This window comes from Antennarius striatus, chromosome 12 (assembly GCF_040054535.1).
Source record: "Antennarius striatus isolate MH-2024 chromosome 12, ASM4005453v1, whole genome shotgun sequence".
Taxonomy (NCBI): Eukaryota; Metazoa; Chordata; class Actinopteri; order Lophiiformes; family Antennariidae; genus Antennarius; species Antennarius striatus.
In genome coordinates this window covers 729,580-873,758 of record NC_090787.1, presented here as the reverse complement: position 1 = coordinate 873,758, position 144,179 = coordinate 729,580, and the positions used below count along the sequence as shown (strand labels likewise).

At 41.1% G+C, this 144,179-nt stretch overlaps 5 protein-coding genes across 15 annotated transcripts in view; 1 reads left to right on the top strand and 4 right to left on the bottom strand.

The window, feature by feature from the left end:
- Positions 1 to 46,880, bottom strand: part of col18a1a (collagen type XVIII alpha 1 chain a) — a 61,687-nt gene extending 14,807 nt beyond the window's left edge. The window contains exons 1-6 of one of the 5 annotated variants that reach the window (XM_068329286.1): positions 46,710 to 46,880; positions 46,555 to 46,628; positions 6,082 to 6,620; positions 4,187 to 4,270; positions 2,846 to 2,917; position 1 (exon numbers count right to left, since the gene is read on the bottom strand). The exon at position 1 is cut by the window's left edge and continues 78 nt beyond it. In XM_068329286.1, the coding sequence (XP_068185387.1) occupies position 1; positions 2,846 to 2,917; positions 4,187 to 4,270; positions 6,082 to 6,620; positions 46,555 to 46,628; positions 46,710 to 46,720 (781 nt within the window). In that variant the 5' untranslated portion in view covers positions 46,721 to 46,880. Of the gene's footprint in view, positions 2 to 2,845; positions 2,918 to 4,186; positions 4,271 to 6,081; positions 6,624 to 12,675; positions 13,731 to 13,767; positions 14,217 to 46,554; positions 46,629 to 46,709 lie in introns of those variants that run through there. The other 4 variants (XM_068329284.1, XM_068329282.1, XM_068329283.1 and 1 more) reach the window with 4 other exon arrangements.
- A 5,028-nt stretch (positions 46,881 to 51,908) lies between these two features.
- Positions 51,909 to 79,274, top strand: obsl1b (obscurin like cytoskeletal adaptor 1b). 6 transcript variants are annotated; one of them, XM_068329280.1, is made up of 24 exons: positions 51,909 to 52,140; positions 53,439 to 54,552; positions 55,514 to 55,783; positions 56,895 to 57,155; positions 57,281 to 57,592; positions 57,713 to 57,979; positions 58,060 to 58,335; positions 69,776 to 70,051; positions 70,142 to 70,414; positions 70,495 to 70,770; positions 70,868 to 71,143; positions 71,324 to 71,599; positions 71,683 to 71,958; positions 72,056 to 72,325; positions 72,452 to 72,718; positions 72,845 to 73,114; positions 73,581 to 73,847; positions 74,816 to 75,082; positions 75,869 to 75,981; positions 76,149 to 76,302; positions 77,253 to 77,414; positions 77,622 to 77,726; positions 77,928 to 78,194; positions 78,997 to 79,274. In XM_068329280.1, exons 2-24 carry the CDS (start codon positions 53,538 to 53,540, stop codon positions 79,272 to 79,274), a joined length of 6,474 nt encoding a protein of 2,157 aa, XP_068185381.1. In that variant the 5' UTR covers positions 51,909 to 52,140; positions 53,439 to 53,537. The 6 variants fall into 6 exon arrangements, with proteins under 6 accessions (XP_068185381.1, XP_068185377.1, XP_068185378.1 ...); XM_068329276.1 differs by lacking the exons at positions 51,909 to 52,140; positions 53,439 to 54,552; positions 55,514 to 55,783; ... (2 more) ...; positions 57,713 to 57,979; positions 58,060 to 58,335 and adding exons at positions 62,144 to 64,141; positions 64,567 to 64,842; positions 66,173 to 66,454; ... (2 more) ...; positions 67,766 to 68,041; positions 69,104 to 69,355; XM_068329277.1 differs by lacking the exons at positions 51,909 to 52,140; positions 53,439 to 54,552; positions 55,514 to 55,783; ... (2 more) ...; positions 57,713 to 57,979; positions 58,060 to 58,335 and adding exons at positions 62,144 to 64,141; positions 64,567 to 64,842; positions 66,173 to 66,454; ... (2 more) ...; positions 67,766 to 68,041; positions 69,095 to 69,355 and having other exon boundaries at positions 71,683 to 71,808.
- A 4,680-nt stretch (positions 79,275 to 83,954) lies between these two features.
- Positions 83,955 to 103,350, bottom strand: LOC137604989 (carboxy-terminal domain RNA polymerase II polypeptide A small phosphatase 1-like). 2 transcript variants are annotated; one of them, XM_068329288.1, is made up of 7 exons: positions 102,765 to 103,350; positions 95,624 to 95,778; positions 90,406 to 90,507; positions 87,055 to 87,111; positions 85,653 to 85,745; positions 84,193 to 84,378; positions 83,955 to 84,095 (listed from the first exon to the last, which is right to left on the bottom strand). In XM_068329288.1, exons 1-7 carry the CDS (start codon positions 102,835 to 102,837, stop codon positions 83,967 to 83,969), a joined length of 795 nt encoding a protein of 264 aa, XP_068185389.1. In that variant the 5' UTR covers positions 102,838 to 103,350; the 3' UTR covers positions 83,955 to 83,966. The 2 variants fall into 2 exon arrangements, with proteins under 2 accessions (XP_068185389.1, XP_068185388.1); XM_068329287.1 differs by lacking the exons at positions 95,624 to 95,778; positions 102,765 to 103,350 and adding an exon at positions 91,841 to 94,536.
- Positions 103,351 to 104,821: 1,471 nt separating this feature from the next.
- LOC137605461 (SPEG neighbor protein-like) lies at positions 104,822 to 107,314 on the bottom strand. The gene is made up of 5 exons (XM_068330164.1): positions 107,246 to 107,314; positions 106,821 to 106,927; positions 106,053 to 106,360; positions 105,580 to 105,721; positions 104,822 to 105,040 (listed from the first exon to the last, which is right to left on the bottom strand). Exons 1-5 carry the CDS (start codon positions 107,312 to 107,314, stop codon positions 104,902 to 104,904), a joined length of 765 nt encoding a protein of 254 aa, XP_068186265.1. The 3' UTR covers positions 104,822 to 104,901.
- A 505-nt stretch (positions 107,315 to 107,819) lies between these two features.
- On the bottom strand, positions 107,820 to 142,577 carry spegb (striated muscle enriched protein kinase b). The gene is made up of 41 exons (XM_068330162.1): positions 141,955 to 142,577; positions 132,943 to 133,029; positions 132,368 to 132,434; positions 130,771 to 132,254; positions 130,533 to 130,676; positions 130,241 to 130,423; positions 129,450 to 129,613; positions 129,202 to 129,290; positions 128,095 to 128,270; positions 127,599 to 127,859; positions 127,349 to 127,507; positions 126,937 to 127,126; positions 126,589 to 126,818; positions 125,146 to 125,265; positions 124,843 to 124,947; positions 124,518 to 124,724; positions 124,312 to 124,435; positions 123,737 to 123,909; positions 123,538 to 123,650; positions 123,202 to 123,370; positions 123,004 to 123,100; positions 122,684 to 122,884; positions 122,451 to 122,508; positions 122,270 to 122,347; positions 121,991 to 122,163; positions 121,865 to 121,891; positions 121,599 to 121,751; positions 120,449 to 120,491; positions 120,238 to 120,306; positions 117,410 to 120,116; positions 117,158 to 117,307; positions 116,259 to 116,375; positions 115,036 to 115,203; positions 114,819 to 114,941; positions 113,581 to 113,745; positions 112,702 to 113,491; positions 112,295 to 112,534; positions 111,907 to 112,130; positions 111,522 to 111,597; positions 110,776 to 110,925; positions 107,820 to 110,659 (listed from the first exon to the last, which is right to left on the bottom strand). The coding sequence occupies exons 1-41, from the start codon at positions 142,370 to 142,372 to the stop codon at positions 110,404 to 110,406; spliced, it is 10,728 nt and encodes a 3,575-aa protein (XP_068186263.1). The 5' UTR covers positions 142,373 to 142,577; the 3' UTR covers positions 107,820 to 110,403.
- Between the last annotated feature and the right edge of the window lie 1,602 nt (positions 142,578 to 144,179).

Below are 144,179 nucleotides of genomic sequence, written 5' to 3'. Positions count from 1 at the left end.
TCTGAAGAGAAATAATCATGCAATGGAGAGATGAGTACAACATTTGAAAGGTGCAGTGGATGACATTTACATGAAGCCACAACCAGATTGCATGTTTATTTTTGTTGTGTCTGTTTTTGATGATTAAAAAGAATGCTACTTTTTAGTTATTTTGTTTTCTGTAGGTACTTGGAGGAGATCCCTGGCTCTTGGGCCATTTCATGAAGAGAGAACAGAGATCCAGGATGGAAGCCATGCCTCTGTAGCTTGGTTTTACAACTGATGTGTGATGATGTTTGATCACAGGAAAATTAAATGAACCTGGGAAATTTAAGGAGACCCATCCAGCATTACAGACTTGTAGACGCATCCTCGAGACTGTCCATCTCTCTCTTCTTAAATGTTATTTAGCTCTTTCAAGAGCCTACCTCTGCCTGAAATCATTTCAAACATCTTAAAGCTCATCCGTTGTAATTAAATGGAATACAATCCCCAGAAGCAAACACACGTGACAGAAAGATATTGATATTCACACGAGAGCGTGCACCGTTTGTTACCAAGTCATTTTTGTTTCATGGTGAGATTCATTGGAAACCATCAAGAACAAAACAAAAACTCTCAACTTCTGTAAATCCTCATGCTGCATCTGTCCTCAGGTTAAAGGGACAACCAGACTGACTTTGTCTAAAGCACTAAAGAACATCCACAAACCTGTTTGTTAGCTAGTGTGTGGTCACCTCTTTGCTGCCCCACAAAGCCCCACCGTTAACCTGCAGGAACACCAGTAAAAACCAAAGTGTTCATGGACAAAGAAAAGACGGGTCGGCCTCCGGTCTGCCAACAGCCGTCTGTCACCGAAAACACAGCAGGACTGACAGAAGCATGAGTGATTGAAGGCTGGGGGGGGCTCTTCAGTTTCCACATTGCCTTTGGGTAAGAAAGGGAGAGGGGGAGGAAACAATGCAAACACCCACCACCCTACCCCCCCTCTCCATCCCTGTCTGTAGCTCATTCCTCACCGACGACACACCTCTATTGTCACCTGTGGAATTCAAAAGAAAAGTAGGAAGAAGAATGTGGGAGAGGGGGGCAGCTGAAGGGGCAAATGAAGCTGGTGTTGATGATTCACCGGCGTCTCCCCCAGGAGACTACTCTCCCTGTTGCGTCGTGCAGCACCGGCTATGCTAAGAATCCAACCCTTCCCAGGAGTTGATGGGTATGAAAGTGATGCCAGCCCGTTCACTCCTTACTCTCTCCATCATAACAGGGGAGGATGGGTGGGCAGCTCCCATCGCTCCAACAGAGCGTTGACAGATTTGAACCTCACAACCTCGTGAATCTCAGAACAGGCACGCAGCCCCCCAGAGGGAACGTATCACAACTGGAACACATATGGCTTTTTTAATAAAACTACTGCGGTGCCAGTGTAGAACAGGAACACTGCTTGGCCTCGAGAATTGATGCTCATCCAAGGAATTTCATAATCTACATGAAGTAAAACTGGTTTATGGGTAGGTTTTGGTTGGGCATACTGGTTTGTATGGCTTGTGGGGACAACTTTATTAACACTGACTACCTTTTCCTGGGCTTCATGTTTAAGGAGACTCCAGGAATGACATTAGGATGGATGACCGATTGGCTCCGCCATTTATCACTTTGAATTCCAGGATGACAAAGTGGGAAGTTTCACTCTCTAACCAGTCTCTGCTCAGACTTGCCTTAATTGCACCGCCTGGACCATTGTGTGGAGTGTGGATCCTACTCAGTGTGAACAGACATCAGATGGAAAAAAAAACCACACCAACAGGAAGGAATCAGATGCCAGCTCCTGTTTTTTATATTACACTGCATATTACTTGATGCCAACAAACGTGTCTTGAGCGAATGGAAAAAGCCCCTCGTAAAAGCAGCGCTGATGAAGAGCCTTCCTGCCCCTGCCTTCCTGTCTCCTCCGACTTTCTTTCCACTTCTGTCAGTTCCTGTATGCAACTGATGGAGAAAGCAGTCAGAATAAAAAAAGCCTTGAGGCGGGGTGCAGTGGGGTGCCTCCGACTTGGATCACATCAGGTCCAGATTGACATCTGGTTTTCTTAACGCTCCACTATAATTGTAGGTGGGAACGCATGCACACAGACATTATGGTGCGAGACGGAGGCGGTGCTCCATATCTGCCCCGTGTGACTATCTCTGAGGGTGGAAAGATGTGAGGGGGCGTCTGATAATGAATGTGAGAGAGACAGAAAGCAGAAGAGGATGGAGGTGTGCCAATGGGGGAGATAGCGGGACAAAAAGGAGAGATGTGCATGTGCATTGATTAGATCGGTGACTGCTAATAGATTTCAGATGAGTGGACACACACCTCCCCTTCAGGACACACAGTTCCAAAGCTTTTAGGTTATTACCTCCTGGGAGTTAGAAGGAGGCAGTTCTTACTGCCCCAGGTCAAACCCTTTCTGTTTGGTAAATATTCTTTTTTCTCCGTATGCTCAATTTCCAGACATCAACTCAGCAGTTTTTAATCTCTCTTGAGGGATGAGTGTTCAGTCACTCGTACTGAGTAACGTGAGACATTGGGGGGCAGGTGGGGGTGTATGTAACACTAGGATGGTTCAGTCTGCAGAGGTACAGTCTGTTAACCTTCAGGTATACATGTCAGGCTTGATCAGCTGTTTGAACTTTCCTTAGGGGAACAAAGCCGACATCAGACCTCTTTGGTTCCGGAGCCACGGCCAGGGAGGAATCAAGGCTTGATGGGAACGTCACACAACAGAACACACAACAACACCCCGATGTCGACGGCAAGAACCTTAAAAATCAAGATGATGTGTAAAAAAGGAGAACATTAAAAAAAAGTTTTGTTCCATACCGTCCATGTATGTATCTCCACTTCCGGTTTTGGGGGTGCATTTCCTTCGTAGCCACTACCTTCACCTGAAGCCTGGGGAAAACAGTTATTTTTCACTTAATTTAATGTCATCAAGGTAGTCTTTGTTGTTTAATTTATATACAATATATAAGTGCTTTTTTGCACCGACTGTCAGTTCATAATCTCTCCGACTAAATTCAAGTCAATTCAGATTCAGACATGTAAGTTAATACCTTTAATTGAACATGATTGATTATAATTTTTAAATATAATTTCTGTTCCATGTGCTGTTTATTGTTTGTTCCCCTCCATTTCCATTTCTATTTCTCTAAGTGTGTTTTTAAATTTGATTCTTCCGGTGTGAACTACTCCTGCTATGTTTCTGTTTATGTCAGACAGACTGTGATAGAACTGTTAAACCACAGAGAGACACAGTACACCTGAACTTCAAAGCTCAGAGATAATCCGACATCTCAAATATGTCCTCCGTACAGGAAACCAGCTGTGTGTGTGTGTGTGTGTGTGTGTGTGTGTGTGTGTGTGTGTGCGCACGCATGTGTGTGTGTGAGGTGACGTCCTGAAATCAGAAACCTGTCATTTCCACCTGGCATGTGATTTTCCCCATGTAATCCAAAAGACATCTAAAGATTTGAAAGCACGGCGGTGAAACGCTGGTGTCTTCTGGAGGTAAGTACATGGATGCTGTGGTTTCAGGGACCAGAGCAGCTGTGAAGCAGTGCTGTAGTAAATGACGGTAAAGAGCTGCTGGTGGGCTGCAGCCAGGCACCTGTGTTTGTGTGTGGGTGGTCAGGGTCAGCGGCGAGGAGGCTGCAGGAGGCTGCAGGCAGTCTCATGTGTTCTAGCCTTTGGTAAAAAAAAGAGCTCCAACATGCCGGGATACGTGAAGTATAAGAAAATGTCATTACTTAATTATTCCAGTTAATAAATGTTTTTATGAACTATTTACCGATTCCAAATGTTTTTAAAGCTTTAACAAGCAGAAGCATCCAATGTCTACAGTATTCCAATGCCTATGTAACCAACCAGCTAAGAGTAGCTATCCAGTCAAGCTCTTGTTAACACCATGATGTCAATCAGATACATAAATGATTGCTGCAGTGCTTATGTTCCTGTGTCCTGTAGTGACAAGGAAAAAGTGCTGTTCTTGCACTGCATTAGATGGAGACAAAAATATTCAACCCCCTTTGCATATTAGATATATTGTAAAATGTATTAATTGTCTAAATCAAATAAGAACAATTTGAATATAAAAATGCAATCATTTATACCTGTTGTGTCACCTGCAGTCACATGACATTGGTTATTTTAGTCGTCACTTACCATGTCTGAGTCATCTCCATCCTCTTCACAGTGCCACTGGGCAGCACGGGGGTCCCCCACCACCCTCAACTCACTAATCACTCCCTGTGGTGAAACAAGGACAAGTGATTCTGATGTTATACACCACAATGTCACGTTTGTTCACAAGTTTACAGGCAGAATTACTTCAACAAATAGGGCTAGCTTAAAAGTTTCAAGGGATTCCTCCTTTCCATTAGTCAAAGAGACGATTGTCTCTGGTTTGTGCTTCTACATCTGACACAAGATCTAATACATGTTCCCAGATAGGATGCTAACACAGATAGCATGGATGCTATCTGACTTGCCATTGAAGCGACCATTATTTCTGAATGAAGAAGTTATTTGAAGTAGACTCAGACCAGATTTATGCCTTCAGAACAAAAGTCAAACGGGCTTTTTAAGAGAACTTTGGAGATAAATGGTGGAGACTGTCCAGCATTTAAAGTCAGATTCTACCCAGGCTTTTAACCGTTGGGCCTTTTTCTAATTTGTCCAATGTTTAGTTGAAGTTTTGTGGTCTTTTTTTCTGTCAAATTGCTTTAGATCTTCATGATAAATCTTAAATCGTTTGCACGAGAAAGACCAAACTGTCACTGCCTCATGTCACTGCATTGGCTAAACAAACTATTTAAGAAAATGAATGTCCGTTTTAGTAATACATATTGTAAATATTTAGATATCAAATGGTCTAACCAAATCTTAATTAAATCAAACAAATTAAATTCTCAAGACCTCTAAGTCTTCAGGCCATGGATGGGTTAAGACAATGGCACGTGGCCATTTGCACTGAAAGAAGGAACAGGGTTGGGTGTCTTGTTTCGAAATAAACACTTTATCAAACATTTCCATGTCCAAATGTCCAACCGCAAGGAAATAACCTCAACTGTGTAGGAGTTAGAAAAGACAATAAGCAGATGCTTTCAAATACAGCAGGCAAAAGGTTTTGCTATTACAGCTGAGAGGCGGAAGCAAAGGGTGATGTTTGAAATGTACTCTCAAAATCTATTTTCAAGGTCTGAAAAATCTATTTTGAATTAGAATTGATTTAGAAGTGTGAATACTTTTTTTTCTTTTCTGTTTACTACATGCCAATGTTATGGCTGTCATTAAAAGAGAGGATAATGTTAGGGAAGGAAACTCTGTCTTTATGGTGTCACGGCCTCAATTTCACATTCATAATTGCTGGGAAATGCGTCTGTCATCAGAAATGGCACACACTGAGTCCATTAATGCCACATCAGTGAGACGACCCACGACATTCCCAACAAAACAGACACACTAATGGTGAGACGTTTAGTTTTCAAACAGGCGTATCTTTAACGTCATATTTTCTGACAAGGAAGACATGAGCGTGAATTGATGACATCTTCAAACTCCAAAAGATTTGGAGAGCAGAAGTTATGCTTTTTAAAATTGATTCAGCATGAATAGCTCTAGCAGCACCCCTGCAGTTGAGTGTTTCCTCTGTCCCTGTAGCTACGGGTGAACAGCTATAACCTTTTAACAGCTAAGGTCAACAGTTGTTGCAGTCAACTGTTGAGATTTATAGCAGTCAATTGAGCAAAGTTAATTGCATTCCAACTGTGAGAGCTTCCAATTAACTACAGACTACCCTCAAGAGGATGGAGCGCTGATGAAGACTTCAGTTATGGTCTGAAGAAGGCCAATTTCAGCAATCAAATCATTCAGAAGTTAATCAGCCAAGGTGAATCACATGACTGACTGAAAAGTCAAAACACCATATGGAACTCTTTATGTGCCGGTTCTGGTCTGTTTGGTTCTAAAGAAAACTCATGATCAGCATGTGCAGACCCCTGGTTATCTTTTTGGATCATGTTTTATTTTCTGATTTCATGGGAGATTATTGAACACACCAGAAACTTGTCAGGATCGGCTCCTCCAGCTTGCCCGACAAAGACCCCCGCACCGGCCTCCAGCTCCATCTCATCCGGGGATCTCTCGATGGGCATCACCTGAGGGTCGATGTCACAGTTGAGGTAAAGCATCACCTTGTCGTCCCTCACAGAGATGGCAAAACGAGTCCAGGTATCCATCAGAGAGGGCACGAGGAAGCTAGCTGCCTCGTACGACTCCTCTGAGTCAGGCTCAGTGTAGACCAGGATGATATTCTGGTTGCCACCCGTCACGGCCGACAGTTTAACACCAACATACATGATCTGCTGCGTGGCGTCGGTGATGGAGAAGATGACACCACCCCTGGTAGAGGTGGGCTTCAGGTGAAAGATGAGGGAGAAGTCTCTGTAAAATGGGCTTGGAAGGTGGGCGCGGGCCAGCTGTCCAGTGTTGGCGTCCAGGCCGAAGACATATCCTGGGGTGTTGTCAGGCCCGAAGACCTGGGTGATCTCATTAGGAGGGGGATCCCCAATCAGCTGTAACAAGGAGACTCCACTGTCTTCTAGGGGGGGAGGAAAAAATGGAGGTTAGGCCAGAATACACACAACATACACTCAGGGTTAGAAAGGAGGGCTGCATGTCAGGGTTCATTCGAGCAGATTGTATCGGGGGGTTGATTTAAAGTGAATGTGTCTCATGACTGTTAGGTACCTCCACCAAGGAGGCTTTGCTGTTGCTTTTTTTGTTTTGTTTATTGTTGTTGTTGTTGTTGTTGTTGTTTTCATATTTCCACTAAATTATAGTGAAGGATGGACCAAAAAAGAAAAGTTTGGTGTGGAGCCACTTAAAGGCCCTATGTAGATTGTTTTCCCTCATGACATAGGGAAAAAAAAGAAGGGAAAAATAGGGAATTTTTATAAAACATTTTTCAAAATTCCACTACTATTTAACTTCCTCGAATTAATCGATTCTCAGAAGAACCGTCGAAACAATCCGACTGCCAGCCCCCAAAAAACAAATCATTTTCTTGATTTGAGAAAAGAAACATGAAACATAAGGATCCCTCTGACAAAGGAATATTAATGATGGTGATGATGATGTAGAAATGAAAGCAGAGTTGTAACCACTACACATTCTTTTTCTGCCAAACTCTGAGGCAGAAAATCAAATCAAGATCCAAACTGTTTATACGGAAAAACAATCTTGATCATTTATCAATCTATTATTGATGGAATCCTGTGGAAATGGATGCTTCACATTCCTGAGGAGCCAAAAACCCTTCTAACTTGTGTGACATCTGCCAAATGTCATTGCCCCCAGGAACACATGGGGAGCAACAGCTGGGCCTCTTGCATATCTTGACTCATTCTTCCATCACCCAGGGTGACTCTGGTAAGGTCACTGCTTAATAACTCAGCCTTTTCCAAAAGACAAGGAACGAACATTGTAGAGCATAATGGTAAAAAAACAAACAACAACTCTCACTGGCTTCAAAACTTTCTGCTTTGATCAAAAATGATATTTTCTCTTGTCTATAGACAAACTGAAAAAGAAGAAGAAAAGAAACAAAATCGCTGTTTAGAGCGGAACACTTGACACAGTTTCTGGTGCTCTGAACAAACGGTTTGGTTGACCACTTGGTGGGTAACGTGAAAGCTCTATTGCCTGGTTCAAAGCCTCCCTGCCGGTCCGGGTACTGGAGGTCAACAGGCTCTGCAGTCGGCTTTGTTGAGAGCCTAAACACTTGAGATGCGTTAGCAGAACCCGAAGGCCTGTGCTCTACTTTTTGAGAAAGATGCTTTCATTTGAGTCTGACCTAAGAGAGAACCTTATACTTAAACACTCTGTATTTAAGTATAAAGTTTATCCTTACAACAGACCGACTGCCATTTGCAAAATAAATACATTTGCGAAATGTATGTTGTTATTATGTATGCTTGTCCTTGATTATTAAATAAGAATGCAGACACACAGATTTCCCCACTCAGAACACTTTAGGGAGACCGAATCCTTAACTCCTTTGTGGATGGCAGTAAAATTTTTATAAGCTCTGGGCAAACTTGATGTTTACGCTGATAGTCTGAAGGAGAACCCCCAAGGGTGGGCTTGTCCTGACATGTTGCAACTGACTCACATTTATGAGCAAAAGGTTTGATGAAGGCCAAAGCGTTGTAATTCAACAGGGAAATCCATCACGAAGGGAAAAATTCTCCTGTTATGGGTGCTGAAGTTAGCATGTGAGCGAATTAAAGCTGACACAAAGTCATGTTGATTTGTTTGCAGATTGATCCTCAAGACCTTAAGTAAGCTGGAATGTAGGGAAATGGTATGACAGTTTCAGCGTTTATGACTCTCTCTGTCTATCTTCAAACTGTGATTTCTTTTTTTTTTTATACATGCACTCATGCTCCAAGCTTCCCAAACATCCAATTAGTGAAACCCCTTATCTATCAGTCATCACACACGGCCAGTCAGATGTTCCCTCTTCTAGATGATGTTAACATTTTATCAAAAAGAAGAAAAAGTCAATAACACTAATAACCAATATTTTAAAAAAGCATCCTGATGTAACACTGATGCAATGCTGAAGAATAAAAGAAGTGCTGGAAATCTGAATGAAATCAAATTCATTTTAGGATGAAAAAAAATCGACCCACTTCGGGTTGGCAGAAAAATGCTTTTGCTGAAATGTGCATTGTCACCAAAGGGCCGGCTGTTTGTTCCACCTCAGAGATCAATACTTCATGGGTATACAAAAGGCTCATTATCATTTTACTCATCTCAATTCAGGTTTTCCAAGTAGCTTTTGTTAATGAATGACAGCCTCGGCATCACTGAGGTATAGAAAGGGATCGTTGACAGATGGAGCGGTGCTGAGTTTATGGTGCTAGTTTATTGACTTCTGGGTAACAAACCCCACTCTTTTTTTATTTCTTAGCATTCTAGGACATCTTTCCAGAGTTTGTGCTGCCCTGTTGATAAAGCTGTATATACACTGTGAGACTGTATATACAGCTTTGGGAAGTCCAGGATGCTCTATAATCCCCGGAAAAACATTTGGACATCTGGATAGATCCAGGAAACGTGGTTTCACTGACTACATGCTCCATCACCATTTCAAACATGTCTGGAGGCCTGCTGACAACGGCAATAATCGTACATCTCACTCTGGTCAGAGGTCTGAGCTATGATTGAAGCACCAGGATTCCCCCTATGGAGACCAGACATACAAAAGTCAGTCCAATCCGGTTTTGATGCGTTTGAGTTCTGCTGATTTGATCCTTATCTGAGCTCATGGTCTCCAGCGTGTCTAGTTCAAGGCTTTTCAATTGATTCTTTGTGGTAAAATCAGTTTCTTATGGTAGAATATTATGTTGTATAAGATGCGGGTTAAAAAAATACACTGCACGTATTTGGTAATGTGTTTGGTAGTTGTCTCAGAGTCAAATCTCTAAAAAGAAAACTTTTGCAACCAAACAATATTTCTAGCATTTGAAGTATGGTCTGAGTTTGCTTTTTCTTTTCATTTCCCTCCTTATTAAGACTTAATTTAAACAAAAAATGTGTTTTAGTTGATTTAAGATGTTTCCTTATACTTGTTTCAGAAAGCCTACAGTAACTCAATGCTTGCAACAACCTACATCTCTCTCCCATGATTACTTTATAGAATGTTATAATCTGAATTTATAGGGATTTAGACGATTAGTCTTGTTCTTTTATAATCAAGCAATAAATTGAAAACTCAAAATGAATGATTTGAATACATTGACACTATTTTTTTACAACTACTGAGCATTATTTTACTTGTGCAATACAAACCCAAGAAGGCAACGAGTCTCTGGCAGCAATAAAGTCAGACTATATTGTGCCCATAATTGGAATCCCACAGCCCATCCACCCCAATGAGAGCCGACTCAAAAGGATTCCCTGGCAGGAACGACACTGATGAGCTGGAGCCAGCTTTGGCCCTTCATGTCATGAGATACAATATCAGTCTCAGCTCAATGGAACTGCAGCCAGCACAATGAGGTCCAACAACAGATTGGATGGACCAACTCTCACATACCAAATAAAGAAAAATGTTTATTAGCCGGATATCATAATTTCTGTTTTCACAGAGCCCCACAGATCAGGGCAGCTTTTGAATGGTCAAAAATGAAAGTCCTCATATAGCATAGTTCACCATTAGAACCTATCCAAAAATAATTTCAGTTGACCTCTCTCCCCCCTCCCAATACGAATGGCTGCTCTTCTTAAGCTAGAGAAGGGTAACTATGGAAAAACATTATTGAAAGGGCTATTGTGTCTGAGCAATCTTGATTTACCACAGGGTATCCTCCCGACCGCATATCTGACATTTTGTTTCTTGAGTTAACTTTAAGTAAGTCACATCTTCTCAAAGCGTTCCTTTCCCCACAGTGATGGCCCACTTCAACGAAATCCAAAATACCAAGTGATAAGAATATCATGAAATATTCTTGACAGTTCAGACCTAAATGATGGAGAGGAGGGATGCTATTAAGACCCGAATGAGTGTCCATCACCCACACATCACTGCAAAGCTTACCAGACGCTTAATAGGATGAATGGTTTTGATCAATTAATATGAGAGGTCAAAAGACCGCATGAGAAAACAGCCCAAGATAAAGTTATTACACTATGAAACTTGACAATAAAGCTTTGGAACACCATACTTTGATGTTATGTGTGACCTCAATCTTTTCAGATCCCAAATCCACATTTTTACCATTTTTAACTTAACTATCACGACTACCAGCTCCTGACAGAGACACATGCTGTCTGCTGATTACTGACATCATGTTGATTTAAGTGCTCAGTAGCAGCTTCCACTTTATTTACAGTAGTCATCTTCAACATATAGTGACAAACATGCCTTGGATAATAGACAAGATCCTTGTCAAAGATGACAAGGATAGTAGTAATTCATCACATTGTCTTTATTCAACCTTCCATTTCAGCCATCACTACAGCATACAGCAGTCTGTTTTACATTTTTACATCTGCAAATGAGTGGAAACAGGCGTTCTTGGCTACGTATCCCTATCAAAAAAGATGATTTAAAGCCCTTCAGTGATACCTGGAATCTAATCTTACATGCAAACACATGTGTTGGTGGTGGATCGCTGTACGCTCACCTCAGGGTATAAATTCAGCAGAAGATCATTTTTTATGTTTCTATTTGTAATGTCGGGACTATTTCTTTGCGCTCTCATACAAAACAATACAAAACCACTAAAAATGTCCTCACACTTGTTAAAGTAATTGATGTAGACATCGAAACAACCATCTTTGCACAGTGGCACAGACAAACAAGTCAAATACAAATCTGCTCGGGTCTGGACGCCCCTTCTCCTCTCATGGCTGTCAGTGAAGCAAGCTGTCAGACAGATAGTGAGGCTGTATAAAGACGCCAAAGCCCTGGTGATATGTGCTGAGTGTGAGGGCAGGACTACAGCCCAGTACCAGGGATGGAGCTTCAAAGCCGGTCATAATTCAAGGTGCAGCTCACTCACAGAAATAGATTTTCTCCTGTTAGACTGTTTGAAAAGGACCCAAGAAAACAGGATGTTCTCACTTAAATTACCGCTAAGGCAGTAAACTTCTGAGTCATCTTCTCTATCATTTCTACGATAACCTGCGTTACTTTTGGTATTTACAAGCCAGAACCAGGTGTACATTTTGCACAATGTTCCTTTTTATGTAAGATTATATCATCAAGATATTTATCAATATGCTACACTGTGAAAACACATAAACGCTTCCCATGCACCACAAATTAATTTACCCATTCAAAGGATGACATAAAACTGACCGCAAGCCGCTCGCTGTCAAAGGACACATGCAAATCTCTGCGCTAAATTATTTTCTGTGTTTCGTGTCCAATTTGTTTACACAAGACTGACCTCTGTTATATGAATATTCACATCAGCTATTTAGGTCAGGCAAAGCTAATAGAGAACATAAATCTCTGCTATAACTCCAAAGAATTAAGCAAACAGAAGACAAATTTTCCTCAGGCAGAAAAACAAATAAAACTTCTTGATTTTGTGTTATTATAGGAAACATTTTTAGATGAATAGTTTTCTCTTATTATTCCAGTTTGCATGTGGAACTGCAAAACTAACAACCTTTTAGTGAACATTTATCATTTGTACAGTTATTTTTTGTGCATCTGTTTCCACTATAGACTGCATGTCCACGAGCAGGATTGACATTATTTACGCACAAAGGATTGAGTCTATAAGAGACAATAAATTAATGGAACTCTGTGTGTGTGTGCGTCTGTGTGTGGTGTGTGTTTCATGAAGACATTTATGCATTATATCACATGCAAGTCAAAGGATAAAGGAGCTACATGCAACACTTGAAGGAGAGCAGGCACCATGCTTGTTAGGGGGTAGTCACAGTTACATTATTGTTTTGATGGGCATTATAACCAACACATTGTTAATATGTTCAACTGTAGTGGCAGGGACAACTGAAGTCTCTTTGGAGGGTAGTGGATGGTAAAACAGACAACGTGGGGATGAGGGTCACTGAAAACTGTTTCAAAATGAATTTCAATTCCAGAATTCATTTGAACCAGTGATTACCTTTCTGGTTACTAACTGACAAGCACTGATACCCATCATCCTCCTCATCTGGTAGAGTGTGGCACTCCACAGGGAGGCGTCCCTCATCCAGAAGAGACCAGCAACTGTCCCGCAGGACTTCGCAGAAACTCCGACAAGGCAACACCGACAGTGGGACCAGAGAACCACACTTTGGTACCAAGAGGAGGCAGAAAAACCATTCCACACTATGGTGACAATGTGACCTCAACAGCCACGCCCATTCATTAAGGAGTACCTGGACTTCCTCCACAGTGCTGTGGTTGAGGAAATTGGGCACAAGAAACAATTTCCCAACCATAGAGGTACAGAAAGGAAGAGGAGGATCTATGAACAAGCATTGTGAGGATTTAGGTTCTTCTGTGTGGCTTCCAGGTGTTGACTTACCTATGACTGTCTGGCTTATTGATGTGGATTGGCTGGTTTCTTTCTTTCTTATGGATTTTTGAGTAGTACTGAACACCTTCTCGCTAACTGCTGAAACTTGACTTGGCACTTGAGACTGAGCTATTACAGGAACTGATGCTGTGTCTGGTTTCTTACTAGCTGCTTCTACATGAGTAATTAACATATCCTGGTTACTGGTTGGTGTTTGAGCTGTAGAGGATTCCTGGCTGGAAGATAAAGCTTGTCTAGTTTCTAACACTTGGTTGAATAAAACGTCCATCTGAGCTGTTGATTCACCATCTGGCAACTGAGTAACTTCCACTAGTTGACTGGTGTTTGTTGGCTCACTACTGTCTACAGAGTGGTTACCTGTAACTGAGGTTAGTAAAATGTCTTGTGTGAAGTCAGAACTATAGTTAGTTTTGACTTTGCTGTCTCCTCTTGTGAGGTCTACTTGATGCTTTTTCTTATGAAACCTCTCTGTTTCATCACTGGGTCCCCGACCGCCATCGAGTCCTGTTCCAGAAACATCTTCAGACCTGTTTCCTGAGCCAGACCAAGGACCTGACCCAGCATCTGTTGTGATTTCAGACTCAAACAAAGATTTAGTTTCTGATAAACTTCCTGTGAACCTAAAATGATTAGCTCCTCCAGAACCCAAGCCCTTGTGTGAAGATATGTCATTACCAGGTTCAATGTCTGGTGGGATCCCTGTTGTTCCCTTTTCTGATGCACTTTCAATCCCCACTTGTGCTGCAGTGGTCAGCTGAGGAGCCTCAGTGGTCTCATCCCAAGTCTGTTTGAGTGTTTGGAGCTCATGTCTCTCATCAATTATCTCCACTCCAAGGATTGCAGTGTTCTCTGGTGGGGGTTCTCCACTACCTGCTGGACTACCAGATCCCTCAATGTCCACTGTTGGAGCCACAGTTGTAGTAGCAGTCCAGGTCCAGAACCAAGCATCACAGTTGACCACCCACAAGGCCGACAAAAATAAAACTCCAAACTGGGTCTGCATCTTAGACATCACATCAAGACTTCACCACGTCCACCCGCAAGATCCGGCTTCCACAGTGAACTATGACATGTCCAGACTACTACCACGCTTTCCACACACACTCTACAAGTTAAAGAGGAGAAGTGAGAGGAGTGTCTCATTCAAAAAAGTTAAGGGGGGAGAGCAGGAGGAGGTGCACTCTGCATTGGCTTCCCTGGCAATATTTCCTCTCCTAACTCCTCCTTACTCCTCCTTTTCCTTTTGTCACTGCATTGAAAAGCAGTCTCTCCTGCTGATGGATACCTCAGAATTACGGCAGGGTTGTCTTTCAAAGCACAATACAGATGCTTTCAACATTTTAAAGAGAAGGGCAATTTGTTTCCCCCGACTTGTCCTCTTTGTTAGAACACCATAACAAAAAGCAAACTGCAGCAGCAGAAATCGTGGTCGTGAGATGCTTGATTTTTCATTTGAAATGTGAGGAGCTATGCTGAATCCCCTCTCATCAATGGTGCTAAACTTCATCCAGTGCCATAATGCAACCAATTATTGGCAAAGTTCATGTGTGACGCTGACATGTTAAAACCTAAATGAATAATTGTAAGTCATTATATTCTCATAGGAAAGTTATTAAGTATAAAAAAGCATAATGTCAATCGACCAGAGCAAATTAAGGCTTTTCTCCTTTTAGTGTTCAGTTCAGTTACTACCCCCTACTTTCACTGCTCTGTGGTTACACAGTAAACCAGGGCCGTCTTTCTTGTCCAGACTGGTTTCTCATACTGCCCATGTGACCGGTTGACAGAGACCCTCGACACCTGCTAATGGTAGCTTAGCGATAAAAGGAACAAGAGATGTTTTCAAGTGTCTCGAATTGGAGCAGCGTTTAAAATAAAGGGAGGCTTTTTGCATATGTAACCCCAGTTGCTGATAGGAAGGAATGATTGCAAATGCTCAGCATACTGCCACTCCTCTACCAGCGTACGGTGATCCCTGAGATGTCCTGAAAGAGCTTGGACATTTTACCCTACAGTTTGATGTTATGGCCTGAGGTCGCTGAGGATTCCACAGGGTTTGCAAAATTATGGTGGTTTCATCTGACAAAAGTAGTGGCTGAGCACCAAAGAAATGATGTTTATATATTATATAATATTTTTTATTTTGTATACTTGTGTAATCCCCAAAGGGAAATTAAGAGGGACATTATTTTATTTATTCTCTTTTTTATCGGTAATTCCTTTGCTCTTCATTCTTAATTCTCAATTATTTATTCTTATTCTGACATTGTAGATACGTCCTGTAGCAGGGCATCCGGAACAGAAAGCAATTTCACCCTCAGGGATCAATAAAGTATTCTGATTCTGATTTTGTATTATAAAAAGTCTGGACAAGCTGCCGAACTAGTTGACTGCGGCCAACAAAAGAAAATAACACGATGAAGATCATTAGTCACAAGGAGAAGGTATTTTTACTTATTTTGCCCCAGCAAATATTTCAATGAAAGACACACACTGTGTCTTATAGTAAGCATCTTAGCGATAAAGGAGTGTAAATGTATTTATCAAGTCAGATGATTAGAACAAATTGTGATATTAAAAGAACAAAGAAAGAATTATTTAAGGTTCTCTACTTGCAGCTCAGTAACACAATCTTACTTAAGCAATTAATTCTAAAACTGTCACAGATAAAGACTTTAATTACACCAGGAAGACGACTGTGGGAAAGTAACTCATTATCAAGGTGACTTTGGGGCAATGCTATGCAAGACAAGTTATAATAGAGAATGTTTCAGGAAACATTAAAGTAGTCACAAGCCAACTTTTGTGTTTCAGACTCAGTGATCAAAGCTGTAAACCAAAATAAACGTAATGCTTGTGTGGGGCCTAGTTAATAAAACCCAGGTTTATTACCCATAGGTTCACTGTGGGGTAATGATTAGCTTTAAACGTTAGCTCTACCCTCTATGTCTCTCTGATTTATTAAAGTAGGATTACAGAACATAATATATTAGACACAATGAGAAATAACAAAGTTCATGAAAGCCAGAGATCAGTAACATAAAGACTGTATAGGTTATGAGGTTAGAGAAGTGTAGATACAGGTAGAGTCAGAAAGTCCTCTTTTGATCTATACGTTCCATCGCTGTGGGGAGTCCCAGCAGCACGATGTGATCTGTTCTTCTAATCACACACAACCCCCCAGACACCAGCCCAGACACTACAACAGGCGTTCACTTCAGGTTCTGTTGATTTCACCTTAGAGGCTCCTTATCTCTGCTCAACATCAATCAGAATGATGGACTGACGCAAGCTGGCTGTTGGTCGCTATGGCAACATCACTTGTGAATGAAATACCACAACATTTTGACAGACATTTGTCCATGATTTGAGTAATGCCCACGGCTCTTAGTATTATCATTAATGATTAATAATCATGTCTCTCAGGCTGACAGTGTTGATCCGCTCAAGGGTCCTGTCTGTTAAAATGAGCTTAAATTGCTGTTATTCCACTACAATGATAACTGGATAGCGATAACTGATTGTGTTTCTGTATGACAGCAATCAAATTTAAAGACGTTCATATGGACTAAATAAAAAAAGCCACCTGCCTAAATATGCGGGTGTCACGCCTCTCACAAAGCAGTTGTTAATTTAAGGAATATTCTGACTAGACAAACACAAAATTTCACTTAATAAAAGTCCTTCTTTTTTATTTTCAGTTAAAGTTTTTTTTAGCTTCAGTTATCTGCATTTCCTATCCTGTCAACATGCCTTGAACTTGTCACAAGCCTCTGGTTCTCTTCTCAACTATTGATCACCATGATGACATGGCCACCAAAATTATCCTTCATAAAAATGAAGCTTGATTGCATTGTGTGATTACACAAGTATTATATGGATAATTTATTCTAAAAATAAGCCATTGTGAAATGTTTGATAAATGTTAATCACAGCATGGACAACCCAAGGTGTTGCATTAAAACCCGTCAATTCATGAGAGAAGAAAAACAGATGTTGTTTAGTAGGGTTATCCAGGTTTTATCCAGACCCTTTGAAATAAAATGGACTTTTCACATTTAGAAGCCCAACCCTCCCACCCCCCCCAAAAAAAAAAATAATCCAGTGACAAAAAAGGTGCAGGTGCAAATATTAACTCTTGACAGAGGTTCAAAATATTGATTTCATGCCTAGAATGTTTGTGCAAATCCTCGAAGTCTGTCCTCACACTATATGGACAAAAAGCATGAAACCCAAACCCAGGAATGAGTCTGAGACCATCAGTGAGACCACGAATGACCGGCTAATTACACCACAAACTAAACCTGCTACACATAATCCTCGAGGGTCCGGAGGCGTCAGATTATCTGTGGCTGCACAGCGGTATCTTATGTCATGTTGACTGTCTGTCATATATTGAATTTCATGTGTAGCGTTCCAGTTTCAACAACGCTCAATATAGCTTTAGTGAATAATTTAGGATATAAAAAAAAACCAAAGGAATCAACAAAGCAATCATGAAACAGGCGGCACTGCAATGACTTTATAGCAGCCCTTCCTTAAAACTAGTTATACATGCACTTCGTCGTTGAAAGAGCTTTCAGTCAGTAAAGCCGACACCATGCAGCGGGTCATCTCCACCTCCAGTGTAACCGCTGTACAAACACAATCTTAAAACCAGACGCATGTTGGAGCACAGGTTGACTATACAAAAACATGAAGGTCGATCCTCTTCAGGCCTTTTGCCCCCCCCCCCCCCTGCACCTTCACTGGTGTTATTTCAGCAAGAGGAGGTCACTGACCTCTCACTGTGAGTCCCAGTCTACTCACAACCCCAGTGGTTCAGACCAGACTGGTTTCATGGCTGGGAACTTTAAAAGATGCAAACAAATTCAACCTCAGACACGGACGAGCCCACAGGAGGTCGGAACACATGTGCAGACACAAACGCATACAAGTGGCAGCAGTGGAAGAAAAAGCATGAAACCAACGTGTAATCCAGCAAACATACAGCTGGAACACGCCATGCAGTATGTCACAGCTGAGCGGCAATGTGCACGCATGTGACGATTTAAATAACTGCAAAAATAAAAGACAATCAGATTCCACAGAGATCATCATCTCAGTCTTCTGACTGCATCCCTGAGCAATAGGTTGCATTAATCAATAAAGGGCCCATTCAAGGCTTTAAGGCTCTATTTAAAGCTTATAGGCAGCTCAGACAACACGCGTGTGTTGACTAACTTCTGGTGCTTTGAGTGCTTCTAAGCTGCTTCACCACAGAGCACACATTTTATGCCTAACTTTAATGACATCCTCACTCACATGTCGAGGATCTCCTGCCAGTGAATGTGAGTCAGTGACAGTGTGGGACAGCCAGAGAATAGAAGATGGGGGGTGGGCCAGAAGAATGGAGGTCAGGAGGCCAGAGCTATCAGATTAGGGGAAAGGGGTCCCGTTTCCCACAAATAGACCTATCGCTGTCCTGGAGCTACCCGGCTGCCATGGAGGAACCTCAGACACCATGACTGTTCGTTTATTGCCTACTGAGGAGCTCTGGAGCAGCTGAGAACTTCAGATGAGCATTAAAGTAACGGCAAACACAAAGAGTCGCATAGCCGTGACACGGAGACGCGTGAAGGTGAAACAAAGATGACGGGTTTTTAAAATCCCTTAATTCAGGAAGATAAAAGGAAACAGAATTCTCTCTTCATCCCAGCACAATGTGGGGAGAAACCATGAGTGATGTTGGCTCATTTCTCAGACAAAGCAGCAGAATGAATGAATGAATGAATGAATGAATGAATGAATGAATGAATGAATGAATGAATGAATGAATGAATGAATGAATGAATGAATGAATGAATGAATGAATGAACCAGATCAGAGTCCAGGTCTGCACTACACCGTTATGAACATCATCATAACAGCAGTCAGCTCTTCGCTATGTGGCTCAGCGGAGCCCCGACTGGTGACACACCGCCGGTGTGTCTACACCGTAATCTGAGCTCCCCTGTTCTTTGTTTTGGCAGCCTCCCCAGCCTAAAGTGTGTGTTAGGCTGGGGGGGGGGGGCTAGTTAGGCTAGTGTCTGCTTTCAACATGGCAGCCTGGAAAGAAACCTCCTCGTGTTACAGTTCAGCAACAGGCCTCTGTAGGAACAGAATCTACTTCCATCACATCACAGTTGATCAGTGCTGCTTCAGCTTACGGTTGGATGAGCAGCGAGGTGGGGGTGGGGGTGGGGGTGGGGGGTTAAGATGCTACCCTCTCTGGGACCACACAGAACCCCTATGCTGGGAGGAAGGCGGTCTGGTGTGACATCTAGTGGTGGTGGAGCACGTTGTATAATTACATTTAAAGATACACAAAACTGGTGCAAAGCAACAGTAATGATTCTGGTCCCATCACACCCCAGGGTTCTGTCCTGGGTCCACCTTCATTTACTATTTATGTTAATACCTGGGTGATAACATTCCACATACACAGCTTCATTTTTATGCTGATGATACTGTCCTGTACTGCAGTGGTGCTAGCCTTGCTCAGTCTCTCGAGTCTTTGCAGGCTGCCTTTGATACCGTTCAACTACGCCTGCTTGGCTTAAAGCTCGTGTTGAATGGCTCAAAAACTAAAGTGATGCTGTTCTCTAACGCCAGGATGAGAGCAGATTATCTACCTACCATTAAAACCCTGCATGGCAGTCAGATTGACCTAGTGACACAATACAAGTACCTAGGGATTGTAATTGATGAACATTTAACTTTTAGACCACATGTAGAAACTCTACTAAAGAAGCTTAAGCTTAAACTCGGCTTCTATTTTAGAATAAAATCCTGTTTTTCCTGTGCTGCCAGGAACAAACTGGTTGAGGCCACGTTCCTCCCTTTGCTTGATTATGGTGATCAGCTGTATATGCATGCCCCAGCTCAATGCTCCCATCGCCTGGACACTGTGTACCATGGCTCCGTGAGGTTTGTCACAGGATGCACAGCTCTCACTCACCATTGCACCCTGTAAGCCAAAGTTCAATGACCCTCCCTGACCATGTGCAGACTTACACATTGGTACAATTTTATTTATAAGTCTATCCTTGGTCTGTGCCCCTCTTACCTCTGTGGGTATATTTTATTTAAAACCAGTAACTATTGTCTGCGCTCCATTGACATCCCTTTATTGACTGTCCCTAAGGTTCGCACTGAACTTGGCAAGCAGGCTTTTATGTTTTCTGCTCCTGCAGCCTGGAATCATTTGCAGTCAGAACTACAGCTTCAAGAGCTGATCCCGATCAGGGTATGGAGGCAGATTCCATTGGAGTCTGTACCTGCTTTCCTTCCTAGACTTTGATGATTTTTCCTGTTATTTTATGTTTTATAATGTGTCTGTTTAATTTAATTGCTGTATGTAACTGTCAGTGGTGCTGCTGCCGTCTTGGCTCCCTTGCAAAAGAGATTTGTAATCTCAGTGGGATTCACCTGGATAAATAAAGGTTAAATAAAAAATAAATAAAGTTACGGAACATTTTAAAGTCTGAGAACCCGCCGCTGGCTTCAAAGGCAGCATCACTCCGGTGTCTCATCTGAATGATCCAGCATCTCCTACACACAGACAGGGCCCTGAGGGGTTCCTCACAGTCCTGCTCAGGCAAGCAGAAACAGCTCGGCCGTCATCCTGAATGAGACACATTCCATAACAACAGGAGGATATGTGGCCTGTGCTGCCACGGCAACGCTTACAGTACAGAAAGGAGACAGACGGTGTAAATGTGTACAGGACAGAGGGGAGAGGCCCCCGTGTGGGAGAAAAGGCATTTTCTCAGTAAGTACATTTACTGTACACTTAGTTTGAAACACCATGAAATCCCCTTGGGACCATGAGTCACTGGTTCCTGTTTTGACTGAGATTTAATCCAATCCCAAGTGGTGTGTATGTTTTGGGAACTGTTGCCCATGCCCTAACAAAAAAGGCCACAAACTCGGATTTGTCATCACTCACAGGAAATACCTCACAGCTAATTATGTGCAAACCTTGAGGATGTCGCGGCCGTGTGACCACGGAAATGAAAACCGACTGCACTCATCTGCCAAACGGATTCCAAGCCTAAAGTCGGAGGCTTTTTTTGTACCTGTAATGACTCCACTAATCAGTGCCCCATCAGGCCGGACAAAATCGGAAGTGTCTGAAATGTAATTGGCCCACAATGCCTGGAGGCGTTGTCTCAGCTAACAACAGGCGCAATTGATTCATGTGTCAGAAACAAGAATGAACCGCTGACACAACCTGAGGAGATGAGCTGCTCAACATCACTGTCATAGATTTTTACTACATAAGGAAGTGCTGGCTCACTAATACAGTACTATAAAGGTGGGAAACGTGTCCCCCTGCTGTCCAGCGGGTGAATTGTAGCAAAATGTCTCCGTATGCAACAAGCCTGGCCTCAGTCATCTGTTGGAAACATTTAACATACATTTGAAACACAAGCACCATGTAGCAGCAGCAGCTCTCATCCAATGGACCGGCCCCACACAGAACACAGCTGCACTGGCTCGTGAAGAGAGAGATGCTACACAACCAGTCAGAATAACCATCACGCCACGCACTGATCCAGGCAGGCAGATCTCCAAAGAACAAAAAACACACCTGTGGAAAATCAAACAACATCCATGCGGCCCGTTGATAGTTACTAACACATTATGGGAGATAAGACACGTGGTAAAGGTGCTGAGGGGGAAATCATGACGTGTGTGTGTGTGTGTGTGTGTGTGTGTGTGTGTGTGTGTGTGTGTGTGTGTGTAAGCACGAAATACTCCGCAGATAGCAAACAGATATCTTGTTAGTGCAAATTTGTTATTCCATATTTGAGAAATGCTGAAATGTATCTTTAAATTCACGAAAATATCAAAAGGTACCCCTCCAGCGTTTAGTGAAACCCTTGTCAGAGACACACATGGGCGTAAACTGTAACCATGGCAGCAAAGAAAAACAAACAGTTAAAATATCTACATATCATTAAGCCCGACTTAAGAACTTCTTGATTTGTGTAAGAAAGTCTAAATAAATAGACGGAAGGATGGATGGAAGGATGGATGGATGGATGGATGGATGGATGGATGGATGGATGGATGGATGGATGGATGGAACCCATTCTTTTCCTGTGTTCCTGACAGATGATAATAAAGTCATTATCAGTTGTTCCTTTCATCAGTTGTTTCACAGGTGACCACGCCTCAGGTAAATCTCTCCGCACACCTGCGCTGTTGATGTCACAATGAAAGAACCGTCAAAAACGTGTAATCACAGTCACAGTGTTTCCTGAAGGACAGCCCACAACCATTACGTCCTTAAATAGGTTCTTCCTTTGGTATTTAATGGTGCGTGAAATGACTGGTATGGATTGTTTATGTAATTATCACCACTGCCAATGTAAACCGCTTTGTCACTCAAGCCTGTAAAGCAAAACACATTTTGATCTTTTGAGCCAAGACACACACACACACACACACACACACACACACACACACACACACACACACACACACACACACACACACACACAGAGAATATAAACAAGATCTCAAAGAGTGTATCAGGGCTGCGAGAAAAGCTTGAGACACACAGTCCTGTAGGGTCACACGAGCTGTTCCTGGTTTTCACCAGTAGAGGGGGACAAATCCCTGTGAGGGTTATGACGTTTTGATGGGACCCCACAGTAGTCCACTGAGGTCACAGGGCTGTCATCAGCCCACACACACACACACACACACACACACACACACACACACACACACACACACACACACACACACACACACACACACACACACACACACACACACACACACACACACACACACACACACACACACACACACACACACACACCTCCGTCATCACAGCTAAACAGTCTAAATATTTAGTTGAATTCACTGGAAAGTAAATGTCATGGTGTAAAGGTTTGAATGAGTAACACGACCAAAGGTTACTGCTGCTCTAAACCATGTATTTTTGAGTGATGCACATTTTAACTATTACTGACACACATTTTATGGACTTTAATGTAATAACATTGTCATAAAAAAGCATGTATTATCATTAAACCCTTAGTTATGCCTCTTGATAACTATAAATCCCATTAAAAGATTGTTTTTGTATTATCATGTACATTTATGTTGTGTATCATATATACACCATCCATGTATAAATTATGATACCAAGATAAATATAAACGGACATTTGGATTTTTATAAAGACATGCAGGTAAATGGGCGACAAAGACATTGCATAATGACAAGTCAATTACTGGACAGCGTGGATAGAAAAACACTTCTCAGGACTCAAACTTGAAATTGTTGTCTTTATCCGTTCAGGTAAGAGTTTGTTCTTCCCTCTGACAGCTTGGTGCAGCTGTGGGTGAACCTGAAGCTGAGGGTCATCCCTCTCTGACAAATCATTTACCTGCTTTTTAGACCTGAAAGAATGGAGAAGGGACTCTCCCACACCTGGAATCCAGACACTGCTTGTCTAATATAGGCTGGGTTAGAGGGTCACAGGGTTGAAAATGTCCTAATCAGGTTAGCTACATATTTACCACCACAAGATCTGGGTTCCACTTTATAAACCATGAAACAATGTCCAACTCTTATGGAGAAGGAGACTTTGGCTATGGTGTTATTAGTTATGTATTCTCAATAAATTCAACCAAGTTTCCTCCTGTCTGCGCTTGAGGACAGGGCTATTAAGAGGCACCAGGTGGCTAAAGGTCAGCGAATCGGGCCTTTTGGCTGGAGGGGCTGTAGGTTTGACTTCTGAGACCAGCTGGTAAGATCTAGATTGGGGGAATAAATCAGTGACAGCATTGTTTTCTTTTGATGAACTGGCATGACGGCATCCTAAAAGAAGGCACTTGACCTCCAATCAGAGCTGCTTACAGGGTAATGATAAACGACTGCAAGGGTGACTGCCAGGGTCAATAAGGGGCTCTTTTTTGTGGCTTAAATGTGTAAATGGTAATTGTATGTTAAACCACGGACTTGTAGAGGCCACACAAATGGAGCCATGTGACTTAAACATTCCCTTGGTTAGACTGTTAACTTTTTCCAAATGCCATCAAAAAAAAGGTAAAACAGTTCAAATCACATTTCTTTCGGTTGGTAAACACCGCCCCAGGTGAGCCCGGAGGTGGAGAGGTTAGTCGAGGAATTGCAAATACCATCTGTTTGACTGCGACTGCCTACCTGGACGGTGCACGGCAAGTCTCAACCCTTCCTCTCCTCAGACATCTGAGACAAATGAAAGACGCCAAAGGGTCCAATTTGGGGCCAAATGCTTGGAAATATTTTGACACCTCATAAAAAATTACAAATTCCAGCTAAAGTCCTGTCAAAGCTGCACAAACTGAGGACTAGAAAGGGAATAATAAGTTCTGTAGATCATCACTGATCACAGAGATTTCACTGCTCAACCCCACTGTTGTCTTTGACGAAGGGTTGTTGATGACAACACCGGTTGTCCTCCTTGCGTTCCACAAAGATGAAACAACGAAGAGATCGGAAGTCTAGCCTTGGCAGTGTTGATTTTGGGGATTAGGATCCATAACCGGATGTGCAGCGAGGAGAACAAATTACCCAGATACCTCTCCGAGAGGCATCTGAATATGACGGCAGAGAGAAAACAGCACTGACATCCTTTAAATAATCCTTTGACCTTTCTGTTTTCTCTCACAAAACCACAGTCTGTCACTCACCATCAGGTCTGCACAAATATGTACACCGGCTTTGTCCCTGGAGGATTTGTTCATGCTTATATTTAATTTTGCACTAGTGGATTTTTCCAGATGAGATCAGGCAGAAGGTTAAGAGAATTTCTGTATTTAGTGAAATCTCATTAATGTGTGGGAAGGCCCGATCCAGAAGAAAACACCATGACGAAACAAGCAAATAACTTGACACTGCGCAGACATAGTCCATGATGAAGGATCTCCTCATTGTTCGCCTTTCGGCTTTTCCCTTCGTGAGTCTCCACAGCCAATCAGTGTCCTCCATCTAACCCTGTCTTCTGCATCCTCTCCTCTCACACCAACTACCTTCATGTCCTCTTTCATTACATCCATAAACCTCCTCTTTGGCCTTTGCTACCTCTACCTTCACCTTACGCTGCATCTCCCTGTACTCCTGTCTACTCTCCTCAGTCCTCTCAGTGTCCCACTTCTTCTTAGCTAACCTCTTTCTCTGTATACACTCCTGTACCTCCTCATTCCACCACCAAGTCTCCTGATCTACTTTCCTTCCAGATGACACACCAAGTACTCTCCTACCTGTCTCCCTGATCACATTAGCTGTAGTTGTCCAGTCATCTGGAAGCACCTCCACAACTCGAACCCTGCCCCTAAACTTCTAGCCTTGACTGATGAAGGACAATGCTTCATATTTATAGCTGTTAGTCACTCTGATAAAAAAACAATCCACTGGACAGCTGAGGACATAAATTAATTTACTTTGTTCAGTACCAGAAGTACTCAAAGTACTTTTACCTAAAAAATAAACTTCTCGCATCATCAAATTAAAAAGAAATCTGCTGTTCTGCTGAACAGATGATCTCTGTCCTCTTCTGTGTTTTTTTTTACTGTAATCCGTTAGCGTTAGCCACTGCTAGCTGACAAAATGCCATCAAAGCTATGGACTGTTACAGTGTTGCTGCATTAATTCTGTTCATCTCTAACGGTGTCCAACAGTTGGTCAGATTTTCTGATATTCCAGTTTTCATGTGCCACAAAAAAATGACACAACCCTTGTTTGAATGAGACAGTAAGTCTTTGTTTAGCATTCTGTGCTTCAAATGCATGAGAGGCAACATTATTACAACAAACTAAATAAATTATCACCGTGGGTCTCTTCTCTTTCATGTCGGATTTGACTTCATGTGTAATTTAAAATGAGTAATCAGGCAGTCTACTCAATTATTTGAGACTTTCCTGTCGCACATGTTGAAAGTTGTTTCGGCTGGTCGTTAATGGTGATGTTTCTAAAGTTTCTCACCCATGTAATTTAAGGTACTGGCAGGCTGGCAAACTTGGCTCCAGTATAAACAAACTGTCATCTCTTTGCCAGGAATGGATCGAGAAACAATGATGTGCAGAGACATGAAATTACAGTGTTTCTTTTATTTCATTCCTGAAGGTCTTAGACATACTTTGTGGGTATTGATGCTCTTTTCGCTCTATGAAGACCTCACAAGAGTCCAGTCTGTTCTGTTTGATGCATAAAATGTGGTTTAAGTGTAGCATACGCATCCAGGTGCAAACAAAGTCTCACAACTATGGATCATTTTTGGATTCGGTACAGATCATATCTCCCTCTCTGTTTATTTCTACTCCCTGACTCACGGCAGAATGACTAAACCTTTGTGATGCTGTGAAACAGCATGAGTCAGGACAAGCAGGGGGAAATTAGAAAATTCCCTACTTACTAACAGAAGGAAGGGTAAATCCAGACGTCTCTATTACCAGACAGTCAATAACAGTCGGGACTGGCCTTCCGTGCGAGGTAGACTTCTAAACATTTACACACAGACAAACATTTACTCTAAATCCTTGAAGAAGCTTGACCTCACTCTGCCCAGTCTGTTTAAGGATAGACAAGATCTGGATCTTAACCCCTGCAACAGGCCCTGGATCTACCGACACATCATGCACAGACTGCTGCACAGTCGCTGCACTGTTGTCAGTGGGAACCACCCAGGTCGCTGACAAAGATTACCTGCATGGTTGCTGAGGTGTTCCTTCATCTGTGCAACTTCACCTGCACAAGCCAAAGAGTCTATTTGATGCCAGGAATCGAGTCTGGTATTTTACAGAAGTCATCGCGCTATTCCAACCTGGTCATTTTCTCAGCCTCTTAATCCCAAAACGAGTGAAGCGTGTGTTTGGACATCAAAAGGTCCTGAGGCTGAGGCCGTCACAGGAGCATTCTTCTGTGACCGTGCCGAAGAAAGGGAGTCATTTCCACAAGCTTTACGCGGCCAACCGAGCATCAAGTGCCCTCAACTGGCCGGTTACAAAAAAAGAATATTAAATAATGACAACAGTTCTGGTCGGTGGATGAGCCTAAACGCTATATTATGCTTATTGTGCTTATATAGTACTGACCTCATGTACCTGCTCATTTTACATACGTCCAAGAATCTGAGAAGTACCAGAGATAAAAAAAAAAAAAAGATGAAACCCAATCTAGACTCAAGTTGTGATTGTATTAAAATACGCAGTTTTGGGGTGATAGCCAATGGAACCACCAGCCCACTGCCCTGCCTCTTGGTAAAGAAGTAGAGCAGAAAAAAAGGAAAGAACTGGAGAAAAAAAATAGAAAATAAAGTTCAAAATAATTCAAAGTTGCATTTGAATGAGAATAAAAATGCAATTTGCTTCTATAGTCCCCTACTGGTCTCCATGATCACATTGAATTGTGTTACCAAACACAAAATCACCTCAAAAAAATTCAAATTTCTTGTGGTATCTCAGAAATGGGTCATAAGTCAGCAATCTTTGATGCTCTTTTTGTATTTCCATCACACTGGTGCCCATCTGTTCCCTCAATGATAAATATGAATTAAAAAATGTTCTAGCATGTTTCAGAAGCACCTGGATGAAAGTTCAGCCCTGAGCTGAACCCAGCATCCACCATCCATATGCATCACTGTTTTCCAATAAGTTCTATCAAAGGAAATGGTTTCCTTCGTTCAACAGGTGTGGGATATAAAAGCGGAAATTCTGTGGCATTACACGCTCAGCGGGACTTCATCTCAATAATCTAGTGGAAGCAAACAGACCATTTTCAGAAGAAAGGCTTCATGCAAGACATTACAAGCATGAAAAGGAAGTGGTAAGAAAAGCCCAGACTGCTGCTGAATCATTTTCAGAAGACAAAAGTTGAACCCAAACAATGGAAATCAGTGTAATGGATGAGGACGGAGGCTGGATATCTTCCCATCACCTCCATGACGGAGGGTTGAGAATTCTGCTGTTTCCATTAAACTTCAATGATGGGCAAGAAGCAACACGACACTGCTGAGGAAAGCACACTCTGTCATTTATGTATTCAGATCGTAATTGAATACTTTTTCCTTTGATAAAAGGAAAATGATGGCTGTGAGTACAGTATGATGAGAGACCTTATGAGTTTACACAGCTGGAAAAGAGATCAGTGCACATGTAATCCAGCAGTGAAAAGATTCAGTCACCTGTCATTTTATGTCATCTGTATGAAAATATGACTCCATGGTGTCACATTTCTAAATGAAATCGCAGCTTCATAACGGTTCAATCACAAAGACAAGGAACAGAAATGGGGTTTCCACCATCTGCTCTTCTGTTGTGGCTTTTCTGGTTTCCACTAATGAACTGGCTTAGATGGTCTTTACTCCTAGGACTCACCTTCTCTTAATCACACCCCAGCCAAGCCTGCAGACAAAACAAGGCCACCGCAGGACAGCAATGGAAGCTACAGCCTCCCCGTCACGCCATATATGTTGGCAATCATAGCTTAGCATGTAGCATTCGTATAATCCAAATATGACGGTTGGATTGGATTTGAAGCTGTTTTATTTTGCTTTGGAACAAAAAGAATGACTTTTGAAATTTGCTTAAAAAGGTCCCTCAGGTATTTGTTAATGATCTTCTGATGAAAATAATGACCCGAAGGAGACGGAATAAAAAGAATATGTTAAAAGTCTTTGTTGTAATGTCACATCATGGAGAAATTTATGCTCAACAATAAATTCATGTCAAACTAGAAGGATTGACTCAGTAAATGTGACACATGTGAGTATTAGATAAAATCTTGGGGGTCTTACATCAACTGGGTCCTGACTGACTCACAAAGCACACAGTGAGACACAACGTCTCTGACCAACAATTTCTGCATTGTCTATCTTTTCAATCTTCACCCACAGCTTCAAACCCCGAAGTGAAAGCATTCCAACTTAATTTATCCCATTAGAACAAAACACACTCTACAAAAGAAAAAAGGAGAGGGGGTAAAAGAGGGTGAAAGAAAAAAAGCATTCCGATCATGTTGGTTCAGGCTTAGCAATACCAAAATTCTGTGAAAGAGGAACAAAAAGGAAAAGCATCGCCCCCAGGCTGAGGTTCAGCATGGTCAGCAATGAAGGGTGGGGTTTTCCACCACCTACAGCCTGTCTCAATTCAGAGGTCTGTCAGGATATAAATCTGTTAGTCCACTTCATCATGACTGGGAAATACATGACGAATGAGTTACAGCCTCACACAAGACGGCGTCTCCACAACCGCTTGGTCTCCAAGCACAGAATTAAAGTAGTTTCCAAAAACTACTACCAAGAAAATCCTCACCCTCAAATAAAAACATGCTTTTACTAGGTTATGTTTCTGACGTGAATGATGGTTAAAGGACTCCACTGTTACGACGAATTAAACTTCATGTTGTCAATCCTGTGAAACAAATGTCGCTGTAACCTTTGTGCAGTAACTGAGTACATGCAAGATGTTCTGACTGCTATGAAAGTGGAGAGGAAATGAATGCTGAGTAAACAAGGACACTACTGACCAGAAACAACCCTTGAAAAGAATTACAAAATGAACATTAACACAATTTGGACTCTTCTCAAGAACTGACAAAGAGGTGTGCAAAGATGCACTCCTATTGGACTGAATGGACAGATTAACACAACAATGTACCAGAATAAAATAATTGACATTGATTTGTGACATGCAGTGTATGAATTGGTTGACAATGAGCTGTAATGACAGAGATGTTGATGATTTAGGGGACGGGAACCTCACAAGCCAATGGCCTCTACCGGTCAACCCTTTTTTTTCTTTTCAGATGTTGTTGCTGATGTCTCAGCATTGATGGAAGTGAAGTCTGTTGTACTAACATGTCTGGAAAGAAGGAAATAAACTGAATAAATAAATAGATAAATAAAATATCAGACACGTGTTTGTCATCGCTTCCTGTTTCCAATAAGAAGGAAAACGTGCAGCAAATAACCATTCTTTATTTCGCAGCGGGGGAGTCATGGAATCAAGTGTCGCTGATCGATAAAGCATGTCTGTGTGGGTTCAGGGGGGAATCAGGAGAGGCAAAAAGACAGAGGTTATTCCAAACTGCATGGGGTTTACTTCACATCTGTAACACGTTCATGAATCATAGGGGAAAATACGGCAAACAGTGTGGGAGGCAGCAGGGACAGTAAGAGAGAGTGTGGACTTCCAGATGGACAAAACAACCAGATTTGGGATCATTTAAACAGACACACATCGATTTCTTTATTCCACCCACAACGGGTAAAGACAGACGCAGGACTGGAGGATGGCTAATTTCTCCTGTCAAATCAGATACACTTTCAGTATGTTCTAATGATCTCTCTCTATATATATATATGTGTGTGTGTGTGTGTGTGTGTGTGTGTGTGTGTGTGTGTGTGTGTGTTTTGAAACTCTCTCTGGGTTGCAGGCGTATAGGGTTAAATGGTGCATGTTCCTCTAGATAGCTCAATTCACCAGGACAGAGGACACACACGTACATATAAGGACGTGTATTTAGTGATACAGCAGTGATGGATCAGCTCAGTGCAGCTGAGGAGGTTTTATTTACTAAACACCAGACAGAAAGCAAAAAAACAACAAAAATACGAGTGTAGGAATACTCATCATCCTGGAGAAGCTATCAAGCTTTAAACAGTTTCTTTCACACGGCCCCAGATCAGGAAATACTCCGTGAGCACATGTAAACAGCACTAATAACCCAGCACAACATCTGATGTCTGTCACATCTCATTCTGTAAAGTTCTTACATCTTAATATGAGACTTTTTAACCCAAAGATGGCAAACAGCAGTAAAACTAAAAATCAAACATCATGAGGCAGCAGAGTGAAAAACAGGAAGGGTTCCCTGACGGATTGTGTCATTCAGACACAAAGCGGTCTTTAAAAGAGTGGGCGAGGTCTGCGTCTGAATACCTGCTCTCTTTACTCGTCTTTTCTGTCCCTACAAAGTTAGCTTTTATGACCCGGGCCGAGGAGAGGGGCGATGGGTGTGGGGGACACTTAAATACACACAGGAAGACCGACACCCTGTCATCCTCTGACATCAAACGTGTGGACAGAACTGAGTGGACAGCGTTAGGTGCATGATGGCGTGTCGTCGAAGCCGTTGATGACATCATTCGTCGTAGCGGTCAATGTCGGTGACCCCATGATCCTAGTACATGTTTGTAGTTTCTACTTCCTGTAGTGTGGCAGCTGGTGTTAAAAGCGGACGAATTTGGTTGGCTTTTAATGGTCACATGACTTTTCTTTTAGAACAAGTGTTACTTCAAATATCATTTTCTAAAATGCAAGACAGCAAACTGATAAATAAAGGATAAAACTGATCGTTGTTACAAATATTTTGTGCTAGTCAGCAAATATAAGCATGCTAAGGTGATACACTGACGTTCTGAGGTTGCTAAATACAACCTGACAAACATGAAGCTGAGCAGTGCTAACACGACTGCTGCCTCGTTTCCTGACGCTAATAATAATGGTAATAATTGACATTAATTATATGATCAATGGCATTTGCTGACGTGAGAACATCATTTACATGATCTTATGGTTTTGTGTGTCTTTTTTCACACTTTTCAAGCCACATTTCGTCTCAGCCTTCTTTGATCTCCAGCCTCTCAAAGTGAAAACAGGTGAGTTCTGGTTACCATTACTACCACATGCCTGGCAATGATGTCTTCATTTTTTAAAAAGTTTTATGGTGCAAGACTTGACTGGAAAAATGTTGTATAAGCAACCTTTAGCTGGTGGCACCTGTGAGAACCGCTCTAAAACTCCTCAGTAAGTTACTAAGATGTGAAGAGGAGAGCAGTGAGGCTGAGGGAGGAGCAGACCAGACGTCCCAGTCCTGTCGCCTTCCAGTTTGATGGTGACCCAGTGAGAATACATGGCTATTGTGTGCTGAGAGGCATTCCCCACAAGCTGAGACTATTCACCGAGGTGACTTCACTCTGTGTGTGTGTGTGTGTGTGTGTGTGTGTGTGTGTGTGTGTGTGTGTGTGTGTGTGTGTGTGTGTGTGTGTGTGTGTGTGTGTGTGAGAGAGCCAGAGAATGAATGTTGACCCTTCACTTTAACTTTATCCGCTGAGCTCAGGGTCTTTTGTACTCACTGGTGTAAAGCAGAGAAGAAATGCAGACTTGAGTATAAATCCACCTTAATTGGTTTAAAATGAGATTATTTATATTTATTGGTATTTACCTCATGTCTTCATGAAAAATCCATAATGTGGAGACCCAGGGATCCCTCCTGATTGGATGTTACCAGGTACGACATGTCTACTCCTGCCTCATTATACAAAGTCTTGCTGGAGTCAACCAGTGAAGTTGGTCCTGGCTGTGATGGCAGCAGTTCTTTATATCATTATGCTAATGAGCTTCACATAGAGCTTACACTGTTTTCCAGTGCATTTGGGTGAAACAGAAATTCTTGTGTCCAACAGAGCAGATCAGTTCTTCATGAAGCCTTCATGAAGTTTCCCTTGAGGCAAGTGGGAAGAACCAGTGCCTCCTGGGTAAATTCCACCAGGAGTGAATCTTTTTTTTTTTTTTAAAGTTAAAATAAAACCTGTTGTAAAAGATAACATTAGCAAATGGATGAAAACTTAGGTGGTACAAACAGTTAAAATGCTTTGCTAGTGCCCTGCAACATAAGCCATAGGCCTAAAGCTTGAGTACAGCAGAGGTCAGCCGGCTACGCCGCACAGCGTTTCCAGGCTCAGCCATGCACCTTCTAATTTGTGGACAACCCATTCAACCTCCGTAGCAACAGCTGCCCCCGAGGTACAAAGCTAAATGCACATTATTAGCTTACATGAGGGAAGATGCTCGGAAAAACTACTTATAAATACTTGCAAGTAATATCTTATGCTTAGCATCCTGTTATCAGTTACTGGTTTGGCTTTCTTTAAGCCTTGCTCGCTAAGTTTGTCTTTATTTCCCATAGGGGGCAAAACTGAAAGCTTTATATTTCAACAGAACAAAATTAAGTCTGGAAACATGACTTGACTACCATTTGCCATGTTGAAAGGAAAAACAAAGTGTGTGTTAGTTTGGAATATTATTTCTGTTCAAAATATAACAAAGAAAGTAAATGTGAAAATATTTTAGTGTGGATGTCGCCTCAGAGATGGTGAGGAGCTACTTTGTTGTGTGTGTTGTGAGAAATCCTTGACCCACATAACATACCCTAGAGTTTGGAGCTACACACACACTAAGTTTAACGCCATGGCATTTCTGTATGTGTGTGTGTGTGTGTGTGTGTGTGTGTGTGTGTGTGTGTGTGTGTGTGTGTGTGTGTGTGTGTGTGTGTGTGTTTTCTTTCTGATAAACAATGCACCATTAAACTGGACAATAAATACCACATCAGTAAACAGATGCTCCGCTGCAGTAGCTACAGGAACATTCAGAGCAGGAATTTCATTATTACTTTGTTCCAAGTGCCAGATGGAAATTATTTGGCTTCAAATAACTGCTGCAGTAGCCCAAAGTGAATAGTATTTTCATAATAAATGTCTAGGAAGCAATAAATAATAGTTTGTTAGTATATAATGAAGCATTTAATGGCCCCCCTGGGATCGCTCTGGGTATCCGCTCAATGGACCTTCAGAGGTCAACTTCCTATTTGGAATTACATTTGGAAAGAAATCATAAATCTCTGACAAACAAATATGTACTTTAAATTTACAGGTACAGCAGGTGAAACATGTCTTCCTATTCTGCAATGCAGAAGCTGAGATGTCTTTGGACATCTGAGCTGGGGGGTGGGGGGCAATCTGACTGCTCTGCGTTAGAGCCCAGATCAGACCTATTGGGTAACGCTGCAGTAACCCTGTAGCGCTGCTGGGCTGCGGGGGCTATGTGGCGGTATGCATGGCTGGAATGCGTCCGAATACCTGAGCAATGGCAGAAAGAAAAACATGAATACGGACGGTAGGAAGCAGACGCAAATGCACGCCTCGCACCTCAGGTCCCAGTGGCGTTCCCTTGTGACGACACACTGAACCTGTTCTACATCCACAGCACCACCCCGCCCTCCATCCGCCCCCCACTGGCTCAGCTCTCTGCTGACTCTGCTGTGAAGTCATTTGTTTTCAGTGTACTTTTCACCCCATTGTGAGTTTCCAATGATGTATTAAGCACAGCCACTTAAAGCCCCTGAAGACTACAGCCCCCCACCCACTCATGTGGACACACCTCACCAAGTCTGAGACCCAGCCAGGAGTGTGAGGTTTTCAGAGGGTTGGTTTGACTCATCCTCAGGGCATAGAGCAGTTTCATGGGTAAAGCCCCAGCCATTCATTTTGCAGCTTTACATAACAATAAGAAAGCATCTTGCTGCTCCATTGATACCGCCTCCATCGTCTATAACATGATCTATCAACCTCATTGGCTCGTCCTCTGAACCGATTGAGAAACTACACTGGCTCCTCTTCAGTCAGACAGCAGTTATAAACTATAGCTGTTGTGCCTGAAGTAAAAGAAATATAAAGGACATCTATTCATCTTGTGGCTGTGGGGAGACCTTCACCTCACAGAGTGGATAACCACAGACAGGAAAGAAACTTATGGATGGGTCTTTTAATGGCTCTTTAAAAGCGGAGAACGAGTTGCAGCTTGTAAAATGACAGAGGTGGGGTGTGTGCAGCGACGCTGGTGCTGCATCAGTTCCTGTTCTTCCTTGTGCTTTTCCCAAAAAATAGGGACAACTATACAAGACATGTAAATGAGTTGTAAGAATGGGTATACTCTAAATCAAAGTGGATTCAAAAAATCAAAAAGTGATGGTACATTCCAATTTTCTGTAGGTAAAAACGACATGCTGTGCCCAAAAGATGGGAGTATTTAAGCATTTATTCCACTTCTGACTTCTGTGTGAACTCGAGAGAGACTGCCAGATCTCATCAACTGAAACAACAAAGAGCTCCACACAAGCTGCCTTAGTCGTAATAAATGATGGTGGCAGCGTTATATCATTTTTTTCTGCTCAATTGCAAAGGAAACACATTGAGGTCAGTCAACCTGGAATAGCATTTACAGATTTAAAAAACGCACCCAAAAAGCAGACACAAACGGGGACTAAACCAGACCACAGCGCTCACACTCTATGCTTGAGCTCGCTAATCTTCCCACTTGACCCATTTTGACTTCAGTTTCTTAAGCAAAGCACATGGAGAATATACCAACACGTCTGTGGTGGAGGACAGCATCCAGGTTCAGACAGACTAAAGTCCCCACGCAAGCACTTAAACATGACTGACAGAAAACATGTTAAAATCAGATGTATTGATAATTCATCGGCTGGTTTCATGTGTGTCTACATCTTAAACATTAAAGAGTAAAATCAGTTCTCTTTTCTTGCAGAGTCAGATTTAAAACTATAACATTAATTTCTACTATTATCTAAAATCAGGCTGATTCCAATTTCCACTGGTTTAGATTTGTTCAGTTAGGGCTGAGTAACAAATTAAATATTACTAAGTCAGGTTAAAAAGTATCTGGTTGTATTCACTTCCTGAGAGACGACAGTACTGGAAACTGACTGGGCTGGACCCGATCCAATCACCCCCTCCCTCATGCACTAAGCCCTAAATAACAGGCAACAAATTATTTACTAAATAGTCATCTGTAGGTTTGTCATAATGTTTATATTATCTGTAAAATACGGGGGTTTCTTAGCAGAAACCAGTTTTCTCCTAAATATGCTGTGATCTCTGATATGAGAAGTTTAAGCATGACTTGTTTCTGAGTTCAGTAGAAATGTTGAAGATAATGACCTAGTTCTCCAGAGATACAATTTATACAACATTGGCATCAAATTGTGAGATCAGTGCTGATTTCCATCATGACTGAGTGTTTATGGTGAAGCACCTGCTGACAGTGTTTTATCAGTGGATGCACGTGGTTTCTGGATACAGTTATCTTCTGTAGACGCTGTTGTTTCCTTCAAGGCTACGGGGGAAACGGAAACCCTTTGATGGGGTGGCAAAGCATGGCGGCGTGGACTTGTAGGTGAAGATTCTTATCTTCTCCCACATGGCATCCTTTGTAAGTCAGATATGGAGGTGAGAAGTGTTCAGTTTAAACATAATATGCACTCTGTGTAAAATATGATACAAGAAAAAAATAGGTCTTTTTGACAATGCCTGTCAAACATTAAGGACTCGAGGACTCGGGAACTCAAGGACCTGCTGTTGCTTGTTGGCTGTATGAGGTACATTATGGTCACATTCCAGGACATGCTCATATCTAATAAAATAGAGGCCCACCTCCTCGGCGTGCAGACTGTCCACTGACAAACTTCCCAGGCTATCAGCATTCTTAAGATTCTCCTGCCAGTCACACGAGACAATTTATTGACCGACCATCTAACAACCCTGATGAGATGTTTCAGCACAAACTATTCAGGGTTTAGATTTCCTTCCATCACACAATGACAGCCACCTACGTAACGTGAGCTCTGTAAACCCACACGGGTTTGTTTTCATCGATCTGACAGACAGAGAACCAAAGATCTTCTTAGAAAGACGTCTGCCTCATTTGCTGCACATATTTTGTCTGGACATGTCTGGGAAGTGCTTATATTCTGGATTTTTATCTTATGCAAATATTCTGATCAAAACCAAGACCAGTTATCCACAACAGTGATGTTTAAGTGAGTATCAGTAGCTGCATTTAACTTCAGCAAAGTGGCACAAACTCTAAAAAAAACCCAATCTTCTGGCAATACGTTGATCTTTTCATTTTCTCGTAGATGAGATGATCACAATCATCTCATCTACAGCCGCTTATCCAAACTGTGGGTCAGGGTTCTGCTGGAGCCTGTCCCAGCTGGCTATGGCTGAATAGAACCTGAGAAAAAAAGTTAAGGAACAAAGAAAAGATGCATGCTAACATTTTGCAATGCTTGACATAGCAGATGCTGAGATTTCTAATACTGTATGATGTCTGTGTTCAAATACAGCATCATTTGTGCTGCTGTGCCTAATTTGAAGGAGTATGTTCAGATTAGAGCCTTCCCTATGCTACAGACTCCTCTACTTAGAATGTTAAAACAGTTGCTAACATCCCAAATTATATTATACCACAAAAATAAAAATGAAAAAGCTGAAAAATCCTTTGAAACTCTGAATTATAAGGAACCTCAGCAGCTTCAGATTTGATCCTCTCCTCAAACGGGCGTCAAATGAGCACAACATTAAAAACGTGGAAGGCATTCATGTTTTCATACCTATCAGATCCTCACATTACCATGAATGCAAATATTCGACCTGCCTGCACAGGTCTAAGATGTTGGCAAATGCGCAAATATCTGTGCCCATCCTCTGTCACCACAGAACAGGAATGAATTTCCGTCCATTCACGTTGTTTCTGTTTAACGCATAAGCAAACATCACCCTCCACTGAAGACGTGGGCTTCATGTGGAAAGAATGTGCACACAGATCTCATTCCTGCATTGGAGCCCAATGTTAGATCTGTCGGTTAGCCGGTCCCATCTCTTTGTCCTTCAGCCGGTTCTTTGAACCCACTAGGCCTCACTCAAGTGTAGAGTTTCAGCTTTGCACAGCACTTCAAGAACATGTCAATGCAGATCAACACTTTGACAGTAAATCCGACCATGAAAGGGCAGTAAAACACTTCTTTGTTGGTCACAAAGCTTCCTCTTTGTGTGGGAGTGAACCATGAGCTCAAACTCTTGAATTTTGCAGGATATAGGAGGACAGTGCAGGAGACCTTGGCTTCCCAGCTTAACTGAGCAGTCGTGTACAGACTAACACGTAAATGTGTTCAACGTGTTCAAGTGATTGTATTCAAAGTTGTCACTATATTGTGAAGAAGCGACGGCTGAGAGACACTCATTCCTTGGGCCCTAATCCTTGTTCCTTAGTTACTGAATACCCATCAGAAATAATGAACGATGACTTTTACCTTTGGGTAAGATGATCTCTTCCCCAAGAGCCAAAGGATCATCCTCTGTGGTATGATGTAGTGTTGACAGAGGCCTAAACTCTTAGCTTGTGAGGCACAACACCTTCAATTACTCCTAAATGATGCCGGCTGGCTCATGCTTCACCTTCAGCTGACACTTTAATCCCCTTTAATGAACAGAGACAATGGCTGGAAGAGAATGACGTTATGCCTGTGGCTACATCAGAGGCCCAGGGATACAGTAGATGTAGAAATGTGAGCGGAACAAAGAGAGCTTTCATCCACTAGACAATATCAGCGCCCTCAATTAGTACAGGCCAGACGAAGGTCCAGGGTGCCAGCATTCATTGTCCCCACTCTGGGCACTTTAGCACAAAAAGCCTGCAGGTCATGCTCTTCCTCTGTCGCAGCTTAAGCAAAGGCATGTTATAATCCACGTGACGGAGCTTTAGTGAGCCGGTGCGCCAAACCTGCCCCAAAACGAGTGAAGTAAAAAAAAAACCCAATATCTTGAACCCACAAGTGAGATGCTTGACTTATTGAATTGAGCTAGGCATTTCAGAAATGACAGCAAACATAGAACCAAAGAACTAATATTCTTTATCGTACCTGCCGAGATCAGGTCCAAAGTAAACAATGCTCTGCCAACTTTCTGGAGAAGAAATGAGAAATATTTAGCCTCTGGGGAGAATGCAGGAAAGCAAAATGACATAAAAAGGACTAGAAAGGATCACATGTTTGTTCTCAGATGGCCTGTCCCTCCCCCTGAGAAGATGTGCGCCGAGACAGAAATCAAACAGTCGTTTCTCACCTGAAGGCATTCAGAGAGCGGTGACCTCATAGCGCTTTCAGAATACCGGACAGAGAAAGAGAAGAAGGGAGGAAACAAGAGCCTGAGTGAGAATAAGCACAACCCCAGTCCAAGGCTCAAGGTTAGCATGCTCCTGTTGATGGGTGCTGATACAGCAAGCCGCCAGCGGGCCGCCTGGTACGGCCGGGTCACGTACCGCTGACCCCACGCATTGTTTTCTCACTCAGGCATACTGTACACTTCAGCTTCCAGACGAAGATCTCAAAAAGTCTATAAAGGCTTTAATTCAAATTTAATTTCACATTTATTTATTTTTTAATTACACTCATATATTTTCAGATTAAATATACAAATCAATCAAAAATTGCAGAAAATTACTCAGTCATTCATTTTTTTAATATTTCCATTTAGAGTCTACAGATGTTTAATTTGTCATCATAAAATTAAAATTTGACAAAAGTTGGTAAAGAAGCAAATTAACTTTCAAAATGCTTGTTTTTCTGGGGTTTACAGGTTGGCGATAGTCGACTATTGCACACAACTACTAACTGTCACATTAAACAGGAAGTGCATTAACAATGTGTTCAGGTAGCGTACTGAAGCATGTGTATCCTATCAGACCCAGACATGTAAAGCATCACCATGTGCGACGCGTGGTTTGTTGTTACCCCTTCTTGTTTTCTATTCTGCTGAGGCATTTAGGGCAGGAAACTCACAGTTGCTAAAACGTAACACAGCCGTGTGTATTAAGGATCCCCAGTAATAAGGCTATAAACTGGGCTTGTGAAACCACTGTTCAGCATCCGTTTCACTGCGAAGGATTCGACCACAGACCTTTCAGAGCATCTCTCCGTCTGATCAGCGGATGAACGGCCCCACAAATCTTTCACTGGACCTCTAAATATTTAACGTCCCCCTGGTCAGCCCATGTCCCTCCTCTCTAAGCCTCTCAACGGGTGGCACTGTGCCACCTGGCCCGTAACAACCACTGCTTGAATAGAGGGCACCCTTCATGATTCACACAACACTTAGCAGCTTCCAGGTTACAAGCAGCCGAAGCATTCACTTCAAAATCCAGGCTGAGCACATGATCTCACAGGGGTGTTCAGAAGCAGTGGAATGTTACAAAGTACACGTCCCCGAATACTTTAATCACATACTTTTTCACTTAATTTTCCTTTATACTTCTACTTCATTACATTTCAAGAACTCTGCTAATTTGTTTTTTGGAGGTCTAAAGATCTCAACTGTCCATTTGATGCAACAACATGGTCCTTATAGATCACATGTTGAGAGGTGGGGGACACTTCTCCAAACATTTTGAGGACTTATGAAATCAGATCAAATAATTTTTCCTCTATAAGTGCCTCAGAGTGTAGCTACACCTCAAAGGTGTCAGTCCTCACCGTCCACAGACTGATGAGTTCTGATTTGAAAGTAAGACTCAAGTTAGTTAATGTAAAAAACAATGAAATAATATTTGCACGAGGCTCACACACAATCAATTATCTACTATTTATTGGTGAGAGAAAAGAACCACCTAAATACAGATTACTGTAATACTTCTTTGTCATTGTTTCCTCTCCAAAGATGTATTTTTTGACTACTTGGAGGGACTCAGTTTTTAGATGGAAGCCTACAGAGTACAAGTAGTAGTTCAAATCAGCCCCACCCTGACTTCTAAGTTATCCATCACAGGCATCTTTGACACTAATGCCCATATTAGCATAATATTTGTGATATTGTCATTTAAATAAACTAAGATCTAAGTATTTCTTACTACACTCTCAAGCAACAAATCAACATTTAAGCTCATTCCGTTTTATATGTCCACTGTCTCAGATTTGATCCCGAATGCATGGTTTCCAGCCCATGTCATTAAATCCACACCTCACTCCAAGTCCAATTTCCAGTGGGACCATACGAAATTGGAGGACATAGGTACTGAATTCAGCAAATCCCTCCTTTGTTACAGCAGCTCTATGCTTGATGATAATCTCACTGTCCCATGGGACTCTCCTTAGTTCACACCCCCATGGTGTGAGATTTGTGAAGGGGTAAGTGCCTCCAGACATGGAAACTCTTGAGGGACGGGTGAATGAGTGGAATTCGAGGATGCCTTAAAAAGAGGCTCGAACATCACGAGAGTCAATCAGGAGATAAGAAGAGTGCAAAAAGAGGGATATAATAACAAAGTGAGTGTGGAAAAGCACAATGGCATTCCCGAGTGGGGCCTCATGAAATGTTGAATGGTCTATTCATTCATTAAAAAATGCAGCGGTGGTCGGTGGTGCTTGCATTAACCCAGTTTGCAGACTGCATTTTAGTGCCGTTGGAATAATGCCACATCATAACCGCATGGAGTGTGGGTCTCTGTGGATCTACAGTTCATGAAGGGTGAAAGGATTATCATCCAAGTTTCTTATGGGCCTGAGAGTGTAAACAGTGATGGGGGGGTCTCTAGTTTCATGCCTTCCTGTGTTCGGCAGGCTGTCAGTGAGGACAAATGAACACTCCCTCAAGCTGGAGACGGGGATAAAGTGCCAGGTAGATAGATCTGGTTTCCTCTGTGACAACCAAACACAGCTTTGTGGTGGAAAAATCTGCACCTGGTGGCCATGGAAACCAGTGTTCACCTGGGCTGTAGCCTACGGCGCCGACTCACTGACCACAGAGAGGAAGAACAAGCCTGGATTTAGTGTAAATGCCTTTTCCAGATGACAAACTTATAACAGGATGAAGTTTTTTTACATGGCAGCATACAGCATGCTACTGTTGCTATGTTTACCTGAGACAACTTGAGCTTTTAGCTGCCTGTGTTTTGTAGCCTGTTCCAGCATGCTGACTGTTAGCGCTCCAAAACCCACATAAAGAAGCAGCGATATATGATGCAACCCCAATTAACTTTGTGCAAACACAGAGAAATCTTCAGATATGCATGATTATAGTTACAGGAAGGGCCCTGACTCAGTTTTACTTTTGTAGTCTTGGTAATACTTAAGGTTTTCAGTCGTGCTCTATGTTCAGACGTTTTGCACAAAACCTTCATATACTGTAGTCCTGTTATTTGTAGAGGCAGGCTTCACATCTTCCAATAACAGTTACTGCGATTATAGCTGGGAAAGATAAGTAAATAAGTAAGGGTTTCACTGCAAACAGGAAAGAGGCGCTGAGAGGTAAGAGGGCACTCAGCGTGCCATTAGTGCTGGAGATGGTTGGGTGTACGGAGCGAGTGGCCTTACAAATCCTCTCCTCTTGAAGCACAAGCAGTAATTATGTTGTCTCTCTGTATTTTGCCACTGTCAACCCAGCATTTTGACATCAGGGACAGCATGAGAGAACAGCCAGGCGCACCTGAAACACTGAGCGGTGGGAATACATAAAAATACAAATAACAGCTGTCAGCAACATTCAAGAGGATGCTCTGCCCTGGAAGGCAAGATGATAGGGGATGGCGAATACAGACAGATAGACTGTGAGGACGTTTCACACATGGAAATGCTCGTAAAACCTTTTTTTTTTACATAGTCAATGTCATATTTTTGTATGCAGTTTCTGTAATGTCTGACCTGATGTGATGGCTGCTAAGCCTGGTCTGTGATCGTCTACAGGTGTCTCCCAATTGAGACTGATGAAGAGGGTGGAGTCGCCTGGATCACGACCTATATCTGCCTCCCAATTCCTCCAACCAATAATTCTTTTTGACTCCCTATTGTGGCCTGCAACCTGTCCTGTTAAATTTAGTTTCTCTTTTGCTAAATTTACCTAATAAATTATTATTATTATTATTATTATTACTATTATTATTATCATCATTATTATTACCATAATTATTATTATTATTATTACTATTATTATTATCATCATCATTATTATTACTATTATTTTTACTACTATTATTAGTAATATTATTACTACTATTATTCTTATTATTATTCTTATTGCTATTATTATTTCTATTATTATTTCTATTATTATTCTTATTATTCTTCTTATTGCTATTATTTCTATTATTATTCTTATTATTCTTCTTATTGCTATTATTTCTATTATTATTCTTATTATTCTTCTTATTATTATTATTATTATTGAATCCGATTACGCCTTCATCATGCATCACAGTACCTAGGCTATCATACCTGACAATCAGAATTTCCTGCAAAGTCAGAATCTTGCTGGGTAGACGTGCGGTGGGGTTATACGGTAAACATGAAGGATAACTGAACAAATAATCATGGAAGGTTTGATTTGACACAAAGAACCATTCTTTTGAAGTATAATAATGCTAAGTCATTTGAAATGACTACAGCAAGCAGAGGCCTGTTTTACTGAGAGGAATCCATCATCATCGCTGAAGCACATCTCACGCCACAGGAGTGTTAAAATCCTAAATTGTCACCAAATCAGATAAAACAAGCGTTTTATCATCCATCCAATCTCAAACGTGGACACATCGCATGTTTTAGTCTCCCATCCTAAATCCAGCTATCTGGTCTTCAGTGAGGACCAGAGACAAGACTTCTGGATTAACGTTTGGAAACTTAAAATCAAGTCTGTAAAGCTTGACATTGACAGATAATCAGGGCTAGACATCAGGACCAATCAGAAATCCAGGCTGGATATCACATCACCCCGATCCACTCGTCGCTAATAAAGGTCATCCTGAGCCAAACGTACCCCCCCCCCCTTTGGCAGACAGGCGCAGGATCAAATGGCTGTAGCTCTTCTTTTGAGTGACGTTCAGACTCAGAGGCTTCAGGTAGCTGGTTTTGCCCTCAGGTGACGTTTTGCTCTTCCATGAGGCTCAAAAACAGGAAAGTAGCTTCATCTGCGTTACAGTGATGATGTTAATGAATTCATATCAATGAAGGATTTAAGATACTCAAACTCATCTTTATCCCATACAAGTTGTGGAAGTGATCACTTTACCAACACGTCAGAGATACAGTCACATTCAGTTAGGGTTTCTCTGACATTCTCACATGTCAGACAGAACGCTGCTGAGAGTCCCTGGAGGACCCAGATGGGCCAGCAGGACGTACCCCTCGTGGGTTCCTTGCAAAAACACATCCTTGTTAAAGTAAACTAAGCCATATCTACAGTTCCTCCTCAGCCTCTTGGTAAGTGTGTTTCTCATATACAGATGCTTTCTCGAGCTGCTGTCAGGCAGCTGCATCGTGTTAAGAGCGAGGGTCCGCCACGCCGTATGACTTTAAAAGAGACGGACAGAAACCACCTTAAAGCGTGGCCGTGATGGTCTGTATGACACAAAAACAACAGCTACATATGGAATCAATGGGAGTGTTTTCACTGCAGTGAATGAAATGGGCTTTTAAAAGATGCATCACTGAAGCATCAACGATGCAATCTGAGGCGGAAAGCGTCTCAGATTATTAGTAGAGAGTTTCTCTCTGACTCGCAGCCTGGTGAGTGAAAACAGTCGCCGTACTGGTGAGATTAGAGGCAGAGGAGCATAAAGGAGGTGTCAATCTCCTGGGTCCAACTGGGAGGTACACACATCCACTTGACATCTCGGATGACCCCCACCTGCAACCTCACGCACGCAAGCCAATTCCAAAAGTTTCAAACTACACACAGCAAATGTTTGACGACCTTTTGAACAGCGGTGGCTCAAACATTATGACAAAACAGAGCCAGATGGGATTGGTAAACCTCCATGTGAGGCACCTCCAGAGATGGCGATCAGGAGTAAGTAGGTTTACTGACTAGAAAATCCAGGGATTAGACATCACAAGGTTCACTGAATCAACAGTACAGTCGCTCCATTTATTTCATTTGGGCCTAACCATGATCCCAACAGAGCTGCAATCCAGCGACCACGCAGAAGCAAAACCTTACCCGCTCCCGGGTTCAACCGCGCCCGCTGGTGGAATCTGTGCCATGTTTCAAATAACACCTAATTCCACTCAGTACTTGAAGTTTAGTTGTGTGTAGCTCAGACAAACTAGCTGAAGTTAACTTTATGGTCATTACATAAAGGGTGGAAGGCTTCATTTAATGCTGCTGTTGTGTGGATAGGATACAGGTGGAGCATCCTGTTGGTACAATGGACCAAAGCAGAGAGCACTTCACCACAATGTTCAATCAGGTTTGACCTAAGACCTCCCCTTCCCGCTCTCCTTCTTCCCAAACGTCTCATCAGTGGGATGGAAGGAAAATGCACGATGATGTAGAGATTCCTTTTAGTAATTTTGAAAACCGGAATCGTGAGTTATGGTGAAAACAGTTACAAAACATGCCAAATGTGTTTAGAAAAATACGATTTGCAAATTTGAATTTCACAGGCTGTGAAAGTGCCGACCTCATTTTTGAAGCTGTGAAAGTGAATGAAATAGAAACGAGTGAGGGCGTTGCTCTGAGGTACAGGTGATTTAAGGAACGCAGAAGTTTTGGTGACGTGTCAGCAGCACCGACTACCCTGTAATATATCAGTGTAACCTGCCTCAACATGTGCATTTAATATTAACAATTTATCCCTCAAATTGCAGATTATTATGTCTGTTTTGTGCAAATTACAGTAAAATGAGGATTAAAAAATGTTTAGGTATGTTCCTGCACTGAAAAGGAGAAAACCCCAAGCCAGCTGTGTTTTTTAATGTGGCATCTAATTCAGCCATTAAAAGGCACGGTGGGGTGTCCCCCCAGCAGCCAATCCCCTCCCCCCGTTTCGTCCTGCACCCCTCTGGCAAAACCACGCTGGGTGCATGTCAAAGATCACATGACAATAGGGATTCCTGACCCAGGCAGGGATTGGGAACGAATCAGACCTAATTCAACCATGTCACAGGCAGCCAGAGGCACCGCCCCGAGGAGCGCCTTCCAACCTGGACACACAGGGCTGGATAATATTCCTGGGAAAAAGTCACATTGTTGGAGTGTGTTTTTATCTGTTTTTTTATATAAGCCTTGACACACTGCATGTTGTTGGTGGTAATTACAGTCAATCAAATACCAGGGAACATTGTCACACTGATAAAACATTGACACAACATTATTATGTCAGTCAGCTCTTTAACACCAGAACCCACAAAGAGAAAATCACACCTCGACTTCAGACCTGCTGGAAGGTAAGAATGTCCAGAGTATTCTAATGAGTCAGGACACATCTCCCAGTAATTAGATGCAGCCACTACAAGCAGGCGGTGAACATACATGAAGCAGCACACTGGACAAAGACAGAATTCAGCCCCCCCCCCCCCCCTGCAGACTTTGGACTTGAGGAAACCAGTAAACAGCCTCAAAGCCACTTTGACCTCCTCAGACTGGACACAGTTCCTGTGACCCTGCAGCCACCATGCCCCTCAGGGGGACAGAGGAGCAATGGGAACGTGTTGCAGAATCCATTGAAGGGACTTCTTCCCAAACACCATAAGCGAGGGCAGCTGCAACATTTAACTTGTGTTCGCAGATAAGTTGTGTAAAGCTTCTGACAGCTTACTGTATAAACTGACAATGCACACATTTTCATAAAGATTAGACTTCAAACTGCCAACAATTAATCTTCAGAAAGAAGTTAGGACACCTTCACGTCCAGCAGCTTTCCCCCAAAAATCAACTTTTTTTCCTTCCCTATTAAATGTATCGTCATGAATGCTGCACTATATTACATGTCACCAGACAGTCAAAGCACTCAGGTACAGGCTGTCTTTTCTCACCTGGCCACTGCGACGCAGCCGGGTTGACCAGAAGGAGGACGCAGCAGAGGAGGCGCACCGGCCATGAGGAGCACCTGCAGAGGCAGCAGGAACATTCACAACCTCAGCGTTTCGCCAACAGCGAGCAAAAAGTTTGAGACAAACAAAACAGGTACCTCATGTTCATGTCTTCTTTCTCTGACAGCGTGTGGAGACTTTACATGGAGGGAGAGAGTTCACAGTTCGGTCCGACGCCGCGGCCGCAAACAGCTGATGGAGAAGCAGCGCTCCGATGGGAGCAGAGGAGAAATGTGGACCGAGAGGAGGAGGAAGAAAAGACCTGCAGGAGGTCACATCGGGGGAGTCCGCCAGGTCCTAAAGAGGAACGCGTTCCACCGGTCAATGAAGGAAAGAGAGGGGGGGGGGATTTTTTAATTTTGATTTTTAACATCACGTTTATTCATAAAAGTCAAATTACAAAAAAATCACGTCGATACAAAATCCAACAGATTCACATAAAGATTTTCAACAGTACTGTGCGTTTTATGAGCAAAGAAACATTTTTACATTCATCACAATAAAAAAAGGGACAATTCAGAAAAAAACAATTATCCGTTCTCCACAATCTCTTCTACAATCATGTCTTTTATTTCTTTCCTTAGTTTTTTCAATCCTTAAAACTCTTGGTCTGTAAAACCTGGCTCACCACTTCTTGTCTTACTTTTCATATTAAAGCTGACGCCGTCCAGACACATGTTGAGGTCAGGAAATATTTTTTCGAGTTTTGCCCTCGAACCTTTTGTGTCTTGCAGGAATTTTTTTAGTCTTTTGCAAATTATATTTGAGATAGATAGATAGATAGATAGATAGATAGATAGATAGATAGATAGATAGATAGATAGATAGATAGATAGATAGATAGATAGATAGATAGATAGATAATTATTGCTTTCCATTAAACCTTTGAGGATCAGGTTACCCAGAGGACTGCGAGTCAGGCAAGCATAACTAAATGTGACAAACTGAAGTTTGCATCCTGACAGCAGCTCAAGAGGACGTGAACAGGTGAAAAACTGCAGCAAACTTGTGTAAACAAATGTTTTCCACCGGAAAGTCTTCTGTCATTCATGCAGAGTTTGTTCTGTCACTGCTTTCTGCAGCAGCGGACGCCTCACAAGAACAGACTTGATGGGGTAACGACCACATGAAGGAGCTCCGAGGGCCTGTTTGCTTTGGGTTGTCTTGGTTAGAGGTGGGAGAAAGGAAAGACCTCCAACAGGAAGACAGACGCCTTTGGGAAATGTAGAGGAAGTGTAACCAAAGCTAAAACATGTATTATTTAAAATGGAAAACAAACTGTAAAATATATTGAAACTCAAATGTCTCCTCATCTGTGTGTTTGCTTTGACAATGATGGATGTGTGTTATGACAGATCAGTCCCAGATGTTGCGTTTTTACAGGATGACCAGCAGAGGGCGGTATTGGGTTGGTTTTCAACAACTACAGAGGAACCTTCTGATCTGGTCCTTGACATATTATTTATCATGGCACAACTGTGTGGCTTGGCTTTGCATTTTTAGATGAAAATTATCGTGTCCACCTCTGTGTAGGCTTGAAGTATCAGACAGATGCTGTGAACAAAATAGACATTCTCCTAATTGCAAAATTTCTTTAAAATCCATGTTGCAACAAAATATAAAGATTACTAGCATGAAACTCTAATTATTGCCCCAAACAGGAAAGGATGACTAATCGATGTTTGATGCCTATCAATTCCAGACAGGAGGGATGCACTGATCCATCTCTTCTTTACAAGCATCAGGCACTTGAGTGACTTCTTGAAGCACATGAGGTGAGTTTGTTATCTGAGGAAAAAGGCACTGGGTTCATGCATTGGACTGTGTGCCATTAATCTGTCTGTAGGCGTTCAGGCCGCTGTCTCAACACGTCCACAGCCCCGCTCACATTCCAGCGTCAGGGAAAAAGAAAGGCAGAGTTGTCCGTCAAATGTAACCTTACAGAGAGCTGGGCAGGACTCTCCAGAAAGAGCATGGTGGGAAATAAAATTTACAGCAGTTCTGGAATGAAAGTCAAAAACCGATTACAATCATGTGACATGGGCGGTGTGCCACAGCTGTTGTCAGGGTAATTGTGTTGGGCATTTTCTTCCACCTTCTCCCAGGAGGTTATGTTCTTGTTGTGTTCATTGGTTGGTTGATCAGTACAACTGATTTCTCAAAAAGAAAGTTATTTTCATCTGTTCCTCGACTCCACGGCAACCTGAGGTGTCTTAATGTTAGCGACAACTGTTAAATAGAAACACACGGAAAAGTTGTAACCTTCTCCTTTAGGGTAAATACAGCAACAGGATATGTTGTTTGTCACATTATACCACACAGTGCACCTCTGACCTCACGAGCCATTTGTTTGGAAGCACAGAATGGCCATGATGTACAATTAGGATTATTTATGATGTTGTCTTGAGATCCAGATGGATTTTTTTTTGGGTTTTAATCTCAAGATAATGGATTCATCAAATTAATGTTTCCAATATTGATCAGAAATCAATTTGGCTCAGCCAAATTGATTTCTGATCATCAAAATAATACCTTTATAATTGAGTTTGTTTTTCCACGACAACCACGTTGTGGAAAGTCTGATGTTGTGATAATCCTGTTTAACAGTCAAGTGAACTTCAGTGGTCCTGCTCGTCCCGGGGGTGGGGGGTGTCTGTACTGTTCAGTGATGCTGTCAGTCACGAAACTGATTCCAAAAGCTTGTCCTTAACTATCTTACGATCTCCAAAAAAGATACTATTCCCATGAGGAATCTGTCATTTCTTTTACCAAGGCAATGGGAAAATTGTGGAAAAAAAAAGTCAGGCTCTGTTATCTTCAGAATTTTGGACTTCAAGAAAACAGTGTTCCCTGTCTCCATGCATTTGATGAGGAAGGCAAAAACATTAGGATGTATTATTTATGGCATAAACTTATACAGAACATGATTATTAAGTAAAGAAATGTCCTGCAAAGTTCCTCCGTTCACTTCTGCTTACCAGCCTTCATTCAAAGAGTCACATACTTCACTATATATACCAACCCTCCTGACAGATGTGCTTGATACTCAGTAATCAATACGTACAACACCCTTGACTCAGTCCTGTCCCTTCCATATTAGGTCACTTGCTATATCTGACTGTGCTGATAAATGCTTTAGACTAACCCCTGGTCCAAACTCTGATGGCCAGGCGTCACTATATTGTCCTGTCTATATGGTCTCCATTGATAAACGCTATTGGTGGTTGATGTCATGGACCCAGTTGAAAACTGTACATTTCAAACGTCACACTCTTTTCTAATCCAATGTTTCTGCTCTGAATAGCTGGATTTCAATTGAGATTATCATAATAATATACAATGAGGCAGAAGTCGTTCTTAAAATCTCACAATACGTGGCAGGGATCAATGAAGTTTCAGTGTTAATCTGCATAGAAGTGCATCGATCAGTCAGGTTTGGGATATTGATCTGATTTAATAGCATGTTCATCTGGACGACAAAAGAATGGAAACATCCAGGTTAGAACCTGTTCTTCACAGTCTCTGATGGCGTCGACCTAAATCTATCATCAGAATTGTGTTAACTGTTCAGCATTTGTGAGTTCTGATAGCATAACAAGGTTTTAAGTTTGTATTCTGTCCACCAGATGAAAAGCGTTTTAGAACTGGCTACAGGGGCTCCGAGTTATATCGGATTGCTTCCAACAGCTGAAATCCAGGAGGAGGGAATGAGGGGCTGTGGAGCCACTAAACAGCTGAAGGGACACTGCAGCTCATGCTGAGACCAAGTCTCATAATCACACAACAGCCTCACACTCTGAAAAACCAGGGCCCACGTGCCGTCCAATCCCTTCGCTGCCACAAGCCCATTGGTGCCTTAGCCCACGGTGTATAGAATTATAAGCAGAGTAACCTCAGCATGTAAACTACACATGTAAACAAACTGTAATTCAGCTACTGGCTGAATCCAAACTAACTTGCTAAAATGTGCAAGGTTTCAACTCATAAAATGTTTTTCTCCACCAATCTGACATATGATGCGATGCAATGCGAATGCTCAATCAATTCAGAGGTGAATAGTATGTAAATCTAAATAAAAATCTCGGTTCACGATACCTGTTCACTGAGGGATCAAGGTGAACTAATGCAGTATACTGGTGTCAGCTTTGATCATCACATAATCCCTCTTCCTAAATCCTAAAGCTTGTAAGTGAAAAGGCTTTGACCACAAGACAGCTGCAAATATATCTGTCAAACATGAGCAACTCTATAGGTTGTTGCCCATAGCAACCACAGCAGCCACTAATCAAGGGGAGGAGTTATTGTTAATATCACATCTACTCATTAAATGCTAGTACCTATATTTGTCACAATGCAATGCAGCGATCATTAGAGGCTACAGAGTTACACAAGTAGAAGGTTATGTAACCTCCAGCCTCAAGGAGAAGTGAGCAGGAGGAGACATTGTTGAGGTGAAGCCCCTTCTGTATTTATTTATTTATTTTCTCATTTGTTCCACTTCATTGTTCCACTTGATTGTTAGCCCATCTTTTATTCTCTGTCAATTTAAATACTTCCCCCCAATCCACTTCCCTCTCACCAGTCTCAACAGATTCCCCAGCATCATTCCTCAGTCTTATCAGTTTCCGCAGAGTCATCAGCCACCACCACCACCACCAGGGTAAGGAGAACATAGGAGGATTTCTCTTGGTGCTTCTCAGTGCAGCTGCCTCTCGATGACGATCTCCCTGAAAACGAATTACCAAACATCATCTCCTGTAATAAACACTCATGTTGACTTTCTTCACTTGCGTCGCCTGACTGAAATATAATCAGTAAACTATCCTTGTTTTCAGAATTATACAGAGTGCTTAGAAATGAGAAATCAGCTCTTCATTATATTTTATTTGAGTTTTCTTGCCTTTTGTCCCACCTTTCATTTAACTTTTAAAAGTTCTGTGACAAAAGCTGTTACTTCTACTGTAAAGGATGGCAGAAGGTTTGAGTTTAATGTTGGTGATGAAATACAAGGTGGCCCTTTATAAATTCTTACACCAAATGTTTTAGCTCTTCCTTATATTTTTATTACAAAATGCAAAGCAGTACCCTGCTCATGGCCACCTGAACTATCTTTAGTCCCCACTGGCAAGTGAATGGAAGTGCCCGACTTATCTTTGCTGCTGTCATCGAGGCAGCCAGTATTTTTAGGGGACAGCAGCAGCTGCAAAAGCATTTAACGGTATTCCTCGAACAATGACACTTGGGGTGTCTAAGGCCTGAACGCCACAGAGTTAGGGGGAACAGTATCCACACCTCAGGACGCTGGCGTTGATGCTGAAGACATGTTTTCTTTCCTTCCTGTTGGAAAACCGTTTTTAAAAATGTACTGAAGAAGACGAAGGGATCTTTGAGGAGAGCATGTGTCTGGATCTAAAATCGTCCCCGGACATAACTCAGCCTTCAGGAGAGGAGTGGCACTGCTTCTTACCTCAAAGAGAGATTGCAAGTGCGGAATGTATGTCGACGGTCGTTCCCCACGACTGAAACGAGGTAAGTCATGTGAGGGGTACACAGCACAGCTTCACAAGGGTCAGAGGTCATTCCAATTAAATCAGACAAGTAAACACAGGGGTTAATCTCCTCCCCTTAAAACTCCAGAGGGAATACTGAAGAGACTTTCACTGCAACATCCAAACTGACATAAAATATCTCAAAATGTAAAAAAAAAAAAAAAAAAGCGTTTTATGAAATGAATATGAGCATAAAATGACATACAAAATAAACAAAATATTTTGGAGTTTACATTTAGTTTACATTTAATGTAAAAAAAAAAAAACTTCAGCAAAAACACCAGCATCACATTTATTTTTTGTTAGTTTTTAAGATTAGTTTGTGTCATTTTTAGCTACCTCACGAAGGAATTCACAATACGTTAAGGGGTTTGAAAGAAAACATGATCATATATTCATTCATCCTTTTAATCACCATGAATGGCTATACTTGTATTTGAAATACCTAAATAATTAAATAATAAACTCAGAATGTAGATAATAGACAACTCTGTTCAAACAGCAATTCTTTTATTCGCAAATAAAAGAATTGGTGTACCCAACTTACAATAATGTATTGGAGCTACTCAAGACTGCATTAACTGGTATGTTTACATATTGCTCAAGGGGTGAGATTACACAAAATATCCACAAAAACAAGCAGAGCGCAAATTACAAAGTTTAGTATAACAAAGAGGACTGTGTAATGTATATTTACTAGTGGATGGTTGAGTTTTTTAATTCAGCATTGACATATCAAAGAAGAAAAGTGCCAAACATATCTGTCAACAAAAGACATCATACAGTCTCAATGAATTTAGATTGGAAAGCCTCCTGGGCAAGGAGCTCCTGATTTTAGCAAGTGTTTGTGTGAGCACGCGGCTTCCAGAGCCCTCTTTGTAATACCTGGCACACACTCCCTCACAGGCCTTTATTTAGGGCATACTATATTAAGCAATTTCCCACTGAAATACAGCACCAGCTGTACTGGCTATGTGTTGTGGCTGCTGTTGGAACAGGACTGGACTATCCCCCCTCTCACTGCTAGCCTGTGTAATTCTCTCACGTCCAAAGACCTAATTGAATTAGTCCCATTGATCTTATCATTCAAATGTGCTGAAAGACAACTGACAGAAGTTGAAATTCCTTTCAAAACTAGTTTCCTCATGAAAGGAAGAGCAAAAGTATGTAACATTTTCTTGTGAGTTTGAAGAATTTCTATTTTATGTTAAGATATTGTTTCAAACACACCAGCTCTTAGATATTGAAGTAACCCATCTCTTTCTTGTTTTTTTTTAGAATTTTGCACTGCAAACGCCAGAGCCTCTTACCCCAGAGAAGAACTGCCACACTTCCTCCCCCTTGCCTGCTTTAGGTGAAGCTGACAAGGAACCAGAGATGGATGTGTTTGGTGGTGCCCCACGTTTCTTGGCCTATCCCAGACCCGTGGTTGTACAAAGCGGAACTGATGCAGTCCTAAAATGTCAGATTGGTGGAGATCCAAGACCTGCAGTTATCTGGGAGCGAAATAATGAAAAGATTGACCCAAAAGGACGATACAGGGTGTTTGAAGATGGAAATGTTTACAATCTCATCATATCCGTAGTAAATACAGAGGATAGCGGCCAGTACATATGTAAGGCAAAGAACAGCATTGGGGAAACATATGCAGCTGCTACCCTGAAGGTGGAAGGTGAGGCACAAGAGATGGAGTTACGAGAGGAAAATAAACCACGATTCCTAATCAAACCTTTGTCCACTCGTGCCGGTCGAGGAGAAGATGCCGTCTTCTCTTGTAAGCTCTGGGGAAACCCCCGACCGGAGGTTGTCTGGGAAAAGGATGGCAGGAAACTCAATGAGATATTCGAAAGCACACATTTCAGTGTGGGCTACCAAGATGGAGGATGGTTCCAACTCAAGATCTTTAAGACTCGTGCACCAGATGGTGGAGTATATACATGCAAAGCAAGGAATGAGTTTGGGGAAGCATTGGCAGGAGCTGTTTTGCTTGTCGATGCTGGCCCAGGACATGAGGAAGAGGGAAATCGTAACGGCTACACAAATGGCCAGTGGAAAGCCCACCAGGGTAAACAGAAGATTGGAAGGCAGGTGCCAAATCGGCTCAGAGATGACACCATGACCAAGTCCACTAAAGTGAAAATGTTTGCAGTGACAGAGGGCAAACATGCCAAATTCCGTTGCTTTGTGACTGGAAAACCCAAACCAGAAATTATATGGAGGAAAGATGGCAGGCTGATATTGTCTGGAAGGCGTTATTTGTTATATGAAGACAGAGAAGGATACTTCACACTTAAAGTTCTGTATTGTAAACAGAAAGATAATGGAATTTATGTTTGTGCTGCATCAAATACCGCAGGGCAAACCCTCAGTGCCGTACATCTCTCTGTAAAGGGTAAGTTCATTTACACCACCTGACTTTAAAGCAAATGAGGGCTTGAGGTTCATAAGGAATGTATCCTGTGATGCTTTCTGAAGTCAGTACTGAAGTGAGCGAGGATGCACTGTGTTCCCAGATCAGATATCCATCATCTGAAGCCATGATGATGTCAGAGAGATATCTTCAAGGCAACATTGGAATAAACATTTAGAACGTTTCATGAAACTACTAAGACACTAAAAACAGTTGACTCAATGTAATGAAATAGAAATGAAATAAATATAAAGTATAATGCTTTGTGAAATTCAAGTTGATGGATATCAGAGGGAAAATTCATCTGCTTGAGGTGGATTGCGACAGCAGTGTGATGTCTGCAAAGTCACTTAGCTTGTGAAAGACCTGGGGGGTGTGCATGTGGCCAAGTCTTTGGTAAAGGGATCATATTTCTCACGTGGCCCCAGAAAAATCCAAACTCGGCAAAGAAAATAACACAGAAGATCAGTGTGGAACGTGGTTAATGCATTCCTTAAGTTATTTGTGTTTTTAAAGAGACTTGTGAAAACATTAAGCATTAGCTTTCCATACAGTCTACTTATTACAGAGCACGTTCTCATGTTTACAACCGTCTGGTACTGTCTGATGGTGTCGGTTACAAACAGTTTATTTCCTATCTAACACCCCAATGTGTGAATGACCTTTCCATTCTTAAACTAAATAAGTCACTTGTCTCATGATTTTGCTTATCTTGTTTGCTTCACTGGAATTTACTGCTAAATACATTTAAATTTATAGTGTTAACTACAAACACATTGACGTTGTGTCGTGTAAGTTTCACATGGTTAGCTTGAATGAATTATTTTTGTGGATGAAGTTCATGGATCAAAATTAATATGAACACTTTCAAGTAGAGGTTTACCAATATTAGGAGACGTCAAATTGGTGTAATGAAAATAATGCACTTCCATCTTTGTTCCAGAGCCACTTGTACGTTTCAAGCAGCCTCTCATTGATCTAGAGGTATGGGAAAGAGATTTGGCGGTTCTCGAGTGTGAAGTTCCAGAGGACTCCGTTCCCATCACGTGGTATCTGGAGGATAGACGACTGCAGCCTGGGGCCAAATATGGAATGGAGGAGTGGGGAACAAAACGGCGATTAACTATCCGCGACATCGGAGTTGATGATGATGGGATTTACCTTTGTGAGATGCCCGATGGGGGAAGAAGCATTGCAGAGGTAGCAGTGAAAGGTAAAATGTGATAAAATGAAACAAAGCCTTGTTTTCAAAAGCATAATTGCTTGAGGGGGGCAAAAAGGGACAGTTGCTGGTATGAAACTGGTAAAAAAAAACAGCACTGCTTCTTGATTTATTTTGATAGCACTAGTGGTCTAAGGGGGAAGTTAGAAAATCCTGTATGACTAAGAGCCCAATGTTTGAAAGGCAACTTTTGCACACAGATGTCAAATAGCAATGTAAGTGTAACCTTATTATGGAGTCGGTGTCTATAAAGAGGGAGGTGGGAGTGGTTTGACAGGTCATCAATAGTTAGACTTTAATTTGAGCAGTTAGAGGAGCTGCTGTGTCTGTTTATCAGAAGGTCAGTGATCTGATCCTCAATCCCTGTAGTCCACATGACAAAGTGTACTTCTGCAAGATACTGAAACCCAAGTTGTTCCATTGCTTTCCGTGAATAGTTACTAAACCTGATGAGTAATTGCATGGTGGTATCAACCACCACTGCATCAATGTGTGAATCAGTGAATGCTGGCTCGTGTTATAAAGTGCTTTGAGTTGTCAATCCAATAGAGTGCTCTAAAAATACAGCAGCCCATGAGATCACAGTCCACATTCTTTTATTCCAGTGGTAATCTGTGTTCCTCTTCACGAACTAACACTGACCTAATCAAACTTATCCACCTAGCCTGTCAAAACTAAACATTTATTAAAGGAAATTCCCAGGGATTTTAGGGCTAATTTAATACAATTTCAGGACCCCTTATCTACATCTGGCTTTGGTGACACTATTTTTATTCCAATAACTCCTGCTCAAGGATGGAGTATTTTCTAAAGGTTCAGGAACTTAAGGGGTTGGATAAGCTGGATGTCTGATTTATTAACTAGTTTAATAATTAGTACACAGCATGCTCTTTGTGTGTTGATTGATCTAAGTGGGTGAGAGAAGAAATCATACAACTATATATGCAATCACTTGCATAAAAGCACCATCAATCTTTCATTGACACAGTAGTGCTTCAGTGTTAGGGTTCATTTGAGCTGAAATGTACCCTAACCAATTCTTTAGCACAGCAGTGCCATGTCAAATTATACATTTATTTATTTCTTTATTTGCTTCTTCAAGGGACAATTTTGCGGAAGCTACCAAGAAAAGTGGATGTATTGGAAGGTGAAAATGCTGCCTTTTGTGTTGAAGTGGATAAAGAAGAAATGGATATACATTGGTACAAAGATGGAATAGAGTTACGTGAGACACATCAGACCATCCTTAAGTCCTTTGGTCGCACTCACATCCTGGTTTTCGTCAATACAATGCCTCAAGACTCTGGCCTTGTGACTTTCCTTGTATGTAGATCCAAGACTTCCTCTCAGCTGAGAGTGAAAGGTAGGGTCACTCCTTTGAAATGATACAAGTCGAAAAGATATTTGCACCTTTATTTTACTGATGTCAAATATTGTTTTAACAAGATGTATGTTACTCCAATGCATGATGGGTTTCTCGTGTTTCAGCGGCCAGACATTGTCCTCCTAGTTGTCCAGTGGGTGTGCAGATCAACACAGAGCGAGCTAATGCTGCTCTTCTTTCATGGGTTCCTGCTCAGGACTCACGAAAGAATCCTCCGTCTGGCTACGTGCTTGAGCGACAGGAAGTGGGTACTGGCTCACAGGAGTGGCTACAGTGCCTGACCACGGACTCTGCGACCTCTGTGGAAATCCTTGGAGATAGCGTACCATGTGAAGCTGATTATCGATTTCGCATTTGCAGTGTCAACAAATATGGAAAGAGCAACAATGTTGAGTTCCCTAGGGCTGTTCACTTGGGTAGGTTCAATAATACTACAATAACCATGTAGGAATGATTACGCCTCTTGATTAAAGAAATCACAACATGGTTGAGGATGTCGTTTCCTACATCATGTGAAAACTCCTTGTCTCTTCCAGTTCCAGTTGCTAGAATACAGGCCCCCTTGCAGGACGCCTTGGTGCCAGAGGGGCAAGATGCCCTCTTCACCATCGAGCTCTCTGCTTCAGTTATTGGTACATGGTTCTTGAATGGCACTCAGCTTCAAGAGGATGAACGTTACTCCATGCGACGGTCACGAACACACCAATCTCTTCGCATACGAGGAGTTCGAGACACAGACAATGGAGCTGAGATTACATTTATTGCCTATGGCATCCGGGATTCTGCAGCATTGTACATTCAGGGTATGTATGGGTCACTTTTCTTTGTCTGTTTTTGTTTGTATTTACTAAAGGTTTTCACTGTTTCTTTCGATAATTTGCAGCTCCTCTTGTCAAGTTCTCACAAATGTCAGAAATGGACCGTAATAAATTTATAGAAATTGGGAACCCCATCGTGCTCTACTGTGAACTGTCAGATCCAGCAGCACCGGTACACTGGTACAAGAATGGAGTAGAATTACAAACAATGGATGGTCTTCATATCCAATCAGAAGGTACCATGAGAAGAATTGTCATCCAATCAGCAGAGTTCTCACATTCAGGCGTATACTGCTGTGATGCCATTGATGACGTCATCAGATTCAATGTGGAAGTAGAAGGTTAGTTTTTGCTGTTGTTGTTTCTACAATGTTGGTGTTTTATTTATTACTGCTTTTAGTTATCTCAAGTCTTTCTTATCAGAATATAACTTTCCACAATATTCATATAAATATCCATAGCGCCACCTGTAAGGTTTTCAGCAACTGCAGATGCTGAGAGGAACAAAACTGTCCAAGCAGGCTATCCCATTGTTCTACAATGTGAGCTCTCAGACCCCTCTGCCCAGGTGCACTGGTACAAAGATGGGTTAAAGCTCCTTCCTCAGACTGGAATAGACATTCTAACCAATGACATGTCACGGCAACTCATTGTACATTCAGCAGAATTTTTCCACTCTGGGTTTTATTGCTGCAAGACAAAGGGTGATACCATCACGTTCAGTGTGGACATCAAAGGTGATTTGTTTTACCTTAAGCAATGTGAATTATTAACACGCTCCTCATCAGCAAAGCAACTAACACTGATAAAAGAAATTCCTGCGTGGTCTGTTCTTAGCATTCACTGAAAGCACAGCTAAGCTGTCGTCTTTTTTCTTTTACTGCACATCAGCATGTTAGCAATCTAGCTGTCTTTAGAATAGGAGGAATGATTTATGGGCTGGAATGAGGTTGACTTAAGCTTGACATAAAATTTAAACATATTTATAGCTCCACCTGTGAAGTTCTCAGCAATTCCAGAAGTAATGAGGACCAAGTTGATTGAAGCAGGCTGCCCTATTGTACTCCAATGTGTGGTGTCTGATCCTGAGGCCCACGTTTGCTGGCACAAGGATGACATGGAGCTCATTTCAAACTCTGGATTAGAAATCCATTCAGAGGGCAACACAAGGACATTAGTTGTTCAGTCTGCTGAGCTGTCCCACTCGGGTGTGTACAGATGTACCACAGAGGACGATACCATGGAGTTTCAAGTGGAGATCAAAGGTGACTTTACACTTTTTATCTTGTGCGTTATTATAATCCCACCCCGTCTTTCTCGACGCCACTAATAATCTCTGCTTCTTTTTTATGTGGTTTGCAGAACTGTTGCATATGATTTTACAAAATGGTTAATGCACTAGATTGCTATAACTTCTAATCATTTGTTTCTGTTACTTAAACTAAAAGTCTCCAAAGCCCTTCTTATTTTTTTCTCAGCAATTATAGTTTTGCAAAGTATCCATTTCCGCAGATTTGATTTGATTTAGCTGTCCTGAATTCCCAATGCTAGCTGTACCAGTGACGTTCTCTACTATCTTTGACGTTGAGAGAACCAAGTCACTTGAAGCGGGTAAACTTTTGGAGCTGGAATGTGAAGTGCCAGACTCTACCATGCCTGTCTCCTGGTACAAAGATGGTGTAAAGCTCTTCCCAGAGAAACACTGGGATATACAGACTCATGGCACATTGAGGAAACTCATTATCCCATCTGCTGAGCTTTCACACTCAGGCCTATACAGCTGTGAGACCTCTGATGACACTATCTACATCAATGTGGATATAAAAGGTGATTTCAATTTGAATTTCAGGATTCATAGATCCAGTTATAGTGCTTCCCAGGGACTAAATATGTGTATGTCTGTTGGGTTTGTCTTTGGTTGTGGGATTCTAAACTTTTCATATAAATCGTGGTAAAATTAATCTACTAATGACATGAAATAATCTTTGAAAATGTGTCTTTCTCCTACAGTTTGGTCTTACTACAGATTATCTCCCTGTTTGGGAGAGTTGAAACTATAACCCATTTTTCAGAGTTTATGCATTGTTGAAGCTGCAATTATAATATGAATCATCATCTTTAGCTCCGACGCTGCCGACATCACCCTCGCCAGAGGTTGTGGAGACACAGTCACTTGAAGCAACGTGTTCAACTGCACCAGCAAGTGAAACCTTGGACCCTCCTGTCCAGGTGTCATGGCATGTGGATCAAGAACATGATTCCAACATAGAACCAGATTTTGAAAACAGAGGCATCAAGAAAACGCTTGTTATTCAACCAACTCATCCCTCAAACTCTGGGGCATACTATTGTGCAACAGCTGACGATGTTGTGCAATTAATAGTACAAAATCAAGGTGATTTATTTTGTACACATCTTCTATACTGTTGCTAACTAACTCTTTATGTAGCTTTTAGTATGTCTTCATATTTGTTGTTACAAGTCTGCTTGTTGCTACAAGCAGAGTTTTCTGTATAACATCTCTTTTAAGACTCTCTTTTCGTCTAAAAAGTAGGGAAGTAATCACTGAAATTATTTCTCTGATGCCTGTCTCCAGTGCCATCGTCAACATATCTGCTTGGTCCTGATGTTAGGAAGACAGAGTCTGCTGAAATGTATTACCCAATTGTTCAGCAATTTGAGATTTCAGATCCCATTGCTAAAGCCTGCTGGTACAAAGACGGGACTCAGATCTACCCAAAAACAGAAAGTGACTGTGAATCCCATGTCAGCAGCCAAGCCTTGTCATCCCAGTCACATGAATGGTCTGGGAAGGGGGGATTTGAGTGTGAAACATCCAGTGAAGAACAGTTACATGTGAAAACAGAAGGTGGTGCTCCACATTGTACCTGCACATTTAAAACTCAAGCATTTAGTTACAGGTTTGAAGATTTTACCTAGCTCATTGTTTTTTCTTTGGCTTTGTCCAAACAGCAGAGCAGTGTCACTATGGTGATGACATTGATGAAATAGCTGATGCATCTGCCCAATACACTATGGATGTTAAAGGTGATTTGATTATTTCAACGTCCGTCATCAATGTTAACCCAGCACATACATGCCTCTAACGATAGTGGTGCATTTAACTGTTAGCGCAATCATCCGAGGCATCTGCAAGTTCTTTTTGTCTTTTTTTTTAATGTTCTTTCAGAATCTGCTATTTGCCGTATTGAGTCCTGGCATCATGTCATTTCATGCAGTTTTTGCTCTTAAACTTTTGGATGTTTGGTAGCTGTCCAGCTCCTCTTCATACTAACATATATGTTTTGTCTGTCATTCCATTCTTCATTTAACTTCCATCTTTGCTTGCAGCAAGCAGCTTATAATCCTCAAAGTCCATTTTGAATCCTTTTCAGCACCAGTTCCTCTCATTCACATTGCTGCCTGAACCTATCACTGTTGCAATGACAACAAACTCTCGTCAAAGAGAAGAAAATCAATCTACTTTTTAGAATTTCATTTGGTTATTGTACAGACTGGTGGTATAGCAGTACGAGGAGTCAGTTGAAGGGGGGAAAGAGGATCTCAATCTCAGACCAAACCTGGTCGATCTTCTTGTTTGTCTTTGCAATGAATGATCCCATAACTCCATGCTAACAAACATATAAATTATGTTATAAGAAGAAGTATTGAGAGCATCAACCACTGAAAACCTTTCTCTGTGTACATCATAATGTATAGCTACATCACCAAGGCTATCCTCTGACCAAGAGAAGGAGAAGACCACTGAGGAGCCTCGTCCTGTTGAAGTTGATTGCATGACCTCAAAATGCAATTCTGGCAACTCCTGTGGCAAGAGAGGAGAAGTACAGATGTATGAAGATCCTTCCAGATGTGTTCTACATTCACCGTCAAGACTGGAATATAAGACTGATTATATTAGAGCTAAACTACCAAAGGAGCTCTATGATAAACAACAAGCAATATGTGCTCAATCTCCAGATTACTGTGACTCTATAAATCCAACAGTGTTACAATCTGACTCACAATATCACTGTAAGACATTGGCAGAAACACAAGGTGAGGAATTTGTTTACTACGCACAGCAAGAAGACGCCCCATCAGAAGAGTTTGATAGGTCCCTGCAGACTGCTTTCCAGACAGACAAGCTTTGCATTGGTCAAACTGCAGCTATTGATTCAGGAGAATCCACTGCCAAAATTATAAGTTTTCAATTGACAGAGCCAAGTAGCTTGATACAGGGACCACCTGTCCAGTCAGAGGTTGATAAACCTCAACAGAGTTCAACTTTCACATCGGATCACCATACAAAAAATATTTCAAGTGCCAAATCACATAAGTTCAGGAACCCCTTCAGCAACGCAACTCTGCAGGCTGAGGGTCCTTTGAAATCCTTTCATACTGCATCTGTCCCCTTACATGAGAGCATGTATTCCTTACAAACTGCAACTGTTGAAACAAATGAGCCCATTGCATCCATTCAGATAACAGCTGTCCAATCAAATGAGCCCATTTCATCCTTACAAATTGCAACTGTCCAATCACATGAGCCCACTGAAACCATACATTCTGCAGCGGTCCAATCAAATGAACCCATTTCAATCTTGGAAATTGGAACTGTCCAATCAAATGAGTTTGTTGCATGCACACCAACTGTAGTTGTTCAATCACATGAGCCAATTGAATCCTTAAAAATTGCAACTGTCCAATCACATGAGCCCATTGCATCCATACAATCTGCAGCTGTCCAATCAAATGAACCCATTTCAATCTTGGAAATTGGAACTGTCCAATCAAATGAGTTTGTTGCATGCACACAAACTGTAGTTGTTCAATCACATGAGCCGATTGAATCCTTAAAAATTGCAACTGTCCAATCACATGAGCCCATTGCATCCATACAAACTGCAGGTGTTCAATCAAATAAGCCCATTGAATCCTTACAAACTGCGACTGCCCAATCAATTGATCCCATTTCAATCTTACAGACTGCAATTGTCCAATCAAATGATGTCAGTACAGTTTTAAAAACTGCATCAGTCAAATCAATAGAGCCTTTTACATTCACACACAATGCAACAGTCCAATCAACAGAGCACGTTCCATCCTCTCAAAATGCAGCGTTCCAAACTGATGAACCCTTTATTTCCTCAAATACCTCTAATGTCCAATCAAAAGAGCCCTTTGTGTCATCACACACTGCAAATGTGCAGTCAATGAATTCAATTAGAACCTCAAGTACTGCAAACATCACCCCAAAAGACGTTTGTGCATCAAGTGCTGCAACTTTCCCATCAACAGACTCATTTACATCTTTATCTAATGCAGATGTCCAATCAATTGAACCTATAGGGTCCTCACATGCTACAATTGTCCAATCAAAGGAAATCTTTAAATCCTCACCTAATGCAGCTGTCCATTCAGTGGAACCCATGAGATCCCCATGCGGTGAAACGGTCCACTTAAAGGAGCCTGTTACATCCTCAAACACTACAAGTGTGCAAATAAAGGAACTTCTTCCATCCTTTTGTGCCACAAATGCAAAATCACAGGAGAGGATAAAATCTTTAAAGTCAACAATTGTCCCATCAGAGGAGCTTTGCTGCTCCAAAAACATTGCAGCTGTTGAGTCACAGAGGCCTCTGGATTGCTTACAAACTGAAAGTATCCAATCACAGGAGCCCTGCACCTCCTTATGGACTACAAATGACCAAACAAATGAGTTGAAGAGACATGTGCAGTCACCAACTGCTCAGTCTGAGGAGCCTGCTTACTTACCGTCAACTGAATCCATTCAGTCGGATTTTAAAGAAGCACAACGTGTCCAGCTCGGGGATTGTTACAAACTGCAGCAGTCTTCACTAGAGTCTTCACTCTACCATACAGGAAAAACAGCACTCATCCATTCAGAGGTCCTGCATCCGTCTGTGCTGGCCAGTACAGTACAAGTCCAATGCCCTTACACTGTGATGGCCACAGAAGACCAAGTAGAAGGCACAGTTTACTCTGGTCGAAGCTTATCCACACAGTTTGCAGAGCCTTATTACAAGAAGGTATCTACTGTCCAGTCAGAAGACATCTATCTGTCAACGACATGTGACAGCCACTGGAGTGACAGTTTCATTGCAAATAAGGTGGCTGTTGAAGGTGATTTAAATGGTTGGCATTATGGCAAAAAAATGCTCGGGCACAATGTTGACATTGTGCAAAATGTAGAGATTGCGTTTTGCAATCCTTCACATTTGGACAATTTCTACATTAACTCTTTAATTTTGTTACTAGTAACACTTACGTAGTCACTGTAAAAGCTTAGGTGGTCTGCAAGGTATGTTAAAGATACGGGAAAGAGTAAATACATATGCTGTGTATCCTAACTTGAATGCCTAGTTATTTAAGGTCTAACCAATATATCTCTAGTTAGATTGCTAACATATCCTTTATTTTTGAAGTAGCTACTGGCATGGCTAATCTTGATGTGTAATATTGCTTTTCTGTTATTTGAAAGCGTCATTTTTGTTGCACTCAGTGATAGTGATGCAATTTTGTCTTGATGTGACCTCAAACATCCCCAGCTCCACCTGTGAGAATCACAGCACTTTGTGAGGCTGAGAGGAACAAGTCTGTTGATGTTGGGGAACCCATAGTGCTTCGATGTGAGATATCAGATCCTAACGCACAAGTTACTTGGTACAAGGATGGAAAAAAACGACACGAAACAGCTGGGCAAGACATACTGGTTGAGGGTTCCATAAGAATACTGGCTTTCCAGACAGCGATGCTGTCTCATGCAGGGATTTACACCTGTGGGACAACAGATGATGCAGTGCAGTTTCATGTGGATGTCAAAGGTGAAGAAAGTTGTTTTCATGTTCTGTACGGATGAGAAAATGTATACACGGTAGAATTCATTGACATGCTTTTACTTCCTTATAAAAGGAATATTAAAAATATGATATTATTTATTTAATGAATTGAATGTACCTAAAGTTTTTTTACTTCAAATTTAATAAAATTAGACTCCATCTCCATCCACGTCGTTTGCTACGTAGGTGATTTGCAGTACTTTTCACTTGGTTTAGAGATGAGTTAACATGTCATTTTAGATTACACTTTTATATTCGATAATACAGATCTGTTTTTTAGACGGCATTTAAGTACCAAAAACTTGTTGAATACTTTAGCTTTTTTGGTTTTGTGTTGTCCTTATACCAAGCAATATTTAGGATAAAAGCTATGTCTCGCTTCAGGGGACGAATCCTTCAAACTCTGGAGTTAAACAACAATCTGTCACAGTTGCCCTTCAAGACTATTGCATTTTTTTGAAGCCCTTATTTTCTTTATATTTTCCTTTTTTTTTTGTATTAAGAGAGATACAAAGGGTTAGGTTTTTCCATATGTGTGGATGGTGTAGATCCCTTGTGGTCCGTAATTTTCCAAGATTCATTGCATGCCGGTAATGCAAAATATTTCACTGGCATAATTGAATAGATGTCTCTTAGCTGGGGAAGCTTTAACGTTTCTTGCAAGAATAGGTAGCACAAAATAAGAAAACAGAATTTAAAAATTCTGCTCTATTTCTATTACTATTAACTCTTCTACACCACAGTTATTACTCTTAACACTTCTACTACACAGCGTTTAATACAACAATTTTAACAAAGACTAGCGATCATCCTCGTGACAAAAGACTTAACAGCACCCAACATCAAGTCTATGGAAGGATATTGCCCTGAATTGAGACACAGCTGAAGAGTGATTTCTCTGAGCGTTTCTTTAAATGGTCATATAGTGTCACATGTGTCCTTTGAAGAAGATGGGTTTGATTATGGAATCACATTGATTTACCTCTAAATACATACTAAATGTAATTAGAACTCATTTTGAAAAAAAGACCAAATAATGACAAAATCACAATATATATTGACTCAGTATTGTCATCACTAGGTTGTTACCTCTTGTCACTGCATTGCTGAAAAGGGCTAAGCTACCACGGAATTCAGTATGATAGTGAAATTTATATATATATATATATATATATATATATATATATATATACAGAGAGAGAGAGAGAGAGAGAGAGAGAGAGAGAGAGAGGGAGGGAGGTGGAGGATTGTACTTTGTTGCATTTACTTACTACAAGTACTTGTTTTATTGACCAATTACATTTTACATTCAAAGCTGTAGCTCCACCACAGACGCTGTCAGCTTTGTCTGAGGCTGACCAGAAACAGACAGTAGTGGCAGGCTCTCCCATTTCACTACAATGTGAGCTGTCAGACTCCACTGGACAAGTCAGTTGGTACAAGGATGGAACAAAGCTCCTACCTCAAACTGGAATAGACCTCCAAACAGAAGGAACTCTGAGGAGTCTAGTTGTCCAATCAGCTGAGCAGGGTCACACTGGCATATACCGTTGTGAGTCAAAAGACGATGACATCCAGTTTGCTGTGGAAGTAAAAGGTGAATTAAGTGCAGTTGTATTTGTTATATTGATTTCTTATTGCATGCCCTGTAAGGCATATTTTTCCATACTACTTGCAGGTTCTCTATCTTCATGTCTTTTTCCTTTTCATCTTACACAGTAACTGCATATGACTTCATAACCATAAGCACAACTTTTCTTGTTTGTCTTACCTGTGCCTTTACCTGTGGTTTTAATGTCAGTGCACAATAACCAAGAATTACTTGTATTTCAAAACTTAATTCTTCTTCTCAAAATCATGTGAGTCAGTTTTTGTTTTCCATACTGTCAAGAGTGTTGGAGAAGCTGTTTGTTGTGTTCATGTTGTTTGTTGTAATGTCTTAAATCCCTTGCAATGGAATGTGCAGTAGGGAAACAGAAGATGTAACAATATATTGTGTTTATTAAGACGGTCTTTTTTCAATATCTGAAACCTGTAGCACTGCCAGTGAAGTTCTCAGACCTTCACGAAACTGACCGGATCAAGTCCGTCCAAGAAGGCTTTCCCATTGTCCTCAGTTGTGAACTCTCTCATGATCCCTCCACTAGTGTTGACTGGTACCAAGATGGGAGGAAACTCCTACCACAAAACAATCTGGATATACAGTCAGATGGTCTAACAAGGACTGTAGTCATCCACTCAGCTGAAATTACACATGGTGGCACCTATGAATGTTCAACATCAGATGACACCGTCACATTTAAAGTGGATGTGAAAGGTATCCCGCGTCCATCTTACTCTGTGGTGTGAGTGGTGAACACGTGTGCTGTAATTTGATTGTTCATGAATTCATGGGACAGCTGACTTTTGTCATTGTTAATGTTGAATTCTCTTCTTGCACAAAAGCATTGTCATTCCCTTCTTTTAGGCTTGTCACCAAAGATCATGGCAGTCTCAAATTCAGAAAAATACAAGATGATTGCAGTTGGTGGCCCAATCATCCTCCAGTGTGAGGTGTCAGACCCAGCTGCCCAGGTCTCCTGGTTTAAAGATGAGGTGGAGCTTTATTGCAAAACAGGACTTGACATGAGAAGAGATGGGAACCTGAGAAAATTAATGATCAATTCTGCTAAGGTGTCTGATTCTGGGCTCTACAGCTGTAGCCTCGCTGATGATGTTGTGACATTTCATGTGGACGTTGAAGGTGACCGCAAACGTCTTTACTTGGTTGCTAATATTGAGTAGCTGTCACGTAACTCTTATTACTATTTGTGTTAACATTATCACAGCAAAAAATTAATATACACAACTCTGCTGATGTTCCCACATCCTAACAAAAGTGTCCTACAATTCTTATGACATCCTACAGCTACTTCTGTCCGGTTTTCGGCACTCCCAGAAGTTGCAAGAAACAAATTTGTTGAAGCAGGCTGCCCTATTAAGTTGCAGTGTGAAGTCTCAGAGCCCACTGCCCAAGTCTATTGGCGCAAGGATGGAGAGCAGCTACGTCCAAACAGTGAATATGAGATCCAAACAAATGAGAAATTGAGAGCACTGCTTATTAAATCTGCTGAAGTCAAACACGCTGGAGTGTACAACTGTGAGGCTGCAGATGATCACATAGAATTCAAGGTGGATGTTGCAGGTGATCCAAGCATTTTGAGCTTCGTCAGAATCACTAACTCTTTTGAAGTAATGCCCAGCTCACTGACCAGCTTATGCTTCAACATTTTACTCAATAACATTCTGACTGTCTTTTTGGCACACGTATAGACCACATAGAGAATGTGGAGCAAGTGTCTTAATCCATCAAAGATCAGGTTAATTACTCTTGATATTTGCATTTGTAATTGTGTCCAGTTTAATGTCATTGCTGCCCCCTTAAGGAAATACAAGCCCTTTCTAAATGCAGGTGGCAAGTAGTTAAGTTTTTTCCTACAGCATAGGGGTGGCTTTAAGTGCTCGGAGGACTTAACACAGTGGCTCAAATCACGATGTGCAATATGAAACGGATTTCCTGCAGAAACAAACCAGAACTTTCTGGTCTCTGCAAGTTCCATTAGGGCAGTCATCAATGTGGCTGGAGCTGTCAGCAAAAGTCCTGTGATAGACAGACAGGACGCGGTGGACAGGAGTTAACCGTAGAAAGAGGGCGACAGGTACAAAAGGACAAACAACCACAGACACGACAAAATCATTCTAAATTTGCTTTGTCTGTTGGGTTTGTAAGTTTACAACAAGATTCAAGGTGACAGCACCCTATTTACAGCTTGTTCCAGTATTTAAAACAGTGGAATTCACATTGATTTAAGTGTCCATGCCAGTGGCAACACCAACAGGACAATTTTATGATTGTGGATACAGCCTGTTGTTTGTCATTGTGTGACTTATTAAAGACGACTTGAAGGTGATGTAGACATCTGTACGTGGTCTGTGTTGAACTCTACAAATAACACTGTAATAATTTAAACTGCTGTCAGTAACACTAAGCTGGACAAATTACATGGTAGGTATACTCCAATTTGCCTCACACTGTCAAACTCAATCTACTCTATCCCAGAGCAAAATAATCAGTTTTACAGCCTGCAGACAGTAAAAACAAATATATACAGTATATTGGCACCGAATGGAAGATCTGATCAATTTATGGTTACTGCTCAATGAATTAAAGTTCCAATAGCATTGGTTTGATTCTCAGCTGTTCCAGAAGCTGAACGGAGCACGTCTGTTGAAGCAGGCAGCCCGATCAAACTACAGTATGAGGTCTCAGACTCCAAAAACCAGACCTGTCAGTATGAGGATGGGATAAATCGCTTGCCAAAATCTGGAATGAACATCAGTTCAGAGGTCCATGAGAGGACTCTGTTTGTGAAGTCGGACACGTCTTCATGTTCTGGGCCAAACACTTGTAAAACTGATGATGGTTCAGATATCAGCGATTTCTGTGTGGAGGTGAAAGGTGATATGTTAAGCTTTTTCTTGGCAAGGTGTTGTCATTGTAGAGCCTTATGCACCTTCATGACCTCTAATATTAAAAAGGACGCAAAACCTTACCATCTCCCTGGTTTCCTAATAAATGTCCTAATTTCATCAGTTGCTTTCTATCCATGTATATGCTTCATAGTTTAGTCCATCGCCTCGCATGTATTTAGTTTTTTCTTCTGTTGTTTTGTGTTAGAATTCACTGCTTCACCCATGACCTTATTTCATTTCAGTCAAAATGCAGATTAACACCATCTGGTTTTTATAATATCACATTTCTTGACAGCAGTGCTTCACCTCAGCATGTCTAAACTGTGACTTTAGATCTACGGTGTGCATGAGCATGAACAATGAATGCAAAAGTCAAGCCACAACTTACTTGTTTTGTTTTCTGCAGCACCACCGGTAACATTTGGTCATATCCCGGAGGAGGACCTTTTCAAGAGCGTGGTAGAACACGAGCAGCTTGTCGTGTCCTGTGAAGTATCGAGGCCCGACGCTGTCGTCCAGTGGTACAAAGACGGAACTGAAACGCAACCAAGTAATAATATTACAGTGCAAGCTGAAGGCACCAAAAGGAATCTAACCATACATTCAGCCCTACTGTCTGACTCAGGCACATACACGTGTCGTGCAGGAGACAGTGTTCTAATGTTCAAGGTTAACATACGAGGTAATGACATAACCAGAAACCCATCTCCAAATATGTTACACGCAAAAAAACATTGACATGTTTTTAATGTTTTATATTCTTTCTTCAAAGAACCTCCGGTGATGATAGTCTACCCGAAGGAGGATGTTCATCTTGAGCGTCACGTCCCTGAGGAAATTATTCTCAGCTGTGAATTGTCTCGTCACAATGGTGTGGTCAGCTGGTACAAAGATGGCCAGAAGCTGCAAGAAAGCGAGAACTTTAAGCTCAAGGTTGAAGGACCTTATCGACGACTGAAGATTCTGTCGAGTGGAGTGGAAGATTCTGGGGAATACGTCTGTGATACAGCTGATGATTCCATATTCTTTCACCTTAGTATTACAGGTGAGGTCACTGGTACCACATATGAAATATGGTACATATTATAGATGATGGCTAAACTGGATGAAAACTCTCCCTTCCAGAGCCTCCAGTGAGAATTGTTTCCCCAAGTCAGTCCCAAATGGAACTGTGCCAGCAGACCTCTGAGAGGATGGTGCTGAGCTGTGAGATCTCACGGCCTAATGCAGCAGTGCGCTGGTATCGAGATGGCCTTGAAGTTGAAGAGAATGACAATCTTATTCTAGAAGTGGATGGTGTATACAGGAGACTTATTATACCTGAAACTACTGTCAAAGATTCCGCTGAATATGTCTGCGATACTGCAGATGATTCCATGACATTCTTTGTAAACATAGCAGGTAAAGAAATCTAAATCCTCTGTAATGTGTCATATTGTTGAGTTAATTTGCATTGATTTTCAACACAAACTTTTTTTTTTTTTTTCCGTATGCATAGAGCCACCTGTTCGCTTTATACGTCCAAGAAAGATGGCAAGTAGAGTAGAAAAAGTAGCTGGAGATACTCTGGTTCTAGATTGTGAAGTTTCAAGATCAAATGCTGACGTCACCTGGAAGAAGAACGGGGAAGAGGTAGAAGACTCCAGGAATATCACCATCCTAGAGGATGGTGTCACACGACAATTAACCATTCACTCACTCACAGCTGACGATGCTGGTCAATATGTCTGTGATGCAAAAGATGATGTGATGGATTTCCATGTAGAAGTACAAGGTAGGTGATACCAGAAAATCCTTATGCAGCCACAAAAGTCTATGTTCTGTTGTGTGTGTATTTACTCAAGACCATGATGTTATTTTCCATATTTTTTGCAAATTGTGTACAGAAGTATAGATAAAAACGTATACACATGAGCTCCAGTAGAAATATTCTTCTTTCCTTGTTCATTTCCAGACTTGCCCGTAAGAATTCTTGGAAAAACAGATGCCAAAACAGAAAAGCAGTTTTTGGTGTCAGATGATATTATTCTAGTGTGTGAGCTGTCAAGATCCAATGCCTCAGTCAGTTGGTACAAAGACGGTCGGCTAATTGATGACACTGAGCGGTACTGTAGCGAGGAGCAAGGTGTTTTCCGATCACTGGTCGTCCTAAATGCTGGGCTTGAAGATTCGGGAGAATACACCTGTGATGTGATGGATGACAAAATAGTCTTCTACATCTCTGTGAAAGGTAATCCTGTTGTTGAGCAGTGCCCATGTCGTCCGTCTTTTATTTACGTGGGAGAAAAATAATACATTATCTTCTCTGTCCAGAGCCCCCAGTACAGATTATTGGAAACTCTGGCATTCCTGAGCATCACATTCTGGTAGCAGGAGATGACCTTATTTTGGAGTGTGAAGTGTCACGACCAAACGCCACCGTTCAGTGGTTGTGCCATGGCAAGTTACTGAAACCGGACGCTCGTGTACAAATCTACAGCTATGATGTTGTGAGGAAACTTGTTCTCTCTGAACTTCAGCCCGGAGATTCTGGGATATACGTGTGCGATGCTATTGACGACAAATTGGTCACAATTGTTGAGATTCAAGGTTAGATTATTGTGTAGAACGTTGACTTGCCTTTAGTTTCTGTTTTATGAACATGAAATTTACCAACAATCCTTCTGTCAATCTGTTTTTTTCTCAGAAAAACCACTTAAGCTTTTGAATAAAGATGGAAACAATAAGATTTCAGCATATGAAAATGAGAGCGTTACACTGTGTGCCGTTGTGAGTCGAGAAAGAGCGAATGTTCGATGGCTGAAAGATGGCCAATTATTGAATGAGGACAACATTCACATCTCCAGTGAGGGTAACACCCACAAGCTCACCATTAATCCCCTGCAGCTGTCAGATTCTGGAGAATATGTGTGTGACGTAAACACAGATGAGATGTGCTTCAGTCTTTTGGTCAAAGGTAAGAACCTGGCCCGTCTAAACACAATGTGACCTCCGTCTCCAAGTCAACACTGAACTGTAGCTGCTGTGTTGCTATTACTGCTATGTTAACATTTTTGGGAATATATTTTGTCTTTCCACTTAGAAATGATGGTGAAATTTTTCAGACCACTGGAGAACACTGTGAGTCAAAAGGGAAGCAGCCTCATGTTACGATGTGAGATCAACAAGCCCAAAGGAGATGTCCAGTGGCTAAAAGATGGCCGAGAGATAACACCGAGCCGAAGGCACACAATACGGGCTCAAGGTCGAGACAGAAGCTTCACCATCCACCAGTTGGTGGAAGAAGATGCTGGAGAGTATATCTGTGAATCTACTAGTGACAGAACCTCAGCTACAGTCACTGTCCAAAGTGAGTAACTCAAAAATTTAAGGCACTAATGGCAATAAATAGAAAAAAGAATATGGAAACAGTCAATGTACTATTTCAACCTTCAGACCTCAGTGGATCTAATTCAACTGAATGCTTTGCCTTCAGTTCCTCGTGTTGTTGAGTTCATAGCGGAGCTTCGTAACGTCACTGTCTGTGAGGGAGAAGACGCAGTGTTTAAGTGTGTGGTTTCACCAGAGGACACTCAGTTGGCGTGGCGCTTGAATGGCAAGCAAGTAGCTCTGAACGAGCGCACTGTCATTTCAAGCAATGGACTATGCCACATGCTTTGCATCCACAACTGCATGGTTTCAGATAGCGGCAGAGTGACAGCTGATGCAGAGGGGTTAGTATCGATGGCAGAACTCCAGGTTCAAGGTAAGTTGTGGCCTCAACTGTTAAGACTATAAGCGTTTGTCCCAAAAAGTCACAACATTTAGCAACAGTAACCTCATACCTCGCTGCAGGAGACGGTCATGTTTTCAATAATCCAGAGTGAAGGCAAACATACAATACTTTAGCATTCACTTAGCATTCATGTTGTAAGCAGTGAAGTTTAAAATGTTGAGGAGAGGCCCTTTGACCACTGGTGCTCCGCAGCTTTTCCTGTCAGAATTCCTCCGTTAACTGACATGGACAAGTAGCTCAGTATTTTTGGGGTATGCAACACATCTATGGGGTACACACCTCTTTTTTGCCTGCTCTCTAAGCTGATAAATCTTTTTGTCATTGTGGTGTGGCTTCATCTTCACGTTGTGCCAAATAAACATAGATTCAGGGTAGTCACATCAAACTACCTTAAACCTTCATTGCATCTGAGTAACTGCTTAAAATTCATTTTTAGAGCAACAGCTGCTGTTTACCAAGAAAATGACACCAGTTGTAGCTGAAGAGTACAGTGAGGCAAGTCTAGAGGTTGAAGTGGGTCTGGATTCAGGAGAGGTGCAATGGATGAGGCAAGGGGTGCTGATCCACCCTGGGGCCAAGTATACCTTGAAACGCAAGGGCCGAAAGCACAGTCTCACCATCCACAGACTGGCCATGTCTGACCGGGGCACCTACAGCTGCGAAACCCTCCATGATCGCACACAAGCCCTGCTCACTGTGGAACGTGAGTGTTCACGTGTTCTCACTATGCCCTGTTGTTGTTTGTTTACCACCGTTGCCGATGGCTCCGCCTCTCTCACACCCTCTGCCGCTGCTTCCTCTCAAGTCAAAGCTCAATTCAGTTGAGTGACTGGGGTCCACGGCGGCTCTCGTACCGCCGTGTGACAGCAGCCGACAGCTGATGGACGTGCAGCCCACACTGACTTTCAGACCAAGGTTTCTGTTTTTCTACAAAGGATCAACGAAGCCCTGATCATGTGTCGAAAGCAAATCAGATTACATTTTCGGGGGCATGGCTTGATAATTTAAAAGATAAAACACTAGAATTATAAGTGCAAGCACTATATTAATGACTCAAAAACCCTAACACCAATCTTTTAAGACATATGCATGGCTGTTTTTTCTTTCTGCCTCTTATATTTGTTTGTCCTATGTGCCACAGGCCAGTGGGTGAATTAAAGGCTGTTCTTTCAACACTAAAGTGGGTGGGCAGGGAGAGGGAGTCAGAACTTCAGGCTGCTGTTGGCACCTCCTATGAATTTGGATCTTCTCTCATTGCATCTAAATTTACACCCTGGCCTTCAAAACGAAGGTTGTTGTCATCAGGTCTCCAAAATAAACACTCCTTTTTTTTCCACAGGGAATGCTTGTCTGTGTTAGAATAAGTGAAAAATGTTGGCGGTTTCAAAGCTGGCTTCTGCGTAAAGCCCCCTACTCAAATGACTAAAACATTGTCTTGTCAAAGTGTGCCAGCTTGTATTGTTTAACTGCAGACAGCAGCGAACAGAACAGACTCCAAGGCTATTCTGTTCCAGATAATGGACACCATGTCTGCCCTGTATACAGGAGTGATGAAAAAAAAGTTTGTTCATCTTTCAAAGAAGACCTTTGACAGATATGTAGAAAGGAAAAACTACCTGTTGAACCCTTTGAAGCTTCATTTTTTTCACAGATCTTCACTTTTTTTTTCAGCTCGAAAAATCACAATCAAGAGAGGACTGACTGACGTAAAAACCACAGAGAGGGAAACTGCATCCTTTGAGGTGGAGCTCTCCCATCCCCTCGTCACGGGCACCTGGATGAGAAACGGAATAAAGCTGAAGCCGACAAATCACTTCCGCATGAGCGCCAAAGGACAAGTCCACAGCCTGACTGTCTCTAACCTGTCTGTGGAGGACACCGGCACCTTTATGTTCAGTGTAGAGAATTTGAAGACATCTGCAAGGCTTGTAGTGAAGGGTAGGTCTCTCACAAAAACAGTTATTCTAAAATTTCAACGAGTAGAATATTTATATTTTAGTCATTGTAGTAAAACGTAACATCTTTGCTGTTTGACCTTCTTGGTCTCAAAACTGTGTGGAGGGTCAGGGCAGTCAGAGCAGTTCAGGAAATGTTCACAATTGAGATCCACAGCAAAATATAATAGGTCCTTCCCTCACCCATCACCTATTCTTTCAAAAACTTCATTTAGAAGTTTTTGTGTTTCCTAACACATTCGCAAACATAACCTCTTTGGAAAAAAGGTAATAAATATTTATAGCGATGTCTTAAGGTATCCTTAGTAACACCTCGGCATACAGACAATTGTAAGTACACTACAGGTCTACCAAAGCAAAATGTTGCCATACTAATTTTGTTGTGACCTCGCACCAGCAGCTAAAGCTGTTCACCAACCATCGTAATCGAATCAAGTGACGGCTCGGCTACCGTTGCCTTTATCCAGGCTCACATTACAAACACAATATAGCCTGGCATGACAGAAGCCGCTCTTCTGTTGGTTATTTTCTGTCAGGTGCTTGTTTAGCTCACGCTGTGGGGTAATCCACTCCATGCCCAGTCACTCAGTCTGCATCATCCCTTTGAGCTGGGGGTTGAAAAGCTGAGGATGACAATTGAATGAAAATGTCAACGTGGTAAATTAGTCCATGTAACTGTATACTTACAATATGAGCAGTGATACAGACACTTTGTATTTTTAAGAATTTTGTTTTCCCAACAAAAACAAATTTTTGTTGCCCTCACCAGAGCCCCCAGTGACTATTATTAGGAAACTGGAAGACAAGAAATTCCCTGATGGGACAGTCATTTCTCTTGAGTGTGAACTCTCAAGACATAATGTCGATGTGAAATGGACGAAGGCAAGTGTAAAATCTATGTCTTGATCATAATTTATATTTTTTAACAAACCACAAAGATCATCCATGTCTCTGCAAACAAGTGTCCCATCTGTAAAATGCATCACCGTTTTCTTTTGAGATGTTTAATCGTACGTGGAGTTAAATGGATTATTTTCTATCATTTCCAGAACGGGGCTGAAGTGATGCCAAGCAAAGACTTGCGTATTTATGCAATGGGAAGGAGACGGTTCCTTCAGATCATGAAGAGTCACGTCGGTGATACTGGGATTTACGTTTGTGATGCTGGAGACGCTGTCACATCCTGTTCCGTGGAAGTCTATGGTAAAGGCTAAACGCTAAAAATGTCACTGTTCATGGCAGCATATGGAAACAAGTGTATGTTTAAAACAGCCACCTTGTGGACATTTAAGGGACATCTTGTGCACCTAAGTGTGCTATTTGTGATTATTTTGAGCACCAATGGTGAAAATGTGTATTCACACTAAAAGGTACAGGAGGAAGAGGATGAAAATAGAAAAGAGCATCAGTCTAGCACTGATAGTGTTGCTGGTGTTAGATGGTTCATTCTTACAGCTACTTCTCTTTAATAACTATCCACTGGGAAAATGTCATCCACATATTTTATACACAGCATTGAAATGCTATTTCACATAACTGGTAAAGTTCAAACAAATGACATAATAGTTCTATCTTAAACTTGACGGCGAGCTTGATAGAAGCGTATTAAGTGTATCTAAGATGGACAATGGTGTCAGGCTTTAGTTTTCAGTAAGAAATTATTGTAAGATTCCATCTCAGTATTTACTCAATACATATATTTATTTCTATTGGTATTAAATGAAGTACCACTAATATGAAGACACAGCAGTATTTTAGTATACGACTGTCCCTGTCTAGACAGTACACAGTATTTACTCTGATATGCTTGTGACTGTGGTGACAGTTCTGTATAGTAAATAGTAGTGAATGTAGGTTGTATTTTTAGTTCATTTAGATCCCACAGGAGGGAATGCTGCCTGTTGAAGCAGGGCCTGGCTGTGGGTTAATGATAGTAGGCTACAACACCAGAGGCCTTTACACTTAAAGTTCCAACAACGACAGAAGCAGCAGCAGCTGCAAAACGTTCAATAATACACTTTTACATTCTTCTCAGAAAAGGAAAGACAATTGTACGATATGAGTCATGCATATTCTTATTTCCTCTTCTGCATTTCTCATTAAAGTGGCCAGCCCTGAATTTAACCGTCCCTTAATGCTGGTTTTCTTGGCAGAACGTGAGCTGCTGATCTTGCAGGGTCTGGAGGACCTGGACATCCAGGAAGATCAGAATGCCATCTTTGTTTGTGAGCTCTCAGTAGAAGATGTGCCAGGAGAATGGTACAAAAATGGGGACAGGATACAACCCACCAGCATCATCAAGATCCGACAGGAAGGTCAGCTTGGGAATTATAACGACGTGATCCATCATTAGTGTGCATGTTAGTGTAAACGGGCTTTTTCCTCAAACAACTAAAGACAATATTTTTTCAATTGCTATATGCCACAACTAAGGAAAAATAAGTTGTCTAGAAGGTTCAGATGCACAACTTGACAATCTCTATCTGTGTATCATCACACTGATAGTTTCACCTTCTTTTCAGGAACCAAACATTTCCTCCTGATGTGCAATGTGCGAGCAGAAGACTCTGGAGAGATCAGATTTGTTGGCAGACATGTGGAATCTGTGGCTTACCTGGAGGTGGAAGGTGTGCTAAAATATTTTTATCTGTCTCAAAATATGACAAATGTTTTAGTGGACGGCATGGCGGCACAGCGGGTAAGCCTGGAGTGTACCCCGCCTCATGGCATAGGCTCCAGCAACCCCGTGACCCCCGACAGAGGAAGAAGCGGGTATAGAAAATGAATGTTTGCATATATTCAAACCTGGATTTAAATGTTCGTTCCAGAGCTTCCGGTCAGCATCGTTAAACCTCTGCAGGACAAGACGGCCCTGGAAAGTAGCCGTGTGGTCCTCGACTGCACCGTGTCCAACCCCAGGTGCAGCATCCGCTGGTTCCGGGGCAACACCGTCATCCTGCCCTCCGAGCGCTTTGAGATCTGCAGCGAAGGCTGTTATCGCAAACTGATCATCCAGCAGGTGGCGCTAGACGATGAGGGCACGTACAGCGTGCAGGTCGGCGAGTACACGTGTTCTGCAAAACTGACCGTAGAGGGTAAGACAGTTCATTATTGGTTATAAGCGCCAGAGAGTTATAAACTGTGTTATTCATGAATGTCACACACAAAAGTCCCCGGAGGTAAACACTAAACTGTCCTGGTCTTGTTAACAAACAGCCACAGTGAACAGCTGATGAGTTTTACAGTAGAAATGATTTGATCATAACCTTCTAACAGCACCACAGCGCCTCCTGCTGACAGAAAGAAGATAATTCATTTAAAATGTACTGTCATTTGTTTTTCCACACGTCCCTATTCGTTTCTTGTACATTAGATTTAATTTACTGGTACGTTTTTAATGATCACTTTGGTTTATTTATTTCACTGTACATTTATTAAATTACTGACAGGTTTAACATAAATCAATCAATCTGAATTCAACTGAAAAACTGTCCCATGAAAGTTACAAATGATGCAGTATAACCTTGTATTAAATACCGGCATAGGATTTCAAACTAGTTTTATTAGCGTCACAAATTTACACGTATTACATTTATTTTGTGTATGAAGTTTGTGGACTGCACCAGTAAGTCAACAGATGTTTCAGCTTTTCATTGGAACCCTGAGCCAGAACCAGAATTTGGCCATAACAGTGAAGAATAGAAATACAGTACAGATTTAAAAAATGGTGGAATGTGTCTGCTAACAAAACCTTGGAAATTTAATTGCACATTTAATTGAGATCCCCCTAAACTTTATTTTAACTTGTCAACATCACTACAAATATTTGGGTTTAGGAGTTATTTTCTCACAAGAAAATTATGTTTACAGCTGTCCCTCTTTTGTCTACTGACTCAGCCTTGGCTCTGCAAATAGTCAGACAGCTGACAGATGTGGAAGTCACGGCCCCCGATGAAGCCTGCTTTGAATGCGAGGTCTCGGCGCCTGTCCTCAAATCCCCGGTGTGGAGTCTGAATGGAGAACCCTTACGCTCAAGCTCTCGGGTGCGGCTGGAGAAGATGGGCACGGTCCACAAGCTGACCCTCAGACAGACGTGCTCTGACATGAACGGAGTGGTGGAGTTCACCTCAGGGAAAGCAAAAACCAGTGCCCAGCTTTGGGTGCTGAGTACATGAATGACAGTGGAATCGTAGGACTTTTTTTTCTGTAATTTGTTCACCTGACATTATAATTCAAATGTATTTACAATTTAAATGCATTACACTATCAAAAATGTGGTAGGAATCTACAGTATCTCACTCTAAAGCCCATGACTGTAATTCAATAATGAACCACTAGATGGAGACATTAACAAAGTCTTAAAATCCATGCATTAGAAAAACAGAAGAAGTGCAACTGTGGAGGATGATGATGTTTTAAAACAGAGGTTAAAGGTCACAATACAGAGGTTTTTAAGAAGACACGTCCTCCTTTGAAGAATCATTGAACCAATCCTTCTGATTATGGATCATCAGATGCTGTGCTAAATCCATTTGTGTAACTTGGCACTGCACATTCAGCAGATCGCAAATACAGTAAATGTTTTGGCCCTTTGAGTGCTGCATTCTGTAAATGATGTGAGGTGTTTATGGTCCTCCTCTGTAGGAGGACATCACTCAGACAGTATAGAGAACCTACGGACTGAACTGGTCTGAGCTACTCCTGTGTGTGACAAACTATTTTGAACTTTATGATGTTGGCTTTGACCAGGGGAGTTTTATGTTCACCCATGTGGTGTCAGTAGTAAACCAGTCGTGAATTCATTGGTTCATTTTAAAGGGTACTGATCCCGAGTTAACAGGTAGAGCTATACTTGACTTTTCTTTTACTTTGTACTCCACTTTTAGTTAACTTTGTAGATTCAGTTTAAACAAATGTGATGTTTTGTTTGATTTATTTTTTTTACCCAACCAAGGTCTACTTTATCCTGGTCAAAAATCAAAAAATATTTTAAGTAGACATGGATTCGTTTCAAGACTCCCAGATACATTAGAAGTATTTCAGGGCTATTAGTGGCAGATGGATATGAGTGGTAAAAACTAAAAAGACTTTGGACATTTGACGGAGTCAGGTCAGACATGCTCGCTCACCTTTTCTGGTCATCAGCCTAATTCTTACTCTGCTTGAATTTCACAGGTGAGCCTGAGTGACGTCTCCTGTTATGCCGAAGCAACACAGATTGACGATGACACGATGATTCTTTAAGTTAACGTTGCTCATTTAGCTACAAACATCATGTCTATAAAAGCGGTCTAAACAGGGTTTTTTATGGAGTTTCAAGCAGTTCGGATTTTCTTTCAGTAATTTGTATTTTAATGAATGAAATTTCTATCCATAGAACATTTTCCACAGTTAGTGTGTGAACAGTTGGCTCCTTTATCATCATACAAACAGCAGATTGGATGTAAATAATGTCCTGTGTGTAATCATGTATGAAGGTTTAACCTAAATGTGTATTTGTGACAATAAATATTTGATTTCTGACTTTACTTTGCAGCAGTTTGAACTCAATGCAAGTAATGACATTTTCTGACCCAAATTTGGTATCAAAAAAAGTCAAAACCTGGTTGAAAATACCCTCAGATCTTGATCTAAATCCCTGACAGTAAGTGGTTGATGTTTCTGTCCATTATGGTTTGGTGTGGGAAAGAATGAAAGCAGATCACATGCTTCAATCCTTGCACTACATGTGTAATTATACCTTTCTATGAATATAATCCCATTTGCAAGTGTATAATTACACAACATCATGGGTTTTTTTGAGAGACTGAGCACACTCTGACACCGGCAGCCTTTATTACCTCATAAGGCAAGAACTCATTATGTTTAGGTGCAGATCTGGACAAAGGGCCAATAATTCAGGAATTACTCTTCACTTTAATGTTACTAAATAGGAATCCTGAATTTCACAAAACTATGGCACTGCTTTCTAAAACTTTTTGGGTTAGGCAGGCTAAAAGAGTTCTGCTTTGAGGCTTGAGACACAAATATTTAAGACAAAATTTAGAAACATAGGAGATAAATAAGGTCGTAACAACCAATAATCGGAGCACGCTGCTTTCCATTGAGTAGGTTTGTTGTGTTTATTAGCAGGATCACACAGAGCAAATACTGGACAAATTACTTTGCATACTCGACTGCTGCTGTAACAATTCAAAAGACTTAATTTTCTTAATAAAACCTGGTTGAAGGACGGGTCCCAAACACATTCATTTAAGTTAAGGTGCGGTTGCTTGATTACACTTTTACATTTTCTCATACGTATTTTGTAATTTGTCCTTTGACTTTTTTGCACCTGACATTCTGAGTGTCCTAAGGGGATAAAACATTTAGTGAGATTTGACCTGTTTCAATAAAACATGCTTTAGTGATGCAAGATAAAAATATCACTTTTTTTAGCTAATCTTTATGAGCAGCAATTTAAAATCTCTAAAACAAAACTGGATAAATTTTCTTTTACTTGACACAACATTAACACTCTTGTTGCATACAGTAGAAAAAAAAAGTTAAAACATATTTAAAGACAGGTTAGGATTTTTCACATATTGTCAAAGCATGTTTTTTTTTTTTTTTTAAATCTTGAACCCATGTATAAAGTTAAACAATCACACCAAAACCCACACATACAAACACACAAATGTGTGGCACAAGTTTCCCCCGGCACTGAATACACCGAGCGATCAGCAGTTCACTCAACTGCATTCACGACTCGCAGAGAGAAGCTCAAATTCAAGTTTACCGATCAGAGGCTTCGAAGTGTGCTTTCGAATCAGACATCAAACTCATTCCTGTCACCACAGCGGGACGCGGCCTCCTCCAGCATGCACACTATATTGTATCAGTAGCGTGTCGGACGCTATGGTGACCAACTCAAGATTCAAAAGAAATAAAATTAGGTAAATATTAAAATCAAAATTCTGATATACTTTATGTACAAAAAAAAGAAGAACAACCAGTGGTGTGAAAAAGTCGAAAGTGTGTGCAGTGGATCCAGAACTGACTAGAACATCCAGGACTAAATTTGATTTCATTATTTACACTGTGGTGTTTTTGACTGGTCTGAGCATAAAACATCCATAAATTAACTTATTAGTAGCTAAAGTCCAGTAATAGAATTTAATAATTGAACCATTCAGTCATCTGTTCCTGCAGCAATCAATGACAACTGATGATTGCTGTTCAGTCTCAGTCTGAAAGTGGAACGCAGTGTTAAAATATTTCGAATACATGATAAAAAGATTAAAGCGTTTTGTTTTGTTGTTGAATTAGTGATTGTCATTTGCTGCAAATACATTTGGCCTTTTTTTAGGAAACCATTTACAGTGGGGAGAAAAAGTATTTAATAGACTGACGATTTTGCAGGTTTTCCCACTTACCAAGAAGGTAGAAGTCTAACTTTCATCACATGTACTCTTCAACTGTGGGAGAGAACCTAAAAAAATAAATAAAAATAAAATTACATGATTTAAGTAAGTAATTTGCATTTTATTACCTGACATAAGTATTTCATACATCAGAAAAACAGAACTTTATATTTGGTGCAGAAACCTTCGTTTGTAGATACAGAGGTCAGACATGTCCTGTAGTTGTCGTACAGGTTTTCACACTGCAGCAGGGGTTTGGCCCTCTCCTCCACCCAGATCGTCCCCTGATCCTTCAGGTTTCAGGACAGTCGCTGGGTAACACAGACTTTCAGCTCCGTCCAAAGATTTTCTTGTAGGTTGAGGTCTGGAGGCTGGCTATGGAGCCTGTCCTTAGTTGTCCTGGCTATGTGTTTCAACCCCTCTTCAGTGTTCTTCCTGAAAGTTATTGGAGAAGGTCTTGAGATACATGGCTCCATCCATCCTTCCCTCAATGCAGTGCAGTTGTCCTGTCCCCTTTGCAGAAATGGATCTCCAAAGAATGTTGTCTCCATCTCCATGTTTCACATGATGCTCTTTGGGTTGTACTCATCCTTCGTCTTCCAAAATTGTGAGTAAAGTTTAGACCAAAATCTCCATTTAATTCTCATCAAACGGTTGGAGTCCGTTTGCGTGTGTGGACAGGTGTCTTTTACACAGGTAACAAGTTCAAACAGGTGCAGTTACTACAGGTAATGAGAGGGAGGGCTTCTTAAAGAGACAGGTCTTCCTGGTTGGGAGGTGATCAAATATTTATGCCCTGCAATAAAATGCAAATTAATTACTGAAAACTCATACAATGTGATTTCCTGGATTTTTGTTTTAGATTGGGTCTCTCACAGGACCTATGATGAAATCACAGACTTCCACCTGCTCTGTGAGTGGAAAAACCTGCAAAATTGGTCGTGCATCGAATACTTGTTTTCCCCACTGCAAGTAAATGATTTCGATTCAGAGGCCAGTTGTGGATAACCTAATGGTGTGTGTGAACCTTCAGATGCTACTACAAAAACGCTATACTGTTTGGACATGACAAAAGACAGGCGTGGTTCATTTGTCACAGAATGACGGTCACACTAGATACGTTTATATCACATTCACAAAGGTCACTGTTGTCACGTACTGACAACACACTAGCTGCACTGCACATGATTTCTACAGAAGTTCTTGAATCTCACATTCAGAGTTCATGTAGTGTTGTCCAACAATAACCTGCCAGTGGGGTTGGATACTGCGGTACCAAACCCCCCTGGAAGACTTCTTTTACCCTTCCCGGTCCATACTGTAAGAATACAAGATTAAACAAAAGCATTTTTCGCAGTGTGGTCCTTGTGGTTGGAAGCAGCGTGAAGCCTGTTGCCCACCAGCCTCCGTGGCCCCGCGATGACAGCTGCTGGTGATTATTTTCATCTTAGCGTCTGGTCTCTGTTAACTTGACGTCCTCTGCTGCGTGAGAAAGTCATAGACGTCATCCACCTCGCTTAGTCTCTCAAAGAAGGGGATGAGATCGAGGAGCTCGGTGTCCGACATGTCGTCAAACCAGGACGCTACGGGTACCTGGAGATCAGAAGTGAAAGCAGCGTGGCATTGGAGAAGCTATGCAATCTTGGGTCATTGTGTAAATATAGTTAATGAATGTCAGTGCATTTCATACTGCATTGTCGGGATGGAAGATGTAGGAGGCGGGGGAGTTGTCAATGATGATGACCTTGTTCAGGTCTCTTCCTAAGCGGCTCAGGTCTTTAACATAGTTCCCTTTGTGGAAGACGCATGACTCCCGGAAGAGACGGCTCCTGAAGGCCCCCCATTTGTCCAGTAGGTCCGACACAGGATCTGCATACTATGATGGTAAGAAAGAAAAAGACACACGATAAGAATGCTGAGCTAGAGTGAGTTATTCTGCAACTATGAAGCCATTACTTAAGGATAAAAACCAATTGTGAAATACAAAGACCATATGTCACATGTCAAATTAATTTCATTTTGTCAAACAGCAACTATTTTTAGTTTAGGAAGCAAAAATTGAAAGTTGACTTTTGTCTGCTAGGGGAAAATGTTTTAGCCACATTACCGACATGCTTCTCCTATCATTGAACTTTAACTAAAATTGAACTTATGATGAAATGAAGTCCTATTTTCCACAAGATAACAACAACCACTGTCTTCAGGTCATGTGTTCGTCCAACCGATGAATAAAAGACCATCATTTGTTCTTTTTAAACTCTGTTTTTGGCCTCCACCACAACTCTTTGTTGTTTTCTGCAGGACCACTAATATGCATGTTATTCACTGACTGGACCTGATAGAACTCGGCTGGCAAGAGACCAGAATCCTCTGCCAAGGCAGAACAATCCCACAACTCTGTTGTGGGATTGGCTGGCCCGTGTTCCTCCCGTTCCTCCTGAACGTCATGGAAATCGGCTCAGTTTTGGCTAAATTTGCACTGCAGAGCATCTGAAATGTTTCACCACATATTCATAAAGTAGCTTTCTTGCATAATCCTGCCAACCAAACATCCAGACGCAGATAGAACCATAATCCCTTTAGTTAACTGTGGATGAGACTTGTATTTTTAGTCACATGGCAGGATATCTGTGCTAGCAGACAGGCAACGCCTCCCTCCAAATGAAAAAGTTCTTGTGTGTTAATGTTATTCTGGACATTTGGATTGTGGTGCTTCTGAAAGAGTTTAATATTTTTAATGGCAGGTCTTTAAGACTTCACATTAAGGCCTAAAGAGCCTAAGGACAAATATACCAGCATGTCAGTCATGGACACTTGATAGCTGCCATATTGACACTTTGAAATTTCAAAGATCCAGTTTCAGACAAGGTATACAAAGTCTACCCATGCTGCAGTCAATCAGACACACCAAAGCGTAGTTTACCGAGTGTGTGACCGAATGCATGACTGACGTTAACACAGTGTGAAGTAAATGTGAGAGGTGAAATTGTCTGAGCCATCATCTGACAGGTTGTATGCATGAGGACAGTCACGCTAGGCTCCCAGTAAGCAGTAACGTTTGAAACAACAGGTGTCACTTTTAAAATCAAATGTCTACGTGTTGTAATGGAGCACATCCCAACCATCGGGAACCAGCAACATGATGCTCACCTTGGACAAGCTTGCTGTGAACAAAACACACTCAAACAATTCTCCCATTCTCTTGAGAAATTCATCGACGTGTGGCCGCTTTAAAACATACACCTGGATGGAGACAGACATTACACGAGAATGACACACAGAGATGCTTTAGGTTCTTGGAAAAACATATATAATATGTACGTATATATGACACACATACTGATCACATATCAATCAGCTGTAAATCACCACTGTGAGCGATGCTGATCATCTCCTTACAATGGCACCTCTGATTGTGAATGTGTTCAAAGCAGGAAAAATGTGCGAGCATAAGGAGTCCAGTGACTTGACAGGGGACTAAATATGGTGGTTAGATGACTGAGTCACAGCAACTCTAAATCTAAGGTGTTTTTGACACTCCAGTGTTCAGTCCCACAGAGGAGCGATGGAACCTTATGGTCTCAAAATTAATGTAATCAAGCATCTGTGGGATGGAGCTGCAACAACATGTCCACTTCTGATCTTATTCTTAACCACAGCACACCTTCAGAGGCCTGGTAGAATCCATGCCTGGAGGGGTCAGGGCTGTTTTGGCAGCAAAAAGGACACCTACACAGTTTTACGCAGGTGGTTATAAAGTTACGAATGATCAGGGACTACAGTCCATGTTCACAGAGAGGGAAAGCCTCATACATGCTGTACATAAAGCCCCTAAACTTTCTACAAAGTGAAAACACTGATTGGAAGGTAATAACATAAATTCAATCTGTCTACTGACATTACTTTTTTAAAGCGTTGATTACTATGTTGCTATAATAACAGCACGTAAAGCAACAGAGACACCCCTGTTACACTTAAGTGAACACCTCATGTAAACAGCCCAGCTGGATTTATCTACTCCTACCAAGATGCTGGCAGCCTTGTTTCTGAACCAAGTCATCCTGAATAGGCCTTCCCCTCTTTAAACAAGCCTATCCTGGATTACTTGAAACAGACCCAGGCCCTTTGGACAACAAAGCTCCTGTCTTCTGGGAGGTCCAGCACAACACACTGTGATTGCCATTTAACGCCTACAGGGAAATGTTGCAGCCGCTCCCAGCACTAATAAGCAGGCCATAATATACACCAGCATGAGATTGATGGCCTGAGGGTTCTGAGAAGCCTGCCAGGGTTTCCTCATTTCGTCAGGCCATCGAAATAGCCACCTGCTGCTTGGAGCCATCAACAGAGCGGGCCACTACTCTGTCAGGAGGCGAGCATGAACTGGAGCCGCCATGAAAGATATCTGAATATTAATCCTCACTTTTTCTTTCAATATTTAACAGATCAGATGAGTTCAGATGGTGCATAGAAAGGATGGTGGTTATTTTGGCATCACGGTGTTGAGACTGCAGAACATGACAAGACAGGAGATGATCCCATCAATGCCTACCTGGTGAACTGTTCCATCTATTTCCACTGGAATGATAAAATCAGCATTGTTGACTGGCTGTTGAGAACAAAAGACACACAAAATGAACATTTATGTAATGAATGTTCACATTCTTGTAGCAGTAGGGACAGTAACAAATCAACGGCGGACGTGCGCCCTGTAGACACAAAGGCGCAACTGAGGCATCTTTCGCATAATGTAATACTGTAAATAATATGACTCCTGAAACATCTAGTATTGAAATACAGACAGCACACCAGTGACAAGGCTCATAAAAATACCTGATTTATGTAGGCTGGTCTCTCATCTCAAATGCATTCTCAAATGTTAGTATCGCCCCATAGCATGTTCTATATAAGGTATGACACTGTGACCTAAATGGGTGTACTATGAGGTCATGGGAGTTAAAGTGGTTTATTCTGGTCAGTACACACAGGTAAAATGTTTTGAATTTAAAAGAAACATTTATTGTAAAGAAAATGTGTTACTGTTGTCAGACTCACAGCCATCAGCACAAATGTACATTCAATTCTAAACAGCGGCTGAGTGTGTGCAGTCAATGTCGACATGTGGGGTGAACTAACACTTCATTTACTTAAGAAATTCCAAATTACATTAACATTATTAACAACTGTCTGTTCTAACTGTAATGTCTCAGATACTACTTTCAATTCCACATCCAAAATCTCCACCTAAGTATTTAGAAGTTTAACAAATATACTTTACAAAACTCTGGGTAGGTATTTAATTATTTCACTTTTATTTTTTTTCCCACTAATTGCGCATAAGTGATTATAAAAATAGTTTTATATGATCTACAATATGTTTAAAATACTTTACAAAACTTTAATTTATAAATAATTTTGTCCAAGAGAAATAATTACTGTATACTTCTTTTAAATTACTTATGAAAAGTTTTGCAATACTTAATTTTCAGTTCAGAGTACTGCCATGAAAGAGTAAAACTACTGTAATTAAATAAATACATTGTTTGACTCTTCATGGACGTGGAAACGTCTGCAATTTAAACAATGCAAAGCCTTTTACCTTAAGTTTATTCCTGACTTAAAGGTTACAATACGCATTAGAAGCAGTGGAGTCAATGTGTAGATACATTTGAGACTGGATCACATATTTTATTTAATCTGTACATCAATTTTTCTAAAACTTGTATGAAAATATTCAGTTTGATGTTTGTAACCAGACACTGAATGTAATGACCTGATGGTATGTACCAGTAAGCCTTCTTGTATGTAGATTTGCTAGAATTTTCACTTTCAGATACAAAAACAAAAAAAATTAAATTAAAAAATCAGTATTTTACTTTTTAAAAATAGCTTAAAAACATTACACATTGCACTCATCCTTCGTCTGCCTTTGACATACAAGTAACCCTCAAACTGCTACCTGACACTATTTTTAGTATGTATGTCAAAGTAATAAGTTTTATGATCCACCTTGTGCTAAACTTGGAGGTCACAGAGTCTGGCCCTGTTTACACATAGCAAGGGGAAATATCCAGTGACATCCTTTCGGACAGTCTGTGACTTGAGAAGATCTAAACACCACATGGCATACATTACATAATTTGCCGTGACACTAGAGCCTTGACTTTGTTCCCTGAATGCTACCTTAAAAGGGATAACACTGATAAAAAGGAAGACAGTTATTTGTACAAACTATATCAAATGCAAAAAGTTATCCTAAAACTAGTTTGCTAATTATTTTCTTTTGAGATTTTTGATTCAAGTAAAATTATTTTAAAATTTATGACTCATTATTTTCACTGGTCATCTTAGTAAAAAGAAAAGAGCAACGTGTATATGTAATAATGTAGTTATTGAAAATAGATGATAATAAATGATAAACACCTGAGCATAGCCTTCTAATTTGCACTCAACTAAAAACGTTTTAATTAATTTTTTAGATCGATTGGACTTTCGATAGCAGTTGGTCACGCATCGTGAAACCAGAGCACCTATAAAATAAGCTAACACTTATGTGACATGAGAGTCCAGTCCTTTAAGTTAAAAATAAGTCATGTGCATCCTAAAAATATGCCAAGAGTGCAAATCCTACCGCTAATTAGTAACGTCTGCTTCGGCTTGGCAAGTAGATTGTTTGCTTTCACACTTTTATAATATTTGCCAAATAAATTAAAAGCAGCTCAAACTATAAAAGCTACAAAAAATAGTTCAAGTAAAGAAGTGGATGTAGGAACTGACAATAAATGTTAGAATTTTCACAATTATACTTAAATTGAAATTACATCATACCAAAAAGTAAAGGCTTGAATTTTTTGCCGCAAAATAGCAACACCAACCCAGCATTATTCTTTTAGGTTTTTAACATAATTAGCTTAATAAACCTGCAGTGGGAAACCAGTTATTGTAGCCTGGGACTAAAATCTGAAAACAGCGAGATAGACGGTAAAATTTTTCATAAGAATCCCCGGGAATTTAACAAAGTTTCTTGATGAGATAAGATAGAACTTTATTGATCCCGAATGACATTCTGTTTCCACGTTGGTCCAAAGAGTTACAGAAAAAGAAATAGGAACATTGAAAACTTTTAATACATGCACGGAACAGAATATAGATCACAATGACAACAACACAATGAAATGATAACAGAACACAAATAGGCAAATAGATAAACAGAATATAAATAAACGCAATCAGGTCCTTTCAAAACTTCCCAAAAGAACTTATCAGCAGAATTACTCGTGTGCACCGGCTCAGGGTAATGACCATCATTATCACACAAGGGCTCTGTGACATCTGTGAAATCTGCATTTCAACGACCCCCACTGACACTCCCTGGCCCTCCCAACAACCATTATGAGGAGCCAGACGATACTTGGCAATAGTCGTTGGAATATGAACAGCACTGACCACACCTCACAGAGTTAAACAGCTGAGGCAACACCAACCACCACCAGAACATCTGGGCTCACAGCTTGAAAGTGTGTCTTCAAAAGACGTGACTGTCTTGCAGTTAAAAAGTAGTTTGCTCTTTAGTGGTCATTATTATTGCACTTATCTAATTTAACAACTACTGTACTGTTTAATGGGAACATAAGCCAATGAAAAACTGGGAGCAGAGTCCCTGCTGGTTGCCTCGTAACATCCCATTTAACAAAACTCAAAGAAGTCATTGTTCCTGTCCAAGTGACTTCAAATATAAAATGCCTTTAAACTATCTAGGTATACAGCACTCATCGAGAGAGAAAGAACATTTTATTGATTCTATTTTGGATAAGCTGCCTCACATTGGTATTATATGCCTATGATCCCAGTAAAAAACACAGTATATGAATGACTGGAAAGGAGATCACAAAAGCCAACTTACCTTAAATGAACTATGCACTAGTGTTTCATCCAAATCGATCACAACACAGATCTTTCCTGTATCATTTGATTTCACCCGTGGCAGCAGCGGTTTGGCTGAAGTCTGAGGGCAGAAGGACAGTTAACAGGTGAGGCTGATTCATTGCAGAGGTTCTCTCTACTTGTAAAACACAAAACATACACAACAGCTACAAATATTAGTAAGTCTCTTCTTGACAAATGCTGAGAAAAGTGTTCCTTGTAATGAGTGAGAATGATCGCAGCAGATAATAATAGGCAATCATGGCAAATCCGTAAGGTTTACTTTTTTGAGCCCGCCAAAAGTTTATTTTCAAGTCAGAGGAACAAAAGGAAAACAACTTCAAGTCAAATCAAATCCCACTCCAGGAAAAGTCTCTTGTCTTCGCAAAAAGTTGCTTTAGCAAAACTGCAGAGGTGATGACGATGAGGTTTGTGAGGTGTCTTGTGTATTTGGAGGTGGGTCTCCTGGAAGTTGAAGATTTGACGAGGAGACAGAAAAAACAGGAAGCAACAAGCAGGAGAGATTGAAACCAGCTACTTCAAGAATACAAAACCTGGGAGGCCAGTCATGCTGCTGTAGACCTTATAAAAGTCCTTCCTACCCAGTAAGGGTGGATTTGATGTTTTCTGTGATGAAAACCTATACTACAGTCAATGCCGTACCACATCAGAGGGTTTCCTCTCTGATTAGGCCTGTGCTGAAGATACTGAGAACTTGATTGAGCAACATGGATATGAAAGACTGAAGTTTTATTTTTGTCTTCCCTATTAAACCAAGACCCTTAAAAATACAGTAAAATCAAGAACTCTTAGATGTACTTTCAAGAGTTTGCAGTTGGCCTGAAAACTATATTACAGCCCATTTTACCGGACTCTTGTTCAATATTGGACCAATTTCAAAAATTCATGTCCTTTCCTCACTCAAACACAAAAAACCTGAGACAGTTACTCTTCAGCATGTTGTGGTAGCAGCAAAGAGATTGTAAGGGATTGCTCAAAGCTTTAGGATGCTGCCATGTTGACAGAGCGTGTAAATATCACCACCCGCTTTCACGTCCATCAGCAAGTGGTCAAATATCTGTGTTCGCTAATCCAGCTCTGATGCTAAAAACAAATTGCATGACCAAACAGGATGCCTGTAACACTGATGCATGTGTGAGTGGATGACAATGACAGAGCTGGAGTTTGACTCAGATACCCCACAATCTGTTAACTTGAGATCCCCTGTATCTTATTCACTGTCACAGTTGGAAGGCTGGTCGGACTGATAAAAATAGATCAACAGATTCAACTTGATTCTGTATTAGCACATAATAATATAATGCACTGCTAAAAATAAACTTGTTCCAAACTTACAGAAACTCAACTTACTTTTCGACACTACTGCTCAACTAAGGTGCAACGGCACGTAATACCTGCTCCGTCGAGGGAATGCAGTACTCGCATTCACAGGACTCAGAGGATTCATCGTCACTCTGCTCCTCTTCTGAGTCCGTGCTTTGTTCTTCCTTGTTTTGTGCTTCACTTTCTTCATCATGTTCAAGTTCTGACACAACGCTGTGGATGATATCTGATGGGGGATTCAAGTCTTTTGAAGTGTCATTCAATCCACAGTCATCGTCTGATTCCAGAGTGTGCTCTTTGGCAAGTTTTTCTACTAGAGAGGATTTGGACACATTTTCACTCAGTTCATTAACTTCATAAATTCCTTTTGTAGCTGCTTTGCACTCCTCTGGACTCATCTGGACATCTTCTTGTAACTCAGTCTCTCTCAATGAGAAAAGAAGGTCTTCTCTTTCATTCCCATTGTCACTGAAAATGATCTGATCAGATGAACTCCCTTCCAACATAAATCCATTTGTGTCATGTTTAACAGATGACTGTATGCTTTTAATTTGATATACATAGTAATCCTCAACATCTTGTCCATACATCTCTTTATTGTCTATTGTCTCTACAATTGACCAATATGGCTCCATTTCTGAACATGTAATGAATTCTATGTCAGACGAGACTTTGATCGCCTCTTTACAATCAATAATAGATGTCTGAATATTATCATTAATAGAGCTGTTATCAACTTTTGAGTTATAATCCAAATCATCGTAGACTTCATCTTCATAAGCGTCACCTTCAACAGAAATGTCATCCGCACACGGTGCACACATATTCTCCCTATTTCCAGAGGAGAAGCAAACTGCAGAGTCTTCTTCACAGATTTCAGACACAGGGTAATCAATTGCAAAATATATTCTATCAAAAGCATCCTCATCTTCCTCTGCTTCATCATTGTTCTCTGTATATTGGTCGTAAGCTTTAAATTCACTTTCTTCAGCCTCATCCTCTGCTAGGCTTGATTCTGATCCTACGATCCAGTCATCAGATTGTTTCTCTGACTCACATGATCCAGATGAGGCATCATCTCTCATGCTTTCCTCTTCACTTGCTTCTTCAGGGGAATTTGAACATGTATCGCTTTCCTTCACATTCATTTTATCATTGATATCATTGTGTGTGTTTATATTTTTGGCAAGAACTTCTTCAAGATAGAGGCAGGCATCGATATCTCCCCCATCAAAGCAGGAAATATAGTGTTGCTTCTGAACAAATACATGTCCGTAGTTGTCAGCTCGGTCAAACAAATCAAAGTAATCCTCAATAACAATATCAAGAGCTGGTGTTTTCTTATTATCCTCATTAATTCCAGTAATATTTCTTTGTTCTGTTTCTTCACCATCTTCAAAAGATTCCCACTGGGTCTGCTCATCACTTGAATCTTCCTGAGCTTCTTTTTCTGATTCTTCAGATGAGTCAGAGTAGGGATCTGAAGGAATACTGCCTTCAGGACAAGTCTTAAAGGACTTGGTTTCAATGGAAGAACAGTCTGAGGAGCCATCTTCTTCAGAGAAAAGCTTACAATTCCTTACCGAGTTGTGCTCTGTGGTAGTGCACTGCTGAGTTGATTCATGGCTTATCTCTGGGTTATCAGTCTGACACATTTCACAGTGATCTGTCGCCCTATTAGACAGCTGATAGTTTTCTTCAACAAGCTGGTTTGTTTCACCGCTTTCCCTTGGAAATAAAACCGCTTTAACATCATCAAAATATACGTGAGCAAGTGTGTTGCATTGTGAGGGATTACTTTTCCCAAAGCTTTCATCAATCAGCTCCGCTTCAGGTCCAAAGTTCTCTTCGTCGACACTGTCTTCAGTCTGATTTACAATTCTGTCATACTCACAAAGGTCATCGTCACAGTCCAAAGAGTGTTGCAAATCAGAGATGTTAGGTGTGATACCAGTCACTTTGCATTGTTCAGAATCCTCTGTTGAAGTCTCTGGCTTTGTGTCAAAGCACTTTTCTTGGTAATCTGAGGGCTCATATTGCCGCAGTAACTTGATGGAGTCCGTGCATTCAGGTATGAAATCAGATAGCTCACACTGCTCAAAACTGTCACAGTTCATTGCCAATTTAAACTGCTGATGAGAAGGCTCGCATGACTGAAATGACTGGAGGTGTTCTGGACAATGTTCACAGCAAGGAGTACATTTGGAAGCTACGCTATGATTAGCACAGTGCTCAGAGGACTTGCAAGGATTAAAACACTCACTGTGTTGACCACATTCATGGCATGACTGAATTAACCCTGAAGTCTCACACCTATCAACAAAGCGGTCAGATTCACCAAGTCCATTGCTGGTTGAGTATCGCTCAAAAGGTACGTCAAGACCACTGCAATAAGTGCAGGATTCAGTCTCATCTCTGTTCATTTTGCAATGTTCCACACAATAGATAGAAGTCTCAGTTTCTCTGCTGACATCAGTCTGTTCAGTATATTCCACAAGGACCTCTATGCCAAGGTCAGCACTTCCCTTGGATTGACTGGTCAACTCCGCAGCTTCTGTTAATTTGGCAATCTGCAATTGTTCAGTACGCATGACTTCAGTACACGGTTCCTCTTCTCTGGCGACTTTACCTTCCTCAGAGTCGTCCAAATACATCACGATTTATTTCTCAGTCTTAAGTTTGATTGTTCAAAGTTCTGACTCCATGCATTGTGTCCAGATCCTGCAGAGTCCAAGGCAAAATGCAAGGTTCAGTTCAGAGTGAATATTCACACTGGTGGTGGGGAGGGTCATCCGGAACACACTCAGTCTATAAGAGCAACAGGAGCAGCACGCACTCAACATGACAGGTTGTCACAACCAAAACTGAGCCTAGCATTTGACTCAGCCCCCACTCCTTAGCCTGAGACGAAGCTATTTATTTTGGGGACTTGGAAAGATGTGACAAATAACTTCTAGAATATCAAATCTCTATAAAAGGCTGAACTAAGGCATTAATCTGAAACTGACACCTGAGAAAGTCTTCACCACTTGATCTTCAGACCATGGTTGCCAAACTTCAGTTTGTTTTCCAAGAATATAATTAAACATAGCGAGTAATGTAATTGTCCATAAATCAATAGGTGGACTATTGAACGCTGTTTTAGCATTTGAACATCCAAACCCATTCATCTATGAGTAAATGAAAGATCTATTAATAACAGATAAGATGATCAATTGCTATAATAAACCTAGAAAAAGCTTCATAGGCTGCAGGACCACATGTTCTCAACCATTCCTGATATGTTTTAAATGAGTTTTCTTTTTGAAGTCAAAGGACTTCTCACTAACAGCAACTTTGGTGATGTATATTACATTTACGGTCGCTGGTCTTAGATTTTAGCAGCGATCTTCGAGTCGGTCCTGGTCTGTAACGTTTACACCATGTCAGCACCTTCTTGTGATACTCCATTCATCTTGATTGATGTCTGAACATGAGGTACTTTTCAACACTGCTGTAGATTTGTTCCCAGTCCAGGATAGATGCGCTTGTAAGCATGAAAAGCTTCGAGCCAAGAAAACGTGCATTTTACTCAATTCATCATCCTGAACATGTGTTATTCATGTAATTATTTAATACAGATAAATAATACACAAAGAGCACACGTGTATTTATGTAACCTAAACCCACAAATAAAATCATCAAGAATATATCTGTAGAAAATTAATTAATCAGGTTGTTTCTATCTCTTTATTAAAATCATATGATTAAAAAAACCATGACACAAATATGCTCAAAAATGATTCCAAAAGATGGTTAAAGAAAGTTGACATTGTAAAATGTCATGAGAGAAAGGTGTAAAGAGATGAGCTCACCTTCAATAGAGTCCCATTTTCTTCTACTAAAAGAGGAGCATTACTTTTATCTGGAGGGGGCTCTAACTCTTTGTGGCATAGACAGCAGAAGAGACTGCGGAAAAGACCCCGACTGCGAGGTTTCTTCGTTTTTGGGGAGGGAACTTGAACGGCATCTGGAACAGAGACAAGATTAAGAAACAATGCATTAACTTCATGCCAACAACATTCTTTTGTATATACAGTAATATGTATATAGACACACACACCTCTTGTTCTTCAGTGTGTAACATTAACTATGAACGTATTTATGCTCTCTTAGCATATCGAAGATAATAACACATTATATTGATTATTATATAGTTGTTAATTTCCACCAGTGACAACAACAAAGTGATTTACTGTCCTGCAGTCCAGTCACATGTGGCCAGTCTATTCAATGACGTGAGTATTGGAGCTAATGCAGATCCATTGCATCTGATGTGTGCATCAATCCCATCTGTCAGCAGGACCCCTACTGTGATCTGTCACGGTAAATACTGCTTGCACATGGTTATTTTAGTTGCGCAGCCAAAGGTTAGTAGACATTGATTAACAGTATAGGTGTACATTTCATCCCTGAAAATAGTCACATGTAGACAACACAGATCAGTCTCAATTATTGTGTTGTTTAAAAAAAATTCATTAGAAGAATGTCTGAAGAGATAAAATAATAACTAATTTTTATTTAAAGGAGCATCATTATTCTAAAGAAGAGGTGGGTGCCAAAGCTGAACAATCCTACTCATGTTTCTGTACATTCATGTCATCTGCAACCCCACCACAAATCATGAAGTACGTTGTGCTCATCTGGATATATTTATAAAAAGGAGATGACTCAAAAGACCGTTATCTCAGCTGTCAAATGTATGACTCTAACCTGAGACACTTCCATCCAGAAGATGGATTAATATGTGAATCAGCCCCACAAAATATACATTTATTACACATAACTTTTCTTTTTATGTGTTTACTGATGGATATTGATTTCATTCTATTTATCTCCTGCACCTGCCTAAACCCTGGAATGCAACTTCAAGTAACCCTGTTGAGAAACCACTCACCCACCCACCCAAAGAGCCAACCAACAATCCAACCAACAACCCAACCAATAAACCAACCAATGGGAATGGCTTAAAAATTATCAGAATTGCAGGGTAGATGTTCTCACAGTCACATGTCTTTCTTCTATTTGTATTCATGATATCCAAGAATTTTAGACACGGCTCTGGTTTAAGCCTGACTTGTCTTCTTCTGGGTACTCGTATGTAAGCACGAGAACAGACAGGACTCCATCCTTATCTATATGTATGACAGTGTCTTGTGACTGCATTAAAAAAAACACAGCATCAACTGTCAGAGCGATGAGAGCCGGTGTTCGTAAAGAAAGAAAAAAAATCAGTGAAAAATGAGCCATTCCTGATGAGCAGTCAGAGCTGTCAGTACAGCATTAGCGTGCCACTCAGACCAAACTAAATCTGTTGCCTCAGTATGGTGTGCATCACGAACCTGTCAGCCTGCTTTAGGTGAAAATGTGTAACGATTCCACGAGTAGCACAGATGGGCAGTGGAAGACGACACATGGAGTCACGGCTAGTGAATGCAAGCCCACTTTAAAATACAAATGTGTGTGTGTGTGTGTGTGTGTGTGTGTGTGTGTGTGTGTGTGTGTGTGTGTTTGTTTTTTCCCACTAGATTTTCACTGCTTCTCTTTATCCTTTGTGGCAGTGAACTGAATATTTTTTGGTCCTGAGTAAAATGAGCTTGACATTTACTTTTTTTTATCTTATTTTATAGATTAATACAAATAAGGGTACAATAATCATCATAATAATTTAAATTGAAGATAATTGCTTCTAGCTTTACAATAATATATGGATGGATGGATGGATGGATAGATAACAAATAGACAGATACACACACAGGTGTAGTCCTCAACATACAAACCAGAAACAATTGCAGGACATAAAAAACAACACATAATAAAATAAAAAAACAGGTACAGATAGTTTTGAATTTTGTGCATATTGTTAATTAAGAAATAATCTAAAATACTACTTACTTTTTGTGCTTCAGTACGATTGTGTATGCGTGTGTGTGTGTGTGTGTGTGTGTGTGTGTGTGTGTGTGTGTGTGTGTGTGTGTGTGTGTGTGTGTGTGCGTATGTGTGTGTCTTTGGCCAAGCTCACAACTGTGCATAGAATGCCAGTTAGTTATAAGTGTAAAAATAATTTTATGCCAACCTTCTGTTTGGCCTGGTGTCAGCTTCATTAAGTTTGACCTACATTTACTAGGCCTTCACTATTTCTCTGGTCAGCTGATGGCTGAAAGTGGACGAAGTCACTGGGGAGGTCTCGTCGTGCTTGTCGGGACATACCATCTGGTCCCAGGGTGAGAGGCGTGTGTGCAAACGTGTGAAGGAACAGGGCAGGTGAAGCTTGTAGTCTTGACGTTACACATCAGAGTGCTGCAAACCGCCTGCCAGAGCAGCTGCTGACAGCGGCTAATGATGAGATCCTATGTATATATTTAGTGCTGCACACTCGCACCAAGCCATAAGCAGTCACAAAAAAAATCCTGTTGTGTCTCCTTCATACTGAAGCAGGTTAAGGCTAAGCTGTGTGTTTACTGCACAGAGCAGCTTCAGTGCACAGAAGAATCAACTAAATGGAACTACTGATAACGTTATCAGTACAGACCCTTCTGTTGACATGGGTAGGTGAATGACACACACACGCACGCACGCACGCACACACACACACACACACACACACACAATACAAGACACCAGACAACACCAGATCCTGATGGAATGAGGTCACCATGTAAAACATTTCAGATGTTTACATTTAGATGCTTTAAATTGTATAGATGACCTGAAAAAAAACCTAATTGTAAAATTTTCATTTCATAACATGTAATAATTATAATTAATCAATCATAATTAATGATGTTAGGATGATAGATCAGATATACAGCTGCGGCCGATGGGAATGTCAGCTTTATAATTGTTCACAAACCAATCAATGTTTTTGTTCTCCTGATCTCACTAGTGGAGAATTAAAGAATACATGGAGTTGTGTGTTCTGAATACCACACCAATCTGTCGTGTAGGTGTTTCCATCTGGACCAAACTGGAGAATGGACTTACAAAAACTGACCTCCCAAGAGGGTTAAATGAAGTGGAAACTTGATATGGGTGTACTCATTTCTTCATCACAATGGTACTCTTCAGGTTAAAAACAATAAAAATGGGCTGACACTGTGAAAGTTGAAGTAAGCTACAGGTAATTGTACAGTATCAAAGTTAAGAAGGATCTCCACTGAATCCACAACAGATTACTTCTACAAAATTTATATTAGCAGCACCAATATGATTATAATGGATCATTTGGTAGCAGAAAAGTGTCAGAAGCTGTGACTTGAAACTGTGACATTCCTCACACATCCCTGTCCAAGTGGCTAAGATACTGATAATGAGGTTACAGAATTTCTGACCTGAAGCAACAACCTCACGCTACATCAGCATGTTTCAGCCCACTTAGTTGAAAGCAGGCTAAACATGCGTTCACTTCTATTCTTATCCAGACACAGAGAGAACGAGGCCTCCCACGGCCGACACCTGATATTCCATTACAACCCGACAACTCGTTTTGCACCCCTCCCGAGCAAATGGTATGGCTGGTTCACGATGACCAAGCTAGATGTAGGTCAGGTCAGATCAAGGTTTAAATATTTCTTGCATCAGAAATGTTCACCTTATAGTCCGCCTCATGTCCAACGACAAGCACAAGTGTAGCCATTAGAAGTTAAACCATTGTGTTGCTTTTAGTAATTAAGAAATATGGGATGATGATGGAGTAAATAATCAGTGTTAAGACTCCAATCTATATGAAAACTGTACTACCTGTTTTGTGTTTCAGTAGCCAAGGGAAGAACAATCAATCGAAAATTAGGCAGAATTAGGCATATGTCACTCTAAAATAATGTCAGTCTGCTTTCACTCATGCAAATTAACGCTGAGGACAAAAATACAAACGGGGCGGCACGGTGGCGCAGTGGTTAGCGCTGCCGCCTCACAACACGGCGGACCCGGGTTCGAGTCCCGCTCTGTGCGGAGTTCGCATGCTCTCCCCATGTCTGCGTGGGTTCTCTCTGGGTTCTCCGGCTTCCTCCCACCTCCAAAAGCACGCGCTTCAGGTTGATTGGCCGTTCCAAATTGCCCGTAGGAATGAGTGTGTGCACTGGCGTCGTGCCCGGAGTGTCCCCCGCCTCACGCCCTGTGCCGCCGAGATAGGCTCCGGCTCCCCGTGACCCGCTGCGGCGGATACAGCGGTGGTAATCTGAAGATGACTGACAAAATACAAACACTGATCCAACAAATAGGTCCAAACCAGTGGAGCAGATCCTTTAAACACTGCTGTGTTCACTTCACCTCAGTGAATTCGATACAGCAGAAAACAAAAACAATATTGCAGCTTTAGCTAGGTGTATTTACAGTGTAGATATTAACTATAATGAGGATAAAGATCGCTTCTGGGCCTTTTGGCCAAAATTGTGGTCCTCCTCTTGTCATTGTTAAAAATGCAAGGTGCTATTTCCATTCTGGATTGATCAGGTCTGGGACCATTTTATTGGGGGGGGGGGGTATTTTCCTGGTACTGTTCAGAGGGCCATGCCAAAAGTGGAGGCGGGCCGCATCCGGCCCCCAGGCCTTAGTTTGGGGATCACTGACATAACCGTAAATATACTGTTACATCAATATCAGTTTTATTATGACTAGAAAAACTGGATTGACCAAATTATTGTATGAGACATAAAACAAATATGCAACCATAGACAGAAATATCAAAAGGAGAATCACTGTGTCATAAGATGCTTTGGAAAGACACTTTGAATTCAAGTTGATGAGGATGGTCAGGTTTTATAGTGCCTCCGTTTGGCAGCAACAACTTGTGAAACTGAAGGAGGACTAGATAGCAAGCCCTGTCTTTCCTTCCTCTCTGTCGTCTCTTATCCAGAGACAAGCCATACTTTAAATTCCTGACCTCTCGGACAGAAGGAAGCAGTCCAACTGCATGATGGCGTTGCCTTGAGCTGGTAAACTGGATGGTGCTGCCACCTTCTGACCTGGACGCAGCTAAGCGGGTGCTGAATTTCATACTTCTGATGGCAGTTAGATCACAGATTTACAACCAAAAATTATAGACTTATTTAAAAATTCAGTACCAGAGTATTTTATCATATCTCATTCTGTCTTCTTCCATTTCACTGGAGTCTGGCAATGACTGCGTTTCTAATGAAAGGCTTTGATAAGCCACGTCAGACATAAATCATTTGAGGCAAGGTTGTGACTACAAACAACAGCAAGCACTGCCCAATGTTTTAATCCCATCAAGAGGCACCTTACTAGTGCCTGATAGGATGTTTTCCCTTGTTCCACCAGCATTTACCCACCAGCTGCCACCGGCAGGAAGCTGGAGGACTATTCTTAATGCCTAACTTCTATGTCTGAATGTAGGAGGAAGCTTAAGCACACAAATAAGACAAACACAGGACAACATCTGTTCAAGAAGGTGGCCAAGTACTAGTTACATTTCCATCCATCCATCCATTTTCTGCCTCTGTAGCCGCTGTATTTCAAAAAGTACAATCCCACTTCATCAAGTGAGACAATCTGCTCCAACAGCACTGATGAGAGAGAGACTTTATTTTGCAGGTGAATAGAAGACCTATGTACAGAGCAAAATTTTAATTCAACATCCTGCTACATTTCCAGGGTGTTTTTTTCTCATGCAGGGTTTGTGTAAACAAGGATTGATCCATACACCAAACCTCTGGTTAAACTGCTATCGCTGACTTCTATGAGCTCTTGACATAACAGTAACTTCCTCAAGACATCCAGCATGACAACATAATGTAGATAAAACACTAACATCTATTTTTAAGCCTTGACAGAACAGCAGATGACAGCAATCAGGAAACAAGATGACAACATTTGTGCATCCTGATTAAAATACTACTGCTTATGAATGGAGAGAGATTTCCATCCCATGCTTTTGTTTTTCCTTCAATAATTTGGTGGAAAACAGTTCTTTCTGTTTAATTTTGGAGAGTCATAGTCATCTATAGATGTTTGTCAAGGTCCATTAGAGAATGAATAGGATTAACAATAAAACTAGCAAGGAACAATTGAACTTCAATGATGGGATGATCGTAGACTCACTAATACTATCTGGAAACATCTACATTAATGGCTGTTTGTCTGTTGCAGCTCAATGACGATGTTTATCTTCTCTTTTCTCTTTATCGACATCCTTTTCTCCTCTCCTCTGTGAGTGTCTGAGATTGTGTTGTCATAATGTCAGCTTCATGATTAAGAACGAAAGTTAAGCGGAACACTTTTGCTTTTATTTTTGGGCTGTGATGTCACATATAGAAAAACTCATTTAACTGAGGGAGAGTATGGTGGTAGATTTTTTTAATGAATCACTTCTGGATGGGGGGGCCACAGGGGAGGTCCACTTAGCCAATGATAACATCATCACAAACTGATCAGTCATATTCCACATTCACAGCTCCATGAACCACAACAGCGAGATAAGAAACACTGGACTTAACTCCATAGTAATCCATACTGTCTGTCAGATACCCCGGACTGAGGCAGACTGTATTTGGTTAAATCCAACTCAATCTGAATGAGTTGAATCAATCCAAAACAATAACAGTGAGCCGTCACGGTGACCCCGCCCCCTTCGAGCGCGCGCGTCGTTGCTGACGTCTGACCGAACTCCGGACCAAAGCTCTGGAACAGGTCAGCCGGCGACCTCCGAGCACCCGGTCCTGGTGTCCAACAACACGACCTTCATGTCGACTTCATCTGCAGCTGTGCTCCTAGCGGGCGGCTGCCGTGACTCCGGTCCTCACGCAGACGTCGTAAAGCCCGACAGAGTATCACAACAACGTCCCCCGCAGGGAAAGAAGTCTCTCCGAAGCGGCGGGCGCTGGGAGTCGGTCCGCGGAGCCGCCTGTCGGCCTCGGGGCTCCTCGCTGCCGCTGGCTCACGTCTCGCTGACGTTGTCATGCGCAGCTGAAAAGTTCAGAAAACTTCTCCCAAACTCACCTTCCTCTCCACCAGCGGCATTTTCCTCCTCGTCTCTGGTTACTTGCGTGATTATCGACGGCGGATGGTCCATTAGGTGCGTCAATCAACGGCGAGGACGCTCTCAGAGTGGAGTCACTTCACGGAGTTATGGAAGGAAAAAGTATTATTTTTATTTTGCCACTCCCTCTCTGCAAAAGCGTAAAATAAAAAAAATTAAAAACGGTACAAACTACAAAAAGGCACAAGAAACGAGCTGTCCTGGAACTTACTACGCTCAAAAAAATAGGTCGAAGGAGTTTTTAAAAGTTATTTGTAAAAAGTGTTAAGCTGGAGAAGGTCGCCTCTCTGAACATGGAACTGGACGGTTTCAAGGGCCCCATTCTTAAAGCCACACCGCAGGATGTGAGGCTCCTGACCGGCCAGCCGCCGTGGAGACGTTTGCTCGTTAACGCTTATTATTAATGGGAGTGCACCACGGATATTTCACTAACATTTCCTTCTTTAATGTTTTAGTTTCATTTCGATTCAATTTTGAATCTATTAAAACTTTGATAGCGTTCACAAAACTATATTTTCCACATGTATTATTGTCCATCATCTAATTATTGGATATTTCCCGTATCTTGGCGTTTACTATGACACTTTTCTTGTGCACGGATTGTGTTGTAAAAAATGTGTTTTGCACACACTTCCGTGTAAGACGGGGGGCAGCCTTGAAACCGACCGGGGGAAACGGGAAGTTAGGGCGAGTTTAGTGTCCACACGAAAGATTGAATTAACCTTGTTTTTTTATCTCATTTCCAAAAAAAAGTTTTAAAACTAAGACTTTTCAAAAAGAAATAAACCTTTTTTATTGATTTTTTATTTAAAATAAATAAATAACAAAAACTAATGGATTTGTTGCCGCTGGTTAGTCTGCAGGTGTACTCAAGAAGTTGGTATAAACAATGTTGAATTGAATTTTCTAAGAGGAGTATGGCCCAAGGAGAGACTTTTGGTGGTGATCAGGATTGACATCTGAATCCAGTTTTTTTGTGTGTGTGGATTACTTGGGTTATTTACAAAATGCGTAATGTCTTCAAACCCAAAATGACACAGTCACATCCTCACAATATTAGCACACATCAGATCAGTTCAGTGGTCATCTGGGTCCAATCTGCTCAAAGGCTGATCTGGGTCCAAGTAACGTTGTATATCTGCAAATATTACACTTTTAAGTACAAAGTAATATGCAAAGTAATAACTAGAACCAAGGCAGTCACAGACTGCAACATCCTGTGACACCCCTGAGTTCCAAATTTAACCCTGACCTACTTTCAGGGTAGGTCAGAGACAGACAGATGGACGGACGGATGGACGAACACACAAACACTGAGAATTACAACACGGCAGTCACAGACTGCAACATCCCGCGAAAACCCTGAATTTAAAATGTTACCCTAACCTACTTGCATAGGTCAAAGATGAAAGCTAGTGCTCTGACTTACTGTCATTGATCAAAGCACTAGCTTTGATTAATGGTCTTACTCACACTGGCCTTCTCCCTCGTCTTTCTATCTTATCCGGTTCCTGAGTACAAAAGTTGAAATTTGACCTTGACCTAGTTTTGTCAGGGTCAAGGTCATCATCTCATTTTCATCCCCTTTTCCACCTGAGTTATTAACTTTTTGTTTCATCTTTCCATCTGCAACGGTTGCAAAGATATTTGGTGGACTAACGGACGGACGAACAAACCCACGAACAAACGGGCAAACACACGAACACTGACAATTACAGTACATCACCGCTTTGAAGCGGGGTGTAATTAATTAATACAAAGTATTCTGCTAATTAGTGGAGGATAAATCAGGAGGCCTAGAGGAAGACCAAAGAGGAGGTTTATGGATTGTAGTGAAAGAGGACATGAAGGTAGTTGGTGTGAGAGAAGAGGATGAGAAGACAGGGTTAGATGGAGGCATTTGATTCGCTGTGGAGACCCCTGAAGGGAAAAGCCCAAAGGAAAAGAAGAAGAAATTAAAAGGACTGCCAGCAAAAAAGTTTACTTTTTATTCAGAGCATAATTGAAGTTACCGGTATGTACATAGATGGTATGGATCAAGTATATTGACTCTTATAGCACAAAGGCTCATCACATCCATGCAGTGGGGATGCTGCATCAGAGGATGTCGACACGAGCAAAGGACTGGTCTGTGCCCAGATTGTTCTCCACAAACACTTCGTATTTGCCAGCGTCAGACAACTTGGCATTTTTGATGGTCAATATTGTGTTTGTGTCTCCAACATCAAAAAATACCCTGAAAGGCAAATGGAGCATCTTAATTATCACAATTGCTTTATGCATATGAATCAATACTTTAATCATCTGTGTAATAATGTTCAGTTTAACCAGATTAAATTTCACTTAAAATAGTTTCTTGAAGAAATACATCATGCTGTTTATACAGTGCGCCCTTGTTACTCGTGGTTGATGCGTTCCAGGAACCGCACGCGAATGACGAATTCTGCGATATAGCAACAAACTATTTATCTTATTATTTATTGTAATTTAAACATTTACGAACCCTCCCCATACTGATATTAAACCACCTTCTACGCTCTTGTCGACTATTTAAAGCACTTTTGTGTCTAATGGAAGTGCATTGTGTTCCCAGACTCATGGAACGTAGCGCACTTCCGGATGCCGTCAGCCAATAGAATAAGCATACCACGTAACTACCTACCAAAAATCTGCAATGAGGTGAAGTTGTGAGTGTTGATGCGCTAATGCGTGAGGGCACACTGTATACTGTAATTCAACTCAGTCTTCAGTTAATTGAAGGTCTGAGGAGCTTACCTGTCATCTTCTTCAATATCATCGCCATCCTTTAGCCAAGCAATATCTGGGGGAGGCTCCCCACTTATTTCAGCTTTAAGTACCACTGTTGTGCTTCTCTTGGCTTTAACATTGCCTGGGCCTTTAGAAACCTTGGCAGGGACTAGGAAAACATAATGCAAACAGTCCATCAGCTATACGACTAATACTACATGACATGACATGACATTAAACATAAAGTTGTATAGGAGACATTAGCAGTCACTAGAGGAACATGAATAGAAAGAAGTCTTGGCATCACACATGTCTGACTAAGAGGTATGACAGATCCATAAATTTATACAGTACTGTGTGTCTCATGTAACATTCAGATGAATGGACATTGTTGAACTCTGACCTTCCAACATTACCAAACTAACAAAATTCAGATATATGCACCATCTGTAAAGTTAATAAACAAGATAAGCAAGTTAAAGTCAACACACAGTACACACCTTCCACCAGAATACAGGCCATTCCATTTGTTTCACCAAATGGATTTTTAATGGTAACACTATATTTTCCCAAATCAGCCAGAACCCCATCTCGGACCACGAGTGCCACAAAATCTGGGTCTTCAAAAACATAGCGGTACTTGGGACCATCCTTCAGCTCTTTGCCATCCTTGTACCAGACAATAAAAGGGTCGGGGAAGGCACTGACTCGGCACTCCAGCTTCGCTGCACTGCCCTCAACAAGAACCACATCTTTGAGCTCCTGTAGGATCTTGGGAGGACCTTTCTCTTGCAGCTCTTTACGTGACCTATTTGAAAAGCACAGTTATGCTAGAATTACCGCAAGTAGTGTTGGTTTCACACTGGTCTTTGAAACACACTAAAGATGTCTATGTCCTGTCATCATCTATCACCATTGCCATTCTTTTTTCTTTTTTTTTTGCTATTTTAGAATTAAATACCTCATGCCTTCCTCCTCTCATGTTCTACTGCAGGTCATTTCTCCCTCTATCATCCCTTTATCTGCTACTTTATTGGCAGCTTCCTGCAACTTTCTGTAACCATCAAAAAGTGATTTCACTCTCTGAACAACACCAAAAAAAAGTTTCCATTTGATCAGTCCAAATTTGAGACTTTTTGTCAGACAATTTTCTCATCTACAGCCATTTATCTGCCTTGTGGGTCACAGGGGAAAAAAAGCTACAAGCAAAAGTTGGGGTACACCCCGGTTAAGACACTGTTCGAAACAGACACTGAACAATATTGTACCTGTGGCCGCGATATGAGGCTTGGATTCGGATAGCAGCCTCCTGGACTTGAGGATCATTAATGTTCAGAGTGCACCCTGGAGGGGGTGCAGCCTTCGCTTTGGACATCTACAGCAACCAGAGCAGGTGAGCAAAACAAGGAATATAGAATTTTACTAAAAAAACTTTTAACATGATTTAACTTTCCCTGCTGATGTTTTGACTTGTACAGAGGAAGTCGTAGACATTTCTGCAACAGTGCATCAAACATGACTCTTTGTCCCAGTAAGTTGACAGTCAGCTGCATGCATTGTAGCGGGACTTTAAAATTGAACTATGAAATGGAAATAGGCACCATTGTTATCACTACTTATTATGTTGATAGATCTTTACCAATAAATTATTACATATTACCCTATGTGCAGTCTTTAATGTCTAATTTTTTACCTCAGTGATCCTCTTGAAGCTGCACTCTACTTCAGATTCACTCGAGTCAGCAAACCTAGACGACCTCATGCTTTATATGTTGAGGTCAGGAGGAGCCTTTTAGGTCCTTGAGGACCAAGAAGAACATCTCATCACACACACGTTACCTTTCCTTCTTTGGATATTATAAAATACTCATTGATTGAAGATGCACAGCACATGTTAGGGAGCTACTTTCCCACCCTTATTAAGCCTTCATATAAAATACTCCTGAGAGTCCTCGGGAGCAGTTAATAGATCTGTTTGTAGTCGAAATGTGAGTCATCCCCGGTGAAAATACACACATAATTGTTGGTTGTCAGGGGTCTTGTGGAAGAAGTTGCCTCAGCCTTAGAACTGAGTTAACTCTTATTTGTTCCTTTACACAGACTAGTGTTTTGGAAAGGATCATATACTGGGCACTACAATCCTACTTTTAGGATGATAGCAATCTTTTTAAACATATTCTGTAATGGAGTATAATTCTTACTAACTAAAATTTTACATAACTAGTTTTCATCTTATGAAACAAAGTCCTCTTTTCTTATTCTTGTATTTGTAATATTTCATTTATTGTTGATAACAACTGTCATGCCTTTTCCATGCCAGATTCTAAAATATCACAAATTTAAAAGCAGATGCTATAACAAATACAGTCACTCAATAAATTAACAAATAGCAAAACGCACACAAAGCGGTCACATTCAGTTACTTAAATAAAGATCTTGCCATTCATTTAATAAACTATTTTCTCTGTGGGTCTAACATCCATCACGAGGCACTGCACCAAATTCACCAAAATACATCAAAGGATCGTAATACAAAATCTGGAGTAATCAATTTCTTTTTCAAAGACCCTGTATGTGTTTCTTTTTATGTGAAAAACAAAGGTAATACTCTATATTGCACCAAGGCTGAGAAGCCAATGCAACATTGCATTCACAAGCTGATATAGCATGTTTAATTCCAGTTTAACACAAGTTACTCTTTGATTAACTTCTACTCTGCATAGTAAAAACTGAGCCAAAATCTAGCAATAGCACAAGAGTAGATAAAACTATTGATGTTGTTACAAAGAATTATGATGTCTTTCATTTATATGCAGATTAAAACATCTCAATACTTTTGAATGTAAGACACCATTTATGTGCTGACTTAGTTAAAGACTCCTCAGTGTCTAATCTTGATTCATTGATGCTTTCATACAAAAACCAGGGGGACTAAATTTGTAAATATCAATACATGTGACAGCAAAATGATCAATGGTTCACATTTGTGCAAATATTTCACATGTTCATTCTCATACTGAATTTTCCTTCTAAAGGAAAATGCAAAATGAAAGAAATAATACAATATTGATATAGAAAAAAATAGAATGAATATATTGAATGATCTGAGTATGACTGATTATGATCAGTGTAGTGTTAAAGTATTTTTTTTGCAACTGACTCTAATATGATACTGTATATTCAAGATTTTGGATTTACAGTCTACAGGAGCTGCAGTGTTGTACATGCATTGAAAGTATATTTTATATTTCATAATCCAGAGTGATGTATGATTTCACCTTGAGGAAACAGTAATGTTCATAATCATTAATGTGATATTTAATGTTAATGTGACCCATTACTTCACTTAATTTATGTTAAAAAAACGTTTTAAAAACTGTCATTTATTTAAACCAAATACAATGTGCCCTCGTTCTTCCAGGAACCACACGCGATTAATGATCTCTGCGATATAACTACTTATCTTACAATTTACAGTAATTTAAACTTTTATGACCCATCCCATAATGATATTAAACCATCTTCTATCTGTGTTACCTTTTCCCACACGCTTATTGATTGTTTAAAGCACTTTTGCGTCTCACACAAGTCCGAGACTCACGGAAAGTATCGCACTTCCAGATGCCGTCAGCCAATAGAATGCGAGTACGGTATCACGTGACTGCCTACCAAAAGTCATAAGCATTGATGCGCGAGGGCGCACTGTAAAGCCAAACATTTTTTCAAAGCAGTACATGTTAGTATTCGAAATTTAGGATGAAACTAATGCAATCAAAAATATTCTAATAAACTTTCTTTGTCAATGAATAGAAGAATTTTTTTGCTGCCTGATTGACTCATCCAACTCAGATCAGTGTAAGTATCTCTAAGTGGAAAACAAACTTGGCCCCTCACACAAAGTGAGAGAGGTAAGTTCATCTAAAAGCCAGTGTATTGATTGTTAGCTTATTTGTGGTGCCAAGCGGCTGACTTAGCCCTGCATGGAGCCACTTATGGTGCAATTATCTTTATTTAAAGCAGAAATGCTAAACTAACAACAAATTCAAAAAAATAAATTCTGCTTTTGAGAGTAAGTTGCTCATTTCTATGTTGTAACACCGTGTCAATGCATTTTTTCCATAGCCCTTGAGGGATATCCCCTTATTTATCTCGAAAGTCAATGAACATTTCAAACATCCCAAAAAAGAAAGTGTAACTGCTACAATCTTGAAAGTTACTGAGGTCCTAGAGCAGTGTAAAAAGTTAGGTGCTTTAACATAAATTAGTTTGATTTAATCTCAAATAAATTTGTAGAGTACAATATGTAGCATTCCTTGCTGGCCGTAGCCCTTTTAAACATAAAAGAACGGACTCCCGTTTAGTAAAAGTAAGAGATTCAAGAATGACATAGCAGAGGGTTTGCATTTGAACTTGTGTTGAGTAGTCTTTTTTTTTTTTAGAATCAAGAACTCAAACAGTAATCTTAGAGCTTTCATGGTTGGTTACTATATGTAACCCCTTTGATTACAATCCAGTTAACAGTAACAAATTTTTCTTTTTTAAAATGTGTTTAAAATTACAAATGTTGAGGTACTAACTTTAAAACAATATCCTGCTTTGTATGAACAGGGTCCACAATAGAAAAAATGTAATCAAGCTCTTCTGAGTGAGAGTTCTTCTCTGTAAAATAATTCTTTTTAGATTCTCTATCCGAACCCGACAAGAATAAAATGTCTCAGTAAGTCACAGCCATTGCTGGTTTCTTCAGGCTTTTTTTCTTCCGAACAAGTTCTTCATCCTGAAAGGACCAGCCCAGCACAAGGCCCAAGGTCTTGACCTGAACTCCCACCAACTGTTTTTGGAAGCCTGTTTTCACTGGTTGACAGGTGTGGTGGGTGACATCGGCACATTTGGCGCGGCTGGGCTGGTGGGAGTTTGCGGTGAACTCTGGTAGGACCTCAGGAGGACTTTGTGCTTTGTGGCCACTGCCTCTCGTCTGCGCTGCTGGTCGGCCAGGAATTCCTTGAGACGTGTAGTTGTAAAGGTGAGAGTCTGCCTGCGAAGGCGCATCAGGTAGGCATCCTGAAGCCAGGAGTTATTGAAGCAGTCCTTGATCGAGGGACGGGCCCTGTTAAAAAATATATTTTAAAATTGGGTAAATTATCAATTTGATCAGTTCAACAATGTTACTTAGACATTCTGTACAGGATGGGAATGACGTCAGATCAATACAATATGGCTTACCAAGGGTAGCTACACAATATCTTCTTAAGAAACAAAGAGGCACTTTGGGACACATTCTGGTAAAGTTTAGAGAGGTCAAACTTTGCTGCCTGGATCCTGGCTTCAGTCTCCTGAGGATCCATTTCCATGAAAGGCGACCGGCCACTCAACCTGGAAGGGAAGAGAAATATGTGTCTTTCACAAAAGTCTGTCTAAGCTTTCAAAACACACACATGCAGTCCTTATGAGTTCATCATGAATGAAATTAATAGCAAGCATTGCGATGTTTATCCAAAATGACAGTACAGTAATCCCTCGCGCATTCGCCCATTGACACGCGCGGCTTCACTACATCGCTGAATTTTAATAGGTAGTCACGTGATACCGTATGCCCATTTTATTGGCTGACGTCATCCGGAAGTGCGCTGCATTCCGTGAGTCTCAGAATGGAGCGCACTTCAGTGAGACACAAACGTGCTATAAACAGTCTATAAGAGTTTGGAAAAGGTAATAAAGATAGAAGGTGGTTGCATATCAGAATGGGGAGGGTTCATTAATGTTTAAATTACCGTAAATAATAAAATAAATTGCTGTATTGCGTAATTTTGTTTTTGTTCCTGGAATACATTAACTGCGAGTAACAAGGGATTACTGTATATAGAAACTCAGCAGACACATTTGCATCATCAGCATGATTACACCTAAAGGACGGTTTTTCTTTTCTACTTAAGGAGGACTTGGGTGAAAGCTGTGAAAGCAGTACTCACATGACAAAAGTCAGTACCCCCACACTCCAGATGTCAGCTGGAGGACCCACAACATCCCCTTTCAACATTTCTGGAGCTGCATGGAGAAGAAAGGACAAATCTACAGGTCTTGATGGCTTTGCAAACTTTAACTTCATCAGATCATAGTCTTTGAACCACAAACAGCATAGTTAGAGGCATTGTCTCCACAAGTAATGACTTGGTGATAAGGGTTGCTTTCTGAAAACTGAATGAGTAGTTTTAGTCACTGATGAAACAGTCAAACAAATGTTCTCTGTGGCCTTGTCACTTAAAATGTTTTACATTACACATAATCATTTGATCAATTGTTTGTATAGAAAGATTAACCAGTGCATCTGTAATCTGACAGTCTCAGCAGCCTTACACATGTACTCCAGTGTTCCAATTGGGGGGCTGAATTGCTTGAGGAAGAGAGGGTTGTAAGATTGAGCACTGCCAAAGTCAATGATCTTGATGACGTTCATGTAGGTGACAATAAGGTTCTCTGGCTTTATGTCCAGGTGGAGAATGCGTCGCGTATGGAGGTAGTCCAGACCCTGAAGGATTTGCACTATGTAGCTCACTACGTCATCCTCTGAGTAACGGAACCTGAAACACACCAAATATAAAAGCTTCTTAGAAGACCCTTAAAAACTTCGTACCAGTTTTTGAATTTTGAAAAAACCCCAACCCATTTCATTCAGAATAAATAGGAAGAACAACCAACTTTATTCAACAACTTCATTCAATGATTTGCAGATATTTTTCTTCACCTATCTATTAGGCTGAAGAGCAGCTCCTTCCCACCACAGTACTCTGAGATCAGCACCAGGTAGCGGGGTGTCACATAAGCTTCATGCAGCGCCATGATCCTGTCATGATGAAGTGACTTGAGGATGTCATATTCCTGCAGCACCTCCTGCTTGCTCTCTGCCTCATACGGAACAATCTTTGCCATAAAAAGGTTGCCGGTGGCATTTTCCCGGCACTCACGGATCACACCAAAACGACCCCTGTGAGGATTAAAGAAGTCAGTGGTTCTTTTCCCATTTGATGTATGTCCAAAATGAGCAGAGAGACAGCGTACAGTACAATCAATCCCTGCTTAAGACAATGCTAGGTTTGGCTGTAGCAGATAAATGTATGGGTTCTTTATGATTAGTCCTTCTGTAATCATTACCTTGCTTTCTCATCCATGAAGGTGTAAGGCTTCTGAGGAACTCCCTGGCGTAAAGATCCCTCTCCAGGCTTACCCAATGGTGTCCTGCGTCCTGAAGGTGTAGTTCGTCCTGATGGCGTGAAACGCCCAGATGGGGTACTGCGACTGTCCCCTCCATGTATCGTAGGAGTTAAGCTCTGCACAACCACCACAGGTGGGGCAAGAGTCACAGGAGTGACCGAAGGGCTGGTGGCTGGTGGGGTGGAGCTGGATTGAGAAGTAACTTGGGCAGTAGCAGCTTGCTTGTACATTGGAACAGATGAGATAGGTTTCCCAATGACAGCTGCAGGTGGGGGCACGGGAGATGGGGGCTTGTTGTTGATGGATTGGACTACATTTACAGGACTTTGAGGTTTTGGTGGCACAATAGGTGGAGGTGACAGTGTGTTTTTGGGTTTGCTCACACTGATGCTGAGAGTAGTCTTAGCTTTAGCTGGTGTGGCTTGGACGGCGGTGGGGGTCTGGACAGGAGCTTCTTGGGATGGGACTGTATTAACGGGCAACGTAGCAGCAGGAAGGCTAGCATCAATCTGAGCAGTGGGTTTGACAGTTACTGGAGAGTCAGAATTAGCCAGAGATTGAACAGGCAGTGACGTTGATGGAGGAATGGTTGTTGCTGTTGCTGCTGTGGTGGATTTATTAGGAGCTGGTTTAATGGGAGGCACTTTCATGGACGACAGCATCACCACTGGGGGAGGAGAAGTTGCAGGGACAGTTTTGACCACCACAGACGCACTAGCTTTTGCTGGTTCTATTGAAAAGAGAAAACAGTAATTTGGCAATATAGAAAATGCGAGAATTCTTTTCAATGCAGTCCAAATTAAATCTTATCTTACATACCTGAGGAATCAAGGCTTACAACTTCTGAAAGGTTGCTGTAGGGGCCCTGGCCAGCTTTATTAACACATGCCACCCTAAACCTGAAGGAAACCCCTGCAGGCAGGTCCACCACATTGTAATAGCAGTCTGCCACCCCCGTAGCCACAATCAACCAGTTGGTTTCACCTATGGAGTCACAATGAGATCAGTATATGTTATTATACTGTATGTATGTAGCATGACTTGATCATTTGATTAAAAGTGCAAAAGTACAAGATAGCTCCAAAATAAATGGGCAGCACACCACTGTAAACTGTTGGCTAAAGCAGTTTTTGTTGTTGTTGTACCTATAGCTATAGGTAGCCCAGTTAGCTGAGAAGTCAGGGATATATCATGGACCATAACCTTCTACGACAGGCAGAGTTACTGGAACTGAACACAGCTTTCAAAGTAGACAGATGTCACTTCGATGACCTCTGATGTGATTTAATGTTTAATAAGCACAATAGCTGAAAGACTAGTTTTTTTCTTCACTATTGTGAGTTTGATTCATTCACTTGAACCAGCGGAAACAATGTATGGAGGGGCTATAAGACTGCAAATTCTATATGTACAAAGTGGTATTGCAATACACCTAAAACTGCTACTAGCTGGTTAGCCTGTCAACCTGAGTGTTCCGTGGGATCCATCCGGTAATAGTTTTGTAAATGATTACAGACGCTCCTCAACTTCCGTTTTAGTTACGTTCTGAACAGCCAAACGTAATGTGAAAATGAACGTAAGTTGTTACTGTACGTTCCAGTAATGTGTGTCCATTCATACTGTATGTACATCCATAAATTCTATTACCATATCTTATAAAACACCGCTTCTTTTGACTACCGCTATCACTTGTAGACTTACACTTTTGACCAACCATATTTGCTTCGGGTTACAAATACGCAAAACAATGTACTGTATATGTAAACACAGAGATCACAGATATGATGTCTTAACACAAGGGGAACACACGATGAACTGGGTAGATGCAAGACACATTCAGTCTGTCGATTGTGCCATGTAAACAATGGACACAGTGTCAAACGTAAGATCGTTTGAATGTCTCGTACTACGGAGAGCGTGCTAAACTCAAAAATTCACTCACAAAAACATTTTTTTACAAAATTATTTTGCAGTCAGTTCAAACGTAAAACCGAAAAAAAAAAAAAGTAAAACGAATGAACGTAAGTAGAGGAGCGTCTGTATTAGTAAATACCAACCCTCTGTTCTCCTTTCCAAGGAGTATGTGCATGGGGCCATGGTGTCCGAGGGTCTCCACAGTACCAAGGCTGTGTTGTTGTACTTCTGAGGTATTTCAGGGGTCCCAGGTCGATTGGGCAGACCTGTGATGAATCCATATGACTTATATATTTATTCATACAATTTACACCAAGTGTTAGATTCTTACATTCAGCTGATGTATTTCTCAGTACTTACGAGCGAGGGATATTGTGCAAGAGCTGGACACAGAGGCCAGAGGGTTTGTAGCAACACACTCATAGACCCCTGCGTCCTTTTTGGTGGTCTGCATAATCATCAGCAGCTGTCGACCATCGGGGCAGGCGATCATGTTCATTCTGGCATCAATCTCCAACGGCCTCTTATCTGAGCAAACATACATACATACAAGGAAATGGTTCTGATAATTCAAATTCACGATTACTGTACACTCATTATTATTTATGAGGAAAAATAAAGATAAAGAAATTCTCAGGGAAATCATCGGTACGATTAAAACATTTCTGTAAGAAATGATCAGACCCGCATCTCTTCCAACTTTCAACAAGCGCAGACACATTCCTCTATGTCTCCTGTTTTTTCCCTAACTCTCATTCTTCTTTTGTCTTATCTGGAGAACTCCCTTCTGCACTGTCTTTTCAAAACCATCTGGACCAATTATGGAATTGAAAAGATGGGAACTCAAGTCAACTGATAAAATCATTTCGACAAGGAATGCTGGTCTGGGAGAACCTATCTGTCCTGATGGGACATCTGTTGCTGGCTACATATAGGACTCTTGGGAGATGTGGAAAGCCATGTGCCTGGTGATTCTTTCCGTGGAGGATATTGAATATCTTTATCTGTTTGGATTAATGACAGCGTGGCTTCTGCACCAGCATTTCCCTGGTGTATCAAAAAATTGGAATCACATCAGTAGATCAAGAAGTCCAAAGGCTGATCGCCTTGTTAGGTGAGATAGGCCAGGTGGGTACAAAGACTGTGGTAATAACTACCAAATGGATAACATCTTGAGGGAGCTCACTGCTCTGCACGGGGTAGTGGGAAAGTGGGGAGCCTGACCGAACAGGACTGAATTGACTATGTCTCTCGAATCCAAAGCCATTTCCCCCCTCTATTCTTGCACCCCAAAGTTATCAGTCAGTAGATAACAAGAAAGTCATCCTGAGGATACAATGATGAGAGGCGGTCTCTCCCTTCCCTGACACCTGTTGACTCTTTGGCAGTCTCATCTAGACATCCAACACAACACAAAAACATAAACACTGGACATTTTTTGGAAAGAATGTGTCGGTGTACTATTGACAATATGTAATATATGTTTTCATTGCATCATAATTATTGCAATTATTGCAATCAGCACCCTGAAAAACTGTGAGGCCATCAGTTCAGTAATACTGATCACTACTATAATTATTTACCTTTTATCCATTTGACGTGTGGGTGGGGGCTGCCTGCGGGCAGGCAGCTGAGCGTGACTGGATCTCCCTCCAGCAGGACATGATCCCGCAGCTTGATGTGGAATACTGGAGGGAAATCTGGGAAATAGATTTGGCGATATTATACCTAAACTGAATATTGGTCAAATGGAATCATGGTACTTCTATCTGAACAGCAACTTGAAAGCTTATTATTTGTGCAGTCCATTGCATTTTAGTTGTAGGCAGGGACAGTGAGTGGCTATACTAGTATGTCAGCAACATAAGAGGAGGTCAGGAGATAGTACAAGAAAAAACAAACAATTTTGATGGCTGGGCGGATCAAAGACAGGATACTGAGTCAGGTGAGTTATTTTAAGCTACATCATGTATCCTGGTAATGTACTTCTGGAGACTAAATGTAAAAAAAACCCCTCAATCTTATTCAACATTAATCCTGGATTTCCCGTCACTGGTTATCTATTACGATCATTTATTTTGTTTAAGGAACTTTCTCATGTATTACTTTAGAAGTCTCTGACCATTAACTGACATTTAGTTATTTGCGTTTTTTCATATGGCCACATGTTACATACGAAGGCAAAGCCAAAAGCCTGTTCACTCAACATAAAGATGGGAAACTAAAAGAATCAACTGCTATGTCACCGACACTCTCATATCCCCTGATTACCTGGTAGCTGCAAAATTATTAGGTATAAAGGAGGGCCAGGTTTAGATGTTCATTCATTCATGACTCATTTCACCAAGACAAGTTAATTGACAGTTGAGTTATTTTCAACAGGGAGACATGATTGGAAAAGATTGAATATCACCCCAGAAACATTTACTACAGTATTACTTTAATCTGAGAAAATCATGGTCTTTTCATTTGAACTCTTTACCAGATGCCAGTTTGGAGTACTGGCGTGACCGTAGGAAACTATTTTCTCTGGAGATTGCTGTTGGTATGTCAGGTTGTGATACTGTTTTGTCCCTTTTCCCTCTGGTCAGGCCCCATCGATCCCAGCGGGATCTACGCTCAACCTCCAAACCTTAGTAAGAAAAACAAACAACTGCAATGATCATCAGAAATTTCAGAAAATATAATTCACAATAACCACATTCAATAAGGTGCATAAGTGATTGCTTCCTACCCTTTGCTGTGTCTGACTTGAGGCTGGACATGGAGTCTAGTGACTCTGATGAAGCACCATTACTAGCCTGAGACACCAATTGGTTCTGAGGAACACTTGGAACCTTCATAGCACGGCTCTCTGATGTTGAACGACGGAGCATGGAGAGAATGGGTGTCCGCTTGTTTTCTTTGTCTTCCAATGCTCTCCTTTCCTCTGAGTAACTACGAATTCTTGTGGAGATACCGGCCACTGTAGATTCTATCTTTCTACGCATTGCCAACACTGGTGATTCGTTAGGTTTCTTTTGCTCCTTTTCATCTTGTTCCCCCATTGTGTCAATTTCACCATCCATCCGTGTCATCTCTACTTCCTTCTTATCCTGTGACCCCCTTCGGCCAAGAGTCCATGAAACCCTTCGTCTTGAGGAAACTGAATCATCTTCTTTGGTCATTTCAATCTTGCGCTCAGTAGATGGGGTTCTCTTTAGGCGCATAGAGAGCCTTCTCATAAAGCCTTGGTCCCTTTGAGCTTCACGGAGATCCTGGACTGACTTTGATTTCTCTTCAAGTCTTCTCTGTGCTAATTCCAATGGTGCACCAACTGGCCCAGGTCTGTATACCTCTTCACCTGACTCTTGAGAATCTGATTGAAACACTTGTGGTTTTTCCTCATTTTTTGACCTTGACAGAAACTTTAGACTTCTAGACAGGGAAGACTCACGTTTTTTGAAGCGGGCTTCAAATACTTCCTCAGAGCTAATGTCCTCAAAGTCCGCTCCTGCTGAGATCTCTTGAGAGTAATGTGTGGGAGTCTTTGGTGGACTAGGTTCTTTAGATATCATTTCTGGTGAAGCTACCCTAGAGTACACAGCGGGGTGCTCAGTGGTTGACAAGACAATTGGTTTTGGTGGACCAGGCACAGCAGAGGACATGCCAGCAGGTGATGTGGGTAAAGATATTTCAGTTGAGATGGAGGATGGCAAAGTGGGTGGAACAACTATGGTTATGGAGGGGTCTAACTGTTGCTGATTGAGAGGTTGAACTGAAGGGACCATGATTGTCTGCATGATACTGGCATATGCTGAAGTCCTTCCATCTGGGAGAACAACTCGAGTAGGAAGTGAGGGTGTGACATAAGTTGACACAACATTTGGGGGATTGGAGTACTCTGTTGTTGGTTTCATTATAACGGAGCTTGTCGTTATGATCATATCAGAAGATCGAGAAGGCGCATTTCCATCCTCATCTACTTTTTTGACTTCTTCTTTGTCTTTAACGTTTTGTTCAGCATTAACAACTGCTTCTCCTTGCCTCATAACCTCTTCTTTTTCGTCTCCCTCTTTTGGTCTGTCTTCCTCCATTTCTTCATCTAAGGCAGAGCTTTGGACCACATTAGGCGGTGTAGGAACTATTTGATCCATAAGCTCTGATTCAATCATTGGTTCTTCTGATACGCTCATGTCTTTCTCTGAGAAACCACTTGTACTGGATCTCTCGTCAAAATTATCTGTAGTCACTCCATTCATCTTGTCATTCCTAGTCTCATCTGGCTTTATCTCTTTGTCCATAAATGATTCCTCACTCCCCGTTTTAGTTGGACTTTCCTGGACAGCAGATTCTGGTGGTTTTGGGGAAGGCTCCCTGGGAGTTACAGGACGTGAATCTAGTTTGATTTGCTCAGTCAGTGCAGACATAGATATAGCCTCCTTGAGTCTTCTCTCCTCAACCTGTGCCAAGGGGATCTCCAAGGGAGCTCCTGACCGACGGTGTAAAGCTATGGGCTCTGAATCACCCTGACTGAAAGAAGCAGCTTTACGCAAAACTTTGGGCTTTGGAACTTCGTCTCTTGCGGAATCACTGGATGCAGCTCTAGTGAGTGGAGGAGGGCCCAAACGAGCAGAACGAGAGTAGCGATCTGATGGTATTGCCCGTTTTTCATCTCCCATTCCTAAGGTTTCCAACAGGGGTCCTCTCAGTCCGCTCATCTTATTGTCCACAGAACCACCCCGAAGCAGACGCTGTCTCATCAACTCCAGCTTCAGAGCATAGTCCTCTTGACTCATCTTGGCAGTTCCTGGGCTGGTGCTCCTCCTTGGTAGTTCCATGGACACAGCTTTTTTTAGAACTCTCCTGCCATCCTCTTGATTTCCTTCTCCATCTCCCTCTTCAGGTGTAATCCGAAGCAACAATGCACTGTCAGCTGAACCTCCACGTCTCAGCTCTCCTCTTCGTCGTCCGCCCTCTGGTTGGTCTGACTCCATACTTGAACCCCTTCGAAGTGGTTTTCTTGCAACCTCTGACTTTTGCGGTAATTCAGCAGGTGATTCTTGATCTGAGGAACCCCTGTCATTGTCCGGTGATGACCTTTTCCGTTGGCGGCTTTTACCCATTACTTCAACCCCTTCTTTATCATTTTGTGTAGTATCACACTCCATTGCCTCCTGGTTTGGAGCAGGAGACCCTTTACCATCCTGCTGTCCAGAGTCCTGCTCATTAGTCTGTATGTCATTCAAGGACATCCTTGATCCAGAGAATTCCATGTTAAGTGGCATTGGAATAAATGGCAGTTCATCAATGTCTTCATCAGAATCAGAGGATGATGATGGTAAAGGTGAACCTTCTTTAAGGTGCCTGGGAATGGCAATAGATGTATGGCTAGAGGAATCATTTAACAACTCAGGTATGGACCTCATAACCATTTTTGATTTGTAACTGATCAGTGAACGCTATAAAAGAGAAAATACAACACAGAAAAATATGTGAAAAGCATGCACCCACATAACTATGTGAGGCATTCTGTACAAAATGATCCACAGAAAATTAGAATCAAAATCAAATAACCCTCACCTGCCATTTTCTGCGAGATACAAACTTTCTCAGTGCTTCCGTGCTGATGGCCTTCCCCTTGCTAAGTGTCTGTATAATGAATAGATGTTAAAAATTATAAAAGGAAATTTAGAATGTGACCATGCTCATTTTTGTTAAGTATAATTTAACTGAGTAGCATTTTCAAAAACAGATACAAACTGTTCCATAAATTCTACTGGCCAAGTCTTACCTTGAACCAGGGGTGTCGGAGACATTCTCGAGTATCTGGTCTCCTAGACAAACAATGTGGCATATTTCAATCTTCAAATGTTTTTGCCATATTAAATACACAAATCTTCTTTACATATTTAACTGATATGTAAATATTATATATATATAATCTTTACATATATATATATATATACTGTATATTGTCATGTGGTGGGCAAAAGACAAATACTAATGTCGAGGTGAAACTTGTGATTTTAATGACATGGATATGGATAGTTATGACATGGATAATTATTTTATAACTATCTGCAAGCTTTTCAAGTGCATAACTATGCATAAATTTGTATTGATGTATACCAGGTCACATAGTAAATAATATAAGTAAAATTCTGAAAATGCATTGAAAACATTTGATACAATATTAAAAATTGTGATACACAGAGCACACATCACATCCATACTGTTACCATTTACATATTTTCAAAAATAATTTTAATTAACTGATGTGTGTTAAATACAAACTCATTGTCTAAACAAAGATTGCTGCAACCCATTAAATTTGCAGAGCACAAACCCCAACCTCCACTCAGAATTCTGTCTATGATGCAATTCTGCTATATGTGTGCATAAACTGTTTTTCTATGAGTATTCCAGTGAAATCAACATGTAGTTGTGCATGGCTGAAAACACAACCTTCACTTATGACTCCCTGGAAGTGTGTGATGATTTCTGCAAAGACCCTGTGTGTGCTTGTGATTCATTGTGGTTACTACTGTAACATACAGTAGGTTACATTGCATACATCTTTCTCCTGTGGTCTGCCAATGTCATGCATGTATGAAAAGCTATGCATACATGTTTAGTGTTCACTGCATGTGAGTGCAGCACCCACTGGTTCATATTTATACTTTCAGGTTTAACAATTTTGTCGACACTCGCCCACCACTGCTTCATCAAGCCAGAGAGGAGGGGGTCAAAGCACAACTGAATTTTGCTCATTCAAAGAGCAAAGAGCAAAAACGCGTGTCTACAACATGACTGGAGTTTCATGAAAATTTAGCCAGCAGGTTTTAGAAAATTCTGCTATTAATCATAAACACACCAAAAGATGTGCACTGAAAACATAAACTCTGGTTTAATCAAGATGGAGATACAGGGATATTACTCACAGCCTGTCTGCTACCAGCAGCTTGATGATGAACCCTTTAGCCTCTTTGCAAAGCTCAGCAAACATGCTTTCCTCGAAGGCCACGTTATAGTTCCTGATGTTCAGCACTGAGCTGCGGTCATTCTCTCCAGCAAAAGGAGAAACTCCTGTCAGACTGATTATAGAGAGAAATACTTGAGAAGCCTGTTAACCGTTCTCAAAGGCTAACAGTTAAGAATGTTCATCAATCTGGAAAACATCTACTAACGAAATATATATTTTACGCACCACAGATATGCAATAACTCCAACTGGCCTATGAAAATAAAACATCAAATTAGAATAAAGCAGCAGCTCAAAAAATGTAAACAACCAAAACAAAAAAAACCAATAGTTGATTTGAAGAGATTGCTACCAGATGTCTGAGGCTTTGGACACAGGGGTCTGATTGACAATTTCTGGTGAAACAAATTCTGGTGTGCCATATTTGCAATACTGAGCCTCATCAGGTGTGAACTCTACGGCATTGCCGAAGTCACAGATCCGGATCTGATCGCCATGGGGATCTGCCATTAGGATGTTATCAGGCTGAGGAGAGGAAAAGTCATTGATGCTGCATCATATCCACCACCACATATACAAAAATAAAATAGTTCCTGAGAGGAAAGCAAAGATGTTAGCATGAATGTCCCACCTTAATGTCAAGATGAATGATGTTTAGATGATGAAGATAGTCCACTCCTTCAAGCAGCTGTCTAATACATGAACGTACCTGGTGAAAACCAAAACACAAACATACCTACTTAATAAGCTATACATTACAGTAACGTTTCAAGCACAATAATAACTGTGAAGCTTGAAAACACAGGACTCACATCAGACTCCATCATTGTAGATTTCTTTGAAAATCTGTCAAGCAGCTCCTCGTGGCATCTTTAAAGCTTAATTAAGGCTGGGACTTCAGATTAGTTGAACACAAAATGTTAGCCATTAAACCTTTCATAATAACACATAACTTACAAGAAAGTAAGAAAAAGTGAAAAAGAAAATCATAGAAAATCACCCTCAAGTGACATTGCATCCACCACCTAGTGCATAACAAGGATACATTTCAGTGATGATAATGACTGCATTCTTTTTCTCAAAGGCATCGTGAAAGTAAAGCACTCTCTCGTGGTCCAGCCTAGAAAGCATATTCATCTCTCTCAGAGCAGATGCTTTCTTCTTGGACCGTGTGGACACACATTTTGCAGCATACTCCCTTTTGCCGATCTTCTGGGTCACACGTTTCACATAAGAAAATGCACCTCTGCAGGAATAAATTCAGGACATAAAATTCAACCTTACTTTGAATAAGAAAATAGATTTTACTCAAAAGAGCCATAAGCTCCATTAAGGATTACAAATGTTCACTTGGTAATGGCTCACCTTCCAATTTCTTTGTGGATGTCATAGTGGTCAGTTAGTCTGCGCATTTTTCTGAGAATAGTTTCCTCATCATCCATTGGATCCTCTTTACTTTTAGCTGAGGAAATAAGCAAATTTTAGATAGTTAAAGGGAAATTTAGAAATTATTCCAAGAAAACTGAGCTGTTCATGTCTAACGACTTCTTATTGGTCTCTCACACTCATGAATGGTAAGTTCTGCTTTACAGGACACAGATCCCACCAAATTCCTGGCAGTACAGGTGTAAACTCCAGAGTCCTCTGGCCGAGCGTTCAGGACCACCAGGGAACATTCATTATCATCATACACAAATGTGTAGTGACTGCTCTCTGACAGAAGGATGTCATTCTGAAAGCAAATACAGTAAGTTTTGGCAAGTTCTCCCAAAATTTCTTGATAAGAAAAAATTGTCTTGGTAAATACTCTCTTTAAAAGTCTTGTACATGGAGAACTTCTGATTGTCTGAAGAAAAATATCCTGAAAAACTACATTTGACTGCTAAATAAGATAAAAACCTTGAACCAGAGGATATCAGGAATGGGTTTGCCTTCCACAACCACAGCAAAACGAGGTGTCTCCCCAACACAAACGTCCAAATCCTCCATGATAGTTTCGAATGTTGGTGGAGCTGGAGATAATTATAAAATACCAACGTGAGATAGGTAGGTAATAGGTATGAAGGTAGCTCAGCAGGTGGGTAGATGTAACACCTACCTGCCATCTCTACACTGAAGGCACAGCTGTCATTGCCGTATTTGTTGGAGGCCAGAAACACCATTTCTCCAACATCAGAAGTCTTGACTTTACACAGTTTAAGCATGTGCTGGTCATCATCTGGCATTGACATCTCATACAGGCCTGGCTTGCTGGACAGGATGGCACCTCTCCTGTAATGAAGGGTATAACAAATTACAGAATGAAGAACAGTGGATCCTCATTAAAACATCCATAATTTGTGAATATGCATTTCATTTCAGAATTTTTTCAAAAGACACAAAGTCTTCCGTAGTTTACTTGCACGTTCACTACCAAATTGCTTGGGAAGGGGAAAAGGTTCTAAAAGACATGAAAACTCCAGCAGCACTTGCAGTGTCACGTATTTCTGAAACTATTACTGGAGTTTTCACTTCTTTGAGACTGAAGTGTAAAATCACAGTGTGTGACCAAAATGCTTGTAATTTCCACATCACACATGCTCATGCTTAATATTAACCAAGGACTGGTTCCTAGTCTGTTTAGGGTGTGAAATAAAATCCAAAACAAGAGGTATTAACATGAAACTTCCATACCTTTTCCAGATAACAGCAGCATTGACATGATTGAGAGTGATCGTAATTGAGACTGACTGGTTTTCAATCACATATACAATGTCTGGCTTATCAATAATGACTGGAGCCTCCTGCAGATAGGAACCTGGAAGAGAATTGATGCAAACAATGGTGAGCATTTAGCTCTCACTAGAAGATGGATGAATGTTCCAAAGGCCTGAATGTACCTCTGTCTAGGAGCTGCACAGGGTCAGTGGTAGGTGAGGGCTTGCTGAAGGCTTTAGAGGTGATGGTCAGGACCCTGAAGGCATAGCGCACACCCTTGGAGAGGGTGGTGATAGTAAAGGTAGTCTCCCTCAGGCCAGAGGCTATAATGGTCCACTGGATGGAGCCAAGGGCTTGCTGTTGGATGGCATACATGAGGGAGCTGGGATCTAACGTGAGAATTCATTTTGTTAAATGCATTTGCAGAATAATCTTTTCAAATAAAACCAGAATTTACTGAGTTCACGTTGAGATCAATATGATTGTCATGAGATCATTGTAACATACCAATGGAAGGGTCCAGTCTCCTTGGTTTCTTCCAGCTTAAGGTGATGGCTTTACCAGTGATGGATTCTATCACTGGAGTCCCATCAGGAGGGTCAGGGAGGATATCTGGAAAAAAATGACAACGGTACAACAACTCCATAAATGTTTCTAGTAATCAATGGTCTTTATTTATTCTATTTTTCTACTCTGATGTATCTCTGGGTTTAGTTGTACAAGTATTTGAAAGTGGATTTATCTAATCGCATCATTTTTTTGTAAATTATTGTTTTTCAAAGCCGCGTGCCATAAGAGAAATGAAATCACCTGTGACATAGAGGTGAGCATAGCAGGTAGCCTTGCCAACTTTGTTAGAGATGACGCTCTTATAGACGCCACCGTGTGCATGGCACACAGAGCGGATCACCAGGCTGTGGACGTCACGGACTACAGGGGGAAGCAGAGATGAGATGATACAAAGCAGGTTAGTATAAATGTCTGTTAGCATCTTTATGCAACGTAAAAAACGGTAAATTACTGTCACAATTTTGCATTGACAGTAAATTGGTTATTCAATGAATGAATGTACTTCCTGTCACCTACCAGGACCATAATCTGTCCTCAACCTGAACCAGGCCATAAAGGAACTGGTTACAGACAGGGCTATGGGGCTACCATTGTTCATCTGAGTTCAATACTAGAAATATCGTACATCTTTTTGTGAATTAAACAAATGGTATGAATCCTGGATATTTTATCACTTTTTGAATCTTGAAAGTGTGGATAAATGAAACTATTGATCCTGAGTAAGTTTCATCAGAATTAGGGGACTGATGTAGGTTTGAATATCATATACAACACAATGTCACATGACCCTTTAAAGTGTAAATATATTCCCACTTGTTTTGAGACAGATTCCAACCTACAATTGATATATTCCTCATTCTTTACTTAAATTATTTATTTTTATTGAAATAAATGGGGTGGCACGGTGGACCCGGGTTGGAGTCCCGCTCTGTGTGGGTTCTCTCTGGGTTCTCCGGCTTCCTCCCCCCTCCAGAAACATGCGCTTCAGGTTGATTGTCCGTTCCAAATTGCCCGTAGGAATGAGTGTGTGTGTGCATGGTTGTGTGTCTTTGTGTGTGGCTCCGCGGTGCACTGGCGTCGTGCCCGGAGTGTCCCCCGCCTCACGCCCTATGCCGCCGAGATAGGCTCCGGCTCCCCGTGACCCGCTGCAGCGGATATAGTGGTGGTGATCTGAAGATGACTGACTGACTAAAATAAATTCCACCAGTATAATAACTTAGCAAATGATTAAGTTCTTTAAAAAGCCTTAATGCTAACTGTTAGTGTCCAGTTATAGCAAACATAGGGCCACATAAGATCAGCCAAAGCTTTCTATCTGGCCTGTTAACAGCATGCCTAGAGGTCCATAGTTCATCCACCCTAGAGAACCGGGTACTCTGTGGACCCACCATGAAACCACACGGTTACCAAGCTGGCCATTCCCTGAAGCGAACAGCAGCTCACTGCTAAAGATGTGCAACAATCTATTAGACACAAGAGGCATCACTTTGGTTTTATTTAATAAGTGCATTACTTTACTGAATTCAAACTAACATTGGGGTTGGCTTCCAGTGAGCCTGCATTGGAGTTTCTTTGAGGAGACAAAGATTCAGTCAATTGTAGTCAATCTGTTGGTTTGTAATCGCTGACTTCCTCCCTTGATGAAGTACAGATACTAAATGTAAATTTTCTGACTCGACTTACACTGGGTCATTTTTCTGTCCTCTGTGCTCTCGATCCTTTTGCCATTGTGACACCAGATGATTGTGGGGTATGGCAAACCAGCCACTTTACATTTGAGAACAGCTTCCTTTCCATCAATTACATCCAGGTCATAAAGGGGTTTGATGAAGTCGGGCATCGTGAAACGCTCTATTTCATTCTCTGGGACCTCTGGCTCCTCTGGGATCGATGGCATCTTCTCCAGTTTAGCCCTGAAGGGAAGGGAATAAATGCCAGTTAGCGCATAAAAAATGAGAGGCTTGAATCCATCATCAGTCCGTAAACATGGACAACCAACAGCCTATTATGTAATCAATGACACACTCTTACATCTGTGAGGAAATGGCTGGCCGAGGTTCTTGTATGTAGAGTTCGGCGGAGCTCTCTGCCTCACCTAGACTGTTACGGGCTGTGACTGTATAAAAACCCTCATCATCATTGGTGACATGAGAAATGACGAGAGAGTGGCGCCCACCCTCCTGGAGAATACGTATGTCTTCACTTTCTGTAAGTGGATGATCTAAAACAGAGAAGCACCCACATTTATCATCATGGGATCAAAAGTCAAAATCAAGAAGAAGACAAGACAATTATGTACAGAAAAGCAAAGGTGTGGATGTTAAAGTTAACTGTGATATGGTGCAAAAACAAGTTCTAAATTCTAGAAGCATTAATAAACAGGTAATTATGATGCACGAGTGGCAAGTATTGTGTAAAAATCAGCATCTGTGTAGTGTCCTACCAAAGTGACTCCAGATGACTTTGGGGGATGGTGTCCCACTAACTTTGCAGTCGAATCGAGCATTTCGTCCTTCAATTACTTCCAGGACATCCAGCTTGCGCGTGAAGAAAGGCTCAGATGACGGGATTACTTTCAGTTTTCCACATGAAGTCACTTCCTCTGTAGCGCAAAAGAATCAGCAGCAGCAGACAGGTGATAAATAAGTTGTAATTTTACTCTACATATTGTGACGTTTAGTCTTGAATCACACCTTTAGCTGTGCTGAGCTTGCACATATATGTCCCGCTGTCATCCTCGTGTACAGAGTTGAGCAGCAGTCGACATTTTCTTCCATCAAAGTGCATTTTACAGTTGAGCAAAGCCGGTTGGATCAGCTTTCCATCAGCAAGCCAGTCCACGTCGGTGTCCTTCGGGCCGATGACGTGGCACTCAAACATGACCGTCTCGCCAGCCTTGGCTGTTAGATCCCTGACTGGACGGATGACAGCCAAACCAGGCTGGACTGGCAGTCCTGGTATTAATAAAACACATTTTAGAGTGCTGCTAACAGATACTTATCACAGGTCATAAATAAAGCTTCTTTGAGTTGGACTTCAATCAATATGCTGACTTTTCAGTAAACTATTGGCAAGACTAGTCTGTTAAAAAAATGGTTGGTTAAGAACATAGTTCTAAAAAGAGAGGAATTTTGATTTGCTCAACCTAAAAAGTAAAAACAAACACTGGGCATTTGAAAAGAAGCCTACCTTTGACCTCCAGCTTCCCTTCACACTGCTGCATCCCATACTCATTAATGATCTTACAGGTGTAAATCCCAGAGTCTGATCTGACTGCCGACTTTATGGTCATTTCAAAAGTGCCCTCTTCTGTCTCACGAACAATATGACGTGGACCTGTTTTCACCGTAACTCTGTCCCTCAGCCTAGAAAAGAGTAGAATTAACAGTGCAAATGTTCATGTTTTAAAAATAAAAGATGACATACTCACACACCACTATGATTTATGAAATATGAGCACAAGCACCTACTTTGAATGTTATTCTTAGTGGTATAAAGTGGCTGACTGTGGGATCTATTATAATCGCCAGGATTGTCAGTGACATGTTTAGCATTTTATTTTTTGCTAGTCTCTGGAGAGTCTTGATGACTAACTCCAGTGGCCAATGCTGGCAGGGGTAAAAACTCATCTCCTACAATGATGAGTTTTAAAATAATAAAAAATCATTTTAATATCAGGTTTACCTGTTAAATAATATCAGGTAAACCTGATATTATTTAACATAGCATCCCATGAATTCTGTGAAAGCTTGGATCGAAATGTTAATCTGTCAATGCATTCCATCATTTATTTGAAAATCAAACTAATATAGAATGTAGGGGGAAAAGTGCAAAAAGGTTTTCATCTGACCCAGTGCATGCATCAGTAAAATAGCATGGTGCTAATGCAAAACAGAGAAAATAGTCATGACACCAGACTGTTAGCATACTTTGTCACACCACTGAGAAGTGTGAAAGGTATTTCAAATTCATCGGCATAGATGCTGCTCTAGTGAGTGTTTACTGCAGCAAGATGGAATCTCTAGGACTGATCCTAGATCAAACACAGTGCTCATGTTCACAAGAACAAAGGACGACGTTGCCACATAAACAGGAAAGTGTGTTTAGACGCTTTAACCTGTAGAATGTCCAGCATTGTTTTTTGTTTTTTTGTTCTTTTCATTTTGAGCGACATTAAGAGTCCGCTTCCTTTGAAAGATGCTATGAAGTATCCCCCACAACAAGCGCTGAAGTAACGCATTAACAGATTGTGGAAAAGGTGAAGCCTTTATTAGTGTGTGAAGTGAGAGGACCCACCAGTAGAGCATAGGTTTGGGTTGTCCACTTATTCGGACGGACATGGTGACTTCCTGTCCTTCGATGACAGCTTGATCACTCAAGGTTACCTGTTTGAGATGTAATGTTGGTGAGAGATGCACTTATTATTAGATCTAATTCTTAGATGGTTGTTCATATGGGATAATTAACATCTAATGACATAGATCATAGTTGAAATGGGAAACTTTTCATGTAACTAATCAGGCCGTATCTCTGTTCAGTCTCACCAGGAAACCAGGGGGCTTCCTGAATCGTTTGTCGATACTCCTCGGTTCTGGCGCTCCAAAATCCATGCCTTCCTCCAGGGGACTTAGATACTCCTCATCAGATGTAATTGGGCTGCTAATATCCATAGGCACGCTTAGGTTGCCCTTCGGTTCCTGTACAGACTCTGCAAAGACATACGTGTTGCATTTTATTACATACTGTAAATTACCATTTTGTCTATGTAAACCTTTGGGATTGAAGGCGCAGGAGTCAGTGGATTAAATAAAGAAATAAAAAAGGCAAACAAGCTCACTGAGAATATTATTAGAATCTAAGACGTCAAATGTGACATCCAAACAATACTGGATTCACAGTGGGTGGAGCCAGTGAGCCTCAGTGGGCAAATTATAGGTTCAGTTTTGCCTCTGAGTTGCTATGGTAACTATAAGTGAGGTTTTTCAGCTGGAATATATGGCACAGACATTCTGTTCAGAGAGATAATGACAAGGAAGCTGGAGAGGAATGAGCTGAAACAAGAAGGCGATGGGTCTTTTTAAAGAGCTGTTCAAACAAAAAAACATTGTTGTGACTTTGCCTGTTTTTCTTAATGACTAAGGTATGAATGAGATGACTGAGTGAAGACAAACCACAAAACAACACACATTTAATTAAAAAAAAAAAGATTATTCAGTATATACACACATTTCGGATAATCAAACAATTAGTAACACTTCCATTTACTAATAACGCTAATCAAATCATTTGACATTATACTGATGACAAATGCATATAATCACAAAGTCAGACTTACCAGCTTTGACTATAAGAGTTGCTCTGCTGGATGCTCTTCCCACCTGATTGACAGCAGTCGCACAGTATTCTCCACCATCACTTATTTTACTTGATTTAATTAGCAGACTGTGTCTTTCACCCTCCACCTTGACCAAGTAATTTGTGAGGTGGATAACTTCAGTGTTGTCTTTTGTCCAGGTAACTTCAACAGAGAGGATAAACAATTAAAGAATTGAATACATTCATATACAATTGGAAATTGCCGTTATAATCAATATATGAGCTGGTGGAACATGATAACAACTTGTTACCTTCGGGGATGGGAGTACCAGCGATTATACATTTAAGTAGTACATCTGCCCCAGCAGATGCTAGAGTGTCCTGTAGGGGAGACTCAAATACAGGGGCCTCCATTGGGTCTTCTCCAGCAGACACATAAGAATCATCTGAAGAATCTGAACAAGTAAACAGAGGACAAGCCCATATTTATTTTAGAAGAAAGCCATCTGCTACAGAATGATAAAAGAAAGATGAAAAAAAAAGTCGGACCCAATTCTGGAGACATAGGTCGAGAGCGTCGTTTCTTTCCCTTGGTCTTCTGCTGTTGTCCCTCTTTGCCATGGGTCTCTGCGGGAATATCTGTCTCCATTTTTTCATCCTCAATGATAATTGTGGGGATTCTTAAATTTAAGACTTGCTTAGATGGCTCTACTTCCATTTTCTCGTCTGTTGGAGTGACTGGTGACATCCTTAATGGTTTTGGAGGGGGTTGAGGAGGAAGATCATGCACAATAAAAGCCCTTTTATGTACCAGTGGACTTTCAGGTCTTTTGTCAATTTGCCTTACAATTTCTATTGGTGTCCGTCTCCCAGATATCTCGTCCTTAATCGATGTATGCGAACAAGATTCTTGGATGTGTTGCGATTCTTGAACTCGTGAAACCCTTTGTATAAGTGGACTTTGCGGCCTTCGCTCGACCTTACGTAATGTCATCTCAGCAACATTTCTGTTTGGCAACTCTTCCTTTTGTTGGTTATATAATGCTGGCGAAGATGACCTCTGAACAATTTCCGTCACAGGACTGACTCTACTTAACTCTCTCAGGGATCGTTGTTCTGGTAAGTCGGATAACTGCATGGACTGGGGGGTGCCTGCTACCTCTCCAAATCTACTAACAGTTACAGCTGTTGAAACAGCGCTGGTTGACTTTTGGGGTAGGGCTCTTTGCTGCTCTTGCTTTTGCTGTTGTTGCTGCATTGATTGCTGACTTAATTCCCTCTCCTTCTGTTCCTTCGCCCACTGGGCTCGTTCCCTTTCTTGGAGCTTTTGAAGGACTTGTGGGGGAATGGGCTCAATTTTCCTGAGAGGCTGGCGTTGCTTGCCCTTCAGAGTAAGCTGTTCAGTTGAAAATGACTTCTTCAGATGAGGTTTACCAACAAGTCTCTTTATGCGTTGTAGCTCCTCTGTGAACTTGTTTTCGATGTCTTGAACCTTTTGAGAGTAGCGAGGTTTGTCTTCAAGGGAAGCAGCTCTCTGTCTGAACATGGATCTCCTTTCAGCAGCATCCTCTGTCAAAGCCTCCCTCAAATCTTCCCGAGAACTCTCTCTAGAAATGCCCAACCTGCTTCCTCCATCATCTGAATCTACAGATCCAGCACGATTGAACCCTGCCCAGGATCTTCCAGAGATGGAACCTTCTGGAATATCAAGGCTTCGTCTTCGCTCTTCTAAGCCACGAACCTTCTCAAAAACCTTTGAGCTTGCTCTGGTTAACTTTGGGGATGGTCTTGGAGTAAATTCTTTCCGGGAGAACTCACTCTGCGGAGTCTGTGGCCCGGAGTCCTGGGTGTTATTTTGTGATTTCGGCTGTTTAACCTTCTCTTCAAACTCCTCGGGTACTGTGTCTTGGTATTCAGTTGGTAAAGCAGCTTTCTTTCGCAAGTTGATTGGCGTAGTTGATCCAGAGCGACTTGACATTGGTGAGGTGGAGGGACGTTTAATGAGTCTTGGGGATGAATTGAAGCAGAATCTACTGCAATCAAAAGGTAAATTTGATATTGTTTTTTAGTGTGGAATTAGATCCCAATAACACATTCAGCACACCGAGGTCTTAAAAAAAAGTGTTAGCCTTTGCCTGTTTCTTGCCTGGTTGTGTTAGAGTGATCTTCATGTCCGTGTATTCTGTTGTCATCCTCTGCCCCTCTGTTCAACTCTGCATTGAATGAAAATGGAAGAAGTATGTTGCATTGATTACCAAACAATAAAATGAAGGTACTCTAGTTAACACTTTTAGACATGTAAACACTGTAAAACTAGTACAAGTAAATTATAAGTGCTCCCACTCAGTGGTGGACTAAATTCCATTAACTTTCCTTTACAAGGTTCACTTCCTTTTTCCAGACTATTTTAGTAACTTTGAGGTCATTGATTTGGTTTTGCAGTATGGATGGTGCTGTATGTCTGCAGGTCAAATGTTTACTAATATCTCTGGAGCTTTATGTTATAAATGCTGTTTTCAACTTATTCCAATCCTTGTGTGGAGCAAGAAATAAAGAAAAAATAATAAAATAAATCCATGCAGGGGTAAGTGTAGCTGAACCCCAGCTCCCCTGTGTGAAGATCTAAGCAGTTCTCATTGTGTTGCTTTTTATTTCTTTAATTTTGTTTTTGATAAAAACTAGTACAAACATTAAGACAGACATGCTCTAAATGACAGCTACCTGTTTGGACTGTCTGGTCCTCAACATCACCATCATCTTCTTTGGTCTCGTATAGGTCTTCACCTTCATCCTCTGTTGATTCGGAATCTGAAAAATAAAGAAAATAAAAATATTTTTTTTCAGAAAATTTATTTGAACCATTATGGTTTGAGAAAAGTAATATTAGCTGAAATTGTACTTATGCCATTTTACTTTTATCTTTAAACCCAGCAGAAAAAAACATGCATAATGACAGCAAAAGAAGATGAAGAACTAATTGTTACTATAGAAACCAGCATGCATAAACCCAGTCATCTCACTCTTTCATGACACTTGGTGTAAATTGGTGCTGAAGGCAGCACGTGTCACTTGTGTAGCTATTATTAGAACACAAAGAATAAGATTATAAGATGTACAGTAATCTGATATAGAAATGAATTTCATAGCCAACATTAATTATATTGACCTCACTCATCAAAAATGATGCTTGCCATGGCTTAGACTAAATTGCATGATGCAATTCCTTCTCATTAGCACCGCTAAATTTTATGTAATAAACTGACTGCAGCTGAAATATTGCTGAGTTGTTATCCTTCACGATTATCTCATCAGCAAGTTAACATTAAGGAGGACTGAAATACATATGACTCAAATACGCAATATGTATTATCTATTTGTCCTCTTTTTTAAGCCTACATCTTTTATATTTTAAATAACTGTTACAGCCAGAGCTGTTTTCTTCCTGTGTTTGTACGCCTCTTTTCCCAGGTCTGGACTGCAGAAGCAATTAGAGCAGCAGGAAGCACCTGGCCAGCTCTGCTGATGTAACATCACCTGAGCAACGCGATGATGAGCAGCTACCAGCTTCAGGAGGGTCAGGAGCTTGGAGGCTGCTGCACTCCTGATGCTGACGAGAATTTGCTTATTTAAGATTTTTTAGTCTTTGATTAAATAAGTGTTCATCTGTCTCACATACTTGAGTGGATTGCCATTTTTTGTTGTGGCCTGCGAGCCGGGTCACAATAATAATAATAATATTATAAGAGATAAGATATACCTTTATTCGTCCCACAATGGGGACATATCAGCTATTACAGCAGCAGTATCAGAGGTAGTCAGAGAAATGGAAGAATAGACTCAACAAGTAAGACAAATTATAAAATAATACAAGTAATAACATAAATGATGAGCAAAGATGTACATAATTAGAAATGAACAATTTACAAATGAAACTGGTGATACATATTTGCGCTGACAGTTTGACTTGTGTCTGTGAGTGGTCTACTGGGAACCTTTCTAGTTGTAAAGTCCAACAGCCACAGGAAGGAAGGGCCTGTGATAGCGTTCCTTCACACACACTGGGTGAAGTAGACTATTGCTGAAGATGATCTCCAGTGCTGTTAAAGTACCCTAAGGGGTGTGGGAGTCATTCTCCATCACGGATGACAGCTTAGCCATTGTCCTCCTCTCTCCCTCCCCTCCACTGAGTCAAGTGGCATCCTAGGACCGAGCTGGTGTTTTCAGTCAGCTTGTCCAACCTCGTCCTGCATGCTGCTCCCCCAGCAGGGCACTCCGTGGAAGGTCTCCAGGAGTCCCTGGTCAACTTTCAGGCAGAAGATCACAGAGTTGTCAGAGAACCTCTGCAGGTGACAGGTGGGAGAGTTGTAGGACAAGGGAAGTGGAATGGGGCCAGGACCGTTCCCTGTGGGGCCCCTGTGCTGCAAACAACTATGTCCACTACACAGTCCCGGGTCCACAAACTGTGTGCGGTTGTTGAGATAGTCCAACATCCGGTCTGAGAGGTGATGGTCCAACCCAGTAATCTTCAAGTTGATGTTTCTCCTCAACTGCCCTCAGAAGTGCTGGTTGTATCGTGTTGAAGGCACTGGAGAAATCAAAAAACATGATTCTCACAGTGCTCCCAGGTGTCTCCAGGTGAGAGAGGGCCCTTAATATTAATAATAATAATAATAATAATAATATTAATAATAATAATGAACTTTCCATTTTACTCATTTTAAACCTTGACATTTGTTCCAGTTGTACCATCTGTAGGATTTTTCAGACAGAAAAAACATTCACTGATAGACCTCAAAATAGAAGCAGTATTGAGTCATTGGTATCCCAGCAGCTTTCATGAGGTGTTTGTTTAACTGTAGGTGGAATTACTTCTATAGAAAACAGAGGCCATCTAGGACTCCTTTGCTGTAGAGGAGCAGTGTGGGATATTTCCAGTTATTCTTCACTTAACAAGGAAAAACCGGTGATTTGTCAGCATTTTGCATGTATGTGTTTGTCAGACTCACAATGTTACTTAAGGTCTTCATAACAGACTGCCTATTCATGCAGTATTTATATCATATGACTACATTGCAGATTTCAAAATAAAAGCTCTTGGATCTTTTCTATGATGAGCACACAATTATCTAATACTAAAGTAGATGTTTTATTAATGACTGTGAACTAAATGCAACCACGAATCTGCCTCACGCAGTGGTTTATTTTCTCCAACAACAATATTCTAATACTACTGTATATCAAAATATGTAATAAATGTACTTGTAGTAATTATATCTAAAAATAGTTATGAAATATTGATTGAAGAAACGCTATTTCTATACATGATTCAAAAGATATTCCAATTTGTTTGAAAATCTGTAAGTCTTGTTAGTGTTTATAAGCTTCGACATACCCTGATAAATTCTGAAAATAAATATTCGGAGGTCTTCAAAATTGAAGAAAATGTGACCAAAGGTGACAGACAATATCAAAGTGTGCAAATGAGAAAAGTAAAATAAAACACAAAAGCAACAAATGGAACAGCATCTGTGGTTTCTGATGTATTTACCTTATTTAGGGAGAATTGCTCAACCATCTGCTGAAAATTCCAAGATAAGGTAAATGAGACACAGCAGCATGAGAGGATAACGCTGAAGGTGATTCTGCACATGCTGCACGAAAGAACCAAGTTCAATTAAGAAGGCTGCAAACAACAAGGTGTTAAATTAAATAAATGCCAGCTTTCAGCCTTGACAGTGAGATTCAAATAATATCAGTCATAGACCTCTTTAGTACAGGCTAAAATATCTCAACAACCATTATAAAAACCATCAAAACAATCACCTTGATCAATCCAGCTGACTTTGTTGATCGACCTTACTCTATTTGACGTTTCCTCTAATGCCTTCATGAGTTTGACATTTGTATTTAGTGAAAAAGCCTCACAACCAGTGGGTAGATTTCTATGAAATGTGACCACAATGTCCACTCTGACTTTAAACATGATGCAGTCTTTCAGTTATTCACAGAAATGTCTCCCCATCTACAAGATGGTTGAACATCCTTATCCAGACCTCCAGTGAGTTTACTGTCAGTGTGAAATTATTCCTGGATTCCTGGGGCAGCCACTGTTCAAATCTTTTGTGGATATTAATTTATTTTGCGGTCTGAGCAAGTGTGGAACATTTATGTCATGTGTGATTGTTCCCACACTGCTGTGCTGTTATTAATAGGACTTATTTTCAAGCCTTTATCATTAACTTACAGTATGTTGCTTTGGATGCAGAACAGCTTCAATAAAAGCTTCAGCTAAATGAATATGACGCAAGTGACGCAGAAATAAATCACTGACACGAAACCTTCAAAAGTCTGGACACCCCCCTGGACATTAAATGTAAGAATCTGATTGGCTTTTGGCATTGTCTGGGTCGAATTTGTTGGACTTCCACTTTCGTTTCAGGTGTGAACAAGTAAGGAACCAGACAGCTTAATTAACTCAAGGCTATAATGACACATCCCACTACAGTCCCAGTAAAGTGCGGTTCATAAAACTGTCACTGGGAGTTTGCAGAAAATCCACAACGGTCAGGTTACATCTTGCAAAATTAGATTTCAGCTGAGTGCTGTCTCAGTGCCTTCTTCTGTGAATACATTTACTTTTGCTTTCAACCATTAAATATATGCTAACGCTAGGTATAAAGAACAGCCCACAATAAAGGAGCCCATCCTTGTGACAAAATTATATCAGATAGAAAACCATTATCATTTTAGTTTGACTCTGAAAGCATTCTGCAGTTCACTGAGGTGAACTCAAATCTTGATTGATCCCAGTTCCGGGGCAGTTTTCCACCTAAGCACATCGCTGAACTTATTTCCTTTTAAATTCTTCATTGGTCACTGCATTTAACAGTCAAAGAATCCACAGCAACCGGTAGTAACACGTCATCACTCCTGTCAATATTGTTCAAAGACCATTTTACATTCTTGCATGTTCAACATTCAGTATATACTGAACATAAGAGGACCAGAGATAACACAATATAGCACTTGCCTGATATTTTTCTTTGGTCTGGATTTTTTTCATGGCCACTGTTGGTGCGTCCTCGACAGGTATTTTTTGTCTCAGCTTACATTCAGCCATGGGTATTCCCCGAGATGCACTGGGGGTTCCGAGCCATAACTACACGCCTACATCACAACATTCTCTAAAAACATCCGCAAAGTACTGGATGTGAGACTAATCTTGTTATTCACTGTAAACCTGCTCAGATGCCATAAAAGCTTCTTCAATCTAATGCAAAGAGAAAAGAATGGAGAAGGCACTTTAGTCCATTGTATAATAACAAGTTGCACCTCTAAGTCTCAGCACTTATTCTGACAGAATCCATTCTTGGACAGCATAGACCTCCATCTGCAGCTGCAAATGTCTGATGAATGCATCTCATCCAGTCTGAGGTAGCCCCACTGTCCACACAATAGCGAGCGACACTGTGAGCATCTTCCCCCGCTGCGTTCCACCCAACAGGCTGAGCACACCGATAGGCAGAAAAACCAGTGGGAGTGATCCAGCCCTCCTCATATCAGCGTTCTACGGTGCTGGTTGACATTTTTCACTTCTTCCTCCCTCCCCATGTGCCTGTGTCTTACTCTTCAGCTGGAATAATTGTCGGCAGGGAGAGGGAGAATCACTGCAACCGCTAAAGGGTCCTCCTGCTCCTCTGCATCTCTCTGTAAATGTGTTACTGGCTGCTTAGACTGACTGTAAGCAGTCCTGTTTCCAAGGGCTGTGATGGATTCAGTAGTAGCAGTCACTGATGCGCTCCTCCAACAGCCACCACATTTTTTGTGCATAGTAATGTCAATTGCAGCACATTTTTGAATACATTTGCCGTGATTGTTGTTATCTCATCATACACTTTGAATGACTCCGTATCTCAGAATTATTTCCCCTCAGGGAGTGAAAAACGAATCGGTGCTCCTGCAAATCATTTCAACACCGAGTATAAATCACTAGACAGAAATAGTGACGCTCAGGAATAATGTTTTAATGCACATCACACACGTAAAGAGATTTAATGAGCATGAGAAAAAGAGATCTATAAATACACCCCAGAGTTACATCAATGATAATTCAAAGTCAACATGTTGGCTCCAGCCTCAGTAGTGTTGTGTGTATAATGTTATTCACCAAACAGCTAATTATCGAATTTGGCGTAGACCAAATTTAATGCGTGACCTTGAGGTTGCCTTCGTTTCCTAGGCAGCGACAATTTATGTTGACCTTTTCAGGGTTTTTGTTTGTTTGTTTGTTTGTTTTCTTGTTTGTTTGTTTGTTTGTTTGTTTGTTTTCATACTTGGATTACTTGTTTTCTAAAGCTTCTCTACTCCAACCTTTTCCACTAACAGATGAACCACATAAGCTGTTAAAGGAACTGATGGTTGTGGTGAAATTACAGAGAATTATTTTCCAACTCAAAGGAACATCTTGGCTGATTTTAGGTTTGACTTTCATTTTTGATTTTACGTCTGCAAATTATTTTCCTTACATGTTGTTCTTCTACCCTAAAGTCACCATAAATAAGTACAGTAGGTAAGTATAGATGGATGGATGGATGGATGGATGGATGGATGGATGGATGGATGGATGGATGGATAAATAGATAATGTCTACACATTATAAGCGTGACGAGTGACTTAAAGTAACTTTTCACCTATAGATTACTAGCTATTACAGAAAAAAAAAATTCAAACTTTCTGAAGAAACTTCGAAAATATATATTTATATCCTTGATAAAATCAGACTTGTGGTCTGACTAGTCTCTGCCCTTCAGAGAGGGGGTGTCGCTTTAACAATGACTCAAATCCCAGAATTATGCTCTAAACTCCATAAGAAACCCTCAGGAGGTCTTAACCTGTAATGAACGACGTTTGTCTGTTGATGAATTATTGATTCTATTTATTAAAGCAACATGGCGACGTAGGGGGTTTCCACAGTGTAACTGCAGCTCCACCTGTTCGCTCACATTCATGCTCAGTGGTGAACTTTCCAAACACCCTGGAAAGGGGCCATGTTCACACTCAATAGTGACATCTAAAGTTTCCAGTATTCACTTTGAAAAGGCAACGTTACAAATTAAAGCCAATCACAGACTGTCAGATACTGAGCTGTCCATCACTAATTGGAACAGATACATGTTACAACTAGATTATTACACAATAAATGAGAATTGTGCATAACGTAAAAAACAAAGAATATCAACCAAACCCCAAAATTTCTTTCATAACTAGAGGTACATTTTCCTGTTGAGGCGTTTCGTAAGTAGAAAATTTTGTATGTAGAGACATTCGTAAGTAGAGGAACCGCTGCATGTAAATATCGGCTACGCATAATAATAATTTCACATAACAACCTCATGCAATGCTCTCCAATGTCAATTTTGATAATCTAATTCTTTTAAGTATGCACCTGTGCAACAGATTCAAATAACTTGTATTGCCATCTGTCTTGAAATGTTTCCAGTGAATGAATAACTAAAAGATGACAGATATAGAGGACATGCTGGGTTACAAAGATGAAAGATGTCTGAAATCACACCATATGGCAGGCGTTCTTATTTACTACATGTTCTGGATATAAAATCGGCCCTTGGCCTGATCTGTGAAGAGAAAACAAAAAGTCTAAAGGGGGCTAAAGTTAGCAGTGATGTCTTCCTCTGAAACAGGAGAGATGTTGGCCTGCTAGTATCACAAAAATCTGAGGCCTGGCACATTCCACTGTATAAATAACTTGGGAGAGTTGGTGGACGGAGGGGGGGCGGGGGTCCAGAGAGACATTTTCAAAGAGAGAGAGAGGGAGGAAAGGTTCGGGCAGTATCATTGAGTGATGGGACAGCTGTAGAGTATACGCTCATGGTGAATCATAATGAAGGTTAAAATGTAGAGTCAAGGAAAGATGTTTAGTTTGAAGCCTTAAAAGGAAAAGTTGAGTTTGTAACTAATGAACAAGACCCACCACCATTCCACTAGGACCTGGTTAACACTCATGTCACACAACCTGCCTATCAACTCCACCACAATTTTCAAGGATCACACTGTTGTGTCGTCAGCATCTTTTCTAGTAAGCTAGTCAGAGCCGTTTGATTGGGCGTCTTTAATGTTGGTCTATGTCTGCCCATCCAATCTCTACATAGTAAAGGAAATTTAATACACTGTAAATCCTGCTGCCCACGCTGAGAGGAATCCTAGTCATCACTTGTTCAGGCTGCAGACATTGCCGTCCTTTTTAGTACCCGATTTTCAGCTTGCGCAACGAAACGTGTTATGTAAGCAGCCTGTCCTTTATTCTGCACCATCAGAGAATGCTATCGTTACAGAAGCCACGACTCACTGATTGAAGAGCAGTCACCCCGGATCAGTCTTGACATATCCCCCCATGAAAATGCTTACATTTACCCTCCTGGTTTGGAGGTGAAAGTGATCCCAAATTAAAGAATGAGTTTCCAGTAGGCTCAGGCCTAACAATGCAAAACGATGACAGTGCTTGAGCTGATGTATGAAAGGAACATTTTTCAAGATGTTAAAGCACTTGTAGTGGTAAAAAATCTCTAGTGAGGTGAACGTAGATCACAAGATGACACAGAGGGGATACTTTTAAGCATCCGTAGATTGACATTGAGAAATCAAGCTGCAATACACTGAGACTGAATGGATTTTTTTTTTCTGCATGCGTAATGGAAATCCTCTAATGTTCTTATGCTGAGCTCAGAAAACAACAATACACAATTCCTCATTAGTACAAAAAACACAACAACTATGCACACATTCCTTGTAGGTTTGTATGGTAGATAAACTCAGACTACACTTTGTCACCAATAGAAGACTAACGTCTGTCACTCCAGAAAGAAAAACATGTTACATGGAAAATAGGAGAATGGACTGAATATCCAAGTACCCTGAAGAACATATGGTACCTTTACTTTCAGTCTTGTCTCTAATAGTCTCTCAAATTCTATGAGTGTAGCTGACACTGATGGCTTTCAACCAGTTCATTGCACAGCTTGTGGATTTTATTCCCATTTTTCAAACACTTTGGGAAACAGATTTACAGATGTCATCTTCAGTCATCTTCAGATCACCACCGCTGTATCCGCCTCAGCGGGTCACAGGGAGCCGGAGCCTATCTCGGCGGCATAGGGCGTGAGGCGGGGGACACTCCGGGCACGACGCCAGTGCACCGCGGAGATTTACAGATGTGCTTTTTGTATATGCAGGAATTAAATAGTTGATAGCAGCATCAAGAACTTCACAATGAATGGATGAAATATTTATATAAATGAAATTATAATTATGTAATTCTGGTTGAGATATTCAGCAGTTTTACACCTAAATGGACCTGGAAACAACACCTGAAGCTGACGTGATCGTTTCTAATTGGTTGTTGCTCTTTAAGAGGGGAGCTGGACTTTTTTAACAACTGTAGCATGCTGGGTAATTTTCATAGAATCTGATGCAATAGGTAATTGTAGTAAACAATGATATCGTTAATTTTTTAAAGAATGGAACATGAGAATATTTGATGGATTAAGATGCTATATTAACTGTTAAAACAGGGTTTCCCAGACAGGTTTTGTAGTCAAAGCGATTTAACCCTACTTGTTACGCACTTTATTAAGACAACATGTTTAATGCGTCAGACAATGTTGAAAGAATTTCATGCTTGACGAGACACGTTTCAGATGGATTCATCGACATTACCTTCACCCAGGTCCAAGACGGCGAGCACAGCGCTGCTCCTGGCCTCCCCCAGGTGATTGTTGGCGATGCAGGTGTATAGCCCAGCATCGCTGGGTTTGCAATCCCTAATCCAAAGCCCTCCGTACTCCTGGTTCTCCATGTTGAGGAGGTCATCGTTGTGGTACCAGTACAGAGACGGCTGGGGATCCCCCGCCACAGTTACCTTCAGACGGATGTCGCATCCCGTCCCCACGGCGGCGTTCCTCATTTTGCGTGTGAAAACTGGTGGAGTTGGGCTGGGACGGTCGGGTCCTCGAGGTTCTGGGACAACTTGCTCAATGTTTGCTTTGGACCGCTTCGGTGGTATAATGGGGCTTGGCGGTGCAACTGTTTCATCTGCCCCTTTTTTAAGAGACATTTGCACCTCAGCTTTTCTCATGGCTGAACAGGTTATTAGTGGATCTTATAGTAGATTCTGTAACCGTGTTTGAGGCTATAACAATGACTGGACCCTCTGTGACCTGGATCCAAATCCAGTGCAGGCATTAGAGTCTATCAGCAGGTTCAGGAAATTAATTACTCTGAATTAATCTTGAACACGTCTAGAAACGTACGTACAACACATATGTCTCTGCTCTGTGAACTCATCTGCTGCTCGAAGAGGAAAAAGAAACTGTTAATTACCAGGTGATTAGGCAGATAGATAGATAGTTCCCACTGTCTTATCCAGAGGTATTTTTAGGGCAAGACCCACTGGATCATGTTGCATTAACAGCTCCCTTGACTTGTCTCTTGGAAGTGACGGCCTTGCTCTCCCCTGCTTGTCCTGATGACTTCTCAGCCTTTTGCAACCATTTCCAAATAATGTGTGAAGCCTTGCAATCCCTCCACAGAACAGAGTGTCTGAATCTTCACTGAGTTTCCTCTTTATCTCCAGAGGCCTTAAAATCTTGCATTAAATCCAGTCCAGGAAATTTGCACGGTAACCCCCCCACCCACTCGTGTCCCATGAGTTAAATCGCCCCACTCATGATCTCCCCCTACCTATGCCAGTCAGTCCGAGGGGGGAAATGACAGTCACGGCCCAGCAAGACCTTACAATGACAGCTGCATGGAGATTGGTCTGTCCAGTCACTGCTAGGCTCCCCCCCCTTGTCATTTTTAGCCAACCTGAGGTCAGTAGAACATGTGAGATGGTGCAATACTTGGCATGGTGAAAAGAGTGGCTGGTGGGGGAGAGATATTAAATTTGTAGGTCACATGTTGAAGTTAACATTGACTCCTTATTGTGTTGAGGCGGTAAAATACCAAGAACAAGAACACATCACCGTGTGTGTGTGTGTGTGTGTGTGTGTGTGTGTGTGTGTGTGTGTGTGTGTGTGTGTGTGTGTGTGTGTGTGTGTGTGTGTGGATACGCTCGCATTACTTTCACCATTTAATGATGGAATTCCTCTCCCACAGGATGGATTAAAAAATATAAGTTAAAACTACTGAAAGTTTATTAGCTGTTATACCAAAATAGCGGTATATTTATGGATGGAATTAGAGTGAAAAGCATGAACCCCCTGAGCCCTGAACCTGAGCAGTCATTAAAAAGTTTCAACAGAATCAATGTGAAAAAGGCCATGAAACAGAAACCGATAAATAAAATGTAATGTATCATCTGCACAGGTTTGAAGGAGTTGTAAGATATTCTATTATTTAACAAGCGGGTGTGTATAGATGTTTAAGGCCCCAGAATAGATTCTCGAGTTCCACAGATGATATTTGCAAATGATTGTATCCAGTGCCAGAATGTTCCCCACTGTCCTTTATACTATGTATATAGAGGTCAGTAATACTAGACTGACCTTCATATATTATATACTATACTGAGATTATAACTATCAGACCTCAAAGGAACTTCATTCAAAACATTTAATAGAAAACAAGGTGGCTGAAATCCAGAATGAAAATGATATAAAATATGTTATGTTGTGACTATCAAAGCCCAAATTTAGTCCCTGAGAGGAGAAAGAGGGGCTCTGTCTGACACGCCGAGTCCAAGGAGAAAACACGAGGCACCATAGCAGTGGTGTACATTTAATTTGCATTTAATGAAATAACAGTGAAATGGAAGATGACAGGACTAGACTTAGATGATAATTGTTTTCTCTTTGCGGTCAACAGAAGTATCGGCACCAAACTTCACTCTCTCTGCACCAAGCAAACAGAATCACAGCCAATTACAGGTGGTATTCATCAGG

Excerpts from the sequence above, each read along its gene's own strand:
- LOC137604989 (XM_068329287.1), bottom strand. The coding sequence starts at position 94,423 with ATGTATTTGGACGACTCTGAGGAAGGTAAAGTCGCCAGAGAAGAGGAA. Across the intron at positions 84,379-85,652 it reads TCACAGCAAGCTTGTCCAAG|TATGCAGATCCTGTGTCGGA; the intron begins GTGAGCATCATG and ends TTACCATCATAG. Across the intron at positions 84,096-84,192 it reads TCTTCCATCCCGACAATGCA|GTACCCGTAGCGTCCTGGTT; the intron begins GTATGAAATGCA and ends TCTGATCTCCAG.
- obsl1b (XM_068329275.1), top strand. The coding sequence starts at position 62,422 with ATGTATTCCTTACAAACTGCAACTGTTGAAACAAATGAGCCCATTGCA. Across the intron at positions 71,144-71,323 it reads TTTCCATGTAGAAGTACAAG|ACTTGCCCGTAAGAATTCTT; the intron begins GTAGGTGATACC and ends GTTCATTTCCAG. Across the intron at positions 71,959-72,055 it reads CACAATTGTTGAGATTCAAG|AAAAACCACTTAAGCTTTTG; the intron begins GTTAGATTATTG and ends TTTTTTTCTCAG.
- spegb (XM_068330162.1), bottom strand. The coding sequence starts at position 142,372 with ATGAGAAAAGCTGAGGTGCAAATGTCTCTTAAAAAAGGGGCAGATGAA. Across the intron at positions 123,910-124,311 it reads GCTGCTGTTATCTGGAAAAG|GAGAGGTGCCATCCTGTCCA; the intron begins GTATGGAAGTTT and ends CCTTCATTACAG. Across the intron at positions 113,746-114,818 it reads CTTGGAAAGGAGAACAGAGG|GTGAAACCAACTGGTTGATT; the intron begins GTTGGTATTTAC and ends GTGACTCCATAG.
- LOC137605461 (XM_068330164.1), bottom strand. The coding sequence starts at position 107,314 with ATGAGGTCGTCTAGGTTTGCTGACTCGAGTGAATCTGAAGTAGAGTGC. Across the intron at positions 106,928-107,245 it reads GCTTCAAGAGGATCACTGAG|ATGTCCAAAGCGAAGGCTGC; the intron begins GTAAAAAATTAG and ends TGGTTGCTGTAG. Across the intron at positions 105,041-105,579 it reads GATATTGAAGAAGATGACAG|GGTATTTTTTGATGTTGGAG; the intron begins GTAAGCTCCTCA and ends TTTGCCTTTCAG.